This window comes from Eriocheir sinensis, chromosome 12 (assembly GCF_024679095.1).
Source record: "Eriocheir sinensis breed Jianghai 21 chromosome 12, ASM2467909v1, whole genome shotgun sequence".
NCBI classification, from domain to species: domain Eukaryota; kingdom Metazoa; phylum Arthropoda; class Malacostraca; order Decapoda; family Varunidae; genus Eriocheir; species Eriocheir sinensis.
Window position 1 is genome coordinate 6,838,785 of NC_066520.1, and position 144,179 is coordinate 6,982,963.

A 144,179-nucleotide genomic window follows, 5' to 3' on the forward strand; every position below is an offset into this window, starting at 1 on the left:
GGAGGTACCACGGTCCGGGAAACTACTCCTGGAACAACTACAGACACTCAGCAGCCGACGAAAACGCAAGGGACGTCCAGGACCGAGAGGAGGTCGACGACGACGTAGGCCTTCTGGACCTTTCAGCCGAGGGAGATAACCTCCCGGCTTCGGCAGATGTTCCAGGGACACCCCAAGAAGCGGACGACGACGAGGCGCACCAGGAGACAGACGCGCAGGAGGCACCGAGCAGAAGACAGAGACAACGCAAGCGTCCACAACGATACGACGATTATTATGTTTTTGATTAATTCTCTTATGTTTGTATATAGTTAAGTGTGTGATCGGGACGATCACAATTAAGAGGGGGGGATAGTGTTGTGCTGGAAGCTTCCCCCGGCGTCCATGGGGCTCTAGGAGGCTCCGGGAAGAGCGAACAAGGGGGCGGGGAGCAAAGCCTCGTCCGCGCCCCGCGGGGCGCGGCCAGGCGCCAGGCGGGAAGTGTTGCCAACTCGCACATACTTTTGCTACATGTTCTTGTATGATCTAAAATATACTGTAACATTCTAGACTGTACTGTTCTGGATATATATAGGAGAAGAGGGCGAGAGGAGTCCAGTGCCAGTCATGGTAAGTGAAGAGTCAGAGTGAAGTGTACTACTGAGGAAGAATATTAAACTACAGAAGCGGTGCAAAGTGTTTACATATCTCCCTCCCACGGAGTCTCTTGACGGCGACACGGAACCCAAGTAACACGTCCGGCATAACAATATATATATACTTTAAGGTTCCTAGTGAGCTACCGGTGACATAGTTCATCGGTAGATCTCTGGGTGGTGGCAGCAAAACTATACCCCCAGGACGAGTCCCCTTTGTTTTCCCCAGATATCCATAGTTGAATTTCCTTTTTTTTTTAACATCATTTAGTGCCCCGAATTTCCGGGCACGACACAGCTGGTGAGCTGCCCGTCCTCTACCGCCTCACTCGTGAACCATAGGGCTAACCCTAGCTTAGCACCCCGCGGCGATCGCGCTGTGCATCGCTGCGGAGGACGATTCTAGCGCGGAGCAAACTTACGACGTGACCAGTGACTTAAACCGTATCCTGGGCAAAGTTCCCACCACCTTTGAGCATCCGGTCACTGGCGCAGACGGACATTGCGGATGGGGAATGCATAATGCGGACGTAAAAAGGTCCCGTCCGTCCCGTCCGCATTTGTCTAATCATGTCCGCACAAGGAGGACAAAACGGATGTCTGAAGGATATCCATTAGACCTCCGTTTGCCGGCAGGGAAATGAAATGATCAGTAACTGTCACCTCGGCTTAGTGGTAGGGTGGATAAGGTGATCCCGCGCTCCCCTTCCCCGCCTTTGATTACTTACTTTCAGCTTGACTGCTGTCACATGACAGAGTAATGCTTAGTTATGGCTTACATTGGTGAAGGAATGAGCAAACGGGAAATAGGACGAAAATTTGGCAGATCAGAGATAGCTTTTCGCCGCGTCAAACAAGCTGCCGCTGCGCTCCGGACAAACGCCACTCCAGAGAGGAAGCGGGATCAGCAAGGAAGAGGAAGACACACTCAAGACCTGAAAAGGTGATGAAGCGTCAAGTGATGAAAGACCTTTTCCTCACAGCCAAGGAATTGAGGGAGATGCACGCCGATGTGATGGGAGAGGTGTCAGTGCGAACAATTCAGCGTCGACTGCAGAAAACCTTAAGTTGCCACATCGTCACGCCGCGCACAAACCTCTCCTTATCTACAAATCAGGGAAGCAGAGGCTAGATTTTTTTTAAAGAATTATGAACACTGGACATCAGAAGACTGGCGCAGGGCGGTGTTCAGTGACGACAGTGCCTTCAAAATAATCCCTAAAGCACCACTAAAGCAGCCCCACACCACACCCGCTTTGAAACTTCGCTTTCTTCACCGAGTACTTATCGTTAAAGGGATTGGCACCCAGTGGACGACGCACCAAATTTTGAGTTTTAGGAATTGTTTTTAAAGGCACTTTCGTCACTGAACACCAGCCTGCACCAGTCTTCTGATGTCCAGTGATCATATTTCTTGCAAAAATCTAGCCTCTGCTTCCTCGTTTGTTGGTAAGATGTCTGTGCACGGCACGACGACATGGCAACTAGAGGTCTCTGCGGGCGGCGGCAGCTTGTTTGACGCGGCGAAAAGCTGTCTCTGATCTGTCTAATTTTCGTCCTATTTCGCGTTTGCTCATTCCTTCACCAATGTAAGGCACAACCAAGCATTTCTCTGTCATATTGAGCTTGGTGTGACCCATTGCGCGGCTCAAAAAGAAAGTAACAGAAGTCTAGCTGAAAGCAAGTAATCGAGGGTGGGGAAGGGGAGCGCGGGGTCACCTTCTACACCCTACCACTAAGCCAAGGTGACAGTTACTGATCATTTCATTTCAATTTGAAGTTGGCAAGGAAGCGAAGAGTTTCCAGATGAGGATTTGTTTTACCATAGTAACAACCCATGGTTGACAAGCCAAAATAAATGCATAGCGTTAGAGCGTCGGAATTGTAAGTGTGCGACGATTTTTTTGGCGCCGGCTGTATGTTGTTTATTATGTCCTCTCTATTAGTTAACAACAGATCCAATATATTTTCTTCCCTCGTTGGTGTTCTAATTAACTGCTTAACCCTAGATTACTATCGTGGTCCGGAATCCCAGCATTGGGGGTTAATTTGCGTCGAAGAAGGAAATCTGCTAGATGTACGGTGCTGTACGGCCATGACATTTCAGTTAGCATTCTGCCCTTGGTGCGTGAGGTACGTTTGTGTTTTTTCCGTGCTTAATTCCTGAACTATTCCAAATTGTCCGGAATTCCGGACAACGATAGTAATAATGACATATCAAATGTTATACATAAGTTTTTATGTAACATGACCTTCCGAGTGTATAATGTGTTTACTTTTGTTCCAGATTTTATTAGGAGTCTGATACATGTACAGGTAACTCTCTATTTACGCGAGTATTGTGTCCTTGAAGAGGTCGCGTAAATCAAAAACAATGTAAATCAAACAAGAGGTAAGTTTCTATCGAAAAATAAATATTCACTTCATTCAGTGGAGAGAGAGAGAGAGAGAGAGAGAGAGAGAGAGAGAGAGAGAGAGAGAGAGAGAGAGAGAGAGAATATCCATATCACCGAGATATCCACTCAAGCACCCAGTCTCAGCCTCACTCTTGTGAGGAAGAAATGAGGGACACCATGAGCGACTGGCTAGTATTGGTACCGGTACCGTACCGTATAGCTGGTACCGGTACCTGCCCGCCCCTATTGTTGAGTAGCGTGGCAGCGTGGGTACTGTATTGTTGTTCAGTGGCGCGCGGGAAGAACTGAGGTTAGCTGTGTGGCCGCGGCGCCGTGTGAGTCCAGTTGCGTGAGACATCTGGTGGCCACTCCATAAAATATCGCGTGTAAGTGAAAAAACGTGTAAATTAAACATTTATTTGGATTTTAGACCCCGCGTTATTTAAAAAAAAAACGCGTAAATCAAACTCGCGTAAATCGAGAGTTACCTGTACTCTGGCCCAATATGGCAGGATTTGATCAGCCATTTGACCTTGACACGGGCAGTGACCTCCGTGCTGTTATGGATTTATTAGAGAGTGATGTTGGTGAGCTATATGAGGAAAGTGATGTGCAAAGTGATGAGAGTGATGACAGGTGGAAGGGTCAGGTAGGGATTGTGGTGACTATAATGGTGATATAGAAATATCATAAGTCAGGCAACGCTGTACACTTCACCATGGGCCTACCTCTACTTCACTTCCTCGCAAACACACACACACACACACACTTACCCCCACCAGTATCAAACATCCACCCCACTGAAAGTGAACCACAGCCCAGCACCTTACCATACCATTACAGGTCTCACAGGCAGAAACAATGAGAATGAGAGAGGGAACAACATTTTATATTTAGTGTTCAATAGTCATATATTCATATTATTTTTAATTATTGCTTTTGCTCCTGTTCAGTTGCTCAGATGCCATAACTGGTTGTATTCACTCCAAAAATAAAACATCTCACCATTACAGGTCACACAGACAGCACCAATAAGAATAGGAGAGGGAACAGCTTAATTTTTTATTTTGTATTGATTCTAAAACACAGCCTATTTTTTTCAACGTATCCTACAGGAACCGAAACGGCATAAGGGCTTCCGACGCTGGAATATTTCGGGGGACGTGTGAACTCCACCTGTAGCACAACTCAACACAATCAGCCAACACAGTGCCTGGCAGTGGTGCCTTCATTAGGGAAATGTAGCGTTTTTTTAAAGTCTCACTCATTTTTTTTTTTTTCTATTTTGTAATGTTATTTTTGGGCAATATGTTAAGTTTATAGGCCATAGAATTAAGAATGTATTCTAGTTTAAGTAAATTTTTTTTTATTAAACTTTGTACCATTCCTATATGGGTTTTCAAGCCCGCAAGGTTTGTCCGGAACTCTGGACATCGATAGTAGCCATGTTAGTCCGACAACGATAGTAATCTAGGGTTAAGGAAACTATCCTGTATCACATCTAACAAATCCTGCACCTCCTGGTCTCCTGATAAAGTATCCCAGTCTATGTTCCTATAATTAAAATCCCCAATTACAAACACATTCTTATATCTTGACGCCCTACTAATTTCCTGTAAAAGGGGTTGGCTACTATCTCTGTGAAGGGTGGGCAGTCTGTAAAGTACTCCCAGGACAAGCTTCTCCTTCCTACCAATTGTTTCTACCCAGAGGGATTCTGTATTGCTGTCTACCTTGATTGAGTTGTTAATGACACACTTAAGATTGTCCCTGGCGAAGAGTGTGATCCCATCCCCCTTCCTGCCTATTCGATCTTGGTGGAATAACCTACAGTATACCCTTCACTCTCTAATTCTGGGAAAAAGTGCCTGTCTGCAGTATTTACCCATGACTCAGTGATTGCTATCATATCAAATTTCTCTACGCACGCCTTTCCCCGCAATAAATCTATCTTATTCCTAATACTTTTACTGTTTGTATAGTACACATTTAGAACTACCCCTTGCTTTACCCTGCAGCTGCTATCATTATTGTTACATTTTATGTTCCCACTAGGTATTTCCATCTTAGGCCCCCTCTTACCTACTCCAAAAAAAATCTGCAGGGCCCCCAATCCATGTTCAAGGGACTCAGACAAGATCTGAACCCACTCTCATGAAAGGTGAACCCCATCTCTCTGGTATAGGTGGTTCCTGCCATAGAATCGGTCCCAGGTGTCGACAGCAACGTTGATCACTCCAAACTCTTCACGCTACAAACTAACCTGAGAACAAGAAACAACGGAAAAACAATTCAAGCAAAGCGATTCAATACCGACATCGGCAAGAGTTATTTCTCGAATAGAGTTGTTCGCCACTGGAACAGCCTCCCTGCAGAAGTGGTTAGCGCAGAGAGCATCAACTCCTTCAAGAAACGCATTGATCGCCACTTTACTGCATCGGGAGTGAACTGAATGTATCCAAGAGTAGGTGCACAAGTGCTTTAATCCTTACCTGCAAGCCACTCCTATGGCAAACGGATTGATTAAATCACTGAAAGCAGGCAGCCTAGTAATAAGCCAACAGGCTTTCTGCTGCCTGCTAGTCCATGTTTCCAAATGTCCATCCATTGGCTTTGGAATAATCTGCCAACCTGCAGTTAAATGCAATAGCCCTGGACAGCCAAATGCCACCAACACGCCACCTTGGCAGAACCCCACACACCACATTGATTGCTCTATGTTTGACAGCAGACTGTGTAAGACTGAGGTGTTACCCCGACCGCGTCTCACAGCTGACTGATTCGCGCGGGGCAAGCTGAGTGCCCTTGTCTAGCCAGAAGGTGGTATTTTCACCGGGCATTGCAGAATATTCCTTACAAGATTCGAAGCGAGTTCCAATAGCAACTGCTAATTTCATTAAGTTATTTTACTTAAGCCCTTCACTACGGCCGGGCCCAAACAGCGCCCTGCGCTGTATCCGAGATCGCCGCGCGCGCCAATTTTCAAATGTCGCTATTGAATATAACAAGTTTTCAGCCATAAACTCAACATAATCATCATGTATTATATATGAAAACATGCAAAATTAAATGGAGCACATAAAGGAACATAAATTAATTGATAATTTTGAGATTTAAGCATAAATATAGAGATAAAATAACTCGTATATTGGCTAAAGCGAGCCAGGACGCAGTATGTGCATCCTCGGATATGGTACGGGGCACGTAAGGACGCAGTATACGCGTCCTCATGTTGAAGGGGTTAATTGCATATATTAATCTCACTTTATTTATTTATTTATTTTTTTTTTACAGCAAAGGAGACAGCACAAGGGTACACAAAAAAAGAGAACAATAAAAAATAAAAGACCGCTACACGCTGCTCCTGTAAAGAATCTGAAGAGGTGGTCGAAAGAGCAGTCAATTACATGAGAAGAGGTGTCCTGATACCTTCCTCTTGAATGAGTTCAAGTCGTAGGCAGGAGGAAATACAGATGAAGAAAGATCGTTCCAGAGATTACCAGCGTGAGGGATGAAAGAGTGAAGATGCAAGTTAACTTGTGCGTAAGGGATTTTGACAGTAAAGGGATGAGCTTGAGTAGAAAGTTGTGTGCGGCGGGGCCGCATAAGGGGGGAGAGGCATGCAGTTAGCAAGTTCAGAAGAGCAGTCAGCGTGAAAATATCGATAGAAGATAGAAAGGGAGGCAACATGGCGGCGGAATTTGAGAGGTAGAAGACTATCAGTAAGAGGAGGAGAGCTGATGAGATGAAGAGCCTCAGACTCCACTCTGTCCAAAAGAGCTATGTGAGTGGAGCCCCCCCCACACGTGAGATGCATACTCCATACAAGGGCGGACAAGGCCCCTGTATGTGGATAGCAACTGTGCGTGAGAGAAGAACTGGCGGAGACGATACAGAATGCCCAACCTCGAGGAAGCTGACTTAGTAAGAGAGGAGATGTGAAGTTTCCAGTTAAGATTTTGAGTTAAGGATAGACCAAGGATATTTAGTGTTGAAGAAGGTGACAGCTGGGTGTTGTCTAAGAATAGGGGATAGGTGTTTGGAAGATTGTGTCAAGTTGATAGGTGGAGAAATTGAGTTTTTGAGGCATTGAAGGACACAAGGTTCCTTCTACCCCAATCAGAAATGATAGCAAGGTCTGAGGTTAAGCTTTCTGCAGCCTCCAGCCTGGAGTCGTGTAATTCCTGTTGAGAGGGTCTTCTGTTGAAAGAAGTTGAATAATGCAGAGTGGAGTCATCAGCGTATGAATGGATAGGACAGTTTGTTATAGAAAGAAGATCACTGATGAATAATAGGAAGAGAGTGGGTGATAGAACAGAGCCCTGTGGAACACCACTGTTGATAGGTTTAGGAGAAGAACAGTGACCATCTACCACAGCAGAGATAGAACGGCTGGAGAGGAAACTGAAAATAAAGGTACAGAGAGAGGGATAGAATCCGAAAGACAGTAGTTTAGAAAGCAAAGACTTGTTCCAGACTCTATCGAAGGCTTTCGATATGTCTAGCGCAACTGAGAAAGTTTCACCGAAACGGCTAAGAGAGGATGACCAAGAATCAGTTAAGATAGCAAGAAGATCACCAGTAGAATGCCCCTTGCGGAACCCATACTGACGATTAGATAGAAAGTTAGAAGTGGAAAGATGCTTTTGAATCTTCCGGTTAAGGATTGATTCATAAGCTTTAGATAGACAGGAAAGTAAAGTTATAGGGCGGTAGTTTGAGGGATTGGAACGGTCACCCTTCTTAGGCACAGGCTGTGCGAAGGCGTACTTCCAACAGGAAGGAAAGGTAGATGTTGATAGGCAGAGACAAAAGAGTTTGACCAGGCAGGGTGTCAGCACAGAAGCACAGTTTGTAAGCACAATAGGAGGCACTCCATCAGGTCCATAAGCCTTCTGAGAGTTGAGGCCAGAGAGGGCATAGAATACACCATTCTTAAGAATCTTAATAACAGGCAAGAAAGAGTCAGAGGGGGGATGAGTAGGAGGAATATGCCCACAATTGTCCAGAGTGGAGTTGTTACAGAAAGTATGAGAGAAGAGTTCAGCCTTAGAGATAGATGAGACGGCAGTGCTGCCGTCAGGTTTAAGGAGAGGAGGGAAAGAGGAAGAAGTGAAATTGGAGGATAAATTTTTGGCTAGATGCCAGAAGTCTCTGGAAGAATTAGAGAAAGCAAGGTGTTGACATTTTCTATGGATGAAGGAGTTTTTGGTAAGTCGGAGAGTATATTTGGCACGATTCCGGGCGGAAATGTACAGATCATGGTTAGTGGGAGTTAGAAGGTTCTGGTACCTTTTGTGAGCTTCCTCTCTATCTTTGATAGCACGAGAACAAGCGTGATTAAACCGCGGCTTTTTAGCATGGGGAGTAGAGAAAGTACGTGGAATGTATGCCTCCATTCCAGAGACAATCATCTCTGTGATGTGCTGGGCACACACCAAGGGGTCTCTCTCCTGGAAGCAGTAATCATTCCACGGTAAATCGGAAAAGTACATCCTCAGGTCGTCCCACCGAGCTGAAGCAAAATGCCAGAAGCATCGCCTCTTCGGTGGGTCCAGAGGATGTACAGCAGATATAGCAGTCATGCCTTTAGGGTAAATTACTAAAGAGTTGATTACTAATGCAACTTTTGGGCAGTGAAGTATTGCCTTTATTGTGGAGCATCTCAATCACCCAATTACCCACGGCTGCTCAGCTTCACTTACAGATCCCAGCTCATTTCCTAGACAACCCTTAATTCTTAACAAATTTCCATCTCATTGGCTTGGGACACAGGGCCAGTTTGACATTTGAGTTACCACTATTTATGGTACTTTCCCCAGGTGTCCCAAGGTACCCATTTAGGAATCAGCCTGAAAGGGAAGCTGAAAAGCTGGGTGAGCTGCACACTGACTGCCCAGGCCAGGATTCAAACCCAGGTCTGTGAACTCATAGCCAGGCACCCAAACCACTGCACCATGGAGGTGCTTGCCTTGGTGTGGAAAAGGAATGGTTGTAATAAACCTAAAATTTCACTTCCCTGTTGTTGTTTTCAAATGAACCTGAACTATTCACTATTCCCTCTGTTACTTTCAAATTCACCTCCAAGTAAACCTGACATTCTCTCTTCCATATGAAATACTGCTACTTGTCTTTTAACCCCTTGACTGCAGATTTCCTACAAGAAGACATCACCAAGCTACAGGAATGGAACAAAAAGTGTCTGTTACAATTTAATGAAGAAAAATGTAAAGTTATGCACACTGGGAGGGGAAATCCAGCATACCAATACTACATGAGAAGCCCTCCACTATCCACCAACAAGGGAGAGAAAGACTTGGGAGTATATGTAACCAGGCTACTAGTGAAAGTGAAATCCATGTCAATCGCAGCGGACGGGTTAATCTTCTACATATTGTAAGGAAGGAAAAAAATGCCATGAACAAGCAGATGATTTTGTTTTATTTTTTGTAGTCAAAGGGAAAATATAAAAATCTCTCTAAGAGGGCCTATTTAGGATCCTCAAACAATAATCTTAAGATAGGGACATCAACTGAATGGGATCCAACCAAATGTTTTCCATACAAAATCTATCAATTCTAATGCTAACAAGAATTAAAATTTTGTCAGCCCCACCCAGGGCTATTCTTAAAAATGTTAAATAAAAGTCATTGAGATGAGGGGCTATTTATAAAATATTTGGGGCTATAGCTCTGAATAGACCAAGCCTAACTATGCCATTGCTCCATACTCCTGTTTGCTATCACAATTACCAAACAGTGCAAAACTTGATAATACATTTTTAGGATTCCATTCTGGGTGACCATCTGAACCAGCCTTGATCCCCAGGTATTGCTTCAAGAAAAACTTTCCTTAGGTCTAATGGAATGAACAGTTAAAAACACAAGCCTCATATCCCTTTGGTATGCATGTCCAGAACCTAAAGTAGTTCATGAAAAATGTATATAAAAAAAGGTTTGTGTACAAATGAATCAATAAACTTAACACATAATTTTCATCATTTAATCGACTACACAATTCTCCTGTCACACGTAGGAATATATAAAAATCCTTAAAACTATTCTTATTCAGTATTCTAAGTTTAAGATAATAAATTAATAAATACACACACACACACACACACACACACACACACAAAAAAAAAAAAAAAAAAAAAGCTGAAAATGTGACTTGTATGACATTAAAATACATGTAAATTGTTGCTGCATCCCGAGGACTTTCAGCCATTATTCCCATTTTAACCCGGTAGCTGCGTGGATCATGATTCTTAAAGGCCCCTCCAAGCAAGAAAAATGAGAAAAAATCATCACTCACACAAACCATTTCTTAATATATATCAATGCATTTGTGATCAGTTTATGCATCATCTATTTTTTGGGGTTTATATCATGGCAAATATTTGCCTCGTTGCTGGCATATGGTAAAGCCACAAATTTGGCCATCGCAGCTACCAGGTCAAACCTTTTTTTCAATATTTTTTTAAAGCTGAAATAATGAAAATCTTGATTAAATAATTACATACAACTCACTTCGAAGGGTACACACTATGGGGACATACGTCACCTTGCCCACCCTATGAGGTCAAACCTAGGATATCATCGGAGCAGGCCTCCATGCAAGTTCCATTCCCATCCCAAGTACTTCATGGCAGAATTTATCAACTTCCTCAAGCAATGAAGTCTGTGGGTCTCCCCTCGGCCTCCTCCACTCACGGCTGTCTCTTACAAAAATAACCTGGTGAGCACAATGGACTTCTGAGTAGCATGCCATATGCCTGTATAGCTGGAGTTGTCTTTCACAGACTATGAATGTAAAAGGCCTCGATTCAGTCTCACACAGTAGCCGCTGGTTTGATCAAAAGTCATTTCATCAATATCCCATGATTCTGCACAGGTACTTATTACCAAAATTATCAATTTAACTCCTCAAGTCACAATTAAAGTAGAGCAGGGTGCACAAGCAACTTGAAGATCTGAATCCTTGTCCTGCACAAGTATCGACAATGTTATCGCTGAGCGCATCCAAACACCGTAGGCAGAGCCAATCTGTTGAAACGCTTTTCTTTTACAGTAATGAAAACAGCTAAAGGGCATAAGATTAGAGAAAAAAAGCCCACTCAGCACTGTTCCAGCAAAAAGAGAACAGAACAAGAGGCCAGAAGAGAGGGTAAAATAAATTTCCAGTTGTAGAGGTGTCTTGATACTCCATTAATGTTGTGAGCATGAGGAAATAGATGAAAAAAGGCTGTTCCAGAGTTTACTATTGAAAGAGATGAAAGAATATGAAGGCTGGTCGTCTCTTGATTAATGGATTTGGATAACATAGGGATGAACTAAGTCAGAAAGTCGTGTGCAGCGAGCTGTGGGAGGGGTAGAGGAATGCAGTTAGCAAATTCAGAAGAGCAGTCAGAATGAAAATATCGGTAGAAGCTAGTAAGAAAAGCAACACTGCGACGGAGTAAGTAGGACATTGTCAGTAAGAGGAAGAGAGTTGATGAGATGGAGACTATACATAACACAAACCTCGAGGAAGAAGATTTAGCCAGATATGAGATATGAAGTTTCCAGTTAAGATTTTGAGTTAAGAATAGACTAAGAATGTTAAGTGTAGAAGGGGATAGCTGGGTGTTATTGGAGAATAAGGGAGGATTAAGTCAATTTGACCAGTGGAAAAATAGAGTTGTTGAGGCATTGAAGGACACCAATTCTACCCTATTCAGAAATGGCAGCAATGTCAGAGATTAATTACTTTGTAGCATCCAGCCTTGCATCCTGAAATTCCTATTGGGAGGGTATTGTTAAAGGACATTGAGTAATGCAGTGTAAAATCATCAGCGTATGAGTGGATAAGACTGTTTCAAAATGATCATTAATAAACAATAGAAAGAAACTGGGAGATACAAGAAAGCCCTGTGGAATACCACTATTGATAGGTTTTGGGGGAGAGCAGTGACTATCTACCACAGTTGAGATAGATCAGCCTGACAGGAGACTGGAGATGAAAATAGAGAGAGGGATAGGATCTGTATGGGAGTAGTTTGGAAACAAAGATTTGTGACAAACTTTGTCAAGAGTTTTCAAGATGTCTAAGGCAGCAGCTAAAGTTTTACCAAATGACTGAAGGGATAGCCAACAATCAGTTAGGAAGGCGAGAATATCACCAGTGGAATGCCCCTTGAGGAACCCATTTTCATGATCAGAGAGGTCAGAAGTTGATAGATGCTCAAAAACTTTCCTGTTAAGGGGTGCGTTTGAGCCAAGAATAGGAAATATCCCCCTAAAATTTTATTTTCTGTTTTTCGCATTTCTACTTTGGTCTATGTTCATGGATAACTGTTTTAAAATATCTTAGCAGTACGATGCCTGTTTCCAATGGAAATTAGTCATTATCGGACACTATCTCAGGCCTGGAGTGGCACGCTTGCACGCGACCGGGCTCTAGAACAAAGGTGTTATGTGTTTATTATGTAATTTATATGATTTTTAGGCAGTTTTTCGATATATGTAGCTGCAAAGCAGCTGACTGATGAAGTTATTGACAAGCTCTCCTCATACTACACAAAGGCTGTCAGAGATAAACATGAGACTGTTGGTAGCATGAGGTCAGCGATAATGGCCAGCTATTATCACCACGCTGCCACCAAAAATGAAGAACATCGGCTGTGCCCCGAGAGTCAATCCCCATGGTGCTGGATGCAGAGAAGCCTGGCAAAAGGGGAGAGACCAGCACCACACACTGACAAGAGGATTTACTTCTCCCACATATCATACGACAACCTCAGCCTCATCAGGACGGTGTCCCGTGACCTCACAAGACCAGAGCTGCTGGAGAAGTGCCTGAAGGGGAGGACACAGAACAGAAATGAGAGCCTATATGGAAAGGTCTGGAGGAAGGCTTCAAAAGACAAATTCTGTGGCCCACATAGGACTGTCTTTGTGTCCCAGGTCACAATCCTGGAGCATAACTTTGGGCACAGTGAAGCCAACCTCCTGACCTCGCTTGGGTTCAAGAGGTCCCCCAACTTCATAGATTCTCTTGAGCAGAAGGAAAAGAGGACAAGTAGAACCAAGAACGAGAAGAAGAAGAAGAAAAAAGACAAGAAAACAAGCCAGCAAGGCAGCAGAAAAACATTATAAGCCTGGAGGCTTCTGAGTAAACACCTATCTACAATGAGTGGGGTGGTGCCCCATGATACCCACACCATCGAGTGTATAATATCCTTTGAAAAGGAGGGGACCAGGTACCATAACTCAGAAATATCTGTAGAATAAAAAATACATTGCAGAAATAGCATATCAAACATATTATGGTAACGAAATGTAAAAACGATGATTTCTCGTGATGTAAGTTATTGTCATTTTTGGTTAAAATTCTGATAACCTAAAAAAGACATTTCCAATTGGATAAGTTCATTCAATAGGGTAATGGCAAGACTATATTTCCATCAAGACAAAACTCTTCTAAGCGCCATAGAATATTTTTTTCATATATGTTACACCGAAACAGCGATATGTATTTGGTTACGTAGTAAAAAAAAAAATTATTATATATATGGAAACAAAACATTGCCAACACATATTGTCCAAATGTTAGCACTGAGGTTACTTTACATTGTCCAATGGACAAAAAAGCTGAAAACCCATATATAAAGTTATTTAGAACTCAAATTTGGTCAAAAATTTTCCAAAAAAATAAAATAAAAATAAAGTTTTTGGTCAATCAGGCTCAAACTTTGCCAGAGATGTTAGATTATAGTCTACTTTATTGTGTAAAATTTACAGCCAAAAATATGAAACTTCATATGTTTTCTAAGACTATGCGCCCTTTAAGGATTGATTCTAAAGTTTAAGTAAGCAAGAATGCTAAGCTATAAGATGGTATACCTTGTTCACTTAAGCTAGATTCCTGGCGCCTAGGCAAGTTGGAAAGGTTGCAGTTGATTGGCTGCACCGCTCTCCCGCTAACACTCATGTCGGACCACATCTTGCATGCTCTAGTGAGACATGTTTCTAGATTATATGCCATAGCTCAACTCACATACGAGATAGCCATTTTTGGTTGACACCATCAGACTCAGCAGTGACTGTAGAATCAAGATGTATTTTAAAAACTTAACAAAGCAAATAAGAAAATGGTACAGGTAACTCTCGATTTACGCGAGTTTGGTTTACGCGTTTTTTTAAATAACGCAGGGTCCAAAATCCAAATAAATATTTTAATTATGCTCACTATTTTCAACAGTTGTTCATTGACTGCAGAAATTAATCATTATGTTACGTAGGAAAATCTCTTGTGAACACGATAGTGTGATCAGAATGCAGTTAAAGCTCCACATATTGAAAACACAGAGTTATTTATAGCAACATGTCACCATCCCGGCATGCGCGACACTAAATTTTTTTAACATAATCACGCAGCGTGTCGCATGCCGTGATGGTTGCAGAGCATGACATGTTGCTATAAATAACTCTGTGCTTTCAATATGTGGAGCTTTAACTGTATTCTGATCACACTATCGTGTTCACGAGGGATTTTCCTACGTAATGTAATAATATATTTCTGCAGTCAAAGAACAACTGTTGAAAACAGCTAGCATAAGTAAAACATGTTATAAATTTTTTTTTAACAACTTCACAGTTCAACTCATCGTAATACCACTTTCTTATTTGTTTTGTTGAGTTTTTAAAATACATCTTAATTCTACAGTCACTGCTGAGTCTGATGGTGTCAACCAAAACTGGCTAGCTCGTATGTGAGGTGAGCTATGGCATATAATAAAGAAACATGTCTCACTCAAGCATGCAAAATGTGGTCCGACATGAGTGTCTGCTAGAGAGCGGAACAGCCAATCAACTGCAAGCCTACCAACCTGCCTAGGCGCCAGGAATCTAGCTTAAGTGAACCTACTATAGTTTGACGGATTAGAGTGGTCACCCTTCTTAGGCACAGGCTGTATGTAAGTGTACTTCCAGCAGGAAGGAAAGCTAGATGTTAACAGGCAGAGACTAAAGTGTTTAACTAGGAGGTGTGTCAGCATGGAAGCACAGTTTTTAAGGACAATAGGAAGCACTCCATCAGATTTGTAAGCTTCCTGTGGATTCAGGCCAGAGAGGCCATAGAATGAATTTCAATAATGGGCATAGTGGAGTCAGACGGGGGATGAAGAGTAGAGATATACTCTGAAACATCCAGAGTGGGATTTTCAGAAAAAATCTGAACAGAGAGTTCATCTTTAGAGAGAGATGTGACCACAGGGCAGTCATCAGGACTAAGTAGAAGTGAGAAAGATGAAGTAAAATTGTCGGAGATAATTCAAGCTATATGCCAGAAGTCTCTGGAAGAAATAGAGGAAACAAGGTTCTAGCACTTTTTCTTTTAGAAAGAATTTTTGATGAGTCGAAGAATAGATTTGGTGTGCTTCTGGGGAGAAATGTAAAGAGTGGTGATTGACCCACGGCTCTTTAGCATGAGAAGTAGAGAAAGTACATGGAATATGTGCCTTATTTCTAGAGACAATCACTCCAAAATGCATTGGGAACACACAGAGTTCCTGACCTGGAAGCAGTAATCACTACACAGGAAATCAGAAAAGTACTGAGGATGTACTTTTCTGCCACTAGATGGCAATGTTGAAGTGATGGGGCAGGGGCACATCCCTGCCTTACTCCTCCTGTGTTAAACCAGAAAGAAACTGGACATGTCCTCTGTCACCCTTAGCAACCTCTGTCCCAGAGTACAGGCTAGTCAATGGACTTTTTGCAAGAATCCATCAAAACCACAGGAGATCCCAGAGTGCCTTGCAATGTACAGAATCAAATTCATTCTTGAGACTGACACAGACTGCAAGCATCCCCTGTTAAAATACACGTTGGTGCTCCAACAGCGCATGAAGTTCAATGATAGTCAGTTGTTGACATATTAGGTGTGAACCTGGACTGTTAAGGTCTCTGTAGCCTCAGCAGCTGGCTACAAATCTGCATGAGCATCTGCAAGCACCTTGCCTGGCACACTGAGCTGGGTAATATCACAATAGTTGTTGCAGTCATGGCAGTCCCTTCTACCTTTTCAGATTGAGACAATCAGGCCCTTTTTCCGATCATTAGGAATTGTAACAGACTGCCATACAGCAGTCAAGACTGCATGCAATCCATGGATCATGGACTGACCTTTTATTTGAATAGCTCTTCACTGATGTTATAGATATTAGCTGTCTTTCCACCCTGAACATACTACAGCCTTTCTGGACATATAAAAAGAGGGTCAATCAGTATCCACCATTTGCAACTCAGCAGTTTGGAGCTGCATGGTGAGAGGGTCCACCATGTACAACCTCTCAAAGTACTCATCGAGTACTTTGAGCAATTAAAAATTGAAATAGCTCATTGAGTCCAACCCAGGTCAGGGGCTGGACAGACTGCTGGCTGTGGGCAGGGATACAAGATCCCTGAGAGGATAAGTTCCTCAGTCATCCATGATGAAAGGAGCATTAACCAGAGTGAGAGATAAAGAGAGAAGTAGTTGAGGGAGACAGAGGTTGCTGCACTCCTCACCCAGATATACCCACCCTGGCTGGTCCCTCATCTGGCTCATCCACCTCTATCAAGACATTATAAAACCCCATGACGCTAACTCTTACAACTACTGGTTTTAAAGGGAAAACTATCACACAACATTGCACCCACCACCTTAAACCAGTGTGTGAGAATTCTTTAGCTAGTGGGTGACCTTGCTGAGACCACGGATAAGAGATGCTAACAATGCACTGAGTCATCTGTGGCTACAAGTTGACTCCTGACCTATATCCAAACAAATCACTGCAGTGCCCTATCATGATACCATTAAACCCTGTGGTTACATTTGGAACAAGTCATACAACATATTCCTGTTTTCCATAAGTGCAACAGTAATGATAGTTTGTACTGTGGTGATATGCATCATAATTCCAAACCTTAGTATTCACAGCAGCAACGTGTAACATAGTGAGGGGAGGGATGATGTGAATTACCAACCCATCCACACACAAAAAAAAAGCAGCTTTGAATAATAGAAGACCCTTATGTATCTTTATTTGTCATTTGTCATTACTCCTTTAGTTGTGGTTTGAGTTTACTTTTAGTGTATTTACATGTACCTACAACATTAAACTTATAAATATGGTGGTTTTGTAAACATTAATCAAGAGCAGAGAAGTGGTTGGTATATCACAACACAGCTTACAAAATCAGCAACAGTATGAACGCAGAAGTAGCTTCCTTCGGAAAGGAACATTACAGCGTTTGCTACTGCTTACATATTTACTTTACTAAGGTAATTGGCACAACAATTGAAAAAATGAAATACCAGCATGCTATTGTTCATATACACAAAGCCATTATAAAATTGGAAAAAGAGATGATCACAATGGGGTTTTCAAAGGGTATAGTTATCAAATATTTCCAGCCAGTATGTCTTTCTGCCCACAAATACGTAATTTTTCAGTTATTGTAAATTTCGTGTTTCTCTGGGGGCTTATCTCAATAATATGTCAATACAAGAAATGAAACAATTGCTCATATAAATATTATCATTTTCATTGTTTAACTTTTTTTAATAAAAAAATGACAATTGAAAACTTCTCATTTTAAGCATTTTTGTACAAATACACTGCAAAATAAAGCAGAATTTGGCTTCTGAATTTTTTTAAAATATATTAGTGTATCTGCATTGAATGTATCAACTGTGCCTTCAGCAGAATTTCAACCAAGGTTTAAATTAAGTACACGGTACCTCAGCAACAGGCCTCTATGCAAGACATGAGCCACTGTGCTGCCAACTTCAGAGGGAAGAATCTTATAGTTACTTCTCAACATGTTAAGTTATTACATGGTCCTTAATAAGATTTTTAGAATGTATCAAGACCTGATGGTTTCAAGTCATTTCAAAACCACCAAACTTTCCTCTCTGTGTAGTCACCACCATTTGCGCACTGATTGATAAAATACTATCATAAATGACTTGACATGCAAAGTAACTTTTGTGGATATTTTTATCAATATGATTATTTTTTTCCCGTTCTGTAAAATATTTCCATAGTCTGAACAGGCGATGTAAATATATGCTTCCAATAATATTGACGACATGGAATACAGACATGTGAATGTACTAGTTTGATGAACTGGGGATATGGCCGACAGGTGTATTGTCATGTATTGCGGGTAAAATAATGTTCGGTGAACTATTCTTATTACCTCTTATTCTTGGTCATGGCAAAGTCACCCATGGCTCAATTCTCACAGTCTGTGGTTTAATCCTAAAAGTCCCAGTCACACAAGCTAGTTTCTTGTGAATGGTTGACTCGTCAATAGCTATAGTCGGTCCAAATTAGCTTGGCCAATTTTCACCGAGAGGCCCCTCCCCCATTCTGGCTAAGCTCCCCCCCCCTTTCACCTGATTGGCTGTTGATGACATCATAGATTGTATCAAAGACACGTACCAAATATATATGATTGAGATAATTTAGCTTCTTTCATGATTAAAAAATATTCGAAACTTAATTGAATAACGACACTCTAGTTAAACAATCAATGACATCACTTAAGAAACAAAGTACAATCATAATACTGCAAGTTTTCAAGGGAGAACAGGCCCTGCAAAATGAGCTCTGAAGGCAATGATAGCAGGCTATCTATAAAGTAATGCACACTTTATGTCATTATTTCCTACATAGCTCATTCACATAGGCATACCAAATATAATCACATAAAAAATATATTATACAGTAGCTTCATACAAGTAGGAATCATTGTATTGAGGAATAAGTTTCGTATCTGTGGCTGTTGCGCTGAGTGTACATACGTAGCCTACCCGTCGCTCCAAGCCCCAGATACATATCTTATTCCTCAACACAATGATTCCTACCTGTATTCAGTTATTATAGAGTATATTTTTTTTATGTGATTATATTTGAAAATAGACGACTATATGAACAATTGGCTTAGAAACAAAGCATGAGTGTGTGTTACGGGTTGCTACGAGAAATTAGCAATGAGGACCCAGACACATTGAGGCAGTGGCTATGCTTGGACAAGACTCAGTTCAAGACCTATTGAAATTGGTTATTTCTTTTTTACAGGAGGACACACATATGCATACAACGCACATGACTAGCTACTGGGACGATTAGTTGATATCTACTCCTACTGACCACAACTTTCCGACCTCACCAGAAAATTCAAATTCAGGCTAGTTTCTCAGGATTTTTTTTCAAAACCACACTCATTTTCACGTGACCACTGCGTGGCCTTTGACAGTGATGTGTTGGTGTCCCCTATAGCTTCAAATTACTAGGTGGTCTTGCAGAGAATGGTAATGTTGTGTCGCATGCTCGTGGTGGTAGATTTTGTTCCACAAAAGAGTTTACATACAAATATGCGAGGGCGACCAGGAGTAGAAATCAAGAGTAGGTGGTACCAGAATGATCAGCCACAGATATATGAGGAGTTGGCAGTGAAAAATCATTAGGCCATTAGGAGACCAGAGGCTCAACACTTATCTACCAAGAGTTCTCAAGAAAGTCATCTGCATCATCAGTGACATTCCATCACCTGCCAGTAACACAGTGCTGAAATACAGCAGAAGTGGTGCTCAGTGTGTCAAAAACTGAAGACAGGAAGACATGACACAGTTGCCACACCTGTTGCACACGTGTGTGCCCTTGCCACATCAAACTTCTTTGTGTGGACTGCACAGGATAATATATGGTTTAGGAAGTGTATAAAGGAAATGAATCTTGAGCTGAACTAGTGCCTTGTTGCCCTTGATTACCACCTCTTTTTGGACTTTCCTTTTTTATGAAAAATTGCTGCCTCTGTTGTTTGAGAATTTCATTGAGATCCACTTTCTTATCTTCCTGATGATGCATAGGTAATGAGAAGAATGGTGGAGGAAGAGGATTGTCAAAGACTGCAAGACGACATTGATAAATTTCCAAGTTGTAGCCAGGAGTGGGAAATGGAATTTAATAATGAAAAAAGTTAAATAATTGACCTGGGCAAAGGAACCAGGGGATCAAGTTGGAATTTAAAATAGGGAGCATTCAAATTAAGAAAGAACAAGAGGAAAATGATTTAGCAGTTACAGTCCCCCCAAAATTGTAACCAGAGAAGCACATAAGCAGAATTACAGGAGAGACATAAGAGCTCTTAACCCATAAAGCACGGCTGGCAGGAATTTCCACTCAGTCGGAGGAAGGCGGGGTGCAGAAACTCCCATCATCCACTGTCCCGCCAACATTTGTACTTCCCAACATCATATCTCTGCCATTCTGCAACCCAGGGATTCTAGTTTCTTTTATTATGTAGATGAAACATTGTCTGTATTAAAGCATTATGAACTACAGTCGTCCCTCAAATAGTACAGTTTCCAATAGTACAGATTCGGTTTTATACGGGTTGTCATGGAAGATGTTTTTTAGGATTTTTAAATTTCCCACTCGTCGCACCAAGGAGCCATGGCGTAAGTGGCAACACTGTTCTACCAAAACACCTGCTGAAAGCATCCCAATACATTTGAGAAAGGTGTTCACCTTGAAGAAGAATTCAGATTTAGGAGAAGTTACATTTTGGGATAAGTTATGTTGCCGTAGGGAGAGCATACCATGTGAATGAGAGCAGTGTTCACTGTATCTATCATCTTGGGTCTTGATCTTAATTCGGGAGGTAGTTGTCCCTTTCGGTCCCAACTACAGCCTTTGAAACGGCTTACTCCCTCAGGGCCAACACCCTGAAAATCATAGTGAAAAATAAATTCTTGCCTCAGTAACTGTCAGTGCTCGAAGAGTGCTGCAAGAGTGGAGATAGAGGCTGTCCTTTTACTAAGCCTCGTCGTTGTTTTTGTAATGGTGTCTCACTCGTAGCAAAATGACGTACGTTGATCTTCCTGGCGACGTTTAACATGCATAACTAGCTGTCCTGACTGATGAACTCCTTACAACAGAAGATGAAAAGGAAGCTGCAGTGGTTATGGTGGCACAGAGAGGTGAAATGCAATGGAAACACTTATATGTGTTTGTTTGGGCCGCCATATTTGCTGATGACATCATCACAGCACGAAGGCGCTCCACCTCTCAAAGCCGGGAGCCAGCAGACGTGCCAGGTTGGCAACTCGTGCTGCTGCGTCACGCGTCTGAGATCACTCGGGACATTCCAAGAGTCCCAATTCCCTCTCTCAAATGCAGCCCAGGAGTGTTTCTAAGGGGGGCACTAATTTTGTACGGATTTTCAAATAGTATGGGGATCCTGGGTCCCTAATCCCCGTACTATTTGAGGGACAACTGTATTGTGTTTTTGTCTGAAATTGCCACACAGGGCATTTGTGAAGAACACCTGTTTTGTCTAAATTTAGCAACATAGCACATGCTCTGTGAGCAGAAAATCGCCCGATAGCCCATCCTTTAGGGGTTAATCGACATTAGAGTAGGCGGTGGCTGAGGCCCACATTCGCCATGTGATGGACGACGCGAGTTCGAATCCCCACGTTACCACCTTGGATTTTTCAGTCACCGCCGAGTGGCTTAAAACTACCCACATGCTGTCCTGAAGATCACCCATCAACCCGGACTCTAGAGGAAACCGTCCAAGTGAATCAAGAAGGAGTTCCGGGGGGCAGCATGAGCCAAGAGAAGATGGTGCCACTATAAACATTTGCCTCTGGGGGGCAGCATGAGCCAAGAGAAGATGGTGCCACTATAAACACTTGCCTGCACCATGACGGGCTAGGGCCGAATACCATCCAGGCCCCTCAAGCAAGCCTACTAACGCTATAGGCGTACACGGAAAAAAAAAAAAAAACAAAAAAACTCCACTGCATAAATGAGACTATGATGAAGTTGACAAGTTGGTGATTCAACCAAACTTGAAATGTGCAGCAGTCTTCACACAGAAAGTTATTAGAAAGATAAAGAATTCAGAGCAGCAACAAAAATGGTGGCAAGTTTGAGAGATATCATATACATGTGAGGAGACTTAGAAAGACTGGGTTTGCCTATTGTGGAGGACAGAAGAGAAAGAAAGAAAAAGACCAATGAAGGAAATCAGAGGTTGACAGAGATGGCATTTTTATGTGGAATACTAGAAATAATAAAGGATATAGAAATGAATTTAGGAAGACAAGTTGCCTGAGAGATATCAATAAGTAGCTTTCTTCATAGATGTATTGACACCTGGAATGACCTCGAAAAGGAAATAATACAAGTCAAAACTGTTCATGAATATCAAGCTAAGATTTGGAGACAAGATCCCACGAGTGTATTTTGTTTCTCATAAATCACAATTCGGTAATACAACTAGGTAAACATACATAGACACACACACACACACACACACACACACAACACACACACACACATGAAATGCCAGAATTCTTCTCTTTACTACACTCCCACACGGCCACTGCGTGTAACGAAACACACGAGAAATTAATCCAGACAAGGAAAGGTTTGGTGGCGCCGGGGATCGAACCCCTGACCAGCGTAACGGGAGAGCCACTCCTTTACCAGTCAGCCAAAGAGGTACCCCCCTGGCTAAGTGGGTTATGGGAGGCTCACCCATCAGGCAAGTCAGCATTACACACACACACACACACACACACACACACACACACACATGCACACGCACACACACACACACACACATGTAGAATTTAACATTCTTATATTGAAAACACGAAAGAGAACACTTTTTAAGATGCCTGCAAACATTGGTTACTTACTAAACTTCCAGTTCTCACTACTTGCTAATGAAGTCCTCATGTTGAGTGTGTGTGTGATGGCCATGTCTTACACTGTACAGTCCTGTACCTTGGCATTAAGTGGTTCTGTCATGAGGACTACAGTTTCATATGGGGCACATTCTTCTACATGTAGAAGAGAGCACAGCCACCCATAGAAACCTTTCTCTGGATCAGTGATCTCGGACCACCAGGAATCATAAGACAAAGATATCTGAAACACATACAAAAAAGGATAAGTTTTGAGTTAATTGTTCATCTAATCATATTTTTTACAGGATTGAGTCAAGCTCTTTGTGTTCTACCTCACAAACTATTTTCTGATGTTTCTGCACACACAATTCCTTACAATAATATATTTCACTGATCTGCTGGTCAGTGTTTGAAAACAAAGTGAAAGTTATAGTTGAGTTCTACAAATGTTTCATTAAGCTTTGCTGCTTTCAGTAAAGGATCACCAATAAGAGCTGCAGCAAGAATACTGTGGGGGAGCTGTTGTGTGGGATGTCATTTTTGCTGTGCACACATACACCATACCTTTGGACTCACCTGCAATGTCACTGGTGTGTGACATTGCCCCTATCACCATGCTCAGCCTTGTTAATTCAGAGGGCTGTACTGGGCTCAGTCATCTTGAACTACTATAATATGTGAGGAGTGAATTGCTGAGGAAACCACAGAAATGAGCTGAGGGTATTTTATGGTAAACTGACCTATTTATATATATTGGTCCTATAAAAATAATAATTTCATTACCAGCAGGGTGCATCAATAGGAGACCTCCCCTGGTATAAATGACTCACATTCCAATGTAATAATAATGAAAGTAAGGTAAGCTATTGTATCATACATAACCAACATTTTGAAAGCTCTCATACAATATCCGGGAAAAAATTTACATCATTCCACCAGAAGTCAGCCACTTTATGAAAATTATTATTTGATATTTCTGCAATTTCTTCATTCTTCATGTATGTGGGGGAGAGGGGGGCTCCACACACATAGTTCTTTTGGACAGTGGAGTCTAAGGGTCTTCGTCTTATCATTTCCCCTCCTCTTACCGACAGTCTTCTACCTCTTAAATTCCACTGCAATATTGCATCTCTTTCAATTTTCTATCGATATTTTCATGCTGACTGCTCTTCTGAACTTCCTGACTGCATGCTTCCCTGCCTTCTGCAGCCCCACTACACTTAGCTTTCTACTCTTGCTCACTCCTATACTGTACATATCCCTTATGCAAGAGTTAATAGTATATTCATTCTTTTATCCCTTCTGCTGGAAAACTATAAAACAGCCTTCCTTTGTCCATATTTCCTCCTGCATATGACTTGACCTCCTTCAAGAGAGAAGTGCCAAGACACCTCTTCTCCAGAAATTGGCCACTCTTTTGGCCTCTTGTTCTGTTTCCTGTTGTTGGAGCAGCACTTCAATCAATCAATCAGTGGTGGCATACGCCGGGGGGTGCGTCACCTCGCCCATCCTACGACACCAAACCTGGGGGTCCCTCCGGGCGAGTCTCCATGCAGGCCCCCTTCCAAACCCGAGTACCTCCCGGCAGGATCTATCGACTTGCTCAAGCCACGAACTCCGTGGGCGTCCCCTTGGCCTCCTCCACTCAGGACTGTCTCTAACAGAGACAACCCGATGAGCAGGATCAGCTTCCAGAAAACGCGCCACGTGCCTGTATAGCCGGAGTTGGCGTTGATGGACTATGCAGGTAATATATGTTGAATCAGTCTCACGGAGTAGTCGCCGGTTTGACACAAAGTCATTTCAGCAATATCCCATGATTCTGTGTAGACAGTTATTACCAAAGGCATCAATCCACCTCTCCAAGTCCCCATGTCTCACAACCATAGAGTAAGACAGGGAGCACAAGGGACTTGAAGTTCGGGATCCTTGTCCTTCTGCACAGGTATCAACAACACCATATACTCGTGTTGAGCGAGTCCACAACACCGTGGGCCAGACCAATCCACCGGAAGACTTCCTGGCCAGACTCACCGTTGTTATGAACTACGCTACCAAGATACGTGAAACTTTCTGAAGCTGCCCACGTGGAGGGTCTGCCATGTACAGCTGCTAAAAGTACTCAGCCCAATGAGCCCTCTGCCCATCCATGTCAGACACGAGGCAGTTGTCAGCTGTTCGGATAGCGCTCACCTGAGAGGAAGACTTGGAGCGGAGCTTCTTCAGGGCTCGGTAAGCAGGTCAGAGGTCATTCGCATTGAAATGGCCCTCGACTTCCTCAGCAAGACCCCTGATATACCTCTCCTTGTCTCTCCTCAGAAGAGCTCTAGTCCTACGTGACAGAGCCCTCTATATGTCCCGATTCCCACTAAGTCACGCCCTAGGACAGTCTCCTTTTCTGTAAAAAAATTAAAAAGTCGATCTCCTTAGCTACCCCTCCGGCATCGCTATACCAAGTCAAAGTGGTGCAGCTCTGGTCTCTGGTACCAGGAACATGCAATTCTCAATCTTCTGGATTTTGCAAAATTCAGGAGGAGAGAGCTGTTGATGTTCCTGGTACCAGAACCATGGGGACCAACACATAGCTCGTAGCTAGCCCTGTCAGTGCCAGTAGTAGCATCGAGTCACCCAACACAATGAGTATGTCCCGGCGAGGGCACTGGTCTAATACGGAGTCGAGTTTGGTGTAGAACATTTCCTTCTCTGCAGTTTCACGCATCTCAGTAGGAGCGTACACTGCAACAAGAGACGTGAAACCCAGCATGTGCTTCAGCCTCACTTGCATTATACGCTCATCAACCGGAGCAACCTCAACCACAAATGGCAGCAGTTGGCTGGAGATGCCCATAGCTACCCCCTTGACATGGAAGCCATTGCTCATGCCGGACCAGTAAAAGGTGTACCCCCCCGCACTGATCTCACTACTGCCAGGCCTCCTTGTTTCAGAGTGCCACATGTCCACCCTCAGCCTTCCGAGCTCATTTGATAGGTGGGGCAGTCGATCATCGTCTGAGAGGCTCCGGACATTCCAGGAGCCCACACACAGAGTCCTCCGAAGGTTAACCCCGGGCCTGGTTCTGTGGGCGGGCGCAGCCTCTGCACCACCCCAGCCACCCCCAAAACAAAAAGAGGGACTAGGGTGCTCTTCCTCCTTCGAGGTGCGGGGGTCCCGTAGGTTTTGCCCTGCACCCGTCACTGATGGCAGGCTCCCGGGATGTGGATGCATCGTGGAAGCCCGCCGCGCAGTCAGGCCCCCCAGCAAGACTGGATTGGGGTCGAGGCTTGTGCCCCGAGTATGACCTTTACTTTTTAATTTGTTTTTGGCTGAGGATACATTTTTTGTGGGGGGGGGGTAGGGGGGTGCAAACCCTTCCCCCAACCAGCCCAGATCAGGGGCTGGCCTGACTGCTCGCCATAGGGCAGGGACGCAGGACCCCTGGGGGGATTAATCCCCCGGTTACCCAAAGAAAGAAGCATGGACAGAAGAGTGAGAAAGCGGGGAAAGACAACTCGGGGAGGTTGAGGGCGCTGCATTCCTCATTCAGATAGACCTGCCCCTATCCAGCACTTGGCGGGCTTTTTTGCTGCTACTTTGTTTGAGTGCTCTTCAGCTGTCTCCCTTGCTGTGAAAAAAAAATAAATAAATAAAAAAATAAAAAATCCTCAGGCTATTGTGATGCACCACTCATTCCTCTCAGCCAATAGGAATATTTTTGCTAGTTCCACGGCATTGGACGTTATCTTATTGCTAGATTTAAAGTACAGTCAAATCGCGTATGACGCAGATTCATAAGGTGCGGTTTCCTATGACGCGGTATGGTTTCAGACCCGTATGTTCAAATCACGCGGGTAAAACCATCTATGACGCGGTTCGTGATCTTCCCTGGCCAATCGAGAGCAGAGTTGCCAGGTTGGATTTTTTTTCTGAGGGGGAAAATCTCATGGCAATTGGGTTAGTTTTTGGGAGGATTTCTATCCCGTATCTCTCTCTCTCTCTCTCTCTCTCTCTCTCTCTCTCTCCGCACATTTTTGTATTCAGTAAGTTACATAATTAATTATCCTCACTATCAGAATGATCATATAGCCAAAATTTAAAGATGTAGACAAGAAGAATGTTCGCAGTCGACTGCCGTGGCCCTCACTCAAATTCCGAGTCAACGTCGTGGCGTGCTCCCCAACTGCTCCGCATCTCTTCCCGTCAATCTTTTCCCCCTCCTTTGCTCCTTTTTTCATGTACAGTGGACCTGGCCCAAATGTCTATTCTGGCAGGCAAAGACAAATGCGATGTGGCTAACTAGCCTACTAAAATCTACAGCAGGCGCTGCTTGTGCACATCAGCCTGCTGGTAAACTGGCTTTTAAATATCCAAATTGGCTGGTGTTCCCAGAGCCTTTCGATCCTCTCTTTTGTCTTTCTCGCTGCCCAGTCCGAAAGGGAAGAAATCAGAGACACGGTGTATAAAGAAACTAACGAAAGAGAGAGAGAGAGAGATACCTTTGGAAGTGGTTGGTCACCACTAATTATTGCATTAATATGCGTGCCAAATAATATTTTTGTCGATTTCGGGTTGGCAGGGAAAGTAAATGGTTGGGCGTTTCTAGGGCGGAATGTGGCGGTGGCGCAGCAGGTCCCAACCTGACTAGTACATGTTTAGGGGCCACTTTCAAAGTCACTTTGTTTGTTTTGATCGTTACCAATGGTGGGGATCGACGCTATAATTTTCCATGTGAAACTGGCCTACGGGGTAGTGGTGGCTGCAGAGGAAGTAAGATGTGTTGAGAGTGTGTGCCAAGGTGCAGGGCTAGGCTAACCCCGTAGGTGCCACTACCCCATCGGCCAGTTTTACATGGAAATACTATAGCGGCGATCGACGCCATTGGTAACAATCAAAACAAACAAAATGACTGTGAAAGTGGCCCTAGTTAACCCCCCGACCCACGCACGGCAAGGAGTCGCCTCGCTTACCACACACGTGTTGCAATGGCTTGCAAGCCAGCTGGGAAACCCACGGGCAAGATTCGCCCACTGATGTACGAACAGAAACTGGACGTCATCAGGAGGATTGAGAGAGTGATAGGCGGGAAACAATGAATTTTCCCCGTATCTGAGCGCAGGTGGGATAAAATGGTGGCTAGCCAGTACCAAATTGTATTTTCCGCATATGTACTAAGCGAAAAAGTGGGTGTTGCTGGTGGCTGAGTGGATAAGGTGGTGAGCATGGGGTCGGACTGAACAACATCAAAAGGCAGATAATGCCTACCAGTGAACTCGGGCTAGAACGAATGAAAAAAATAAATAAATAAAGTGTGGGTGGGGCAAAATGGCAAGGGCCAGAACCAAATTGTATTTTCTCCATGGGTTTGGTTATTCCTATGACACGGCTTCCTATGGCGCAGCTGTTACTCAGAACCAATTAACTGCACCATACACGACTCAACTATATAACTTTTTTTTTTAACGTCTACGCCTATAGCGCCGGTAGGATTGCTTGAGGGCCCTGGATGGTAGTCGGCCCCAGCCCATCATGGCGCAGGCAATATTTGCTAACTTTGGAAACAGTTAGCTGACCAATTAGCTTCTGCTAAATGTACTTCCTCCTCCACTAACTTTAACTCCATTAAAAAATTCATACAAATTGGTTCTTTGTCTGTTGAGGGCAGAAACAGTGCCAGTTGAGCCACATGGTGAAATAATTCGAGGGCTTCCACTTTTGGGTAAATTACGCCTTAAGCTTAAAGGGTGTAACCGGGGGGGGCCATATCTCATGACTGGTATACCCTATGGGTCTGAAATCATAGTATGTTATTTGCATATGTTTACTTGTTACCTCATGTGAATTTCATGAAATTCGGCTGACTTGCCGGGGTAACTTAGAAAAAAGAACAAAAAATTAAATTTGCCTCACAGCCTTTGTTTATCAGTCAATTGAGTTGAAAAAAATACCATAGAAACGTCTTATGTACCTCTACAACTCCAAGTGATTACATTTTTTTTTTTTTTGGCTTGGTAAAAAAAAAAAAAAGGAAAAAAAAAAAAAACATTATTTTCTCGCCTCTGTATGTCCATTATTTTTCAAAAATTTTCAAAAGTTCTCACATAAAAAAATCGACCGTTGTTTGTACTCTTTATTGATAAAAAAAACAATAGACAATCAGATTTATAGTAAAGTCTGTGAGGCTTTTCAAAACCAGAAAATATACTTTTCGAGAAAATGGCTGGACAAGCATAATTGCCCTCCCTTGCAAGGTGGGCAAAATTTCACTCACCTAAGTGGTGGACACAGGTGCGACAGTCAACGTAATCTCAGACTCCGCTTACAGGTCACTGATACGACAGGCCAGAGGGGGAAATTGGCCGCTTGTAATGTGTATATTATAATGTACGTGTGGCGACACCCGGTCAGTGTCACACAACAGGATGTTTAACAACACGTCGTGCTTTTGGCCGTGGGAAGCTGTGATGAACTGACACTAGGATCAGCAAATGATGACTTTCATCAACAGTCATCAACCTGAACCCACACCCTTCCGGACTATCTAACAAGCAAATAAAACGAGCGAGCAACGCGAAGATGGGGGAGAAGACGAGAGAAGACAGCGGGCAGCGGGCGGGCGAGTGGTGCTCGCCGGCCCCGGGCACCTTGGTGTGGCTGGCTCTGGTGTGCGTGCGACTCGCTCACGTAAACTGTAAACCTTATGTAGTACAACTGTTAATATAGTTAAAATTACATTTTGTCTTGGTATTGCCCTGTGAGAGAGAGAACTAAAGTGAACTAAAGTGAACTTATAACGGCTACCGCTCGGCCACACATCACTTAACTAAAAGGCTATTGTGTTGTCTCACCTTACTACAATCAACTTGTGAAAGCAGGCAACGGTACACCGGACCTGACGTGAGATAACAGTTCGCGCCTTAAACTTATTAGAAATAACACTTAAACAAAAACACTTAAAAACAGCTAGCAAAAAGGCTAACACGCTCCAAGAGAACGACCTGAATGTGATAGGCGTGACAGGCACCACTTTGGGAATCCTGGGGCGAGTACCACTAACAGTCAGCTTACATGAAAAGGTATGTCCCTTTCGAGATTTCTTTTATGTATCTACCAGGTTTGCTTTACCTGTAGACGGGATCTTAGGAATAAACGCCATGAAAGACCTGCACATAACCATAAACCCTGAAAGCAATGCGATCGTGTATCAAGGACGACGCATACAGGGGACGGTAAATCCATCGCCCATGTCACCAGTAATCACGCCCTCATAGGAGGAAAATGACCAACCCACCACAGACTCAGGGTCTGCCACCGCCCAAGTGTCACCTCTTACGGTCAAACCACACGAAAACATTACAGACTTGTGGCGGACAGTAACGGCACTCGTAGAAGGACCTCAAATAGTTCCGGATCGTGCTGCAAAACTTGTTAAAATCCGGTTACCTAACGCCCCTCCAACGGGCAGTGATGTGTGTATCGACGGAGCACCACACATACACCGGGTGACGGTGGAGGTAACTCTCGCGACATTCAAGGAGGGAGGTATTGCAGAGGTATTGGTATTAACCCCTAAAGGGCCCGCCTGGGTGGTCATCTACAACATCCACAGGACCGGCACCTCAGCACCAAACACCGAAAATAGCCTATATTCACACACTTGATTCTGCTGAACTACAATGCAATAACAAATTACTTTGTCGTCATAGTCATCATCAACTCTTCTTCTTTTTAATTATTGCATGAAAACATTTCTATGTGCTGTGGTTTTGGAGAAATATTGAGTTGAAGAGGAGAGACTTTTGGAGTTAGCGAGGCTCTTGCCCGCTCTGCGTTCGTTTCGCTTGTGTGGCCTTGACTAGTGCGTAATGAAAACGGATGCCCCCATGCTCTAATTCTTATATATAGTCAATACTCTAAGCTTTCTCTATGTAACACAGTCTTGTGATGTGTGGTTTGGGAGTCATTGTAGCATACTCTTCTCATTCTCGTGTTGCTCTGCTGGGCTCGGCAGGGTCTGGCAGGAAATCGGACGCGTCAGAATCCGTGTCAGTACGCCTGTCCATCGTGAGAGCGGGCAAGATTCTGAAGCAGTAGCCTAAACATATCTCTGGCAGTGTTGCCAACGAATGGTCATCGAAAATTACCGAAAAGTAAATAAATTTAGCGCGAAAAAAGCAAAGCGGCTATAACCGCCCCCGGCCCTTCCTTGGAAAAGCGGCTATAGCCGCTGTCTAGTGTATGGGAAAAATGTAGCCCTGGAACCAGCTGAATATCCTTCAGCCCAAGTCTCAGGCATAACCTCAGCGTGTCAGGATTCTCACCAACAAGACACAGTTAATTTAGAGGCGTTCCTAAAAGTTGCACACTATTCCGAAATTAAGCCTACCTTAGTCCAGCTGCTGGAACAATATAGGGGGGCGCTTGCTCTACCAGGTGAGCTGCTTGGAGTTACACAGTGTGCTGAACACCACAAAACCCAATACCAATCCTGTATATATAAATGCATACAAACTCCCCCACAGTCAGAGGGAAGTAGTGCAGCAACTTATATCTGATATGTTAGAACAAGGTGTCATCAAGAAATTGAACTCACCGTGGAATTCACCCTTGTTTCTGGCTCCAAAGAAAGACGGTTCTTATCGTCCTGTGATTGATTTCCGGCGTGTGAACAACGCGACCGTGGATGATCATTTTCCGCTTCCCATTCTTAGAGATCTTCTGATGTGTCTCGGTAGAGGAAATAAAGTCTTTACGAGTCTAGACCTGGTCAGCAGCTACTGGCAACTGCCTATGGCCCCCAAGTCCCGTGAAATAACGGCTTTCAGCACGCCTCATGGCCACTATGAGTGGACGAGGATGCCGTTCGGGCTCAAAGGAGCTCCCATGACCTTCCAAAGGACAATGAATAGTATTTTGGGGGACTTGCTGTGCAACTCTGTCTATGTGTATTTAGACGACATCATCATAGCAAGTAAAGACGTGCATACACACATGGAAACACTAAAAGCAGTCCTACACAGACTTCAAGAGGTAGGATTAAAGCTCAAACTCACCAAATGTGAATTCTTAAAGCCTCGGATCAAGTTCTTGGGGCATGTCGTGGACGAATTCGGCATCCACACAGTGGATGACAAAATAAAAGCTATTGCCGAGTTCCCTCAACCAACGTCTACAGACAAGGTACGGTCTTTCTTGGGAGTCGCAGGTTACTACGGGCCTTTTATAAAGGACTTCGCAGCACGCGTGAGTCCCCTAACCCACCTATTAAAGAAAGACGTACCATTTCAGTGGCTCCCAACTCAACAAACGACCTTTGAGGATTTAAAGAAACCGCTCACACAGGCTCCGGTCCTTGTCTTTCCAGATTTCAAGGACCCCTTTCAGCTTTGTACCGACGCTTCGGCCAGTGGACAAGGAGCCGCTCTTATGCAAACAGATAAGTCCGGCAAAAAGCATGTAATAGCATTTGCCAGTCGAGTACTAACCGCTCCGGAAAAGAACTATTCTGTTACCCACCTAGAGGCGCCTGCTATTGTGTGGGCTTTGAAGCATTTTCGAGACATAGTGATGGGGTACAAAATTGTGGTGTACACGGACCACACGGCCATCACTGATCTTTTTAAGGGAAAAAACCTACATGGTTGTCTGGCAAGATGGTTCTTAACGATCCAAGCATACAATCCGGAGATAAAATATATCACCGGGAAAACAAATGTGGTCGCAGATGCCTTATCACGAAATATTCCAATAGGTGCGATTGCCAACTCAGAGGTCATCCACAACTTCACTTCACCTGAGCTGCACACTGCTCAGTGAGAATACCGTGTGGAAGAGGGTAATTTACGCCATAGAGTCGGGAGACGAAACAAACCTTCCAATCTTGCCAGTTCCCTTTTCACAATTTTTCCTGTCAGAGGACAACCTCCTTTGTAGGTCATGGCCAACCAAACCAGTACCTATCGAACAACTGGTCATCCCAGACAAATACGTCCCCGTGACGCTTAAGCTGGTCCATAACACACCCATTGCGGGTCACCCAGGAGGGGACAAGACACTGTCTGTCACCAGACAGAAATACTACTGACCCACGTTACGGGTTGATGTAGAAAAACATGTCGCACATTGCGTCGTTTGTGTTATGCACAAGGGGCCCGTAAAAGGGCCAGCACCTATGTTGCAATACCCAGTACCAGAGGCGCCATGAGATGTTGTAAATATAGACTTATTACAGCTCCCCCAGAGCCAATATGGTTCGCGCTACTTATTAGTGTGCGTCGACCAGTTCTCTAGGTTCCTAGTTCTAGCGCCTCTCAAGGACAAGACAGCCACACGTGTAGCACATGCCCTCGTGACTCATGTGTTGTGTCCCCATTCGTCTCCTCAAATTCTTTTGAGTGATAATGGTACCGAGTTTCGAAACACGGTATTGGACGAAATATGCACTCAGTTTACCATAAAGCAATCCTTCATCACAGCTTACCACCCAGCTGCTAATGGGTTGGCGGAGAGGGCTGATCGGAAAATCTTACAGGTCCTCAGACCTATCGTGAATGATCTCCATGACAACTGGGAGGATTGGCTATCGCAAATAACCGCTTCCATAAATACGTCGGTAAACGACTCTACGGAAAAATCTCTCTACTACATCCTATATGGGGTGGAGAAACGTCTTCTGTACGACCTCCTAACAAAACCACACTAACCTTTCAATAACATTGATAAGTACGCGCAACAACAGATGCATCTTTTTTCTAAGATACACTCCGAGGTTAGGAGTAAGTTAAAAGCTACAAAGGTTGAAATGATGTCAAAACAACACAAAAAGGCAATTAGAAATAAAAGAGGGTGACACCGTCATGATTAAGCAAGCGGAAAGGAGTTCGAAACTGGGGGCTAAATTTGTGGGTCCTTACCGAGTTGTTCGGAATTTCAGGGGAAATATGTTCAAGGTTCTTGAGCCAAATAGTGGAGTCAGTCTAGAAGTTCACAGTGATCGTCTGAAAGTAATTCCCTTGCCCTTGGACCTTGATATTGGTAATTCCCCTTCAGAATCAAATGTTCAACAAAATAATCCCAACACCCATGGCTATAACTTGAGACCACGAGTTTAAATATTTCATTCCCACCACTTTCAGGTCATGATGTTGCGTTTTCTGATCATCTTGTTGTACCTCGACTCCCTACTTGCAACGACACCAATCCACCTGAAGCCTGGCGCCCTCACGGCACACATAGGAGAGGTCTTCCTCATAGAAGATATGCTCCTCGTGAAATATCCATATACAGTAAAACCCCGATTATCCGAAATGGATTCGGATAAGCCGATTTTTCGGATAATCCGGATTTATGGCCGCCATTTTGATCGCCGCCAGTTTGATCGTCGGCATTGTGTCTTGCTTTCTCGTTTGGATGAATATCACTTTGATCTTGCACCTTGGTTCTTATTTTCTCATTAGAACACATGTAGCTAGTATGGACGGACCATTAGCCAGGATGGATGAGGATGCTGTCGCTGCCGCCGACTGACGATGTAAACAATGAAACCAAACAAACACACGCTACGCTAAACAAAGTAGTACGCTTAAAACATGTGATGTTAATGTTTTATTGTATGTTTGTCTGTGTGTCTCCTTGTCTGGACCAGTGTATGTTGATACTTGTGAGCGTTGCAGATCTGAATTGTGAATGTTGCAGAGTGCGATTGTGAATGGTTGTGCAAGCTTGCAAGTGTGACCTTGATGCATCGTGCAGGTGGAGACACAGTATGATGACTCATATTAACACGCAACTTGTATGTTGGAAGGGGAATGTGGCATGGAGTGGAGAGGGGAGTCGTGTTTGTGTCGTTGTCTTGAGAGTACGGTGTGAGAGTAGTCGTGCAGTAGTTTGTTCGTTCGCCGCACCTACGTCCTTGCTGGGGCGAAGGTGCGGACGTGGTGTTGTTGAGAGTTTGTTTAATGTTTTTTGTCTAATACATTGATCTATTCGTTACAAGCTATTTCGGCAATACGTATTAGAAAGCATATTCATTTTAACTGTTCTTATCAATTTTAAATGTGTTAATATAGTACATATGTAGTTACTTTTATTTATTTTTGATGTTTTATAACGTTTTAGTATAGAAAAAAAAAATTTAATTGCATTATCCAGATCAATTTCGGATAATCCGGTTTTTCAGATAATCCGCTTTTGGATAATCGGGGTTTTACTGTACTTCCTTGACCAACACCACAGACACAATCAGGATAGTCTCAGAAAAACTACTCGGCATGGTACACGCCATACAGGCAACCAAGACTAGGGAGTCAAAGGCACCTTCTAGTACCAACTCTCTGAATCTTTTTCAACTACTGGAGGATAGGATTCTGTTCTTATGGGGAAAGGTTGATGAAGTAGACATGGACTATAGCTTTCACTCAGTTCACTCTCGGGTAAAGAGGGGGCTGCTCAACATCGTTGGATCCGCCTCAAAGTTCCTCTTCGGTACGGCAACTGACGAGGACGTGCGCGATTTGCGGGACCACTACAATCGTGTACTTTCCTTTGCTGCCCGAAATCGCAGGGTCATCAACGCCAATTGCAGAAAATTTGCACGGTTGCATACTCACATTGAGGAACTGCTAGAGCAAACGAATAAGATGGTAGAAGTTGTCAACATAGTTGTCAAGCAGATCGACCAGGTGAATCAGTTTCTCCTTCTAGATCAGGCCTTGCATGTATTGGAAAACGTCATTAACTCTGTCGCAACGGCAAATCAGCAAGTTATTAGCAACATGGTAGATGCAGCGCACGGCAGAGTTACACCTGCCTTGTTTCCTCTACACGATTTGAGAACGACTATCCATATCGGGTATCAAAATTATAGTCTCAATCCTTTGTTCAACCCAGACATGAGTCAATATTTTTACCCCTTGATTGAGGCCAGCCTCACGCCCGATGCCATAATCATTCATGTTCCGTTTCAGACGGCAGATGTGTTTGAGGCACATGAAATTGTTCCATTTCCCTACTCTGCTAAGGACAGTGTGTTAGCCCTGGACACGTCCCCGTCTCTTGTCTTAATCACAAAGGATTTCGCTCTGTATTCAACGGGTAGCTACTCACTCTTGCAATATTGCGAGGAGACGGTCTTCAGGCGATTCTATTGCTCTGTGTCTCTTTTTGCCTTCCTACCAGTTTGGGGAGGAGTGTGCGAGATCGCCCTCACCCGGGTGAATGCGTCTGAAGTTCTCCTGTGCCCTTACAAGCAACTGCCCCCAACACCTGTTTTCCATAAGAACTTTCAGGGTCTACATTATTTCTATTTTCCTCAGTCCTTCTATGTATCAGTAATCTGCCCGGAGGGTACCACTTACCAACGGGTTACTGGTCACTATGCCATAGCGGAAGCATGCTATATCCGCTCCACTAACATAACAACGTACCCGTCCCGGATCCATCTGGTTTTCACTGCCAATATTTTCCATCGAGTGTTTCCTCTGCGGTCTCTCGATAACATTCACTTCTCCAGCATCTCTTATGTGACTAATTCCCTTAATTCTTTGTCTTTTGCAAACGAAACAGAGTTTGCAGAAACCCTGGAGGAAACGCTGCCTGAATACTTGCACCTCACCTACTTGTACCCTGGAATTTTTGTGCCAATGTATCTGATGTTCGTCAGTCTCATCATCATGTGCTACCGTATTAGGAGGAACTCTGTCCTGTACGATTATTTGGTTGTTCAGACAAGGCGACAGGATGCAGGGAAGCCACTGGCTAGGTAGTTTTTTTTCTCACGCAAGAAAAAAGGCAAAAAATGTGACATTTCTCCTGCTCCTGTACCTTAGCATTGTACTATGTTCCCACCTTTTGTTGTTCTTATTATTATTTTCTGGAAGCTGGATGAGCATTTCATGTTCTGTAACTATGCCACTTGTTAACTACAGATACTTGTGTCTTTATGTTCTTCCATTTAGAGATTATTTCTATGATTTATGTCGCACCCGCTGGTGTTACCTCTCATTATTTATGTCATTACTACACGAGTATTCCTGCTTAGCCATTGTTTTAATATACTTGTGCCATAAGCAGTCTGCTCAACATGTTCACACTATATCGGGTCAACTACTAATTAGATTTTTTTTTGGAGGTCGCGAGGTCGCGATCAGTGGTAGGTAACCGAGCAGTGTTATAGTAATTGTAGTATATCAGTGTATTATTATTATTATTATTATTATTATTATTATTATTTAATATCACCACGAATTAGGCATGCAAATATCAATGGAAAAAAAACACGACAGATAGATCACGCCACCTTGTAGGAATGTCATCCGTCAGTGTTTACCGTCTCAGTATGTATACTAAGCATTTCATCAAGCTTAGAGGTCACCTTGACATACGTGACCAATTGTAACTTCATAATTTTCCAATCTGTAATTCGTCAATCCTTCCAGAGAGCTCGACCGACACGCACCTATTGTCTCGGCTCTCTCACCAACGCTACGCTGTATCTTAGGTTAAGAATATATTTCTTCCAAGGCAGCAAGTGTTTTTCCTCACGCCCACCAAAACCCTGGGTGAGCTCCCCGCAACCAAGCTTTACACAGTTACAGTCTCCCTGTCTGTTGTGTCGCGTCTTAATTGTTAACTCTTCTTGTTACTCGTTTATCTTCTACTGTCTGTCCTTGTCCTGCTGTACACACCTACACATTGTTTACTACACACACCAACATTTATATGTCCTCTACACTACACAACATTCATTCACACGCATATAAATACAAACACCTTTCCTTTGTGTTTCGTTTGTGGCTATGACCCGTGTAAGTTTTTGTGAAGAAAGTAACCCTGACGGATATTGCTTTTCTCTATCCGTGAACCGATTAGCACTCCTTCACCTTCTCTTCACCTTCTCTCTGTGTGTGTGTGTGTGTGTGTGTGTGTGTGTGTGTGTGTGTGTGTGTGTGTGTTTACCTAGTTGTAAACACACAAACATACACACACAGATGGGGAAATGAGAATTGAGTGGCAAAAAGGAGTCAGGTCAGGGCTTTGGTCAGGACATGACCTGACTCACTTCTGCCCCTCCCTCCACACACCCTTCCCATTTCCCCTTCTGTGTGTGTGTGTGTGGGTGGGTGGGTGGTGGGGGGAAGTTCATATAATCTAATGGGAAAGGAGAAAGAGAGGAAGAGTGATAGAGTGAGAGATAAGACTAAAGATAAGAGGGTGTGAGAAAGGAGGAAACAAGGGAAATGAGTGGAGGAAATGGGACGGGAAAAGAAGAGAGAGGTAGGGAGGGTGAGAGTGGGAAGGAAAGAGATTAAAAGAGAGAGGTAGGGAGGATCAGGTAAAGGTGAGGAAAGAGGGGGAAAGAGAGGGTGTGAGTGGGAAAGAAAGAGACTAAAAGAGAGAGGTAGGGAGGGTCAGGTAAAGGTGAGGAAAGAGGGGGAGAGAAAGGGTGTGAGTGTGAGGGAAAGAGATTAAAAGAGAGGTAGGGAGGGTCACGTAAAGGTGAGGAAAGAGGGGGAGAGAAAGGGTGTGAGTGGGAGGGAATGAGATTAAAAGAGAGGTAGGGAGGGTCAGGTAAAGGTGAGGAAAGAGGGGGAGAGAAAGGGTGTGAGTGGGAGGGAAAGAGATTAAAAGAGAGGTAGGGAGGGTCAGGTAAAGGTGAGGAAAGAGGGGGAGAGAAAGGGTGTGAGTGGGAGGGAAAGAGATTAAAAGAGAGAGGTAGGGAGGGTCACGTAAAGGTGAGGAAAGAGGGGGAGAGAAAGGGTGTGAGTGGGAGGGAAAGAGATTAAAAGAGAAAAACTGGGAGGGAGGTGAAAGGAAAAGAAGAAAGAAATTAGAAGGAAGGAGAAAAATACGGGGACGGAGAGGGAGAAGAAAGAGAGTAATTGTGGGAGGAGTGAACCAGGGAACAGGCTAACGGCGCAATAGGCCGTGACGGAAAAATTTAAAAAATAGGTGGGTGACGTAGGTGCTTATTTAGGTGTGTTCCTAATTACGTTGATTTATATCGTGTTCATTTTTTAGGCTAGAAAATGCTTATTTTACGGCAAAATCCCGCGATATAGCAAAAATCAGCAATATGATATAATTTAAAAATCCGCGATACAGCGAGACCGCGATAAGTGAACCGCGATATTGCGAGGGATTACTTTATTTAAGAAATATTCGTCAAAAAAATACCCCCGTTCACGCCCCTTAAGGTAGGGCAATTGGACAATCCGACTATTATTAGAAAAACTGTTTGTTTTCTAGGGTGATGCATCTTCCATCTTCCAATTTGGGGAGGCAGTGTCTGAGTGGTTAGCGTGCCGACGCCACATCCGGGAGATCCAGGAGGGACTATTGAAAGTTCATACATAAGGTATGAATAAAGTGCATGTTGAATTTAATTTGTCTATTTGTGTACACCTTAATCATCTAATTTTGGGATGTTATACCTTTCTGGAAAGCTCTGTGTCTAAGCTACAACATACATAAATTTTAGGTCACTAAGTCTGTGCTTAACATGCGAAAAGCGATCCCAGGGTTGGAGAGAGCCGTTGTCAGGTGACTGGTTGACCAAAAAATCGAGTCTTTCAGAATTGGAAAAACAGTACCTCAGCACCTTTGGAATATTGGAGGGCATAGGACAGTGAAAACCAAAACGTTCAAAACCTATTTGTATGGCTGTGGAAGAGGTCAATAAATGGGATTCAGCCGAGCGCTGGCAACCCCTAGGACGTGCGAGGGTAGACTACACGCGACGAGGCAAGACGAGGGACGTGAGCGTAAATGACAAGTAGCACGTACACATATTTGTAACTAATAATATACACCTCATCTGTCTTCATTATTTTTAGTTTATCATTAATTTATAAATAAGACATGCTGAGAGAGAGAGAGAGAGAGAGAGAGTGTCTTGGTGGTGGAGGTGAGGGGTAGGGTTCATCTGTTTACACAGTAAGCCCTGTAGGTTGCCAGTTACTATTTTCACTACCATTTTTGATGTGAGGAAAGGAGACTGGGAGGGAGGATGGAGAGGAGGTGAGGGGAAGGCCAGGGGGAGGCGAGGGAGGGTAGAGGCCAGCCGGGAGGATGGAGAGGGGTATTGCGTCCTCTCTGGCTGGGGTCCATGGTGTTGCTGAACTGCCCGGGAGGGCAGGGTGAGGGGGTCTGCTGCCGGCTGGAGGTGGGGGCGGGTGGAGGGAGGGATAGTGGGTAGTCCTACTGAGTGTTGCCATATATTACATGATCCAGTCCAATTTTCAGCCATCTAGACCTACTGGTGCGGTTTCTGTACGCGTTCAAAAATCACGCTCAATTGTGGCTTGTCGCCTCTCCTCAGCCAAGCCTTAATTGAGGTCTGTTGCCATTCTCGGGTCAAGGGTTTCAGAGACAAATTACTAACCCGAAGCTATATCCATATAAAAAAGTTAGCGGTTAGCAGTTAGCGTTAGCTTCCACTAATTTCTTTATCAGTTTAGTGAAAGCGAAGCTAACTTTTTAGTTAGTGGATTACCAGTTAGCAAAGCTAACTTTTCAATTAGTGGTGCCCACCACTGGTGAAAAGTGAATTTGCATGCTTGGAATGTATAAAATTCTTGACAATAAAGTAGGACATGAAAAATAACATTCAGTGTAGAGACAAACAAATTATTAGTAATATATTATTTTAGTAAAAGCTGAGGTCGAGATATTGCATTAATGAATAAAAGTTTCTTTCAGATAAAATTTAATTTTAAGTAAATTATCAAAGAAATAATCTGAACAAACAAACCTGGGCCAGTGCTCCATAAATCCCGAGTCCAAAGGTGAAGATGATTATAAGAAATGGGTAGGTAAGGATGAGCAATGGCGGCAGTGATACTTTGGGGAGGCAGCGCGCTTCTGTGGCTCGTGTTAGCATGCTACGGAATAAAATGCCACATTAGTATTTGTCTTACACTGGGATAGTTTCTAATTCTGTCAACAATGGATTATGTGGAGATAATAATGGCATTGCTTAAAATAACAGCAACATAATGTAGGTTTCTTTACAAAAGTTAACAAAAAAATTAATACAGTTATACACCAACATCCACAGGGTAGCCTGTGGATATTAAAAAGTCAAAGATTTGGGTATCCGCATGTTTTCTTGAGCACTTTTGTGGCCAACCAAACTGCATGTGTCTCACTGCATACCACACTGTTTCCCTGCACATCTTCATTCTCACAGCAATCAAGATAGTGCTTCCTGTGGGGCATGCACAAGGCTGACTTACTGAAAATTCAATCTTACCAAAGATAATCCTCTTGTAACACCTCAAGTGCCCCTTACCAGACTACTTGGCAGACTACTCGTAAGAAGCATTAGAGACACACTGGAAAGAGTCCATTTAATGAGACCTATATAAGGGGCATAGTCATATCTCCTGCAACAAAACTATTTCTCCTACAACAAAACTATTTCCTACACAAAAACAAATATCCAGCACATTTCCTACACAAACACTGAGTACCCAGCATATCTCCTACAGAAAACAGTATCTCCGGCATAACTCCTACAGTTATGTTGTCATAATGTCTCCTACAATTCTGCCTCAAAAACTCGATTTCTCCACCTATCAACTCGACACAATCTTCCAAACACCTATCCCCTATTCTTTGACAACACTCAGCCGTCACCCTCTTCAACACTAAATATACTCGGTCTATCCTTAACTCAAAATCTCACCTGGAAACTTCACATCTCCTCTCTCACTAAATCAGCTTCCTCGAGGTTGGGCGTTCTGTATCGTCTCCGCCAGTTCTTCTCCCCCGCAGAGTTGCTATCCATATACGGGCCTTGTCCGCCCTCGTATGGAGTATCCATCTCACGTGTGGGGGGGCTCTACTCACACAGCTCTTCTGGACAGAGTGGAGTCTAAGGCTTTTCATCTCATCAGCTCTCCTCCTCCTACTGATACCCTTCTACCTCTTAAATTCTGCCGCCATGTTGCCTCTCTATCTTCTATCGCTATTTTCACGCTGACTGCTCTTCTGAACTTGCTAACTGCATGCCTCCCCCCTTCCCGCGGCCCCGCTGCACACGACTTTCTACTCATGCTCATCCCTATACTGTCCAAACTCCTTATGCAAGAGTTAACTAGCATCTTCACTCTTTCATCCCTCATGCTGATAAACTCTGGAACAATCTTCCTTCATCTGTATTTCCTCCTGTCTACGACTTGAACTCTTTCAAGAGGAGGGTATCAGGACACCTCTCCTCTGTAAATTGACCTCTCTTTCAGCCACTCCTCTGTACTTTATTCAGGAGTAGTAAGTAGACAATCATACTGCTTACAAACATCACTAAAGCAAGAATAATACAGCGTCAGAGTGGCACGCAAGATAAGGAAAGTTGGCTGTCAGGTGGGAGTACGCACCGTAGTGTACTACATACAGGCTAAAATCAGCTGATATGAGTGTTATTATACCTTTCCCCCTTATTTTTAAATCATTTTCAGTTGATTTATGCAATAAAAAAAATCGATAAGGGGCTGGGACTGAGGTGAAAAAAAAGCTCAAAATAGCGCAGGCCTGTACGGGTTAAAAGGAAAAACCTGGCAACCCTAAGCTGAGCCCTGGGCAACCTACCTCAGATTCAGGGCTGCGAAGAGAGTGGAGACGTTATGAGTATCCTACAGGAATCACACTCATCATGTACAATGTCACACGAGGCCTTTTTCCTCCAACCACGTTGGCAGTAGGGGCAACCAGTAACTCCAACTTTTCCGTGTGTGTCACACACGGACAAGGTTGGTTACACGTATCCACAATGTAAACAGAGCACAGATCATTCGCTTCTTTTTAAAATCTTCTTGGCTAAGCTTTCATGCCTGTGGTCTCACAGTAAAGAGTGTTTTCTTATCTTGCCATATAAATAGTAAAAAAAGCAGCTCTGCCAGTCCACTTTGTGAGTCTATTAGTGGGCCATCTTCCTCTGCTCCTCACTCATCAGTCACTGCTGTTGTCTATTTGTTTACACGCAGCCATGCAGTTGTTCATACTCACAACTGTTTTCCACCGTACAGACAACCAACAACTCGCTCACGGTTGGGCATACGAGCAACCGCAGTTACCACTTGGTGATAGGTTCACATTTTATCCTAGCCATATAGGTCGACGCTAGTTTTGGAGGGATTTTTTCAGGCTCCAAAAGTTGACCTGTATGCTGAAATTTACAGTAACAAGTTGTGTCAGAATGGTGCTGTTTGCCAAATGGCCAGAGAGGTTGTAGTGTGGGGGACTGTGCGGATGGGGGGTGCTGTGTTTGTAAACAAAGGAGTCATCAGAATTATATGAGTGTGACCAATATCACCTCTGCTGCCTCTTCTTACCTGCTATGAATATTTCAATTCTTCAACTATGATTGCCATTTTCAGTAAAGGGTCACCTATATGAGATGCTGAGGGAATCTTGTGGGGGGAGCTTTTGTTGTTGGTAGCCATTTTTATTGTACTCAGCTGCATCGACTAGCCTGCCCCACCCCCCTGACACGCAGGGAGCTGCACGGCTAACGTGAGAACCAAACATGTCCCAGGATATTGAGTAGCTTATTTCCCATAAGGTCAATGGATATAAGTTTTGCGTATTTGAGTTTCACACTAACTACAATGGTCCAGATTAGGCGGAAAACTCGTTGCACTGCTGTTCATATGTACGATGTATACATGGAAAGAGTTTACATGCATTCGCAGAGCATAACAGAAAATTCTTTTGCTTCTGAACATAATGAAAAAGACACATTTGTAATGCGGGGAAAACTTAGAAGTCAATAACCTGTAATAACCATAGCTGGGCGTTATCGCGATAAGTTATCACGATACTTTATCGATGATAACAAAATCGGGTTATCGGCCATCCGCTACTTATTTAAATATATATCGGTATCTTCGTTACTTTTGTAACCAAACTAGCAATAATCGCTACTTTTTTCCACCTCTCAGAAAAAAAAAAAAAAAGTTGTCTCCTCCCTACTGCGCATGCGTGGCCTGGGCGCCCGGTGTTGAATGAAAAAACTTCGGGGTATGAAATATCTTTAGTGAAGAGATTTCATACTTAGATCAATATTAAAACACTAGGTTATTTCTTTATGTTAGGCTCAAAAATCAATATATCAAAGAGAAAAATCATTTAACTTTGCCCCAAAAATGATTATTCACTGCCTCAAATTTGATATTCCATATTCGATTGTGAGCATGCCATGGTATTGAAGGCACCCGTTGTTGTGTTATTTGGTGTCCCATCATCAAAAGCTGGTGCTTTTGTTTACAAACATTGGTCTCTCGTGAACTGCGCATGTTCAGACCAGTAAGCGTAGCCCTGTACAGTCTCACAAAGCTTTTTAACACATTAAGAGTTGCTGGAAGGCCGAATCAGACATACAGTACCACAATCCTCGCTGTTTCTAGAACGACACTCTGCACATATAAATACAACTCGTACAGAGTGTCGTTCTAGAAACAGCAAGGATGGTGGTACTGTGTGTCTGATTCAGCCTTCCAGCAACTCTTAATTACGGTTAAAAAGCTTTGTGAGCCTGTACAGGTCTACGCTTGCTACTATTTGCATTCATACTACTTGAATTCATCTATGTTTTTTATTTGAAACATCAATATAGTATCATTTTCGCCTATCGGACTTATCGCTAGCTAGTATCGGAATTGTGGATTTATATCGGGTATCGGTTATCGGTCATCGCCTATATTTGTGTCTCCACTTAACGAATATCGGTTATCACCGATAAGGTTTTCCATTATCGGTTATCGAGAATAAGGTTTTATGTTATCGTGCCCAGCTATGGTAATAACTGATGTGTTGCTCATGAATCAGGTGGTTATGAACCGCAAGACAGACAGACGAACCAGATGTAGAGCTGGTGGCGTGACTACACCTCAGCCGAAGGTGCTGAATGATCATTAGTTAGTTTTTTTTTTACAGAGGAGGGATGAGCAGAATTTTTCACCTGTATTAAATGAGAGAGAACCAGTTGCTTCTGAACTCCTTCTGAACTGGTGGAACAGGCCAAGTGTATGTTAACTAAACCACCGATAAATGCGTTCACTAGCCTCTGGTTAGCCAGCGGGCAGTGGGGGGAGGTGAGAAGCTGACGGTGTGAGCAAGTCTCCCTCACACCGCTTCAAAGGACCAAGCTTGTTAGTGTGTTATCTTCATACAATGTTAATGTTACTTATAAGAGTTGAATTGACACACACCGCCTCAACCTCACCCAACAGGTTCCCTAACTACTGACTGAGCTGGTACCTCACTTGTTGTGTGTCATTATAGAGTATGTGAACATTCCCTTTTGAGTGGGCTTATGATCACCCCCTCGGTATCTTAACCCCACACGAATACCTTGCCCCCATGATCATCTTTGTGAACACATATCGGTGGTTGAAGGGAGACATTTTCTTGTATAATTATGCACCATAGAAACTTGACTAGGGTAGTTTTTGTTAGCTATGGCCAGGACTCTCTATATTTTTATGAAATGATCCGTGATGAGTATGCCCTTGCATGGTAATTGGAATGATGAGTTATAATCAGTATTGTAAAGTAACTCAGTAAAAGCTCGCTACCATTACCAACAGAAAAATGAGTTGTCAATAATATTGTTACTTAACTTCAGTAAGCTCACTACCATTACCAACAGAATGTGAATAAACTTCATAATAATTTAACCTTGTGTTGCGTAACCCTAACAACTAGGAAGCACACTTGATAGCAATAAATTAAAAACAGAGGAACGAGGCTGAAGGCAACACACATTGACTTCTCAAAGTTAATACATCTACTGTACTGACCTGTACCAAGTTATTGTCCCAAGGTAAAATGAATACCCTGAGGACACCAGGAAGACAAATGGGAAGCATATAAAAGAGAGGATGGTGATGTGAGGTCCATAGCGAAGGGAGCACCTTGGCTTGGGCTTGTCTGGTCCAAGTGTCTGTGTAATGGAAGCTTCAAGGTCATCAAGTTCTTCACGGGATAGGTTCACCTGGTAGAAAAAAAATAGATAACAGTGTAAGGGCCTACATTTTCAATATCTGTACACACACACACACACACACACACAATACATGTGTATTTTTATATATAAATATAAAAACCTCTCTCTCTCTCTCTCTCTCTCTCTCTCTCTCTCTCTCTCTCTCTCTCTCTCTCTCTCTCTCTCTCTCTCTCTCTCTCTCTATATATATATATATATATATATATATATATATATATATATATATATGTTACAATAAAATCTTCAAAACAGTAAATTTGTAAATTTCCTAGAATTTTCAGGAAATTTACTAAGTGACTGTTTCAATCGGTAAATTCACAAAATTACTAAAAAATTAGGTTAGGTTAGGTTAGGCTAGGTTAGGTTAGGTTAGTTGATGGTCCAGTAAATTTGTAAACTAAAAATTTAGGAAATTTACAAATTTACTGGGCATTAACTAACCTAACCTCAAACCTAACCAAACCAACTAACCTAACCTAATTTTTAACCTAATTTAGATGAATTTTAGTAATTTTGTGAATTTACTGATATATATATATATATATATATATATATATATATATATATATATATATATATATATATATATATATATATATATATATATATATATATATATATATATATATATATATATATATATATATATATATATATATATATATATATATATATATATATATATATATATATATATATATATATATATATATATATATATATATATATATATATATATATATATATATATATATATATATATATATATATATATATATATATATATATATATATATATATATATATATATATATATATATATATATATATATACATATATATCAGGGGCATAGCCAGGATTTCAGTTAGGAGGGGCACAATCTTTACCAGTCTGTCTCAATACTGATAAGGATTTACACCAGTGGTTCTTAACATTTTTCATCGTATGACCCCCTGAGACTCTCCAGGGTATTGCCGTGACCCCTATAATACATTTTGTAATGGTGACCTTTGTGTAAAGGAAAGGTAAAACAAAACTATTTGAAGATCCTGACTTATAGAAAATATTACAAATAAATGACCTTGAAAAATGCCACAGATCCCCTACAAGTGCTGTTTCAAAATCCATGGAACTAATGCACATAAAATAAAACCTACTTATTCAATCAGTGGGAGGATCGACGTCATTGTTTTGCAGCCATAAGTACGTCAAAGTGAGGAGCAGTGCTCAACAGGCAACACCTCATGTCGCTGTCACTCACAAGTCTACTGCGTGCCTTCGTTTTCAGTGCCATCATTGATGAGAATCCAGCCACACAGCGATAGGTCGAGGTCCAGTATGGTCAGTACACGCACCGAAAGAAGGGGATAGTAGTCATTCAGTGTCGCCCAAAATGTCGGAAGCTCTTGTTCAGAAAAATCGGCTTTCAACTGAGTATCCTCACGAATTTGAAGAAATTCTACCTTCGCAGCAACATCAGTATCACAGATGGTACTGTCCTTCACTGAGAAGGGTCTGGAGATCCATGCATCAGTACAGCGGTCATCCAGTCCTGGAAAGTAACTTTCGATGGCGTCATTCACTGCCAGAAGATGAGTTGAGATCTCCTCACGGAAACTGCATTCAGCTTCTGCCATAGAATCTAGGAGAGTTGTCATATGAGGGAAGAAAGTTGTGTCACTGCCTGAACTCTTTTCACATAAAGTTGAATCTTACACTTGAATACTGCCACTTTGTCACGAATTGTGTGCAGCACTGCAAGGTTTCCTTGGAGTGAAATATTCAGGGAATTCACTTCAGAGAAGAAATCAGCCAAGTAGGCAACCTTTGTTACGAAACAGTCATCTTGCATTATTTCGTGAAGAAGATTTTCTTTCGAGGTACGACCTTCTTGCAACAGCATCGTTATTTCCTCTCGAATCTGCAGCACGCGATTCAGAACTTTCCCACGTGAGAGCCAACGTATCTCCGTGTGAAACAGAACAGAGAAGACAGAGCCCATTTCTTCACAAAGCACTTTAAAAATCCTTGAAGTTGTTGCGCTCCCTCGGATATGGTTCACAATCTTCACAATGTCAGTGAGCACTTCTTGAAGTCCAGGTGGGATAGTCTTCATCGCCAAAGCACAAAGATGAATCATGCAATGAGTGAAGGAGACATGCAGAGCAGCATTCTTCATGAATCATGGAAGGAGCCCCATCTGTACACAGACTGACAAGTGCTTTCCAACTCAGCCCATGTTTAATGAGGAAGGCTTCTAGGATTTTGAAAATATCTTCTCTACAAGTTTTTTTTTTTTTTTTTTTTTTTTTTACGTTGTTGCCTATTGCGCCGGTAGGCATCTTCCCGGTGGGGCCTGATGGTCGGCCCAAGGCTTCTTCCAGGTGGGGCCTGATGGTCGGCCCAGCCCGTTCTGGCGCAGGCGAGTGTTTATAGTGGCGCTATCTTGCATTGGCTCATGCTGCACCCCGGAACTCGTACTTGATTCGCTTGGACGGCTTCCTCTAGAGTCCGGGTTGATGGGTGGTCTTCAGGACAGCATGTGGGTAGTTTTAAGCCACTCGGCGGTGACCGAAAAATCCGAGTGGTAGCGTGAGGATTCGAACCCGCGTCGTCCATCACGCGGCGAATGTGGGTCCAGTACGCTATCACTTCGGCCACCGCCTACCCTAAGTTGTTGTGACCACTAGCTCAGAGTACAAGTACTCATCCGTCATACCTTCCTTGTCAAGGTAGCGAACATAAACAATAAGTTGGATACATGAGGCAGCATCTGTTGACTCATCCAGTTGCAAGGAATAAACAGGACTACTCTTCACAGCACTCACCACTTGCAGGAGAATATCCTCACTCATGTCCGAGATCCTACTTTTGACTGTATCATTCAAAAGGGAAACTGTCCTCAACTTGTGTGCCTGCTGTTCTACATGAATCAACTTCGATCGTTGTTTCCAGAATGCAAGGCTTCATTAGATTTTCACCAATGGTATGAGGCTTTTTGGTCTGCGCGATTTTTTAGAGCAATTCTGTATGAAGCCTCCAGAGCGCTGCTTTGTTCTAACGAGCGAACTGACCAGTGGAATCAATGCGACTGGCCTTCAGAGCAGCTTCTTTTCACTTGAAGTAGTCGTAGCTTTTGTCCACAAGTTGGCTATGGTAAGACTCAAAATGAACCTTCAGTTTGCATGGCAAGCACAGGTAGAACGCGATGCGACTGGCCAGTGTGAAGTGTGTGATGCGACTGCCGCTGACTGACGATGTAAACAATGAAACCAAACAAACACACGCTACGCTAAACAAAGTAGTACGCTTAAAACATGTGATGTAAATGTTTTATTGTATGTTTGTCTGTGTGTCTCCTTGTCTGGACCAGTGTATGTTGATACTTGTGAGCGTTGCAGATCTGAATTGTGAATGTTGCAGAGTGCGATTGTGAATGGTTGTGCAAGCTTGCAAGTGTGACCTTGATGCATCGTGCAGGTGGAGACACAGTATGATGACTCATATTATCGCGCAACTCGTATGTTGGAAGGGGAATGTGGCATGGAGTGGAGAGGGGAGTCGTGTTTGTGTCGTTGTCTTGAGAGTACGGTGTGAGAGTAGTCGTGCAGTAGTTTGTTCGTTCGCCGCACCTACGTCCTTGCTGGGGTGAAGGTGCGGACGTGGTGTTGTTGAGAGTTTGTTTAATGTTTTTTGTCTAATACATTGATCTATTCGTTACAAGCTATTTCGGCAATACGTATTAGAAAGCATATTCATTTTAACTGTTCTTATCAATTTTAAATGTGTTAATATAGTACATATGTAGTTACTTTTATTTATTTTTGATGTTTTATAACGTTTTAGTATAGAAAAAAAATAATTTTAATTGCATTATCCAGATCAATTTCGGATAATCCGGTTTTTCGGATAATCCGCTTTCGGACAATCGGGGTTTTACTGTATATATATATATATATATATATATATATATATATATATATATATATATATATATATATATATATATATATATATATATATATATATATATATATATATATATATATATATATATATATATATATATATATATATATATATATATATATACATACATACATACATACATATGTATATATATATATATATATATATATATATATATACATATATATATATATATATATATATATATATATATATATATATATATATATATATATATATATATCCTTACATCCTTCTGTTTCCCTCAGCTTAGTTGTTCTGAACAATATCTCTTCCGCTGCCTTCTGCGATCTTAGTCTTAATTTAACTGGTCTTGTTTTCCCTTCCACATATATGGGCCTACCCTATAAATTTCTTCCACCTCCTCCTCAATGTTTTGCTGTTCTTCATCATGTAAGTTCTTTAGTGTGTGTGTATTTACCTAGTTGTATTTACCTAGTTGTAATTGTACAGGGCCTGGGCTTATGCTCGTGTGGTCCCGTCTCCGTATCTATAATTATCCGACTTTTCCTTGAAGCTTTGCACACTCTTCGCCGATACTATTTCTTCACTTAATCTGTTCCAAACCTCTATATTTCTTTGTGGGAAACTATATTTCTTTATGTCTCTTGAGCATCTTCCCTTCCTCAACTTTTTACTATGTCCTCTAGTATTCCTGCTGGAAGGTTCCTCTCTTAGTAGCAATTTCTCGTTATCTACTTCTTCCATTTTACTCATTAGCCTATATATTTGTATTAGGTCTCCTCTTTCTCTTCTCTGTTCTAGTGTTGGCAAGTCCATTTCCTTTAGTCTCTCTTCATATGTCAGTCCCTCCAGTTCTGGAACCATTTTTGTTGCCATCCTCTGTATTCCTTCTAGTTTTTTTATGTGTTTCTTCATATGTGGAGACCACACTGTTTCCACGTATCCTAGTTTAAGTCTGATCATAGTAGTAATTAATTTTTTCATCATTTCTTTGTCCATGTAGTGGAATGGTATGCCTATATTTCTCACCATTATATGTATTACCGAAGATCTGATTTATATGATTTTCTGGTTGCATATAATCTTGCATTATTACTCCCAGGTCTCTCTCTTCATTTACTTTCTTTAATATTTCACCATCTCCCATTTTATATGTCCGTTTTGGTCTTTCTACACTTTTTCCCATTTCCATAACATGACATTTCTTCACGTTGAATTTCATCTCCCATTTCTGACTCCATTTCCAAATCTTGTTTAGGTCTTCTTGTAGCTCCTTGCAGTCTTCACTGTTTCTTATATGTCTTTGCAGTTTAGCATCATCTGCGAACAGGCTCATGTAGCTGTTTATTCCCTCTGGCATATCATTAATATAGACTAGGAAGAGTACTGGTGCTAAAACCGACCCCTGGGGCACTCCACTTTCCACCGCTCTCCATTCCGATCTTGTGTCCTTAACCACGGTTCTCATCTCTCTTCCTCTTAAGTAGCTTTCCATCCAGCACTTCATTTTCCCTCTCAATCCTCCTTTATTTTCTAGTTTCCACATCAGTCTTGAATGTGGAACTTTGTCAAATGCCTTCTTTAAGTCTAGGTAAATGCAATTCACCCATCCGTCTCTTTCCTGTAATTTGTCCGTCACTCTTGAGTAAAAGCTCAGCAAGTTTGTCACACATGAGCGGCTTTTCCTAAACCCATATTGATTGTTTGTGATTAGATTATGTTCTTCTAGAAATCTCATCCATTGTTCTTTTATTACTTTATCACATATTTTACACACTATGCTGGTCAGAGACACCGGTCTGTAATTTATGGGTTCTTCCTTTTTTCCACTTTTGTATGTAGGTATCACTTCTGCCCTCTTCCACACCCCAGGCACTGTGCCAGTTTTTATTGAGCACCTAATGATGTCATATATCGGGCCGACTAACTCATTTCTGCACTCTTTAAGTATAAAACCTGAAACTCCATCTGGTCCCACGGCTTTCCCTTCTTCCAATTCCCCCAATAGTCTTTTTTATCTCCTCTTTATCTATTTTGACCTCTTCCATATATACATCTAAGTTGTTTTCTTGTGGTTCATTAAATAATGATTCTTTGGTAAACACTTGCTGTGTGTGTGTGTGTGTGTGTGTGTGTGTGTGTGTGAGATAAAGATATGTCTGCGAAAGACTGCAAAAGTTTTCACAGTTGAATTTCTTCTTCGTTACCGTACAATTTTATTACCCATATTGTTTCCTCTAAAACCATCCATGTCCCAGAAAACATATCCCTGCTATGGCATACAAAAATTAAACAGGACTTATATACACGTCTCCTGTTTGTGGGAGCAGTTGGCCAAAGTTGACGACCAGGACGTGAATATACGTCTCCCGGAGAGAATGGGTTTATGTCATTTTTTGGCTTTTTGGGGGTGCATTATATTATCATTCTCACTAAGTACTAATTCTATCTCAATGAAGCTTGGGGATCTTATACTTAAGGTAAAAATATGTATACATATAAAAATTCATGAGAATCTGAAAAGAATGAATATAACTTCCTTCGTAATTCACCTCACCTCCCTTACTTATTGGGGTCAATTAAAGTTGCCAGCTAGCAGGTGGTACAGCAGGTGGCAATAGGCAAATTGCCAGCGATTTGGATATTGTGCCCCAAAAGCTTGATATGTTCTTTCAATTATCGTAAATTACAGGTTTCTCTGGGACTTGTAACAATTACACTTCAATACAGTTAGTGACACTGTTGTTGATAAAAATGCAGCTGATCATTCTTGTTGTTTTATTTATTTGTAAATGAGAGGAAATAAATGCAAAGCAGAAGCCTATCCTCATAAAAAATCATTCTTGCATGAAAGCCCTGCAAAATCAAGCAAAAATGGGCTTTTTAAAAAATTCTATTTACAGTACCGTCTCAAGTTTCGCGCTCGCTTCGTTCCAGAGGTATAGCTCTAAACTCGAGGATCACAAGACTCAAGGTATTGAAAACACTGAAAAAGCACTTATCTGTTCTGACCCATGGAGATTTTTATTTTATTTATTTTATTTATTTATTTTATTTTCTTTTTCTTTTTTACATGTGGGCTATTGCGCCGGTAGACTATCCATCTGGGCCTGATGGTCGGCCCTGAGCCCGTCATGGCGCAGGCAACTGTTTATAGTGGCGCCATTATAATTGGCTCATGCTGCTCCCCAGAGCTCATGTTTTTTCCTCCTTTACTCCCTTGTTATCTCAAAATATGTACCTTGGAAAAAGGAAGAAAACAGGAAGAGAGAACGGGTTGTTTCAAAGCCACAGTTGAAGCTTCAAGATTGGCTGAGCTCTGAAAACACGCTTGTGATTCGCTGGGAGTCTGATGAAATCATCGCCGGCGCTAACCCTGTCAGCGGCCTCGCTGCCTTGGGGCAGTGGCACACTGGCCGTTTTCCTCTAACCGTAGTGGCTACTGGCAGTGCTCGTGCGCCCATCCAGGAGCGAGTTGTTGGTTGTCCATAAGCTGGTGTCACCCTGGGCCTTTTTCTTCCCCCCGCGTTGGCGGCAGCAAGGGCAACCAGCAAATCCAACTTTTCCTGGTGTGCGTTACACACGGCCAAGGTCAGTTGCCCGTATCCACAACCACAACGTAAACAAAGCACTTGCCCTGTATTGACATGGCGTCGTCTGCTAAAGTAGGGGCTGTCGCGGCTTGTGCTGCCATTACCCAAGTTATGGACTTGTTGCTGCAGTTAAATGGCAGGAAGAAGCTGTTGTGGGTGTGGCATGTCTGTGGTTCCTCCGTGCCAGTTCTCAATGTCACCATTGCACGTAAGGGGCCAATTAACCCACCCATCTAGACTCCAACCACATAAACACGTGGATCGAGTACAGGTAACTCTCGATTTACGCAAGTTTGGTTTACGCGTTTTTTAAATAACGCGGGGTCCAAAATCCAAATAAATGTTTAATTTACACGTTTGTTTCACTTATATGCGATATTTTATTGAGCATCTACCAAATGTCTCACGCAACTGGACTCACACGGCGCCGCGGCCACACAGCTGAGCACAGTTCTTCCCGCACACCACTTGAACAACAATACAGTACCCACGCTACCACGCTACTCAACAACAACAACACTCTCGCTGTTGTGGAGTGGCCATCAGATGTCTCACGCAACTGGACTCACACAGCACCGCGGCCACACAGTTGAGCTCAGTTCTTCTCACGCGTCACTTGAACAACAATACAGTACCCACACTGCCACGCTACTCAACAACAACAACACCCTCGCTGCTGTGGAATGGCCACCAGATGTCTCACGCAACTGGACTCACACGGCACCACGGCCACACAGCTGAGCTCAGTTTTTCTCACGCGCCACTTGAACAACAATACAGTACCCACGCTGCCACGCTACTCAACAACAACAACACCCTCGCTGTTGTGGAGTGGCCACCAGATGTCTCACGCAACTGGACTCACATGGCACTGCGGCCACACAGCTGAGCTCAGTTCTGCCCACGCGCCACTTCAACAACAATACAGTACGTACCCACGCTGCCACGCTACTCAACAACAACAACACCCTCACTGCTGTGGAGTGGCCACCAGATGTCTCACGCGACTGGACTCACACGGCGCCGCGGCCACAAAGCTAAGCTCAGTTCTTCCCGAGCGCCACTTGAACAACAATACAGTACCCACGCTGCCACGCTACTCAACAATAGGGGTGGGCAGGTACTGGTACCAGCTATACGGTACGGTACCGGTACCAGACTGCTCAGTACTGGTACCAATACAAGCCAGTCGCTCATGGCGTCCCTCATTTCTTCCTCACACAAGTGAGGCAGAGACTGAGTGCCTGAGTGGATATCTCGGTGATATGGATATTCTCTCTCTCTCTCTCTCTCTCTCTCTCTCTCTCTCTCTCTCTCTCTCTCTCTCTCTCTCTCTCTCCACTGAATGAAGTGAATATTTATTTTTCGATAGAAACCTACCTCGTTTGATTTACATTGTTTTTGATTTACGTGACCTCTTCAAAGACACAATACTCACATAAATCGAGAGTTACCTGTAACAATAAACACACACACACACACACACACACACTCACACACACACACACCAGACTCGTCATGAACCATGGCAGATGTTTCTCACAAAAAAAAAATTACTTCGACATTTCCAAGTGTGTTAGAACTTCTTTGGTGAGTGGTTCATGCAAACTAAACATACCCAATGGCAACCCAACGGTTGGATGAAAACGGCCATTGTGACACCGCCTAAAGGCAGTGAAGCCGCTGATAGGGTGAGCGTCAGCGATAACATCATCGGACTCCCGGCGAATTACAAGCGTGTTATCAGAACTGTCAGCCAATCGTAAGAGCCACCTTCAACTGCAGCTTCAAAATGACCCGTTCCCTCTTCCCGTTTTCTCTCTCTCTCTCTCTCTCTCTCTCTCTCTCTCTCTCTCTCTACATAGCCACAATGTTTGGAGGAAAACGTTCAGTGTAATACTACCTATAAAGGTAACATGCATGACGCCGATGGAAAGTAGATGTGACCCGTACATGTTAAGGCACCTTGAAACTCGGGGTGATAATGCGCGAAAGTTGGGATGGTAAGAATTTAGGACTACCAACAAGACTCGCGGATCGCAAAACTCGGATAGCGCGAAACTTGAGAGGGTACTGTACATTACAATATTTCCTGAGTACCTGCTTATGGTATATCAGTCTTACCTTCGGTGAAATCTATCAAAAACATTAGGGTGTCAGGCGTCTCGACAACCCCCCCAACACTGGGAAGGCCAAGTGTTTGTCTCCTTGAAGTCACTAGCTCCTGCTCCTATCATACTATACTCTGCCCTCAACTGACTGCAGCTTGTTGTATGGGGTGGACCAAGTCTTTGGGTGGATGCATGATGGTACCAGAAGCATGGGCAGGTCAAAGGTATTGACATTTAACCCCTAAAGGATGAGTGCCCCGCAGGTGGAAATATTGGCGGGTTGCGTGAAAGGATGAGTGTCCTGCTTGCGGATGCCTCCGTTTTCTTTTCTATCTCTTGTTTCCTCGTGACCTTTGCTATTGTTCTTCATCTGAAATATACTAATCAACAACCTTAGGCTTAGAGGCTCATCCACATGGCCAGTTGTGATGGATAAAGGACACACTCTCTTGGGTATATGTAGTGAGACTGCCGTGTCCAGTGACAGTGACAGGACGAGGATGCCCCTCGTGCAGCTGTCCCGCCCATTCATAAATTGTCCGACTCAGGTGATGACGACACCCTAGTATGTAGGGTTCATTGTACCACCTCAAAACCAGGCACTAAAAGCTGTGTAAAGTTCTAAAGCCGCTGAGGTATGTATGGGCACAATCCGCCATAAGGTGCCACTTCTGACCTGCCTTGATGTTAGTAAAACTCGATTTTTTTCATCAAAATGTACATTTTTTTGTCTTTGTATCTTCAATATATACAACTTTTGTTCTATGAAAATTTTTGTACGATGAATACGAAAATTACTTATTTTCAGTTTATCGTAATTTCCAGAGTAATTACAAAAATAATTTATAAAACATATGTACCACTAGAACCAGCTTGAAACTAAAACTTTTATTAAATGAGTTTTTATGAGAAAAGTATTTGAAAAACAGCTGTTTTTTGCAATCTTCAGAGGCACCCTTTAGATTTTTTGTCGTCTTTTCGGGGTTAAGGCCAGGAGTTGTGGGAGGAGCAAAACACACACAGAGATCAAACAATGGAGGCTATGCATTCTGTAGAGTTGCTTGACATCCTAAAGTTTTTGATAAATTTCACCAAAAGCGACACTGATACACCATAAGCAGGTATTCAGCATATATTGTACTAATGTGAACAGAATTTTTCAAAAAGCCCATTTCTGCTTGATTTCACAGGGCTTTCATGCAAAAACGATTTATGATGAGGATAGGCTTCTATACAGCATTTATTTTCTTTCGTTTACAAATAAATAAAACAACGAGAATGATCAGCTACATTTCTATAAATAACAGTGTCACTTACTATACTTAAGTGTAATTGTTACAAGTCCCAGAGAAACACAGGTAATTTATGATAATTAAAATAATAGTTCAAGCTTTATGGGCACAATAGCTGAATCGCTGGTGACACCCGGCAAAGATGAAAATACCCCATTGATAAATAAATAAATACTGACCTTGACATCGATGCTGTGCCCTTTCTTCTTTCCACGTTTGATGGTGCCTGTTAGGGTGACGTAAGACTCTAGACCCTCCGGCAAGTCTTCGCTGAATATCACCTGGCCCCCGCTAGCCCCACTATCACTGCCATGGTCACCACCGCTGCTAGTGCCAGCCTCCTTGCTTGGCGGCTGCTGCTGCAGCAGCTGTTGCTGCTGCTGTTTTAGTTCATCCTCTGGATTTTCTGGTAAAGATTCAAAATCATGGCAAAATTCATTAATTTCATCGCTATCATTGAAAAATTTAATAAACTTTATCTACAGTGGTCCCTCCACATGCATGTTTTTATTTATGCATGGTTTCAGCTTTGCATAGTTTAGCATGAAAAAAGTCATATATAAAATTATTATAATTAAAGAACAATTGAAGATATATTACTGAGCACCCAGGACCCACTGCAAAGCCCCTTTATATTCTGAAATTGATGACCCTGAAGGGTGGTAGGATACATCCTCAGGGGCCTCAGCATCACTTCCACCATTACCAACCATATCAAGGTTAATCTAAAGGATGGCACCCATTGCTAGGTTGAACTATAGTGGGGCTCAGCCTTCCTGTGAATCAAGGGTTTGGAGTCATTGGCCATGAAATCTCAGGCACGGAATCAGACGAGGAAGAACCAGAACACACTCCTCCTGCAATTGTTACAGTAATGGGAATACAGAATGTGGTGCGTATGAGTTGTGTGGCAGCCGAGGAGTGATGCTGACCCATAAATCTCCATGCAAACTTCAAAATTACATAAGAGAAAGGCAGAGCAGAAAATCCCGTCACCCGCCCTCTATGTGGCAACCGCAAAAAAACATCACCCGCCTGTTAGGGGTTAACCCTTACGGGACGGGAGCGGCAATCACCATTCGGTTGACAGTGGATGGGTGGAGGTGATCGCCGCTCAACTTATGTTTCGCTCATGTTAGCCATTCTCCCAAATTTTTTTCTCCCCAAATATGTCAACACTTGTCCTGAGTACTTTTATCATCGACTCGGTGCATCTGAGGCTTTCTTAGTGGATGGACGTGTAAAAATAAAATATCTACGTTCGAAACGCCTCGTCGCTCCGTGCGGCCAGTGACTACGTCCACTCCAATAGCTAGTTCATCACATACTGATCACTCAAGTGCCAGACCTTCCGACAGTGCAATAGAACATGAACTTGATATTTCTGTTGTAACTCTGGAAAGTGATTTTGACTGGAGTGACAGTGATTCTGAGTGGCATAATACAAGTACAGGTAACTCTCGATTTACACGAGTATTGTGTCCTTGAGGAGGTCATGTAAATCAAAAACAATGTAAATCAAACAAGAGGTAGGTTTGTGCCTTTATTGCCTACTGTATCACTCTGACTCCTCTCCCTCTCGTGGTTCCTCCTCTGGCTGCCCTTCCCCTCATGGTAGCACAGCAGCGAGGGTGTTGTTGTTGAGTAGTGTGGCAGCGTGGGTACTGTATTGTTGTTCAAGTGGCGTGCGGGAAGAACTGAGCTCAGCTGTGTGGCAGCAGCGCCGTGTGAGTCCAGTTGCGTGAGACATCTGGTGGCCACTCCACAGCAGCGAGGGTGTTGTTGTTGAGTAGCATGGCAGCGTGGGTACTGTATTGTTGTTCAAGTGACGTGCGGGAAGAACTGAGCTCAGCTGTGTGGCTGCGACGCTGTGTGATTCCAGTTGCGTGAGACATCTGGTGGCCACTCCATAAAATATCACGTAAGAGTGAAAAAAACGTGTAAATTAAACATTTATTTGGATTTTGGACCCCGCGTCATTTAAAAAACGCATAACCCAAACTCGCGTAAATCGAGAGTTACCTGTAGCAATGATGATGGGGCAACCACCTCAGGTCCACCAGCTCTGACCACGTGCACTGCTGCGACACGTTCCACACCTATTACTGCCTCATCCACCAGTGGGCAGGAAATGACAAGGTCAAGGTCTATACATAACAAGTCAAGTCACTCTGCCTTCAAAACTGCTACTAGCACGCGCAGGGGGCAGTTTGGGGTGGAGCAGCGGGGTGACGTCATTTGAATCCAAGTACCCACCAGTTCACGGGTGACTAAAGCTGCGGCGGTGTGTGCACTTTGGATATGGGTTCTTGCCTTCTTTCACCACGCATTCAAGCAAGCCTTTGACAAAAAAAATATGCCCTTTTATTGAGCTATGTGTGACTGTAATTCCAATGCCTACAAATCGCAGTGTGGGGTGTGAGGGGGTGGCAAGTTGAAGGGATTGATTTAAATTAGTCCACCTTTCTTCGTTTTCTCTAAATCCCAGTGTCTACATTCTCTAGTTTGGCTCCAAGCAACGTCCTCCCACAAAGCTGCATATGACTTGACTTGGTATATACAGACTTTGGACAAGGCAGCCTTCTGCTCCCCTTACATCTTCACTAAGTTCTTGTCCACCTGTATCTCCTCCATGGTCCAGGAGGGGGATTGAGTTTGCATTATCCTCTTCCTCTGCTGAATCTTCTCCTCCCAGAATGATGCAAGAGGCCATACACGAGGAAGAGCAGACAGAAGAGGAATAAGAGTGAGGAGAGCGAGACAAACACGAGTTGAGAGGGGAAGGAGAGTGCGGGGTGATAACGTTATCACACCTCCACTGCGTGTTAGTCTAAGCCATAGCAAGCCAGAGTCAAGAAAGAAAACGGACACAGTGACTCGGTCACCAAATATCTGCAGTAATTACTCCCATTCAACACACTGTATCTCAATAACTACAGAATCTAGACACTTTGGTAAGATTCCATTTGAAAGAGGAAGAGTTAACCCTTTCATTGCTAAACGCTCGCAGCGAGCGTTAGGCGTATTTGCTTGTGGTGCTAAACGCTCGCTGTGAGCTCCAGCCGCACTCAAATTTCCCGCGTATGAAAGTGTTCCAACACTATTTCTCACAACACAGGATTGCCAATTGAGTGGGTTCTTCACTAAATTTGGTGGATGTTCTTGCCCATTATAGCAGCATTTATACATAGCTTCACCTATCAACTGACTGATTCTTTGACCAAATAGTTGTAAATATTGCAGTTGGCAATACTCCCTTGCCAGAACCTCAAGGAGAGATGTCCGCAGTTCCCTCAATATGGCTGATCATTGCGCACGCACTGAGGTAAGTGTTAACGTTCAACACTCCCTGAACGTGCATGTACTTTCGCAAGAGAGGCATACATAACCAACTCCTTTAGATCAGGACCTCCTCTTTCCAATGGTGTTTTTGGTTTTTAGTTGTGATAAATAGTTTTTGAGATACAGAGGTTAAAAGAGACCCCCCATTGGGCTGCCTGACTGCGCCTGAGGGGATAGTCGCATCCGCACCGCGCGCAAGGAAAGGGTTAATGATAGTCAGAATGCATATTTCATCCACCTTGTTTCTCTAGTTAAAGTTTTGATGCAGTGAATATCGATGAAAATAAGAGATTGACGCGTGTTAGCCCGTACGGCGAGACAGGAAATTACAACTCGGCCCGTCTCGTAGGGGTTAATATAGACATGAAATCAATGAATGAAAATATCGAACAGTAATAAAAAAAATTATTCATAACTACAAGCAGTTCCTCAGCTGACACACGTAAACAATTAGGCAGAGGCAGCGGCAATGCAGCAATCACCATTTTCTTTGTCAGCTTTCCAGTTGGGCAAAAGTATTACAGATATCCCTCATATATCACAGGGGCATCGAGAACACTTCTCGTGTATCTCGGGCGTGTGTTTTGATTTGATGGTGACCTATAAGTGTCTTCCATTCTGGCATTGAGGTCAGTTTGGCACCTCCTTGGCCTATGACTAGTTGAGGAAGAGCCCCTAAGCATGAAAATTGGTAAGAAGGAAATCTGAGTGGTGATCTATCTATACCAAGGCAAGACTCTTAACAGGTCACAAGCACAGTATGTAGATCAAGATCAAGATCAAGGCTTGCCTTCCCACCAACAGTCATCGACTTGCAGTCATCTAAACAAGTGTTATTGATATCCGGTTTATGGCTAACAGGACACAATGACCTCCTCCCTTCCCTTAAAACCACCACCAGAACAAAACACAAGTTGAGGCAGCTGCAGAGGAGGTAACGCAGATCCCAGGGTCTGGTTTCTCGAGCACAACAACTGAGGATATTAAAAACATGCATGCGTAGGCCATCACTGCTGAAGACCTGATGGCAGAGAACAAACTTGCTGAGCTAGACCAAAGCCAAGAGAAGGAGAATGTGGATAATGTCAGACAGGAGGGTCTGTCTTTAGCATTGATTTCTGAGCTACTCAGCCATGGGGAACTGATCAACCACACCCTCAGGCAAGATTCAACACTCACCAGTGCTTCAGACAGGTGTGGCATCAGCAGTAACAAAATATTGGAGGGCTATTTGGACACACACCACAGATGCATGAACTCCCTCAAACAAAAGCAGATCACTGAGTTCTTAATTTTACTTGCCCATAACCAAGCACAGCCTGAGCCCGCCCCTGAGCGGCAGTGACTCACAGTCACTCAGGGGCAGACTCAGGCTGTGCTTGGTTATGGGCACAAAAAATTAAGAGCACAGGGTCAGGGACACTAACACTTCCTGAAACCTCTGCTACTTCAGAGTCTGAGCCCGCACCCTTCCAAGAGGCTGACTTTGGCAGGTTCACCAACAATGAAGCTGATAACCTCCTTGCCGAGTTCCTGGGGTGGACAGGAACAAAATTCACCCAAGCACTGGAGCCCCAACTCCATACCAGAGCATGCAGTACAGTACAGTACAATTCCTCTATCATAAGTCACACTAAAGAAAATATCAGTACCGTTACTCCATGTTACCTATGTATTGCCGTCGTACTGTACTAATACGAGAAAATATCATAATGTACTTAACACACAAACACACACACACACACACACACAATGCATGGAAGGCCCAAGAATATGAACAAATGATACAAGACACAGTAAGTTGCCTGGATGGAATGTTAAGAGAGGGTGAGAAAATAATTTTGATGGGTGATTTTAATTGCAAAGAGGTAGAATGGGAGGATTGGCAGATGCAGAGAACAGAAGAGTCGTGGGGAGGAAGACTTCTGCAACTGGCAATGGAGCATGTGCTGACGCAATGGATTAAGAAACACACTAGATTCGGGAAAGAAGGAGAGGCATCAAGATTAGACCTGGTTTTTAGCAAGGAACTGGAAGTAATAGAAAATAATAAAATAGATTGCCCAATATCAAGGAGTGACCATGCGATTGTGGAATTTGAAGTAAAAGAAAAGAGAATGATTGACCGAAAAGAGGATCACAAAATAGGGAGAAGTAACTACTCTAAGGCAGACTTTGTAAATATGAGGACTTTTTTTGAGAATGCAAATTGGAGTGGGCTGTACAAAGCCAAAAGTACACAAGACAAGTGGGAGGAGTTTTTAAAGCTGTACAAAGAAGCCAAGAATACAGTACCCTCTTGAGTTTCGCGCTATCCGAGTTTCGCGATCCTCGACTTTAGCACTTAGTACTAAATTCTTACCATCACGACTTTTGCGCATTACCGCCACGAGTTTCACGTTGCTTTGACATGTACGGGTCACGTCTACCTACCATCGGCGTCATGCATGCTGCCTTAAGAGGCGGTGTCAAATCATTGGGGCTATGGACAACCGCGGTTGCCCGTATGCCCAACCGGGAGCGTGTTGTTGGTTGTCCTTATGAATGGAAAACAGTTGTGAGTACGAGCGTGGGTACATGGGTACCGAACGGCTGCATGTGAACAAACAGATGACGGCAGTGGCTGAGGAGTGAGGAGCAGTGGAAGATGAACCACCAAGAGATTCGTAAATGGACTGGCAGAGCTGCTTTGTTTACTATTTGATTAACAAGATAAGAGAACACCCCGTGCTGTGGAACCACAGTCCAAAAATCTTCTTCTCAAGTCTATGAAAATTGTAGATCTCCCGGTGTTGTTTTCCTTTTCTTCTTCTTCTTCTTCTTCTTCTTCTGACCTGTAATGCATGGCAGCGACGGTGAAAAGTAATACAGGTAACTCTCGATTTATGCAAGTATTGTGTCCTTGAAGAGGTCGCGTAAATCAAAAACAATGTAAATCAAACATGAGGTAGGTTTCTATCGAAATATAAATATTCACTTCATTCAGTGGAAAGAGAGAGAGAGAGAGAGAGAGAGAGAGATTTACATAGAAAATCAGACCAGAGACCCCATGGAGACTCTGTCCTTAAACCTAAGTGATTTTACATTAATCAGAGAGAGATCAGAAGAAGTTGATATTAAGTAAGGAAGTGGAAGGAGGGAGCTTTTTTTTTGAAGTCAATCGTGTTACACTGGACCACTTGACGGTGGAAGCTAAGAGAGAACATGAGAGAGAGAGAGAGAGAGAGAGAGAGAGAGAGAGAGAGAGAGAGAGAGAGAGAGAGAGAGAGAGAGAGAGAGAGAGAGAGAGAGAGAGAGAGAGAGAGAGAGAGAGAGAGAATAACCATATCACCGAGATATCCACTCAGGCACTCAGTCTCAGCCTCACTTGTGTGAGGAAGAAATGAGGGACACCATGAGCGACTGGCTAGTATTGGTACCGGTACCGAGCAGTCCGGTACCAGTACCGTACTGTATAGCTGCTACCGTTAGCACCGGTACTGGTACTGGTACCTGCCCACCCCTATTGTTGAGTAGCGTGGCAGCGTGGGTACTGTATTGTTGTTCAAGTGGCGAGCGGGAAGAACTGAGCTCAGCTGTGTGGCCGCGGCGCCGTGTGAGTCCAGTTGCATGAGACATCCATAAAATATCGCGTATAAGTGAATAAACGTGTAAATTAAACATTTATTTGGATTTTGGACCCCACGTTATTTCAAAAACACGTAAACCAAACACGCGCAAATCGAGTTACCTGTAGTGAAAAATAGCCAAAAAGGGTATAAAAGAGCAAAATCAGGGAAAGAAAAGGACAGAATAACACCTGAGTTCAGGGTGAAGTGTACAAGTGTGCACTGTTAAGTAACTAAGGCCGCTTTCATAGTCACTTTGTTTTGATCGTTACCAATGGCAGCGATCGCCGCTTAGTGTTTCACGTGAAACTGGCCGATGGGGTAATGGCGGCTGCAGACGAAGGGAGAGATGTTGAGAGTGTTTGGTAAGTGCGGGGCTAGGCTAACCCCGCAGCCGCCACTACCCGATCGGCCAGTTTCACTTGGAAATACGATAGCGGCGATCGCCGCCATTGGTAATGATCTACACAAACAAAATGATTGTGAAAGTGGCCTAAGTGCATGTTGTGAAGTATAAAAGTGTGGAGAAGGAGGACCTAAGAAGTGATACAAAGTGTTACAGGTCAAAAGAAGAAGGAGGTCCATTACACTGGCCGGTGTTGCGAGAAATATCTCCCCGATGAAATTAATCATTCTGCTGTCCACACATGTGCGCTGTGGGAATACACAGCATTAAAAGTATTAATTTGCCTGGTTTTGTTCTAGTCTGTCAGCTTGTGATCTTTGTGAGCGGTGAGGGAAATATGGAAAGAGTAAGCAAGTTGAACCTCTCTGCGAGCTATTTTATGATGGCGGCAGCGGTTTACGTTCAATAGGCATTAAAAAGTCAATCATGATATTAGTGATTTCATGATTTTTAACAGAAAGAGTTAGCAGATTATTTCATAACACAGAAAACTACCAGAAATATATAGGTTTGTTTAACTGTCCCACGGGTGACCGCGGGCGACCGCCCTTACTTTAGCAGATGACACCACGTGGATCACAAGCGTGTATTCAGAACTGCCAGCCAATTGTAAGGCAGCCGCCTTCAACTGCGGCTTAAAAACGAACTGTTCTTACTTCCCATTTTTTGCCTATTAACAAGGTACGTATTTTGAGATAACAAGGGAGTAAAATCGAAAAAATTGTGATAACAAGGGAGTAAAGTCTGAAAAAGTCATTATTTTACACAGGTCAGAACCAATAAGTGCTTTTAAATGGATTTCAATACCTCAAGTTTCGCGATCCTTGATTTTAGCGCCATACCTATGGAATGAAGCAAGCGCGTAGGTAAATACACACACACACACAAACACACACACACACACACACACACACACACACACGGCCCGGTAGCTCAGTGGATAGAACGTTTGGCTCACAACCAGATGGACTGGAGTTCAATTCCCCGGCCGGGTGAAGATAAGTTGGGTTTATCTTCTTTCATGTGTAGCCCCTGTTCACCTAGCAGTGAGTAGGTACGCGACATCAGGCAAGGAGTTGTGACCTCGTTGTCGCGGTGTGTTGTGAGTGAGTGGTCTGTCCTACCCAAAGATCGGTACTACGAGCTCTGTGTTCTTCCGTAGGGGAACGGCTGGCTGTCTCAAGAGAGACCCGCAGCAGACCAAGAGGTGAATTACACACACACAGAAGGTAAAATGGAAAGGGTGTGGGGAGGGTGGGGCAGAAGTGAGGGTCAGGTCATGTCCTGACTGAAGTCCTGACCTGCTATGACTCTCTCAGGACCTCACCTGACTCTCCCTCAGGACCACATGACTCTTCCCACTGTCCCTCCCTCCCCACACCCTTCTTGTTTTCATCCTCTTTATCTCTCCCTGTTTCCTCCACTACTTTTTCTTGTTCTCCCTTCTTACATCCTCTATCGGTATTTTATTCATGACTCACTCTGTCCCTCTCCTCCCTTTCCCCTTCTGTATTTACCTAATTGTGATATAAACGAAGTGACCTACGCTCATATTGTCCTTTCTCTGAGTATTCTTCCGCCCCACTAAACTAAGTCCTGTGCAGGTTCGTATTTACGAAGCAAATGTCGAAAGTCGAAACAAGAATTAAAGTATCATTTATTGGGACCGCGTCGTAACAACGAAACATCATAGGAAGTGTTTATAGGAGTGTGGGAAAGATTTGTAAGAGTGTGGGGAGGGTTTATAAAGCCTTAAAATATATATAAATAATTAAAAAATATAAGGTCGCTACTTCGTGGATTTTCGCTTATCGCGGGGGGTTCTGGAACCTAATCACTGCGATAGGCGAGGGATTACTGTATAAAAATTTTCAAAAAGTGTTTACGAAAGAAACCGACTTTGACTGAGGTCTCGAAAATTGCAATGAAGGGGAACTAAATCATGTAAAGGTTGAGAAAGGGGAACTGATACAGCTGATGAAAACTTTAGATGGCAGGAGAGCTACGGGACCGGATGAAATCTCGGGACAAGTGCTAAAAGTGAAGAAATTAATTATTGGAGCCACTTTATGACATAATAACATGCTCTATAAACACAGGCCCAACCAAGAAAGCCTACTGGTGCTATAGGCCTTAATGAAAAAAAAAAAAAAAAAAAAAAAAAAAAAAAAAAGTGTCTCAATCAACAGCAAAACAGTTTATCCAGCACAAGCTTCTCCCTGTTCATGCCAGATAACCAAGGTCTACTGTATTTGCCAAATTTTAATTCCTACTATGTCTCAGGCACTCGATGGTAAAAGTGAAAACTACATTAACTTTTACCTTCCCCAGCTGTGGCAGTGCTGTCAGCCTTCTGTAAGTCACCTGACTGGTGCTCTGCAATGGTATCAGTGAAACTCCTGTCTTCCCTCAGGATGGCACTGTTGTCTTGAACACTGTCTGAAATATGGCAAAAAGAAGATAGATAGATAAATATATATATATATATATATATATATATATATATATATATATATATATATATATATATATATATATATATATAGATAGATAGATAGATAGATAGATAGATAGATAGATAGATAGATAGATAGATATAGATATAGATATAGATATATATATAGATATATATATAGATATATATAGATATATATATAGATAGATATAGATATAGATATAGATATAGATAGATAGATAGATAGATATAGATAGATAGGAGAGATATACACTTGTCCCCCATTATTCATGGAGGTTACAGGACACAGACCCCCGCGAAGAGTGAACTTCTGTAAATGTTTGGAGCACCCCCAATAAAGCCTCTAGACTCACAAGTAAAGTGAGAACAATTTTACCCAAACTATACCTAAAAAAGCATTGCCATTACCTGAAAGCAGCATAAAATATAAATAGCATCATTCATCAGCAATACGTATCATAAATTGTGCTGAAATTTATGTTAAACTTCTTACAAATAAGGTAAAAAGGTAAAGTTGGGGGCATGTATTATAGCTGTCCATGGCCTCAGTGCTCATCTCCGTCACACTGGCCCTTGAGCCTGTGGTGAGAGGGAGCCCACATTACCCTGGGACACAGGTCCAGTGTGACATCCAGGTTACCACAGTTTACCTTCCACAGGTTTCCCAACGTACCCATTTATCAACCAGCCCAAAAGGGAGGACGAACAGCTGGATGAGCTGCATGCTGACTGCCCGGGCCAAGATTCAAACCTGGGCCCACGAAGTAATAGCCGGATAATACAAATACAGTGGTACAGTAGTGGAAATGAGTTCCTGTACCCACTGTGGTAAGCCTTCCCCCCAACCGGCAACGTCGCAGTAGTACTAACCAAGTGTTGTGAATGAACGGTGTTCGTCGTGTTCGGGTGTGAGTGACGGAGAGGTTCACTGCTATTCAGGAAGTGTAAGGGAGGCTTTATTCATAATTAAGAGGTGAAAATAAATGTAGTATGTGTATGTAATACATGTTAAACCAAGATATCACTACAAAATAATAACAGCAGAGAGAAGACGAGACGTATTATCTAGAGTTGAGACTTTGATGTTCCGCTCCACCATCAGCATTCACGTGTGACTGTGTGGGCGTCACATGACCACAGTTTCGAAACACGCCACCTAAATCATACCCATACAGTTGAAGGACCATCAACTCCAAATAAGTATATGCCACTTTACCACGGCACTGCCATGATTCACTATAGTAAGTTAACAGTAACCCACAACAACCTCTTACATGTGGGTTTCTGCTCTCATAACACAGTGTGAACTATTGAATGGTGGTGTAGTGGGCAGGCAAGCAAACCATCAAACATTCTCTCTCTCTCTCTCTCTCTCTCTCTCTCTCTCTCTCTCTCTCTCTCTCTCTCTGAGAGAGAGAGAGAGAGAGAGAGAGAGAGAGAGAGAGTGAGAGTGAGAGAGAGAGAGAGAGAGAGAGAGAGAGAGAGAGAGAGAGAGAGAGAGAGAGAGAGAGAGAGAGAGAGAGAGAGAGAGAGAGAGAGAGAGAGAGAGAGAGAGAGAGAGAGAGAGAGAGAGAGAGAGAGAGTGTGTGCACACGTTCACACGTAAATGCTGATGGTGGAGCGGAACATCAAAGTCTCGACTCTATATAATACGTTTCGTCTTCTCTCTGCTGTTATTATTTTGTAGTGATATCTTGGTTTAACATGTGTTACATACACATACTACATTTATTTTCACCTCTTAATTATGAATAAAGTCTCCCTTACACTTCCTGAATAGCAGTGAACCTCTCCGTCACTCACACCCGAACACGACGAACACCGTTCATTCACAACAACACTTGAGTAGTACTACTGCGACGTTGCCGGTTGCGGGGAAGGCTTACCACAGTGGGTACAGGAACTCATTTCCGCGACTGTACCTTGTGATACGAATGTCTTTCAATTCGAACAATTCCCAATTCGAACACATTTATCAAACAAATTTTGTCCTCCAATTCGAATGTGTCGCAATTCGAACACAAACAAACAGCTGCAGATGAAGCCATCAGTGTAGCCAGGTCAGTGAATGTGACCAAAGTCCCTATCTCCCCCTCCTTGTATCTTGATCCCACCCATCTGTGTGTATGTGTGTGTGTGTGTGTGTATGAGAGAGAGAGAGAGAGAGAGAGAGAGAGAGAGAGAGAGAGAGAGAGAGAGAGAGAGAGAGAGAGAGAGAGAGAGCAGCCTATCTCTCTCTCTCTCTCACACACACACACATGTTGGTTCGGTGGGTCTCCTTTAGTGCCGTTTAGTACGATGAGTGAGAAGGAGGAAGATCAGGGATGGAAAATGCCAAGAAGCAGAAGAGGAAGAGCAGGAGGAGGAGACTACAACAGCGGGGAGGAAAGTGAGTACGAGGCTGGAGGTACTTCTGCTGAGTTCTCTGGATTTGCGAGAAATGAGATGACATTATACAAAAGAGTGCTACTAATGGAAAGAAAACTGGATAAATGGATCAGCATAGTAAAGAGAAGGGATGAGGAAGAAGAGCAGAATAGAGTATTCCACAGCGACCTGAGAAATAGGATAAAACGACTAGAGGAAAATGAGAAGAAGTTGATTAAGGAAAATGAGGAGCTAAAGAAAAAAGTAGCAAAGTACGAAAGATCAATGAAGGAAGGTTTGGGAGTGGTAAGAGAGGAAAATGAAAACCTGAAGGAACTGGTAAACAAAGAAGAACAAAGAGTTAGAGAAGAGGTGAAGACGTGGAGAGCGGAGAATGAAAAAGCAAATGTAAGCCTAAGAGAAGTAATAGAACAGCAAAAGAAAGAGGATAAAGAAGACGTGGAGAAAGAGGTAGTCAAGGCCTAAAAGAAAAATGAAGAATTAGTGAGAGAAGTAGCAGACAAAAAAAGAAGTGTTATTATTTTTGGGATGAAAGAAAAGAATATAACATATAAACCAAAAAGGGATAAAGAGGAAATGAAATCGGTCAAAGACCTGCTCAAGAACCTAAATGATGCAGAAAGACAGAGTATCGAGGAGGAAGTAGACGAGATTTATAGAATGGGTCCATTTATTGAAGGGAAAACTAGACCAGTTAAGTTAAAACTAAAATCACAAATGGCAGCCGAAGACATACTATATAGAACAACTAAACTAAAAGAAACGGAAGGATGAAAGGATATATATATAAAGAAAAATACAAATGAAGAAGAAAGGATAAAATGGAATGAATTACTGGCAGAGGCAAAAGTAAAAAATAACGCAAGATCTGAGGAAGAAAAAGAAGCATTTTTTTGGAGAATTTCGGGGGATCGAATCAAGAAATGGTTCATAAGGGAGAAGAGAAAGGGGAGCGAAAACTAGATAAGAAAGATACAGAGAGGGGTATAAGAATAATGTACACAAATGTAGATGGGTTGATCTCTAGTAAAATAGAGCTGCAAGATTATTTAAAAGAGAGGGATCCCATGATAGTTTGCCTAACTGAAACTAAACTAAAAGAAAACATCCAAATTGAGTTAGATGGAAGATACAATGTGTGGAGGAAGGATAGAATGGGCAAAGGCGGAGGAGGAGTGGTGATAATGATAAAGAAAGAGTTATTAGTAAAAACAATAGAATATGGAGAGGGAAAAGCAGAGATAGTGAGTGTAAGCTTGGAAAACAGGAATAGAGAAAGGATGACGATTGCAGTAACATATGTACCACCAAAAACTACATCATGGAGTAAAGAAGATTATGAAAACATGATTGATGACACCATACAGAGTTTGAGGAGATTGCTTAAGGCAAATAAAGGAGTAATACTAGTTGGCGATTTCAATTGCAAAGAGGTTGACTGGGAGAGGTTTGAGAGCAATGGTAGTGATGTGGCATGGAGGAATAGATTCTTGAATTTAATGATGGAAAATCTGATGATACAAAGGGTGAAGGAAAGCACTAGATATAGAAGAGACGATGAACTGGCAAGACTGGATTTGGTGTTGACGAGAAATTCACGTGAAGGATGAATTGAGGTATGACTGCCCCCTGGGAAAAAGTGATCACGTGCTCATAGAGATGGAAATGGAGGAGGAAGGAAGGGAACAAGACGAGACTTATAGAAGCAATAGATTAAACTATAGGAAAGCAAGGGTGGAAAACCTTAAGAAGTTTTTTGGTGAAATGGATTGGAAAGAGTTAATGAGTACAAGCGAAGTTCAAGGAAAATATGATATTTTCATGAGGGTGTACAACACAGGTGTTATGAAGTTTGTACCAAAATACAGACTGAGGGAGAGGGCTAAAAAGGACTGGTTTAATGCAAGATGTGCAAAGGCAAAAGAAAAGAGAGACAAAGCGTGGTCAAGATTAAAAAGAAACAAAAATCAAAGAAACAGAGAAGACTTTAAGGCAACGAGAAATGAGTCCGTGAAAGTGAGAAAGGAAGAAGAGAAACGATACGAAAAGGATATTGTGGAAAAGTGTAAAGAACAACCCAAACTATTTTATAGATTTATAAATGGAAAAATTAAATCAAGAGAAACAATTGAAAGACTGACAGAAGAGAATGTAGAGACTGAGGATCCCAAAGGCATGGCGGAATTATTTAACAAAAAATTCCAGCAAGTGTTTACCAAAGAATCAATATTTAATGAACCACAAGAAAACAACTTAGATGTATATATGGAAGAGGTCAAAATAGATAAAGAGAAGATAAAAAAACTATTGGGGGAATTGGAAGAAGGGAAGGCCGTGGGACCGGATGGAGTTTCAGGTTTTATACTTAAAGAGTGCAGAAATGAGCTAGTTGGCCCGATATATGACATCATTAGGTGCTCAATTAAAACGGGCACAGTGCCTAGGGAGTGGAAGAGGGCAGAAGTGGTACCTATATACAAAAGTGGAAAAAAGGAAGAACCCCTAAATTACAGACTGGTGTCTCTGACCAGTGTAGTATGCAAAATATGTGAGAAATTAATAAAAGAACAATGGATGAGATTTCTAGAAGATAATCTAATCACAAACAATCAATATGGGTTTAGGAAAAGCCGCTCATGTGTGACAAACTTGCTGAGCTTTTACTCAAGAGTGACGGACAAATTACAGGAAAGAGAAGGATGGGTGAATTGCATTTACCTAGACTTAATGAAGGCATTTGACAAAGTTCCACATTCAAGACTGATGTGGAAACTAGAAAATAAAGGAGGATTGAGAGGGAAAATGAAGTGCTGGATGGAAAGCTACTTAAGAGGAAGAGAGATGAGAACCGTGGTTAAGGACACAAGATCGGAATGGAGAGCGGTGGAAAGTGGAGTGCCCCAGGGGTCGGTTTTAGCACCAGTACTCTTCCTAGTCTATATTAATGATATGCCAGAGGGAATAAACAGCTACATGAGCCTGTTCGCAGATGATGCTAAACTGCAAAGACATATAAGAAACAGTGAAGACTGCAAGGAGCTGCAAGAAGACCTAAACAAGATTTGGAAATGGAGTCAGAAATGGGAGATGAAATTCAACGTGAAGAAATGTCATGTTATGGAAATGGGAAAAAGTGTAGAAAGACCAAAATGGACATATAAAATGGGAGATGGTGAAATATTAAAGAAAGTAAATGAAGAGAGAGACCTGGGAATAATAATGCAAGATTATATGCAACCAGGAAGTCATATAAATCGGATCTTCGGTGATACATATAACATGGTGAGAAATATAAGCATAGCATTCCACTACATGGACAAAGAAATGATGAAAAAATTAATAACTACTATGATCAGACCTAAACTAGAATATGCAGAAACAGTGTGGTCTCCACATATGAAGAAACACATAGTAAAACTAGAAAGAATACAGAGGATGGCAACAAAAATGGTTCCAGAACTGGAGGGACTGACATATGAAGAGAGACTAAAGGAAATGGACTTGCCAACACTAGAACAAAGAAGAGAAAGAGGAGACCTAATACAAATATATAGGGTATTGAGTAAAATGGAAGAAGTAGATAACGAGAAATTGCTACTAAGAGAGGAACCTTCCAGCAGGAATACTAGAGGACATAGTAAAAAGTTGAGGAAGGGAAGATGCTCAAGAGACATAAAGAAATATAGTTTCCCACAAAGAAATATAGAGGTTTGGAACAGATTAAGTGAAGAAATAGTATCAGCGAAGAGTGTGCAAAGTTTCAAGGAAAAGTCGGATAATTATAGATACGGAGACGGGACCACACGAGCGTAAGCCCAGGCCCTGTAAAATTACAACTAGGTAAATACGACTAGGTAAATACATAAGGCCCATCTCCAGGAGGACGGCCTCTCAACATTTTACTCCAGGAAATCTGTGCGTAGCGCCAATGAATCAGTGGGATATTTTCCATAAGCTTACTTCCCTCTCATCCATTTCCCCCCACAAAATGCATTTATACGTGTTGGCAATATTTAGTTGACAATATATATCTGGTTGACAATATTTGAGTGATCTGGCCACAGGGCACAACATAAACCCATAAAAATGTTAAAAAAATATGAGGATTTGGGGGCCTGGAACAGATTATTTTTTTCTACATTAATTTCAATGGGATAAATTGCTTCCTAATTCAAACATTCTCAATTCGAACAGCCCAAATGAACCAATTAAGTTCGAATCACAAGATACCACACTGTACATAGTCATTCAAATCTCACTTTACTGTAGAATACTCACCACAAAGTCTGACATTTTATTTCCAAGTTCAGATGATTAACCCTTTCATGCACCACAATGCAATTCACATCAAAACAGAATCGTCTACATCAGCTTTTGACTCAAAGTGCGTCAAAAATTTTCAAAAATTGAACAAAAATAAAGTACCTTTCAGAATCGCGTCAAATTTTTTTGCGTCAAAGATCCAAGGTAGACCTATAAAATAAACTAATTGTCAACTCTCTCATGCCGCTGGATTTGAAGTGATAATTGCCTGTGGTTTAGTTGCCTCTCAGCAGGCAGCCTGTGAGCACGACTGCCGTCCCTTTAAATTATTTTTTCAAAGTCGGTAAACTTCGCTATTTATTTGATTTTTTTCTTTCATAAGGCAAAATAATCTCTTCCAAAACCAACGATATATAACAATGCCAGGAAAAAAGAATATTCGTGGGTGAAATCAATAACATGATCAAATCTTTCGCCGCACGGTCAGGCCATTCCATGAGGCCCCCTAGGGAGCCACAGATGGATGTTGCAGTGGAAAGAGAAACTTATTAAACTTTTGGTGCATGAAAGGGTTCAGCATTCAAAATCATGCAAACTATTTGCTAATGAATGCTTCTTTATAAAATTAAGTAATATCCAGTATATATGAAACATGTAATGAAAAATAATAACAATAAGCACCTGTTCAGCTTCTAACCATAAACAAACAGACAATGTTGGCATGGCAGTATGGGCTCATTTACACAGGACAAACAGAAGGGCAAGTCAAGTGTGCAAGTAGCCTGCCATCATTTTTGAAAGGCAAGTAATTATGGCAAGTGTTGTTTACTAATAGCAAGTGATTTGAGCACGTAGCCTCCTAGTTTGTGCTGTGTTTGGCGCACACATGTATGTTCCTCAAACCACCTTGCAGAAATTTTTGAAAGTATTAAACACAACAATTCGTAATAAGCAAAAAGCGTGCGTTCATCAACACAAAACCTGCCCTGCAACTGAGCCAGAGAGGAATACAACCAAGTCCATGTTCACACAGCCCAAGTAAGTGACAAGTAGATTGCTAGGGACAGGCAGGGGCAATTAAGTTGACTCACAATAAAACTGTTGACTAATCACTTGCCTTGCCCTGAAGTTTGTCTGGCAGCTTGCCTCTTACTTTACTTACCAAAAATTCTTGGCAAGTGTAAATCTACACATGGTAAGTAACTTGTTCCAAGTTACTTGAGCACTTGACTTGAGTTCACTTGCCCCATGTAAACGAGACTTTATTGCTGCTGCCCTACTGCTGTACCAACACATCATTGTTTGTTTGTGGTTATCAGCTGAAGCTGCTTAAAGTTATGATCTAGTTTTCATTACCCAATACATATAATTACCTGATGTATATATATATATATATATATATATATATATATATATATATATATATATATATATATATATATATATATATATATATATATATATATATATATATATATATATATATATATATATATATATATATATATATATATATATATATATATATATATATGAAAAGATTTATTAGTAAATATTTTGCATGGTATGATATGCTTAAGTATTTGAAGTTGAAAAAGGAAATGACAAAGACTTCGTGGTGAGTACCTAACAGTAAAGTGAGACTTTGATGACTACATATTTGTAAGAAGTTTATGTAAATACAGTAACCTCCTGAGTTACGCGCTATCCGAGCTTCACGATCCTTGAGTTTCACGCTTGGTCCTAAATTCTTACCATCCTGACTTTCGCACATTACCGCCCAGAGTTTTGCACTGCTTAAATAAGTAAGTCACATCCACCTATCATCAGCATCACGCGTGCTGCCTTAAAAAGCAGTGCCACACTGACGCCAACATAGGCTTCGCCGTCAGGACGCTGATGTCGGCGTCCCGAATATTGTACTGGGCGCTTCAGGACGCCGACGTCGCCGTCACAGTATAGAAAGGGTTAAAACTTGTTATATTCAGTAGCGACGTTTCAGATTTGACACACACGACCTGCCCGGATACTGTGCGAGGCACTTGTTTCTCCCAGCTATAGTGAAAAGATTAAGGGAAGAGTCCTCCGTGAAAATATGAAAATAATTTTCAAAAAATAGGAAATTGAGTTATATGGTCTATGGCAACATCCTATCCTTTGGCTTTCGAATGGTAGATTTTTTTTCAGTCAGACATAAATCTAAATGCCAATAGCGAGGGGATTTAAATGGCTACTGCTTAGGTGTGGCACGCTGACTGCGGCACATTAGCTGGCATGCCAAAGTATGGAATAAAGTTGAAAAATCAAACATCTGCAATCTTCAGGGTGAAGTTTGTAACCCATGTAAGAGTTTTGCAACACAATTTGGATAGGCGGTGGCTGAGTGGTTAGCATGCGGGCCCAGCATTCACTGTGTGATGGACGACACAGGTTCGAATCCGCCACTACCACCTGGGATTTTTCAGTCACCGCCGAGTGGCTTGAAACTACCCACATGCTGTCCTGAAGACCACCCATCAACCCAGACTCTAGAGGACACCGTCCAAGTGAATCAAGAACGAGCTCCGGGGGAGCATGAGCCAAGAAAAGATGGCGCCACTATAAAACACTTGCCTGCGCCATGACGGGCTGGGGCCGAAAACCATCTAGGCCCTTCAAGAGAGCCTACCGGCACTATAGGCTGGCACATAAAATGAAAAATATGGATATGAAAAGTGTAACCTGCTCACAAAAATGTTTGGAACAAATGAATACATAGAAAAAAGATTAGAAATGAGAGAAAAGAGAAGAATTACACTGAAGACAATAAAGAAGAAGAGGAAGACAGACAAAGGAATTCCAACCGATAGCTATGCACCTCGAGAGTACTGATCGAACCTTGCAACAATGAGGGGCGTGGCACGCCCTGACACCCTCACCTTTGAGCGTAACACCTTTATAAGGGGGGACAAGGTGCCTGATCCTTTTATGCACTCACTGATATGTGATTACTGGTCCCATAAAATTCATATAAAAGTAGCATTGACAGTATAATACCTTCACTGGGCAGAAGAAATTTAGCAAAACTTTAATCGCATTTTTCTCAAAATTAGTACATAATAAACAAAAACATTTTTTGGTTTTACTTTCTGCACGATTTTCCGGAAACTCTAGGAGATACAAGATCATATATCATGCTAATACTCTACAAGATTTTTTTTTTTAAATGGCATAGTTTCGATATATGGGAAAATTATCCAAAAACAATTAAAAAATTATTTTTTACAGATTAACAAAAATAGTTTTCAAAAAAACATCTTGACAAATTGTAAGAATAACAATGAATTATCAGATGTGTGTGTCACAAGAAAATAAGTAAAAAAATGGCTGAGAAAAATTCATTCAAATTTTTCATAGAAATAACAAAAATAAATTTATCAATTTTTCATTTCATCTGATAAGCTTGAAATTTTCATATGATAACAAAGGTACTAATATATACAACATATAAATCATTCATGACCATAGATGCAATTTTAATCCATGGCAGACTTTCCCTTTACACCTATCAACAGTGGTGTTCCACAGGGCTCTGTCCTATCTCCCACTCTCTTTTTGTTATACATCAATGATCCCCTTTCCAAAACGAACTGTCCTATCCACTCATACGCCAACGACTCTACTTTGCATTATTCAACTTCTTTCAGCAGAAGACCCTCTCAACAGGAATTACAAGACCAGATGGGAGGCTGCAGAATGCTTGACCTCAGATCTTACTCTTATTTTTTATTGTGGCAGAAGGAACCTGGTATCCTTTAATGCCTCAAAAACTCCATATTTCCACCTATCAACTCAACACAATCTTCCAAACACCTATCCCCTATTCTTCGACAACGCCCAGCTGTCACCTTCTACACTAAACATCCTAGGTCTATCCTTAACTCAAAATCTTAACTGGAAACTTGACATCTCTTCTCTCGCTAAATGAGTTTCCTCAAGGTTCGGCGTTCTGTATCATCTCCACCTGTTTTTCTCCCCCTCACTGATGCTGTCCAAATACAGGGGCCCTGTCCGTCCTCGTATGGAGTATGCATCTCACGTGTGGGGGGCTCCACACATACAGCTCTACTAGAAAGAGTGGAGTCAAAGGCCCTATGTCTCATCAACTCTCCCCCTCTTACCAGCAGTTTTCTACCTCTTAAATTCTGCCGCAATGTTGCATCCCCTTTTATTTTCTACTGATATTTTCATGCTGACTGCTCTTCTGAACTTGTTAACTGCATGCCTCCCCCCTCCCGGGAACCTGGTGCACTCAACTATTTACTTTAGCTCATCCATATACTGTTTAAACCCCTTATGCAAGAGTTAACCAGCATCTTCATTCTTTCATCCTCTTCACTAGTAAACTCTGGAACAGCCTTCCTTCATCAATATTTCCTCCTGTCAATGACTAGACCTCTTTCAAGAGGAGAGTATCAGGACACCTCTCCACCCGAAATTGACCTCTCTTTTGGACACTCTACTTTTATCTTTTTTCGGAGCAGCATTTAGCAGGGTTTTTTTTTTTTTTTTTTACATTTTATGTCCTTGAGCTGCTTCCTTTCCTGTAAAAAAAAAAAATACACAGTGTACAGGCTAATGTGTCTGCCATCTTTCTGTGAAGTGTTTTTGTGGGATTCCACCACTATCAATTGAGTGAAATGCTGGTATTTTAGTATTGAGATAGGATGACAGGTGAAATCTGGGAGCTCTGCATTTTGAATTGAATTTTGGATTGAGATTCGTAGTGAAACAATTAATAACAACAATTATAAATAAACAATTAAGGACTCTGTGTGCACATGACGTAAGGGATTTGGCTTTTTGTGAAAATTTCCTTGTAGTCTGAGGCAAAAAAAAAGAAAAAAAATCCCTCAACTAGCCATGTGACAACTTCTAGGCCTGAGTACAGTAGAACCTTGTTTATCCAGCATCCAAAACAACGGCACCCTCAAAACAATGGCATAGATCTGCCCTGCCATTGTTTACGCCAGGGCCGCCAAAGCAGAGTTGGCAACTATGCAAAATCACCAGGGGCATGATTCTCAAAACTCTTACATGATCCTGAGCCCTATGACCACGCAGTGCCATCACCGCAATTCTCAAAGAGCTATGTGGTTGTAACTATGCTCATAAGTTAAGGGCAGGTTGGGTGCAGTCGTGAGCCTTACAATTAAGGTTTCCCTGATTTGCATGAAATGCATTATAGTGTTTCCCAACATAAAAATAGAAAGAACATGTGTTCAAGAAGTAAATCTATCCATTACAGTGAGCAATCTACAGCAGAGCTATTTGTTAAACCATTTTTGTGTGCGGTGCCATTACAAAGCAAAACTTCCCTCAGTGTACACACTGCCCGTATGAAGTCATACAGCTCACCAGACTGCTGTCACTGCTTCCCATAATGGCATTCATACCTGTTGGACTAAATTATTGTCCTCAGAGAAGCCTGTGAGAGAACAGTGACAGATGAAAAATGTTATAGTCCGGCAAATCTTAGGTGGCGGCTCTGACGTAGCCAGCCCGCTAGACACTGGTGCTATGTCTCCAACTGACCTCGCGCACCGTGCCTTTCACACCCTTCTCTCTCTCTTTCCTCGTGTCTCTCTCTTTCTCTCTCACTCTAGTATAAAAACAGATATGGTTTTTATGATTGATTCTCTATCTGTGAGTGAATACAAAGAAATTTGTACAACACTTGGCAGCGTTGCCACCGCGGCGTTGTCAGCTCAAGTCAACCCAACACACCGCAGTTGCCAGTTGCTCTGCCTGCTTTAATTATCGCATTTCTGCCATTTTTTGGTGTGTGTCTGCCATCTGCCATACCATATCAGCCATATGGTATAATTATGGCAAAATATGGAGACTGTACCTGTATATGTAATGCCAGGACCGTCAAGCAAATTTTGATGTGAATCATCCAGGTGAATGGTGAGGTTCCGCCGGGGATGGTCAGGGAGTGGGGAAGGAGTGGTCGCTAAGAACATTAAAATATTACACTTTGACCTTATTTCCACACCACCCAAGGGGTTAAGAGTCTTGGTGCATTTTTTAAAGAGGTTTATTATTAATATTATTATTATTCTATGTCTTGCACCATACTCCCAGATTGAGAGTACACCCAGAATTTTCACTCACACACACACACACACACACACACAGAGAGAGAGAGAGAGAGAGAGAGAGAGAGAGAGAGAGAGACACACACACACACATACACATACACAGAGAGAGAGAGAGAGAGAGAGAGAGAGAGAGAGAGAGAGAGAGAGAGAGAGAGAGAGAGAGAGAGAATGACACAAGGCTGGAGGCTGCAGAACGCTTAGCCTCAGACCTTACTATTATTTCCGATTGGGGCAAGAAGAACCTGGTGTCCTTCAACGCCTCAAAAACACAGTTTATCCACCTATCCACTCGACACAATCTTCCAAACAACTATCCCCTATTCTTTGACAACACCCAGCTATCACCTTCCTCAACACTAAACATCCTCGGTCTATCCTTAACTCAAAATCTCAACTGGAAACTTCATATCTCATCTCTTACTAAATCAGCTTCCTCGAGGCTGGGCGTTCTGTACCGTCTCCGCCAGTTCTTCTCCCCTGCACAGTTGCTGTCCATATACAGGGGCCTTGTCCGCCCTCGTATGGAGTATGCATCTCATGTGTGGGGGGGCTCCACTCACACAGCTCTTCTGGACAGAGTGGAGGCAAAGGCTCTTCGTCTCATCAGCTCTCCTCCTCATACTGATAGTCTTCTACCTCTTAAATTCCGCCGCAATGTTGCCTCTCTTTCTATCTTCTATCGATATTTCCACGCTGACTGCTCTTCTGAACTTGCTAACTGCATGCCTCCCCCCCTCCCGCGGCCCCGCTGCACTCGACTTTCTACTCATGCTCATCCCTATACTGTCCAAACCCCTTATGCAAGAGTTAACCAGCATCTTCACTCTTTCATCCCTCACGCTGGTAAACTCTGGAACAATCTTCCTTCATCTGTATTTCCTCCTGCCTACGACTTGAACTCTTTCAAGAGGAGGGTATCAGGACACCTCTCCTCCCGAAACTGACTTATCTTTCGGCCACCTCTTTGGATTCTTTTTAGGAGCAGCGAGTAGCGGGCTTTTTTTTTTTTTATTAATGTTTACTTTTTTGTGCCCTTGAGCTGTTTCCTTTGCTGTAAAAAAAACACACACACACACACACACACACACACATACATACACAGAGAGAGAGAGAGAGAGAGAGAGAGAGAGAGAGAGAGAGAGAGAGAGAGAGAGAAGGGTGTGAGAGGCATGGTGTGCGAGGTCAGTTGGAAACGTGGCAACAGGGTCTAGCGGGCTGTCTACGTCAGAGCCGCCACTTAAGATTTGCCGGACTATAGTCATTCAGTGATATGAGAAGCAACAAACTATCAGAATATTACAGAAGGGGTGGCCATGGGCAGACGTGTGTTACCATGAGTGATTTATTGTGTACTCTATGATCATATCCCGTTGCCTCCCTATTCCTGCAAAAAAAAGCTATTTACTTGCATTACACTGACTATTGTCGCATGTGCAGTTTGCTTGATTTGCTCTGAGAGGGCACCGAGTAGTCTGTTATTAAATGAGTATGTGGCAACTGTCTCATCGAGGCAGTCTGGGGCGAGAGGAAGAGGGTGGCTCATCGCCGCGGCAGAGCACCAGGCATGGCTTGTGATTGGCTGGCTCACCTCAAGAGGCGACTGTGATAGTGACGTCACGTCGCAGCTCCCCAAGTCTTCCACCAATCAGCTGGGGCTTGCTGGGCTGCAATTTTCTTTGAGTATTAGCCTTTGTATGTGGTCATAAGGACCACTTCAGTTAAGACCACATTGGTTTATACCACCGTAAACTTTAAAAATCTCACCCCAATACACCCGACGTGTTTACTCGCTATGGACCAGTGTGTTGTGCCACCGTATCGAGACCTGCCTTTCACCATTATTACTGGACCATTTGTTAGGAATTAGATCAGTTAACCTGGGGATTAGACAAATTAACTATTTCCCTTTTGGAACTAGTCTCGGGCCGAGAGTTCAAGCCAACTATGAGTATCGTCTGAGCTCAAATAAGCCTCGGATAGTACTTAAATACTTCGCTCATCGGCTCCCAGACCGAGACAGAATCACCTTATTCACTGCCTGAAGACTAAACACATTTACCATGAAAGGAATAACAATAGTTCAGTGTTTCTTTTCATGAAATAATAAATAATTGCCCTTGCAGAATTATTATTAAAGAGCAAAGGATAATTTAACCGATCGAAATTCAAAATACCTCTTCAGACCCACGTGGTTGGTCTTCGCCCCACTCCATCAACAGCTCCACAGCAGACAACACCTCAGCGCGTGCCGCTCCAACATTAACTCGCGGCAGTGCTTTTTTATACTTAGACTCGAGGACGACAAGACTCCTCTAGGACGAGCCTTCAGGAGACAACTTCTTTTGAAACCTTTCTAAAGATAAGTGCCCTCCTACAGTGACTACAAATAGGTTTTACTATCAGGCCTATTGAGATTATCGTTGTAACTCTGGGAAGCACTTGCGGGGAAGCCTGCACCCCTGTATCGGTGGTAAGTGGGTTTTTTCTGTGGAGTTGTCCTGGAGGAGTTCAGTGTCTTGCGAGAAACATAACCGTTTGGTACGGTAAATTCACTGTATCCCAACATATTTTCAAAAGAAGTTAGTAACTACATCAGCTGCTCTTTGCTAGATTCAGTTGAATTTAGCAACGAGTACAGCCTTGTTAGTTCATCCCCCGAGGCAGTATAAAGTTAAGATGAAAGTGTTACTGTTTGGTCATTCTTACGTATACGTGATGTCTCGGTTTGGGAGTTGGGATCGCGAGTTGGTTCTAGCAAACGGGTTCAGAGATCGGGTGTTATGAGTAGCTTAATGGTACTTCAACCCTTCCTCCTCGACCACCCTCAGAATCACAGGGGTGTTGTTCACTTGCGAGAAACTGGTTTGGTGAGGTATGTACTACAGGGATGCAGTCTTGGGTGGTTTTAAAGTATGCCCTTGAACACCGGCAGTAAGTAGTTGACCCCCGAATGCCCGAAGCATTGTTCAGTTGAATAGCTAGTGGCAACTGGAGCCAACTAGCCGGTCCAGGACTGCCTCCTTGTACAGTTAAGGGTCTTTTTTTATAATTGCCCTTTTAATTGAAACCACCCCTATTAATCAAACCCTTTTAGATTGTTTATTTCAATATTGAGCTTGCTTCTATATTTGCCACAATGGATTCAAAACTAAACCCTGAGGATGCAGCCACCCAAGGAGTAGATAAAGACTCTGTTACCCAAGAGATAATTAAGACCCTGAGAAGGAGCAGGGGAATCTTTAAAAGAAAAATAACACTCCTTCTTAAGCAAGTGAAAGAATTAACTCAAACAGATTCCTTGACACCCTCCCTAAGTAAGAGCTTGACCAATAAAATAGAATTAGAAATGGTATGAGTGAAACACTATGATGACAGAATAAATAAAGTAATGGATCAAACAGACCTTGAAAGTAAGGATGAAACTTACTATGCCTCAGAGTTGGAAGATCAAATGAATTTCTCACTACAGACTGAAATAGAATTAGATCAGTATGTTGAACTAAATAAGGATCAGGACTCAAGAGGTGCTCAAAGTGATATTACTTCACAGAATCTTATGCAGTTTATGTCACGGATGAATTTTAGTGAAGGTAAGCCTCCTCCATTGAATTGTGGAACATTTTCGGGAAAGGAGGACAAGTTTGCTTTTAATACCTTTTTAAACCAATTTAATAATGTGATTGGGATGAGAAAGCATCTGACTGATGCTACCAAACTAGCCTATTTAATTGGCTATTTGAGAGATCATGCTCTCTCAGTAGTGAAACATTTATCCATTATGGATGCTAATTACAAAACAGCCATCCAAATGCTGGAGAAAGAATTTTTAGACAAAGAATTCATTATTGATGAAACTTACAAGAATATAATGAAATTTTATCCTAGCTCTTCGTTTGACCCTGAATATACTTCCACCAAGATTTTCACAAATGAGATAAGGGCCTATTTAGCCGAGTTAAAGGCACATGGCTTTAACTTGCTGGAACCAGACTCAGCTGGTCATTCCCTTATCAGCCATATCATCTTTGACAAACTTCCAGCAATAGTAAAAAGGGATTTCATTCATCTTCTATCCAAGAATTACCCCACCATAACTGAAATCTTTGAAAATTATCAGAGTTCTCACCACTCTGAGTAAAACTTGTTCTGTAAAGCCTAAGAATTTTAATAAGGCAACAATAAGCCTTCCTCAGTTGAAAACAAACCGCCAATGAAGGCCAGACAAGACCAAGCCCCAAAGGTTACACTCCAGAATTACAAATCCTTCTCCACAGAATTAACTTGTAAGTTATGTGGGGCTGGTGGGCATTCTTTGGGCCAATGTATGAACTTTTCCAACTTGGAAGCCAAAATTGCCCGACTAAAAGAATTATCTGTGTACCAGGTGTGCTGGTTCGGGGCACGATGAGAACAGCTGTTATGGCAAACAGGGTAAACTTAGATACCAATGCAGAGTCTGTCAGTCAAAGGAACATATTACACCCTTGTGTCCCTCGGCCGACAAGAAAGATAAGGCTAAACCCAAACTTAAGACAAATATAAGCTTGTGCCTGGCACAAAGAAGTTTCGACTTGCCAATTGCTGCCAACAATGACTTTAACTTTAAAGAATGGCAGAAAGCGCAGAAAGGTTAGGTGCCTTGTTGATACCGGAAGCCAAAGGTCATATATTTTGGAAACCGCTGCCAAAGACCTTTGCCCAGATGTGAATAAATTGTTTTCCCTAGATTGTGATGTTGGAACCTACATTGGTGCAGAAACAAAAAGCTTCAAACAAATGGCTACAGGGATTAAATTAGAAGATCGATTCACTTCTGCTCCCTTATTGGTGGACAAGACCTTGGATATTGATTTTTACGTTCCAGGGATGAACGCAGTCATTTGCAAATTCAAGGAAAATAACAAAATTGTTGGATGAACACTTCTATGAGGCCAAGAACCATGAAACTATCCAAGTTGATATGTTGCTAGGCATTGACATTCTACAGTCTATGTCATCAGTGTCCTGGCAAGAGAAATTAGGAGGTAAATGTTTAGTTATGCACAACAAAGTAGCTCCCATTGGAAATGTATTTAACTTTTTGAGTCCAGCAGAACAGCAATTTGTTATGCGTCTCCTAACAAAAAAGGATGAGAAAAACCTATGCAACAAAACTAGAACAATGGTTAATGCAGTTTTGGACCCTATAAAATCATATTTCAACCCACTTGAACACCTAGAGGACACAGAAGTGGACAATGGACTAGAATATCTCTTTAGCCTCGAGTCCTTAGGAATTAAAACCACTGATCAAGACCTTGTGTCCCTAGAAAGCGAACAAATGAAGCAGTTTGAAGATGGTATTACTTTCAGAGAGGGTCATTATAATGTTGAGTTGCCATGGTATTCAGACAAAATAGATTCTGTTCCTTCAAATCATTCTGTTGCACTTAACGTGCTGGACCGAACTCTGGACCACTTAACCCAGCACTGTTGGTGGACCCATTTTTGGGCGCCCGCGAGTCGGCCCGCTGAAACGGCGGACCCAGTTTTGGGCTCGGCTCAAAACGCCTAATTTGAGCTAATTGTAGGCGGTGGTGGCATAGAGCAATCCACCATGCATGAACTGGGTCATTGTGTTGGGTGATTGATCTTGAGGTGGGCTTATTTGTCATAGGTGGTGCTGTAAGGTCATGGCAGACTGAATTAGCTATCCATACAGTAATCACTTGTCAAATTCTCTAAAGTAGACAACAAGCGACTCTCGGCTAGATGCCACATGTCACGAAGACTGTTTATTTTGTAACAAACACCACCCAAAAAGAATGGAGTTTGAGTATAAGTAAATATTTTTAACAGCTTTATGGTTATGAGAGGAGTACTCTGATATACGTTCCATGCTCTTTTCTTAGTCTCAAAATGCAGTGTAATAATGCCGTTTCTCGGCCACTTCTTGGCTTTCCCATAGCCGAAGCCCACGGGTTAAAAAGAAAGGGGTTACTAGAAAAGTATCAAGCTGTATTTGACCAACAGCTGGCTGACGGCATAATAAAAGAAATTGAAGTAAAACTTTCTCAGTATAATCAAAAGATTTGGATACCTCATAGACCTGTCAGCAAAATGGAAGAACAAGCAACAACTAAAATAAGACCAGTGTTCAATTGTTCTTTAAAAAACAAGAAGGAATTACCTTCTCTTAATGAGGCTGCCTACCCAGGTGTAGATTTAATGAATAACATTCTTCAATTACTTTTCTATTTTTGCACCAATAAATCAGTTATGCTCAGTGATGTAAAACAAGCCTTTTTGATGATTAAATAAAAAAATGAAGTAGACCAAAATAGGTTTTGCTTCTTTTGGGAAAGAGGCAACAAATTGGTCACCTACAGGTTCAAGACCATAGTGTTTGGGTTCACCTCTTCCCCATTCATTTTGCACTTTGTGATGAAACATCATGCAAGTTAATTTCCTGATGACAAATTAAGCAAAATATTGGCAAATAATTTTTATGTAGTTAATCTGTTGGTAAGAGAAAATGAAATGAAAGAAATGAAGGAATTATACCATCTGGCAAATGAGGGAATGAAGGCAGGCGGATTTACCTTAAGATCTTGGAATTCCAATTCAACTGAATTGAGAGAACAGATGGAAAGTGATGGAAGATTAGTAGAACACTCCAGCGAAGAAGAAAAGGTGCTAGGGTACAGATATAATGTTCAGCAGGATTCCCTGAGCATAGCTCCATGCAAAATAAATCCAGAAGCAAACACAAAAAGACAAGTCCTTTCTCAAACTTCCAAACTATTTGATCCTTTGAATTTGGCTCTACCTGTAACCATAAGAGGAAAATTATTAATGAGAAAAATATGGAAACTGGAAGGAGGCTGGGACGAACCCCTTCTTGAAGAGATCTGTACTGAGATGAAAAAATTAAGTAGAGACTTGGAGATGCTGTCAGAAGTGTCATTTCCTAGACAAGCTCTAAACGAGCTAAACACATATGGGCTACGTATTTTTTGTGACAGTTCTGCTGAAGCGTATGGCTTTGTTGCCTACGCTCTAGATGGAGAGGGTAGAAGTACATACCTACACTCTAAGTCTAAGGTAGCTCCATTAAATAAGAGAAATGAACACAGCATCCCCACTCTAGAGCTTATGGGTGTGATATTAGCTTTCAAATGCTTACCTACAATTTTAGAGGCTTATCAACACATCCAAATTCAATTTATAAATATCTGTGTGGATGCTCAGGTGGTGCTAAATTGGCTTCTAACTAAGAATACTAAAGTAAAATCCAAATTCTTGAAAAATAGAGTGTTAGAAGCTGATGGCCTGAAGACTGAAATAAGTAGGAAATTCAAGTTACCTGTAGCATACCACTATGTGCACACTGAAGAGAACCCAGCAGATATGCTAACCAAAGGGTTAATTTACAGTAAATATTTAGATAAAATGAAGTTCTGGCTGGAGGGACCACAGTGGCTTACTAATGATTACCAACTGTGGCCTCAATACCCTTTGTTGAGCATAGCGCCTTCTCAAAAAGGCAAAATATGCACTGCTTGTACCTCTCAACCGCCTAAAGTAAATACAGGAGTAATAAATATAAATAAATACTCTTCCTTTGAGGGCTTGTTGAGGTGCACAGCTTACCTATATAAATTTCTAAATAAAATAAAGGATTGTGATCGTAAAAAGAGAGCCTTAGAGTATTGGGTAAAGGTGGCTCAAACTGAGTGTTTCCAGAATGAACTGAATTTCTTGAACAATCCAAATAATGCAAATGAGAAAAATATTCCTCCTCTGGCATCTAACCTCAACTTATTTCTAGATGGAAAAGGCATTATAAGGTCCAAAGGCAGGATAAGTAAGTGTCAATACTTCAAGTATGACATACATCACCCTGTGTTACTCCCTAAGGAGCACAGGTTAACTACATTGATAATAAATAACTGTCATAACAAAATGCAACATTTAGGCATTGGAACTACCTTGAATTATTTAAGGGAACAAGGGTACTGGACCCCTAAGGGTAGGATGGCAGTCAAGAGCACACTAAGCTCTTGTAATGTATGTAAAAAGTATAATGCCTTGGCATTTAAGTACCCAAAATTCACAGATATGCCGAAGCATCATATGAACCTAATAAAACCTTTTCAGCATGTCGGGGTAGATTATACTGGCCATTTCTGGGTCAAACATGAACTTAGTGATCAGTCAGTCAAGGTTTATATTTTGGTATTCACTTGTCTTAATATTAGAGCTGTTCACTTTGAATTATTACCTGACATGTCAACAAAGAATTTTCTGTTAGCCTTTCATAGATTTTGTAACCTATATTCTATTCCCCATTACCTGTGCAGTGATAATGCCAAAGCCTTCTTAAAAGGTGGCAACATTTTAGAAAACTCCCTACAATCCAAAGAAGTTCAAGAAGAACTGGAGAAGATTAACATCAAGCATGTGAGAATTCCCTTATATTCAGCATGGGTAGGCTCTGCTTGGGAAAGGTTAATAAGGGTGCTCAAGAATTGTTTGTATAAAAGTAGTCGGAAGGGCCAAGTTGACATACTTTGAGATGTTAACATCCTTGTCAAGCATTCAGTTGGCCATAAATTCTAGACCCTTGACCTACCGATCCAGTTCAGAAAGCTTGGAGTTTATAACACCTGACTCCTCGAAACTTCATGGGGACCCATCTCTCATATTGAGGGGGGATGGGGAAGTGTGGGTCGATGACCAGAGCCAGCCCTCTTTAGAAAAGACTCTTGAAGTGCAAGAAGAAGTATTAGAAAGCTTTAAAAAGTTGTGGTATGAGAGTTATCTCCTCAGCTTAAGAGAACATAGCAGAAACATACAGTCAACTTGGGAAAACAAAATTAAAATAGGAGATATCGTTCTGATTAAAGTTTTAAATAAACCCAGACCCTTCTGGTTAATGGGCACTGTCTTGCAAATTACTAAGGGATTGGACAATAAAGTAAGAACAGTCAAGGTCAAACAAGGTAATGGGGCTGTAGAATTTCATTCTATATGTAACCTTTATCCGCTGGAGCTCACTATAACTCATCCGGGTAGAGATTTGGTATATGACCAGGGGGCCTCCCACAATAATGCTGACCCCACCCAGAGTGGCAGTGATCGTGTTGGGGCGCCTCGGCCCAAAAGGAAGGCTACAGAGCAGTTTAACAAAATGCTTAGGAATAATTTAGATAACTTGTAAATATCTTGGTTGTTTCAGTACTTCACCTACTAAGGCTAAAGACTTTAGAATTAATTTTGGGTAGTAGTTAGAATTATTAGGGTAAAATATGCAACACCTTCCCAGGTGAGGATTGATTAAAATATATGCTACACCTTCCCAGGTGAGGATTTATTAAAAAATATGCTACACCTTCCTACAAGGTGAGGACAGGGTAAGGGCAAGTCTATTTGGATGAGATGTGCAAAGATCTCAACCCCCCTTAGTTGCATTTCACTCTTTTTCTCTTGCAAAGATTAGTCCCCATTTCTTATCTTTAAATAAATAAATAAATAAATAATTGAATAAATAATTACTTCAGACAGTTAATTGCGATTTGAGGAATTACAATCTCCTCTGGGGAATGTATTAGGAATTAGGTCAGTTAACCAGGGGATTTGACAAATTAACTCTTTCCCTTAAGGAACTAGTCTCAGGCTGAGAATTCAAGCATGAGTATCGTCTGAGCTCAAATAAGCCTTGAATGGTACTTAAATACTTCGCTCATCGGCTCCCAGACCGAGACAGAATCACCTTATTCACTGCCTGAAGACTAAATACATTTACCATGAAAGGAATAACAATAGTTCAGTGTTTCCTTTCATGAAATAATAAATAATTGCCCTTGTAGAATTATAATTAAAGAGCAAGGATAATTTAAACGATGGAAACAGAGAAGATCAAAAGCCACGCCATCTGGCGAGGGAAATTCAAATTACCTCTTCAGACCCACGTGGTTGGTTTTCATCCACTCCATCATCTACTCTACAGCAGTCAACACCTCAGCACTTGCAGCTCCAACGTTAACTCGCGGCAGTGCTTATTTTTATACTTTGACTCGAGGATTACAAGACCCTCTGGGACGAGCCTTTGAAACAACCTCCTTTGAAACCCTTCTAAGATAAGTCCCCTCCTACAGTGATAACAAATAGGTTTTACTATCAGGACTGTTAGAATTATCGTTGTAACTCTGGGAGGTGCTTGCAGGGAGGCCTGTACCCCTGTCTTGGGTGGTAAATTGTTTAGTTTGTCCTGGGGGAGTTCAGTGTCCTGGCAAAAATGTTGGGTACGGTAAATTCACCGAATCCCAACACCAAACCCCTTACGCGAGAGTTTACCAGCACCTTCATTCTTTCATCCCCCTCACTGGTAAACTCTGGAACAGCCTTCCTTCATCCGTATTTCCTCCTGCCTATGACTTGACCTCTTTCAAGAAGAGTGTATCAAGACACCTCTCCACCTGAAATTGACCTCTCTTTTGGCTACTCTTTACTTTTATCTTTTATGGGAGCGGCAAATAGCGGGCTTTTTCCTTGATGCCCTCTGATGTAAAAAAAGAAAAGAAAAAAAAAGACATATACTGAAGTAAATCTCAAAGAACCAGACAATAATGGAAATGTGGCCATCAAAGTCAGCATTGATAGCACGTGGATGGCACGAGGGTACAGGTCTCGCATTGCCGTGTGCTTTGTCATCGAAGGTTACACCAGGACCATCATTGACTTAAGAGGTGTTCTGCAACTACTGCCCTTTATGCAAAGATGGAAAGGAAGAGAAGAAGCATTCCTGCATTAGAATTTTCATGGGAATTCTGGTGCCATGTAAACGGAGGGTGCTTTACGGTTGTGGTCACGCTCGACTAAACATCAGCTAAGTATGTCACATTCATTGGTAACGGACTCAAGTGCATACAAAGCTGTTTGCAGCATCAATGATGGGCATGACCCTTACCATGTTCCCGTCATCAAAGAAGAGTGTATCAATCACGTATGCAAAAGGATGGGGACATGACTAAGAAAGCTGAAGAAGGAGTCCAGTGATTTCATCACCACCAAGACTAGCAAGCGGATGAAACGAGGTGTCCTAGGCGGTGCACCCATGCTGCCAGATGATGTGATTGACTGTCTGTCACAATACTAAGGGAAGGCAATTCGTGACAACTGTGGCACCACCAACAAGGATATGAAAAAGGCAATATCGGGTTCTTATTGGCATCTGTGTTCATCAGACAGACAGCCTAGTCAACAAATGTGTCCCAAGGGTGCAGATTTGTGGTGCTTTTTCAACAGAGCTGAAGCCCGCAATGAGACACCCAACAGTCACAAATCAAAGAACCTGTATTTGGCAAAAATCCCTCTAGAAAAGTTGTCACTAATCCGAGGTGTCTACAAGGAACTTACCGCTCCAGACCTATTGCAGAGGTGCGTGAAAGGTTTTACTCTGAACCCTAATAAGTCACTTCATGCCAAGTTATGGAGTAGAAGTCCCAAGGCCAAGTATGCTGAGCTGTTTAGAGTGACTTTTTTGGCCAGGGTTACTACACCGGAACACAACATTGGCAAGGAAGCAAATAGTATAATGACACATTTGTTTGACACAAATGTGGCCATTTTGAAACCTATGCAGTGGCAAGAAGGCACCATAAGGCACAGAGTCAACCAAGAAAAAGAATCAGCTAGATTTCAGTTCAGAGTACTAGCCTGGAGGATTCAATCTTCATAGCAAACCTGGCGACAATGAGGGAGGTGGTGCCTTCTGTTACCCTTGCCTTTGAGCAATTAATACCTTGCGATAAGGTGGGCCCAGATGCCAGCTATACACTTGAATGCGATGTGAATGTCATATAACACTTCAAGATTGATACAGAGAGCTTCGCTGAGCAAGAACTCAAACAAACTGGCAACCACTCATGCGCACTTGGCCTTTAACACTTTTCCTGCAATTTTCATTCATTCTTTCATTCCTGCGATTTAATTTAAAATTAATTAACCCTTAAACCGCTGCAATCGCTTATATAATCAAGCCTCTCCGATCCCGTGATCCTGTGATCGCTTATGTAATCATGAATTTTCGCGCCGTATGTTTTGAATTTTCCTGGCGCGCTTCCTTTCAAATGTGTTTTCGTGATCGCTGGCAACTTAGTCATACCTTCACCAGAGCCTGAAATTCTACGATAAGGCCCTCATTCGAGTGTTTGTGGAAATGTAGGAGGTGCCTGGAAACTCTCCTGACCCGCCAGGTAGTAATCTACCCTAACATAATAGAAAACGTGGTAGTGGAAGAGAAAATGGAGGTTGTAAAGGCAAACTACGTAGATTACAAATTTTGAATGTTTACATAAAGCTGAAACTTGGAGGAAGGAATTATGTCATGTGTAATTCATTATAACTTGGATATAATACGAAACAGTAAGCCTCTTTGCACACAGGTGTGTGTGTGTGTGTGTGTGTGTGTGTGTGTGTGTGTGTGTGCGGAAAGCCCCGGTTGTCTTGGTCCATGGTGTAAATCAGATTTTTTTTACATCATTATAGTTCATTGCCTAAGAGAGAGAGAGAGAGAGAGAGAGAGAAGCCACAAGGGCAGATGTCCACAACTTCCACCTGCTCCACCTCATTCTACCCGACATGTCACATTTTTCCCGCACTTTGGAAAGCGTGCGAATTTTTAGGGACTATTATTTGCTCTAATTGTTCATGTACCACTCTGAACTGCTGTAATACATCAAATTACATTTTTCTCATTGATGACATACTATTAGATTTATATTTTCGCTTTTTATTATAATGTTAATATTAACTCGCGAAGGAAAAATATCCGGCATTTAGTCCTCCGCAGTTTAAGGGTTAACACCTCAGTACAGAGCATTTTCGAAAAAAAAAAGTCCCTCAATAAATAAAACTTTGCTTCCTGAGCACAAATATATAAATATTGTAATGCTACAACATTTCTTACCTAAGTAATCAGCATCTTGCTAAGTAAGCTTTTTGCAATACTGCGCTGCCTGGCGAAAGATGCTGATGACAGATATGGCAAATGCTTCGGGTATAATAGGTAGCGCACTTATCTTTTCACTAACAAAACTTTTTCTGTTTATGTATTTATGTTCAATCAACTGATACTGAATTTTCTGTAATTCTATGGCATGAAAAAAAAAAATCGGCCGTGCCTCAGCGCGAAAGTGTTGTACATCCCTACTCGACAATATAAAGCCAAACAAAAACAGGAATTATGTTTGGAAACACATAATGATTTCCACTTAATTTCTGCGCAAAAGACTTGGGGCGCTACTTTGAAATTATCCTGGCCCACATGTGGGACACTCACAGGCAACGGCACCAAAGTCTGTGTCTCATATATGGGACTCTTGCAGGGAAAGGGTTAAAAACTGTGTGCCTTTATGTTTCTCTACAACTACTTTACTGCTATTCCACCGAATTGAATAAGAAATATATCATTGAAAAGAGGTATTAAAATGTGATTTTCTCATCGTTCAACTTTTCAATTATGAATAAATACTAATTGCAAAGAGTAACTGACACTGACAAATATGAAATTAAAAAATCTTAAACGATGAATTATATAGATATTATATTGTACATATTTGGTAATTTTTTCATCACTGTACTTTATTAAATAAGAAAGTACAGTACCCTCTCGAGTTTTGCGCTCGCTTCGTTCTGAAGGTATAGCGCTAAACTCGAGGATCGCGAAACTCAAGGTATTGAAAAAACTGAAAAAGCGCTGATCTGTTCCAACCCTTGGATTTTTTTTTTTTTTTTTCTTCTTTTTACATGTGGGCTATGGCGTTGGTAGACTATCCATCTGGGCCCAAGCCCGTCATGGCACAGGCAACTGTTTATAGTAGCGCCATTATAATTGGCTCATGCTGCCCCCCAGAGCTCACTTTTTTTCATCATTTACTCCCTTGTTATCTCAAAAACATACCTTAGAAAAAGGAAGAAAACAGGAAGAGAGAACAGGTCGTTTTAAAGCCACAGTTGAAGCCTTACGATTGGCTGAGGTCTGAAAACACGCTTGTGATTCGCTGGGAGTCCTATGACATCACCGGCGCTCACCCGATCAGCGGCCTCACTGCCTTGGGGCAGTGTCACACTGGCCATTTTGCTCTAACCGTTGTGGCTACTGGCAACATCCATGCGCCCATCCAGGAGCGAGTTGTCGGTAGTTCGTAGCCTGGTGTCACACTGGGCCTTTTTCTTCCCACCACGTTGGCGGCAGCAAGGGCAACCGGCAAATCCAACTTTTCCAGGTGTGCATCACACACGGGCAAGGTCGGTTGCCTGTATCCACATCCACAACGTAAACAAAGCACTTGCCCTGTATCAACATGGCGTCGTCTGCTAAAGTAAGGGCTGTCGCAGCTTGTGCTGCCATTACCCAAGTTATGGACTTGTTGCTGCAGTTAAATGGAAGGATGAGGCTGTTGTGGGTGTGGCGTGTCTGTGGTTCCTCCGTGCCAGTTCTCATTGTCACCATTGTGCGTGAGCAGCCAACCCACCCATCTAGACTCCGACCACATAAGCACATGGATCGAGTAACAACAAAGACACACACACACACACACACACGCATACACCAGACTCATCATGAACTATGGCAGATGTTTTTCACAGACAAAAATGGCTTTGCCATTTCCTAAAGTGTGTCAGAACTTATTTGGTGAGTGGTTCATACAAACCAAACATACCCAATGGCAAGAAGAGAGCAGTGTTAAAGACAACTGCTCTCTTAGAGTGGGAGCCAGGGGGGTCAACCTAGCTGGAAAGGTAACAAATTCTAACCCACATAGCAATGGTCCTTGTGTCTGCCCATGCATGAAAACTGAAGTCTGCCGAGCCTGCAGTGGTGGACAAGGTCATGAGGTCATGTCAAAGCTGTAGCCCATAGCATTTTTTAAGACCCTGACTCTCGTCCTGATCTGAACATCACGGTAAAGATGGCAGGATGGTCGCAAATGACTCCAATGGACAAGACAAACAACTTATATTCCGACAACATTTGGCTAATGTTAACTGTTTGGTTTGTAAAAATTATCATAGTTCAGAAATGTGGTGCAAATGGCATCTTTTTATGGCAATTAGCTAACTATTATCATTTTTACAGACCAAACCGTTGCTATGTGGGTTAGAATTTGTTATCATCTTCTTGCCAAGAGCTAGGTTTGGTTCATGTGAGCCATTCACCAAATATATTCTAACACACTCAAGAAATGGTGAAGTCATTTCTGTTTGTCAGAAACATCTGCAATGGTTGCTAATGAGTCTGGTGTGTGTGTGTGTGTGTGTGTGTGTGTGTGTGTGTGTGTGTGTAATAATAATAATAATAATAATAATAATAATAAAAATATATGGTTTATTCAGGTATACGGCAGCCGTCTGGTTGAAAATTTACATTTTATAAATACATTTAAATAAATTTCACTGACGAGAACAAGTACAAAAAGAGAAGGGGTATGGAAAATTTGTCTCTGGGAAAGGTAGGGGTAATGGGAGGGGTTGGGTGGGATGGAGTGCAGTTGGGGTGGTGCCGGGGGGGCCAAGGGGCAGATTCCTCCAGATGGCGGTGAAGTCAAGTGCGATGTTAATCCTCGGGAAGGATGCTGGGTTCAAGTGACAGGTCCCAGAGGGATGCAGGTGGGCAGTATCTGGGAGGTCACTCAGGGATACCCAGGCTTAGTAAGGAAGTGCTAAGCCTGAACCGGCGAGACACAGGTGGTGGTTGCTGGCCGGTTTATCGGAACAAGTGCACAGAGTTGATGAAGTTGCCGTACATCTTGCTCCAAACCTGAGTGACGAGGCTGCCTCACTGCCTGCCACCTGAACTGACCTTCCTCTGCTGCTGGGTGATTTTGGTGATTTCGTCCTCCAGAGCTTGAGGTCCTCGGTGTTGTGTTGGCGACACAGCTCTCACTACCCCTCCAGCACCACTAACCACTGCACTCACTGTATGTCTGTATAGTGTCACAACATTTCACGAGTGTTCTTTGTAATAATGAGTACCTTGAAAACAATGGGAAGGGGCGGGGGAATGGGGAGCGAAGGAGAAGAAAAAGAAAAAGGGTCAACAAACTGACCCCGTGTGTGTGTGTGTGTGTGTGTGTGTGTGTGTGTTTGTTGTTATTTGATCCATGTGTTTATGTGGTTGAGTCAAGATGGGTGGGTTGGCCATGCACGCGCAGTGGTGACAATGAGAACTGGCATGGAGGAACCACAGCCATGCCAAACCCACAACTGTTTCTTCCTTCCATTTAACTGAAGCAACAAGTCCATAACTTGGGTAATGGCAGCACAAGCCGCGACAGCCCTTACTTTAGCAGACGACGCCATGTTGATCGCTGTGCTCGTGAGATATCCAAGGACGCATGTACTGTGTCGTGGCTGAGTTCTGCTGGAATTATATTTTTTTTCCACGGATATTGTGGGAAAGCTTTCAGAATAAAGGTCTTATGTGATACGGAGGCTTACAAGACTTTCATTATTATTATTACATAGGAGTGTGAGTTGCCTATACCAGGGGAGGTACAAATGTGCCCTGCTGGCAATAAAATTATTATTATTTTTATAGGACCAATATATAAATATACCATATATGATGGCTTATAAGATGCACTTTTTCCAAAAAAATGTCCCTGAAAATCACCCTGCATCTTATAAGTTCAAGGTTCAGCTTTGGGTCACTGGCTAGGGAAGTTTTAGTGTAGCAATGGCACTTAAATTAAACTGCAAACCTCTCCGCAGACATAAATAAGGTGGCGATCACTTTTACAGCAACAATGGCAACTTTTTCCTAAAGTAACAGTGTATAACAGTAGTACTTGCTGCTTCTTCATATAAAATGACACCAGTCAGGAAGAAAATTAAGTGACTTCATGCTTGTACCTAAAGAAACTAGTGGACGGTTGTACACCAAACCTGACAACACACGCAAGACACACTACATTCCCTTAGTAGACTGGGATCATTGAGGTAAGACAGATGTTCTTCGTAAAACTGTTTAACCTTTTCACTATGGCCGGGAGAAAACAGCGCCGCGCTCCATATCCGGGCTGGCCACGCTCGCCAAATTTCAAACGTCACAAATGAATATAACAAGTTTTGAGCCATAAACTCAATATAATCATCATGTACTATATATCAAAATATGCAAAACTAAATGGTGCACATGAAGAAACATAAATTATTTGATAATTTTGAGATTTTTGCATAAATATACAGAGAAATTTGTGTTATGCATACATGACGTGTATCTGCTGAATTGTATTTCCTTATATTAGTTCTGATAAACAAATAGATTTGTGGAGGAAAAGGAAGGGAAGGACACAGATGTAAGATTATTGAAAATATCCCACTGATTCACTGGCAATATGCATAGATTTGACATAGTAAAAGGTTGAAAGGCCATTTTCCTGGAGGTGTGTGTGTGTGTGTGTGTGTGTGTGTGTGTGTGTGTGTGTATTTACCTAGTTGTATTTACCTAGTTGTGACATACGGGAGTTTCTCTCTCGTTCCACACACACGGGTCCTCTCTGTCCAAATGCTCCACTCAGCTCGCGACCCAGTACACCGCTATCAGGTCTCCTCTTTCTCTTCTTCTCTCCAGGGTTGTGAGCCCCATGCTATTGAGTCTCTCCTCATAAGCCCAATCTCTTAAGTTCCAGTACCATCTTAGTTGCCACTCTCTGCACTCTTTCCAGCTTCCTTATGTTCTTGTTTTCGTGAGACCAGACCACTGCTGCATACTCAAACCTTGGCCTTATCATTGTAATTATTATTTTCTTCATCATCTCCTCATCCAAATACACAAATTTCGTCCTTATGTTCTTCAGCAGATTCAGAGTTTGTCCCGTTATCCTGTTGATGTGTTTGTCTGGTGACATGTTCTCTGAGACAGTCACTCCCAAATCTTTTTCCTCCACTCCTCTGCATATTATCTCACTTCCCATCTTAATTATATTCACATTTTCTACCACACCTACCACGCTCCATTTTTTTTTACATTTCCCAAGGTTGAACTCCATCTGCCATGTACCACTCCACTCCCATATTCTATTAAGGTCCCTTTGCAATGCCTCACAGTCCTTCACATTATTCACTCGTGTGTGTGTGTGTGTGTGTGTGTGTGTGTGTGTGTGTGTGTATTTACCTAGTATTAACCTAGTTGTAGTTTTACAGGGAGGGCCTGGGCTTACACTCGTGTGGTCCCGTCTCCGCATCTGTATTTGTCCAACTTTTCCTAAAAAGGTTTACACACTCTTCGCCGATACTACATCCTCACTTAGTCTGTTCCAAACCTCTATATATCATTGCGGGAAGCTACATTTCTTTATGTCTCTCAAGCATCTTCCTTTCCTCAATTTTTTTACTGTGTCCTCTTGTGTTTCTGGTGTTTATTCCTTCTTTTAGAAGTAACTTCTCATTATCTACTTCCTCCATTTTGCTCAGTAATTTATAAATTTGTATTAGGTCTTCCCATTCTCTTCTTTGTTCCAGTGTTGGTAGGTCCATTTCCTTTAATCTTTCTTCATATGTCAATCCCTCCAGTTCTGGAACCATTTTTGTTGCCATTCTTTGTATTCTTTCTAGTATTTTTATGTGTTTCTTCTTATGGGGAGACCACACCACCTCTGCATATTCCAATTTGGGTCTAATCATAGTGGTTATTAACTTTTTCATCATATCCTTATCCATGTAGTGGAATGCTAATCCTATATTTCTCACCATTTTATACGTATCACCGAATATCCTATTAACATGACTCTCAGGCTGTTGATTATCTTGTATTGTCACTCCTAGATCTTTTTCTTTTTGAACTTTCTTTAATATTTCTCCATCTCCCATTTTATATGTCCATTTTGGTCTCCCTTCGCTCCTTCCCATTTCTATTACATGACATTTCTTCTCATTGAATTCGATCTCCCATTTAATACTCCATTTCCAAATCTTGTTCAGGTCATCTTGCAGAATTTCAGTCCCTACTGTTTCTTATATGTCTTTGCAGCTTTGCATCATCTGCAAACAGGCTCATATAACTGTTTACTCCCTCTGGCATGTCATTTACATATACTAGGAAAAGTACTGGTGTCAATATTGATCCCCGAGGCACTCCACTCTCTACAATTTTCCATTCCAATTTCATGTCCTTTACCACTGTTCTCATCTCTCTTCCCCTTAACCCCTTCACTATGGGCGGGCAAAAACAGCGCCCCGCCCTGTATCCGGGATGGCCGCATGTGCAAAATTTTGAACGTCGCTTCTGATTATAAGAAGTTTTCAGCCATAAACTCAACATAATCATCATGTATTATAGATAAAAACATGCAAAATTAAATGGTGCACATAAAGAAACATAGATTATTTAATAATATTGAAATGTATGCATAAATATACAGAGAAATTTGCGTTATTCGTAGATGACGTGTTTGCTGAATTTTATTTCCTTATATTAGTTGTGATAAAGAAATAGATTTGTGGAGGAAAGTGGAGGAGAGGGAAGGGAAGGACACAGACGTAAGTAAGGTCACGGAAAATATCCCACTGATTCACTGGCAATACACCGCACAGATATTACGGAGTAAATGGCTGAAAGGCCGTGTCTGTGTGTGAGAGAGAGAGAGAGAGAGAGAGAGAGAGAGAGAGGGGGCATAAGACTGACACTTGACACCTCACTGATACAAAGGAAGATAGAGAGGGAGAGAGCAACATTCCCTCTCTCTCTCTCTCTCTCTCTCTCTCTCTCTCTCTCTCTCTCTCTCTCTCACACACACACACACACACACACACACACACACACACAGGAGAGGGAGATCTTGTGTCATGTTCTAGTAGTTGTAGTCATATCAGTGTATTATTATTATTATATGTCACCATGGATTAGGAATGTTAAGAATATATTCACCTAAAAAGCAGCGGAGTGTTTTCCTTCACGCCTTGTTCGTCCCCTCAAGACCCATCTGAGCTACACGCAACCAAGACCGGCAGCCATTACATTATTTGTGGCAGCGGTGCCCAACGTGCCCAGCCGTCGCTACCTCATCTGTTCTACAGCGCTACAAGCCACAAGAATTCACCGAACAGGAGACAGGCGTTACATTACAAGGAAGGAGTCACAAGCAGCACCTCACCGGGCACAGCTACAAGCTCTCTACAGGCCAACAAGCCACTACAAGTCACCAACAGCCATCAGGCTACAAGCTCACTACAAGCCACCTGCTATGCAGCAGAAGGGGTCACGCCCATGGGCCGCCCGCCTGCAGCAGCCACGCCGGCCAACACACAGCGGCAACACTGCCACTGCCATGAGCATCGCCCAAGCCTCTTCCGGCAAACTATCAACCAGGGTGAACTTGGACATCCCCCGGTGACTACAAGCAATTACCACCTCAGGCGCCTACACAAGAGGTTACATACCCAGGCCACCAAATCTACACACGCTGCTCCATAACACTCAAAATACGAAGAACACCGCAGCCGTCCTACGTCTGGCAAGGAGTTCCGGGAGCCGCCCGCTCAGCACATCAGCGACGCCCCCCGTCTCACAGAGGTCCGCCCTCAGCACCACAACCAGCCATCGCCCAAACAACGCACTCCAGCCACCATCCAGGGGGTCCTACACGACTCCGGGATACTGGTAACCTTGAGGCCGACGACCTGCTTAGTCGCCAGTACTGCAATATCATCTAATAGTCCCGTTATTGTTCCTTTATACTATTTTTTCAGAAGTGCTGATTGAGCTAATTGCGATTGCATTCAATAAGAACGCACGACTCTGATAATTCTGTGTATCTAACACTGTTAGTCATACATAAATGCACGAATTAACAATTGTCCGCGTACAATATTGATAATTTCTCCGGTTTATTGTATAAATTACAGTTGTGTCGGTCTTCGCAATTCATCTTCCTTTAGTTTAACCTACACCTCATTTTCTTTTCGCCGCTCGGAAGAAAACCGCCCTTTCAAGGCAAACTCACTTATTCCTTTCTAAACCATCTAAAAGTACTACCTTTAATATTCTATTACGTCTAACAGACTACGCGCTAACCATCTCCTCTTGTTTTTAGGGGTACTGTGCAAATATTAATTCAGACGCGTTCCGTATTTCTTTACAGCTAATAAACCATGATAAAATATTATTGCAGAGTTTAGTCCAGTTATGAACAAAAAGACACTCGCTAAAATCGGCGACACCTTTAAGCAGTTAACACAATCCTCGGGAGAAGAGGAAGCGGAACACGATACAACCACCGATGATTTTAATAATCTAGTGTTACGTTCTGGCACTCATTATTCATCAATTCCAGAACGCAGGGATCATTCACCACAGAGTACGTCAGGATACTTACAACCCACTCAACCAATCTCGAACATGTCAGTCAGCCACTCGCAGCAGCTGCCGCCATGCAGGCACAAAGTAAGGCATCTCTCACCTGTAGGTTTTGCTAACAGTCGGGACATTCCAAGAGTACATGCTACTCGAAACGAAGGGACTCAGCACACTCTACACAGGGATCTGATAGGAAATCAGGGGGATACAGAGGCAGCCATCACTCATCACACAGGACCCCTAGGCCAAACCATCAGCGGAAGACTGCCTTTTGCTATGTCCACAGGAATTGTTTTCATGATACAGACAGTTGTTATTCAATACAAAAGGCCAGGGAGGAATAGAAGAACAAATCCCAGGCAGACAGTAAAACAAACCCCTCCACTTCTCAAAATAAAAGGGCATGACTACGTGGCAGCCAAAATGCAAACATCCAAGTATCCCATAAGGAAAATAATGATTGGGAGCAACTTGACTCAGTCATTGCCGCCTTGGGACAGACAAGCATAATTGCCCTACCTTGCAAAGTGGGCGAAACTTCACTCACCTTAGCGGTAAACACAGGTGCGATAGTCAACGTAATCTCGGACTCCGCTTACAGGTCACTGACACGACAGGCGAGAGGGGGAAATTGGCCACTACAAGAGAACAACCTGAATGTGGTAGGCGTGACAGGCACCGCGTTGGGAATCCTAGGGCGAGTAACACTAACAGTCAGCCTACATGAAAAGGTATGTCCCTTTTGAGATTTCTTTTACGTATCTAGCAGGTTTGCCTTACCTGTAGATGGGATCTTAGGATTGAACGCCATGAAAGATCTGCACTTAACCATAAACCCTGAAAGCAACGCAATCGTGTATCAAGAATGACGCATACAGGGGATGGTAAATCCATTACCTATGTCACCAGTAGTCCCGCCCTCAGAAAGGGAAAATGACCAATCCACCACAGACTCGGGGTCTACCACCGCCCAAGTGTCACCTCTTATGGTCAAACCACACAAAAACGTTACAGATTTGTGGCGGACGGTAACGGCAGTGGTAGAAGGACCTCAAATGGTCCCGGATCGTGCTGCAAAAAATTATTAAAATCAGAATACCTAACGACGGGCAGTGATGTGTGCATTGAATGCGCACCACACATACACCGGGTGACGGTGGAGGTAACTCTCATGACAGTCAAGGAGGGAGGCATAGCAGAGGCATTGGTAATAAACACGTCAGGATCCCCTGTATCTTTAAAACACGTGTTAGATTATGCCTCAGAACCAACTGAATACCCTTCAGCCCAAGTCTCAGGCATAACCTCGGCATGTCAGGATACTCACAAACAAGACACAGCTAATTTAGAGGCGTTCCTAAAAGTTGCACACTATTCCGATATTAAGCCTACCTTAATCCAGGTGCTGGAACAATATAGGGGGGCGCTAGCTCTACCAGGCGAGCCGCTAAGAGTTACGCAGTGTGCTGAACACCACATTAAGTTAAAACCCAATACCAATCATATATATATATATATATATATATATATATATATATATATATATATATATATATATATATATATATATATATATATATATATATATATATATATATATATATATACGCTGCCTTCATGGATTTGGAAAAAGCTTATGAAGAGTCGATTGGATTGCATTGTGGGATGTTTTAAAGATTTATGGTGTGGGAGAAAAACTACTTAGTGCAATAAAGTCTTTCTATGAGGATGCATCTGCATGTGTCAAAATTACTGGAGAAACAAGTGAACATTTTGAGATAAAAGTGGGCTTAAGACAAGGGTGCGTCATGTCACCATGGTTATTCAATATTTATATGGATGGTGTCATTAGAGAAATGAAGGGCAAAGTTGGAGAAGTTGGAGTAAGACTGTTCGATGAGGGAAGGAAGTGGGTACTGAATTCGATACTGTTTGCTGATGACACGGTGCTCATTGCTGAAAATGAAAGTGACCTACAAAATTTGGTCAGTGTTTTTGCTAGTGTATGTAATAGGAGAAAGCTGAAAGTAAATGTCAACAAAAGTAAAGTGATGGTTTGTGAGCGAAGTAGAAGTTAGGTTGTAGATTTTGTATGCCCATATAGAGTGGGAATTGAATGTGAAAAAGAATGCAAAATAATTTTGAATGGAGAAGAAATGGAGGAGGTCAATGAGTTTAAGTACCTTGGATCAGATATGTGTAAGCATGGTGGTATGGGGGGTGAGATAAGAGAAAGGGAAGGAAGAAGAGCAAGGAAGAAGGGTGGTAGGGTCTTTGGGACGAATCATGAATGGCAGAAGTGTGAGCATGGAAGTAAAGGGAGATTTGAGAAATACAATAATAGTACCAACCCTCACATATGCAAGTGAAACGTGGGCCTGGAATGAAAGTCAGAGGTCTAGAGTGCAGGCAGTGGAAATGACTTATTTGAGGAGTGCTTGTGGTGTGAGTAGAATGGATGGAATGAGTAATGAAAGTGTGTACGAGCATTTTAGAATGTGTCACAGGGGTGAAGGGAAGAAGTGAAGCGACAGACCTCAAAGTGGTTTGGCCACATGGAGCGAATGGAGGAGAGTAAGATGACCAGAAGGGTGTATGTGAGTGAGATAGAGGGAGGGAATGCTAGAGGACGACCTCCAATGAAATGGAGGGATAGGGTGCAAGAGTACGTTAGGGAGAGGGGGAAAGATCTTTGAGAAACTTTGAGCAGGCAAGGAGGGAGTGTCTGAATAGAGAAAGTTGGAAGCTCTTCTGCCATGGCCATCCCCTGGTGGGAGCTCCTAGGAGCAGGCGTCGATGAAATGATGATGAAATGATGATGTTAGAACAAGGTGTCATCAAGGAATCGAACTCACCGCGGAATTCACCCTTGTTTCTGGTTCCAAAGAAAGACGGTTCTTACCGTTCTTTGATAGATTTCCGGCGTGTAAACAACGCGACCGTGGATGACCATTTCCCTTCTTCCCATCTTCCCATCTTCTGATGTGTCTCAGTAGAGGAAATAAAGTCTTTATGAGTCTAGACCTGGTCAGTGGCTACTGGCAACTGTCTATGGCCCCCGAGTCCCGTGAAATAACAGCTTTCAGCACGCCTCATGGCCACTATGAGTGGACGAGGATGCCGTTCGGGATCAAAGGAGCTCTCTTGACCTTCCAAAGGACAATGAATAGTATTTTGGGGGACTTGCTGGGCAACTCTGTCTATGTGTATTTAGACGACATCATCATAGCAAGTAAAGACGTGCATGCACACATGGAAACACTAAAAGCAGTCCTACACAGACTTCAAGAGGTAGGATTAAAGCTCAAACTCACCAAATGTGAATTCTTAAAGCCTACAATCAAGCTCTTGGGGCATGTCGTGGACGAATTCGGCATCCACACAGTGGACGACAAAATAAAAGCTATTGCCGAGTTCCCTCAACCAACGTCTACAGACAAGGTACGGTCTTTCTTGGGAGTCGCAGGTTACTACGGGCCTTTTATAAAGGACTTCGCAGCACGCACGAGTCCCCTAACCCACCTATTAAAGAAAGACGTACCATTTCAGTGGCTCCCAACTCAACAAACGACCTTTGAAGATTTAAAGAAAGCGCTTACACAGGCTCCGGTCCTTGTCTTTCCAGATTTCAAGGACCCCTTTCAGCTTTGTACCGACGCTTCGGCCAGTGGACAAGGAGCCGCTCTTATGCAAACAGATAAGTCCGGCAAAAAGCATGTAATAGCATTTGCCAGTCGAGTACTAACAGCTCCGGAAAAGAACTATTCTGTTACCCACCTAGAGGCGCCTGCTATTGTATGGGCTTTGAAGCATTTTCGAGACATAGTGATGGGGTACAAAATTGTGGTGCACACGGACCATGCGGCCATCACTGATCTTTTTAAGGGAAAAAACCTACACGGTTGTCTGGCAAGATGGTTCTTAACGATCCAAGCATACAATCTGGAAATAAAATATATCACCGGGAGAACAAATGTGGTCGCAGATGCCTTATCACGAAATATTCCGATAGGTGCGATTGCCAACTCAGAGGTCATCCACAACTTCACTTCACCTGAGCTGCACACTGCTCAGTGAGAATACCGTGTGGAAGAGGGTAATTTACGCCATAGAGTCGGGAGACGAAACAAACCTTCCAATCTTGCCAGTTCCCTTTTCACAATTTTTCCGGTCAGAGGACAACCTCCTTTGTAGGTCATGGCCAACCAAACCAGTACCTATCGAACAACTGGTCATCCCAGACAAATACGTCCCCGTGACGCTTAAGCTGGTCCACAACACACCCATTGCGGGTCACCCAGGAGGGGACAAGACACTGTCTGTCACCAGACAGAAATACTACTGGCCCACATTAAGGGCTGATGTAGAAAAATATGTCGCACAATGCGTTGTTTGTGCTAAGCACAAGGGGTCCGTGAAAGGGCCAGCACCTATGTTGCAATACCCGGTACCAGAGGCGCCATGGGATGTTGTAAATACAGACTTATTACAGCTTCCCCAGAACCAATATGGTTCACGCTACTTATTAGTGTGCGTCGACCAGTTCTCTAAGTTCCTAGTTCTAGCGCCTCTCAAGGACAAGACAGCCACACGCGTGGCACATGCCCTCGTGACTCACGTGTTGTGTCCCCATTCGTCTCCTCAAATTCTTTTGAGTGATAATGGTACCGAGTTTCGAAACACGGTATTGGACGAAATATGCACTCAGTTTACCATAAAGCAATCCTTCATCACAGCTTACCACCCAGCTGCTAATGGGTTGGCGGAGAGGGCTGATCGGAAAATCTTACAGGTCCTCAGACCTATCATGAATGATCTCCACGATAACTGGGGAGGATTGGCTATCACAAATAGCCGCTTCCATAAATACGTCTGTAAACGACTCTACGGGAAAATCTCCCTACTACATCTTATATGGGGTGGAAAAACGTCTTCCGTACGACCTCCTAACAAAACCACACCAACCTTTCTATAACATTGATAGTACACGCAACAGCAGATACATATTTTTTCTAAAATACACTCAGAGGTGAGGAGTAAGTTAAAAGCTACAAAGGCTGAAATGATGTCAAACCAACACAAAAGGGCCATCCCGGTGGAAATAAAAGAGGGTGACACAGTAATGATTAAGCAAGCGGAAAGGAGTTCAAAACTGGGGGCTAAATTTGTGGGTCCTTACCGAGTTGTTCAGAATGTCAGGGGAAATAGGTTCGAGGTTCTTGAACCAAATAGTGGAGTCAGTCTAGAAGTTCACAGTGATCGTCTGAAAGTAGTTTCCTCACCCTTGGACCTTGACATTGGAAATTCCCCTTCAGGGTCAAATGTTCAACAAGGTAATACCCCCACCCATAGCTATAGCTTGAGACCACGAGTTTAAAAACTTAATTCCCACCACTTTCTGATCATGATGTTGCGTTTTCTGATCATCTTGTTGTACCTCGACTACCTACTTGCAACGACACCCATCCACCTGAAACCTGGCGCCCTCACGGCACACATAGGGGAGGTCTTCCTCATTGAAGATGTGCTCCTTGTGAGATACCCATATACTTCTTTGACCAACACCACAGACACAGTCAGGATAGTCTCAGAAAAACTGCTCGGCATGGCAGATACCATCCGGGCAACCAGGACTAGGGAGTCAAAGGCACCTTCTAGTACTCACTCTCTGGATCTTTTTCAACTACTGGAGGATAGGATTCTGTTCTTACGGGGAAAGGTAGATGACGTAGACAAGGACTATAGCTTTCACTCAGTTCACTCTCGGGTAAAGAGGGGGCTGCTCAACATCGTTGCGTCCGCCTCAAAGTTCCTATTCAGTATGGCAACCGACGAGGACGTGCGCGATTTGCGGGACCACTACAATCGTGTACTTTCCTTTGCTGCCCAGAATCGCAGGGTCATCAACGCCAATTGTAAAAAACTTGCGCAATTGCATACTCACATTGAGGAACTGCTAGAGCAAACGAATAAGATGGCAGAAGTTGTCAACATAGTTGTCAAGCAAATAGACCAGGTAAATCAGTTTCTCCTTCTAGATCAGGCCTTGCATGTACTGGACAATGTCATTGAATCTGTCACAACGGCGAATCAGCAGGTTATTAGCAGCATGGTAGATGTGGTGCACGGTAGAGTCACACCTGCCTTGTTTCCTCTACACGATTTGATAATGACTATCCATATCGGGTATCAAAATTATTGTCTCAGGCCATTGTACAACCCAGACATGAGTCAATATTTTTACCCTATGATTGAGTCCAGCCTCACGCCTGATGCCATAATTATTCATGTTCCGTTCCAGACGGCAGATGTGTTTGAGGCACATGAAATTGTTCCATTCCCCTTCTCCGCTAAGGACAGTGTGTTGACCCTAGACACGACCCCGACTCTTGTCTTAATTGCAAAGGATTTCGCTCTGTATTCAACGGGTAGCTACTCACTATTGAAATATTGCAAGGAGACGGTCTTCAAGCGATTCTATTGCTCGGCATCTCTTTTTGCCTTCCTACCTGCTCAGGGAGGAGTGTGTGAGATCGCCCTCACCTGGGTGTACGTGTCTGACGCTCTTTCCCTGTGCCCTTACAAGCAACTACCCCCAACACCTGTTTTCCATGAGAACTTTCATGGTTTACATTATTTCTACTTTCCTCAGTCCTTCTATGTATCAGTAATCTGCCTGGAGGGTACCACCTATCAACAGGTAATTGGTCACTATGCCATAGCGCATGCATGCTATATTTGGACAAGATGATGAAGAAAATAATAGTTACAATGATAAGGCCAAGACTGGAGTATGCAGCAGTGGTCTGGTCTCCTCATAAAAAGAAGAACATAAGAAAGCTGGAAAGAGTGCAGAGAGTGGCAACTAAGATGGTACTGGACCTCAGAGATCGGACTTATGAGGAGAGACTCAATAGCATGGGGCTCACAATCCTGGAGAGAAGAAGAAAAAGAGAAGACCTGATAGCAGTGTACAGGGTGGTGAGCTGAGTGGAGCATTTGGACGGAGAGGGCCTGTATGTATGGAACGAGAGAGAAACGAGAGAACATGGAAAGAAGTTGAGGGCGGCCACGTGTAGGCGAGATGCGAAAAAGTCTAGCTTCCCAAACAGAAGCATTGAGCTATGGAATAGGCTGGAGGAGGTGGTATGTGCAAGAAACATTCATGATTTTAAGGAAAAGTTGGACAAGAGCAGATATGGAGATGGGAGAGCATGAGCGTAGCTCTTTTCCTGTATGTCACAACTAGGTAAACAACTAGGTAAATACACACACACATGCACATCATGTTGTGACTCGTTGAACTCTCTCTCTCTCTCTCTCTCTCTCTCTCTCTCTCTCTGCATGTGTGTATAGCGAGGCCTAATTTATCAACCCCCCTCCTCCCTGTGTGCGTGGGTAATTCACCTCTTGGTCTGCTGTGAGTCTCTCTCGAGACAGCCAGCCGTTCTCCTACGGAAGGAGCTCAGAGCTCTGTGACCGATCTTTGGGTAGGGCTGAGACCAGTGGTGGGATTCAATCTTTTCAAGAACAGGTTCTCTCACTCCAGGACTCGCTAACAACAGGTTCTCTCACTCTAGAAGCAAACCATGCTGGTTGGCCCGATATAAGTGCAAAGATTGATCTTTGGGTTGCCACATGCTACAGTCTAGCAAGTGAAATTATTGATTTTAGTTATTTTCCCAACTTTAAAAAAAAGTCCAAATAATGTTTAAAGCATAATCAATATTGAGCAGACAATATATACTTAATGACTATTAAAATGCTTGGATAGTTTAATTAAGTTAGGTTAGGCCAGGTTAGGTTAGATTAGGTTAGGTCAGGTTAGGTTCCCCCATAGAGTTTCATCATAACTTGAGTGAAGTATTTCCGACGTGTTTTATGCTCAAAACAGTCTACAGTAATCCCTAGTTTATCGCGGGGGTTAGGTTCCAGAGCCCCCGCGATAGGCGAAAATCCGCGAAGTAGCGACCTTATATTTTTTATTATTTATGTAATTTATATATTATATTTTATATGTTATTTATATAAGCACACATATCTCTGAGTCTCGCCTCAGCCCGTGTGAACAAGGTCACCCAACCACTAGTTTCTCGAGAGATTCAAAGTCGGCTATATTTCACGGGAAACTCATCGAAATTCTAGTCAGAAACTCAGTCACCAACATGTCGGTTACACGTGTGATCGGTAAGTTGTGGTCACAAGAAGAAGAAGAGCGGATCAGCTGTTCGGTTCAGTAGCTCTCCACGTGTTTATTCCAGTACCGCAAAGAGTTCCACGAAACTAGATAAGCTTGGAGTAATCATTTTGAGCAAGTTTAGGACTTTAGTCTTGTTCAAGTGAAGTCATTGCCTCATCCTGTTTGGGTCCTCACTGCCAACTTCTCGAGCATTTAACGGTAGGAAGCTGTAAAACACACTATTTGTCTCCGAGCTAACCACTGACGAACCAACAAATGCTACGGTCACTGAGCCAATCAGCGCCTAGGATACAGAACACAGTGCTCTGATTGGTCGCCTCCCATCCATCAGCCAATAGTGTGCCGTGTACGATCACACGTGGGCAAACTAGCTCAAGCGGAAGCGGCCGTAGCTGCGTTTTACATACGTGCGCGTCTTTGTCTATTCATGTGCTGTGCACTACGTATTTTATTTCAATTTAATATTATCTTAATATGTTCTTATTAATACTTTCTTAATTCTTTATATTGTTTACAATTTTTTTAGGCTAGAAAATGCTTCTTTTACTGCAAAATAAGTAAAATAATAAATATATTAAAATACCTCTATACCGCAAAATCCCGCGATATAGCAAAAAATCCGCAATACGAAACTAAATATTTACAATTTTAAAATCCGCGATACAGCGAGACCGCGATAAATGAACCGCGATATGACGAGGGATTACTGTATATCTAAAACATAAAAAAAAACAATGATGAGTATCACAGTTTTGTCCTCGAAATGCAGTTTGGTCCTACCGTAAAAAATTACCGCACTTTGTTGCACCTTTTTTGTGGTTATTATAACACTAACATCACAAAATAACATTATTGGTAATACTATTATTAGCACATATGGTTAAATCCATGCACATTCTACTTTCAATAAATATTTTGTTTTCGTCATGTCAGCCTTGCCTCTTCCACTTTTTGTTCTATTTGACCCCATCCATCAGCACGACAATGTTGTTAACAACTATACGGTTGATCAGAATGCATCAAAAGTCCGTTGGGCTTATTTTATGTCTCGGCCCTATGCCTATACATGGCATATTAATAGATTCAAATGGTTATCAAAGTGATATTGACATTTTTAAGATCACCATTCCTTATGTCGTGATGCGTGACTACAGAAAATAATAGCTACAGCCTAAAAAAAAAAAAAAAAATACAGTGGTGTCTGCAGAAATGTTGTTGTTGTTGTCAGGGCCGCGAAGATCTGAAAATCACTGAGTCCTGGGGAAGCCCTGTGAGGTTATCAAAAGCGTGGCAGCTGGCCTGTCTTCTTCAGGAAGACACAGGTGAGGCAGAAGACAGCTGGTTACCGTGAAGGGGAAGTAATTCAAGTAAACAAAACCAGCTGGCAGCGGTTGCTGTCGGTGTAGCATTTGTAACGGCGCCCTCGTAGGGGTGGGCAGATACCGGTACCAGTACCGGTACTATAGTCTGTTCGGAGCATGAAGGCGGTCCAAGGTGTGGCAGGTTCCAGAATTCCCATGAGTGCAGCGCTGCCAGTTCGACCGCCAATTATCAGCTTAGCACTCTCTCCCGGCCTACCCACCCACAACCCACCTGTTTATCTCTCTCTCTCTCCCTCTCTCTCCCTCTCGACCCGGGGGAGGGACCTAGGGGGACACACCGACCACCACCACCACCACAACGTGGCAACATGGGAAAAAATCGCTGCCACATGTCATAGAATTTATACAAATCCTTGTTATAATCCTAAACATCGACACTCATTGTACTATGTAGCTTCCTTTACTATATACAGAATATATAAAATATCGCTTTCAAATAGGACATGGATGGGAAATAAGAGAGAGACGCATGTACGAAGGCTGATTTGGCAGAATGGGTAGAGGTAAACGACGATACCAGCTCCACCCTGAACCGCCTTCTTGCTCTGAACAGACTATAACGGTACCAGCTTATCGGTACGGTACCGGTACCAGATTGCTCGGTACCGGTACCAGTTGCTCGGATTTATTTATTGGATTTATTGATAATTCTTCATGTCCGATTTTTTTTTTAGGTTGCTAATAAATATTGTTATTGTTATTAGACTATGATCGAGTACATCCATAATAACTATACATGCTATTTTTTTATCGAAAAAATAAATATTCACTTCATTCAGAGAGAGAGAGAGAGAGAGAGAGAGAGATTTACATAGAAAATCAGACCACACAGACCCCATGGTCCAGACTAAGTGGTCTATCCTTAAACCTAAGTGATTTTACATTAATCAGAAGGCTCCTAAACGTTGCATTTCTACTCTAGTTGATATTAAGTTGAAGGAGAGAGAGAGAGAGAGAGAGAGAGTTTTCTTTACAGGAAATTTATTTGGGAATTTCATCAGAAGTCATTAAGAAAGAAAGAAACTCCTTCGGGTACCGGTATCGGTACCGGTACTCAAATTAACGGTACTTTTCCATCCCTACGCCCTCGTTCGAATCAGTGATGCCACATTCATCTTGAACCCGTGTTCGGCTCCACCCGACATCAAATCTGGTTTTAGTCGTGTTTTTGACTATTAAAAAACAATAACAGATCTATGAGGGGTTTACCAAAATAAGTTATAAGTAAAAGGTGTTCATGGGGGAAAAATTGAGAACCCCTAATTTAAGCTAACAGTAACAACCGGTTCTCGGGATTAAGGGATTAAAGAAATTCCAAGAACAGGTTCTTGCGAACCGGTGCAAACCGGCTGAATCCCATCACTGGCTGAGACCACTCACACACATCACGACAACGAGGCCCCCTCCTCCCTTTGTGTGTGTGTGTGTGTGTGAGATAAATATATGTCTGCGAAAGACTGCAAATTAGGAGTTCTCACAGTAGAATTTCTTCTTCGTTACTGTAGAATTTTATTACCCATATTGTTTTCTCTAAAAATATCCATGTCCCATAAAACGTATCCCTACTATGGCATACTAAAATGAAACAGGACTTATATACACGTCTCCCTTTCGTAGCAAGTAGGACTTATAGATACATCCACCGGATGGGAGCGTTTGGCAACCAGGATGTGAATATACGTCCCCCGTACTGAAAGGGTTAAGTAGCTTTCCATCCAGTTCTTCATTTTCCATTTCAATCCTCCTTTATTCTCCAACTTCTATAGTAGTTTTGTATGTGGAGCTTTGTTGAACGCCTTCTTTAGGTCCAAATAAATGCAATCAACCCATCCGTCCCTCTCCTGTAATTTGTCTGTCACTCTTGGGTAAAAGCTCAGTAAGTTTGTTACACATGAGCACCCTTTTCTAAAGCCATATTGTTTACTTGTAATTATATTATGCTCTTCTAGAAATCTTGTCCTATGTTTCTTTATCACTTTCTCACATATTTTGCATACTACACTGGTCAGTGACACAGGTCTGTAGTTCAGGGGTTCTTTCTTTCTTCCACTTTTGTATATGGGGACTCTCTCTCTCTCTCTCTCTCTCTCTCTCTCTCTCTCTCTCTCTCTCTCTCTCACACACACACACACACACACACACACACACACACACACACACACACACACACACACACCAAGAACCGAGGTGGAGGTGAGACAATGCACTAGCCAGCCACTTGGCAACTCGAGGGAAGAGGAACTCCACACATATACACATATCATTTCTTTCTCATTATTTTTGTTATTTTCTTTTAGAATTGATTGTTAATGTGAAGTACAAAGCCGCGTAAGACACACTTAGTTCTTACACAATAATAACATTGAAAGTCATATAAGACACCGTATCATATACGACCTACATCCTAAAAACTATCAAACAATATTCGGGAAGAAATAACTCATATGCTCGGTATAGCGAGCCAGGACGCAGTACACAAGCCCCCGCCGTTAACGGCCTCACTGTTCACGGATTCGCTTATACGCTGGTAGGGTATTTGCGACACCCCCCGCCGAACGCGGATAAAAACTCGTGTATACACGGTCTGTAGTGCCCAGGTCGAATGTTGCGCAATGTAAACAAAGAAACCATCCCTGGGGCTGGATCTTGGGCTGGATGTACAGGACTGTCTCCTTCTAAAGGAAACTTACTTATTTTTGCTTTCTAAACATCAAAATTCGAATTAAGTGTCATATTCATGCATGGAAGGCCACAGTGCTATTCGCACTATTTCCCCATGGGTCTGACATTTGGCTGACAGGATCATGGTGGTTAAGAACCACAGTTATCCTACGTGCACTGTAGTAAAAACTCATTAATCTGGGACACAGAAAACATAATTAATAAAACTGGAATAACTTTACATTTCTTTCCCTCCCAAACAGAACATTACAGTGTTAATCAATCAATCAATCAATGGGAACATAAGACGGGGGGCGCGTCGCCTCGCCCACCTACGACGCCAAGCCCAGGGGGCCCTCCAGGCGAGTCTCCATCTAGGCCCCCTTCCCAACCCGAGTACCTCCCGGAAGGATCTATCGACTTGCTCAAGTCACGAGCTCCGTGGGCGTCCTCTTGGCCTCCTCCACTCAGGATTGTCTCTTACAGAAACAACCCGATGAGCAGGATCAGCTTCCGGAAAACGTGCCACGTGCCCGTAAAGCCAGAGTTGGCGTTGATGGACTATGCAGGTAACACGCTTGTGATCCACATGGTGTCGTCTGCTAAAGTAAGGGAGGTTGCTCGTGGTCACCCGTGGGACAGTTGGACAAACCTATATTTTCTGGTCGTTTTCTGTTATGAAATAATCAGCTAACTCTTTCTGTTATAAATAGTTAAATCACTAGCATCATGATTTACTTGTCAATGCCTATTGAACGTAAACCGCTACCACAGCATCAAATTAGCTCGCAGAGAGGTTCAACTTGCTTACTGCTTCCATATTTCCCTCACCGCTCACAAAGACCACAAGCGGACAAACTAGAACAAATGCAGGCATATTAACCCTTTTAATGCTGTGTATTTCCACAGGGCGCATGCGTGGTGGACAGCAGAATGACTAATTTCAGCAGGGAGTTATTTCTCGCAACACCGGCCAGTGTAATGGACTTTCTTCTTCTTCTTTTGACCTGTAACGCTTTGTATCGCTTCTTAGGTCCTCCTTCTCCACACTTTTATACTTCACAACATGCATCTAGGGCGGCTTTCACAGTCATTTTGTTTGTTTTGATCGTTACCAATGGCTGTTATCGCCACTCTAGTATTTCCACGTGAAACTGGCCGATGGGTAGTGGCGGCTGCGGGGCTAGCCTAGCCCCGCACCTTGACACACACTCTCAACACCTGCCCCTTTCTCTACAGCCACCACTACCCCATAGGCCAATTTCACATGGAAAACTATAGCGTCGATCGCCGCCATTGGTAACCATCAAAACAAACAAAGTGACTGTGAAAGCGGCTCTTATTTACTTCACAGTGCGCACTTATACGCTTCACCCTGAACTTAGGTGTTTTTCTGTTCTTTTTTTTCCCTGATTTTGCTTTTCTATGCCCTTTTGCTATTTTCCACTATTACTTTTCACCATCGCTGCCATGCATTACAGGTCAAAAGAAGAAGAAGAAAAGGAAAACAACACCGGGAGATCTACAATATTCAAAGACTTGAGAAAAATAAGTTTTATGGACTGTAGTTCCACAGCACGGGGTGTTCTCTTATCTTGTCAATCAAGCAGTAAGCAAAGCAGCTCTTCCAGTCCATTTTACGAGTCTCTTGGTGGGCCATCTTCTACTGCTCCTCACTCCTCAGCCACTGCCGTCGTCGGTTTCTTTACATACAGCCGTGAGGTACCCACGTACTTATGCTCGTACTCACAACCGTTTTCCATTCATACGGACAACCAACAACTCGCTCCCGGTTGGCCATACGGGCAACAGCGGTTGCCCATAGCCCCAATGGTTGGACATCGCCTTTTAAGGCAGCACGCATGACGCCGACGGTATGTAGACGCGACCCATACATGTCAAAGCAACGCGAAACTCGTGGCGGTAATGCGCGAAAGTCGTGATGGTAAGAATTCAGGACTAAGCGCTAAGCTCGAGGGTCGCAAAACTCAGATAGCGCGAAACTCGAGAGTGTACTGTACATGTAAAACTTTAATAATGACCTGATAGTGGGGGCTACGAATGTCGGGCGAAAAATCTTCACCTGACGCTTGTGGTTTGAACCCGTTTATAATATTTTTTTTTCAAATACCTGCCAAAATTGGGGGGGGGGGGTCTTATAAGCCCATGCGTCTTATAAGCTGTCAAATACGGTAGGTCTTATTATGATTAGTTTACCATACAAGTAAAATAATTTCAGCTGTTTTCTGTGGTTTATCATAATCAGACAGTTGTGGAGAGCAACTAAACTATAATTATTGTCTTTTCCATTGTTATTGCTATTACATTATTCATGAATAATGTACATATCTCCTCTCTCTACCAAGCCAAAAGGGCATTCAACATAAAAACTATGTTGCAGCTATACTCTTTAACCTATTGTTTAAGGAAGTGAAATCTCTCTCTCTCCATCTGGAAAGAGAGATAATAAATGAAAGTCAATTTGGATTCAGACAAAGTAAATCTTGTGTCACAAATCTAGTATGTTTTTATTCAAGAGTTAGATATAGTGCAGGAGAGAGACAGATGGGCAGACTGCATATTTTTGGACCTAAAAAAGGCATTCGATAAGTTCCACATAAAAGACTGCTGTGGAAACTAGATCATAGAGTAGAATTAGGGAGAAAAATGATAGAATGGGTGAAATGAGAATAAATGAGAACCATGATAAAAGATGAAAAATCGAATTGGCAAAAGATCACAAGTGGCATGCCACAGGGACCAGTGTGAGCTCCAATAATGTTTTTAATATATATAAATGATATGCCAGAAAAATTAAAGTTATATGAGTATGTTTGCAGGTGATGCAAAACTGCTTAGAAATTAACCCGTAGAGTGTTTAGTATGTATATGCACGTACCTCTTAGGGAAGTGTTTAGTACATATATATACGGATGCTCTTTTGAGGGCTTATACGCCCTTTATTTTTATTTGTGTATGTAACGTTATTCACTGACAGTAAAGAGGAATAATTTGACAAGTCTTCGTATTTTTAAATGGATGTTAAAGGGCCTTTCTGTACATTTGTCCGCATTCCAACAAAAATCATTATACACGAAGGTAAGTTACTTTCTTCTAGGTAATTACTCCTTGATTCTACAATCAGTAAGGCATGTGGAATTGTAAATTACACTTCAGAGTAATCGGGAACTAAAACTAATCGTCGGAAGCATCATAGTATTATGTTGAACTTTGAGAGCTACGGTTGTAGTACACACGGCCTTGAAGCGAGCGGTGTTGCCTGATGCGCATCCAACCATTTTCTTGTACTTACAATTACTGTTTATTTATTTAATTTTTTTGTGATGTAAAGAGCACTTATACATTACTCACACTATAGGGTTGTGAGAAGTGTTTATAATGGAAAGAATATAGGCTCTAAAAAAAAATAAGATAAATTTCCCTTTCCTGGTATGACATCGTTAGCTCTGAGACAGAGAAAAATAGGAGGACGAACACTCTAGGGTAGCCGTACTTCCATTCCTTACATATAAGTAATATATATATATATATATATATATATATATATATATATATATATATATATATATATATATATATATCAAATAATTTGTATTTTTTTTTACATTTTAAGGGACAAATAAAAAAATACGAAAAAAGTGCAACCTGGCATGACCCCTATCTATTAAAAGAGACGGCACTGTACGGGTTACAAGATGATGATGATTGTAATAAGCTGCAAGAAGATTTAAATAAGATACTGAGTCAGGTTAACGATGGGAAATGGAGTTTAACGAAATGTTACTCAATGAAAATGGGAAACAGTAAAAATAGACCGTGTGGAGTGTATAGGATGAAAGGGTCAATCATCGACAGAGTGAATGAAGAAAAACTTATATACAAATCATAATACAAAATAGACTGACACCTGAGAAGCAAATAAACAAAATATTTGGAGAAACATGTACAGTACCCTCCCGAGTTTTGCGCTTACTTCATTCCGCAGGAATAGCACTAAATTCGCGGATCGTGAAATTCGGGGTATTGAAAACACTGAAAAAGTGCTTATTTGTTCCGGCTCGTGGAGAAGCTGACTCTCTTTCCTACTTTACTCCTTGTTATCTCAAAATACGTACCGTGTAAAAAGGAAGAAAATGTGAAGAGAAAACAGGTCGTTTTGAGGCCACAGCTTAAGGCGGCTGGCTACCTTACGATTAGCTGACAGTTCTGAATACACGCTTGTGACTGGTCAAGTCCGATGACGTCATCGACGGCGCTTATCCAATCAGCAGCCTCTAACTATGACGAAACGAAAGCTTTGTGAATCTGAAGTCAACGTTGATAATTAAATCATTAGTTCGTAGCTTTTACCGCGGGACATTAACACGCCCCAGCAAGTGTGAACACAGTCACCCAATCACTAGTTTCTCGAAAATTTTGTATAGAGATTCAAAGTCGGCTGCATTTCATGGGAAACTCATGGAAATTGTAGTCAGAAACTCAGTCACCAGCATGTCGGTTATTTTCTCATGAGGTCGGTAAGTTGTGGTCACAAGAACCCTATGGAATCAAACATTAACAGGTCTGGGACATTCTAACTGTTTTTGATTCCACTATGACACAAAAATGGAATAAAATCTCTAATCGCTGTTTTTTTCAAAACTAGGAATAAAACATACATAAAATGCATCTCCTTCTTTAGTTTTTGTGTGATTCCCATACAACTTTAGGGTTAAGAACTCGACATGTTATGGAACAGAGTTAGTAAAAAAATTACCAATATCATTCCTTTTTTGCTAACTACAGTAATAATACAGTCCGGACAGCAAATTTTATAAAAAAAATTTAGTGACTAAATAAAAAGGTTTTAACACCTTTTTACTAACATTGTAAGGAAAGTTACAAGGAATTTGGTGTCCAAAGGAAAAAAGATTGGTGCATAAATGATGGAGTAGAGAGATTTCAATTTTTTGGAAAAAACATGAAAAAAATCATTAAAAAATTAAGTACAATTCATTCTATTTTCAGTTAAGATGATCAGGGTATTATTCTTCATACATATATCAGAATCAAGACCCTCGGACTATTTATATAAAGAAGCAGATCCTTCCCTTAATCAAGATGCAAGGGAGGAGGCAACCAAGAGGACACAGCAAGAAATTGAGAAAGGGGACTTGTTTGAGAGATATAAAGAAGTGCACTTTTCCATACAGGAGTGTACATGGAATAGACTAAACAAAGACATTGTTGAAGTAGACAGTGTCCATAAAATAAAGGAAAAGTTGGAAAAATATAGATTGGGAGACAGGACTATCCAAACTTGAAGTCAAGCCCTGTATACTACAAACTGGTATATACAAATAGGTAAATACACACACACACACACACACACACACACACACACACACACACACACACACACACACACACACACGGCCAAGATGGCGGACGGACACAGTTGAACTCCTGACGCGTCTTCATACTAACATAAGGCTGCGCGGGAACTAAACCCTAGACGTGGAAATTAAGGTGGGAGACGTGCTAGGTGGTAATCGTGCTGTCCCAAAGTATTAAAGGCAGAGAACTGAAAAACACTGAAGAATGAGTGAGGAGAAGGAGGGGACGACGGCATCGTCGCCACCGGCGGGTTTGTTTACACCTGTAAGCAGGGGAGCCAGGACACGGGACAATGATTTTGAAGGTTTCTCGGAAGACTTGGAGAGGAATAGAGACCGAGACATAATGCTGAGAAGGAGACTTATTGACTTGCAAAGGAAGATGAAGGAAATGAAGGAAAGAATGGGGACGTTGGAGAGAGAGGTTGACGTCCTAAAGACGGAGAAAAATGTATGGAAAAATGCGTACAATGACCTGCACAAGCAGGTAACGTTAAATGAGAATAAGACAGAGGATACAGAGGTTAAAGTCAAGGAATTAAAGGAAACGCATAAAGTCTGGAAGGAGGAACAAGAAAAAGAGAATGTTAGCCCTAAGAAAATTGTGGAGGAGCAAGTCAAGGCTAAGGATGAAGCTATAACTGAAAAGGTGATCAAGGTGATAAAAGAAAAACGAGAAATAGTGAGGGACACGGTTGAAAAAAAGAAGTCTGTAGTAGTGGTGGGCATTAATGAAGAGCACATGCCGATCAGACATACAAGGGAAAAGAAAGAAAGGAAGGCAGTGGAGCAAGTGATTGAAGCAATTCAGGAAGAAGGTCATAAGCTGGTAGGGGAAATCGAAGAAGTATTCAGGCTCGGAAAGTATGAAGAAGGAGCCCAACGGCCAGTAAAAATTAGATTTAGGTCTCAAGCTGCTGCTGAAGAAGTGGTGGGAAAGTCATGGAAGTTAGCAAGAACAGAGACCTACAAAAAAGTCTGGGTAAGAAAAGACAGAAGTGTGGAGGAAAGGAACACGATAAGGGAATTGAAGAATCAAGCCAATGAAAAGAATGACGTAAGATCAGAAAAGGAAAAAAAGAAGTTTTTTTCTGGAGAGTGATAGACATGGACCTAAGGAAGTGGTACAGAAGGGAAGAGGAGACAGCTTGAAGGTGGCATACACTAATGTGAACTGGTTAATATCGTCAATGTTAGAAATAGGAGATTACCTGAGTAAGGAAAAAACAGATGTTATGGGGATTACGGAAAGCAAATTGACTGGTAGTAAAGATGCATTTAACTTAGGGGATGGTAAATATAATGTATGGATGAGAGATAGAGAAAATAAACAAGGAGGAGGAGTGATGCTATTGTTGAAAAAAGAATGGACAGTGGAGGGTGTCACCTATGGCGAAGGGGAAACGGAGGTCTTGAGTGTGGGAATAAGACTGCAAAGGGGAGGATGCAAAAATATTGTAGTGGTGTATGTCCCTCCATAAAACAATTCATGGACAGAAGAATTGTACAAGAAGAAGCTGGAAGACACATTGGATTGACTAAGGAGATTGCTGGAGGAGAAGGATAAGATTCTGATAATGGGGGATTTTAATTGAAAGGAAGTGTCATGGGAAAGCTGGTCAACGGAAGGAAGTGAAGCTTCATGGGGGAACAAGGTTTTGGAATTGGTTATAGATAATGTCCTCACACAGTGGGTAGAGGAAAATACAAGATTCAGAGGAGAAGACGAGCCATCTAATTGGACTTGATAATCACTAGGGAGCCAGATATCATAGAGGAGATGAGCTATAAGAGCCCTATAGGGAAGAGTGATCACGTACTTATCGAGTACATATTTTTATTTTACGTCTTGGCCTATTGCGCCGGTTGGCTTCTTCCAGGTGGATCCTGATGGTTGTTCCAAGGCTTCTTCCCGGTGGGGCCTGATGGTCAGCTCAGCCCGTTCTGGCACAGGCGAGTGTTTATAGTGGCGCCATATTACGAGAAGGAGGTGTAAAATAATCAAGAATGAGGACTACAGGAAAGAATGGTTTAACTTTAATAAGGCAAATTTTGAACAACTTGGGAAACATTTTGAGGAAGCACAATGGGATACTTTTTTTAAGGCTGAAAATGTGGAGGAAAAATGGGCTATGTTTATATGGATTTACAACGAAGGAGTGGAAAAGTGGGTACCAAGGATGAAAGGACAGAAATCAAGAGAAGAGTGGTATAATAGAAAGTGTGTAGATGCCAAGAAGGAAAAGAAGGCATGGAACTAATGGAGAAAAAATAGGAGGATGGATCTATGGAATGAGTACAAAAGGAAGAGGAATGCTTATGTCAAAGTAAGAAGAGAAGAAAAAAGGAATTTTGGGAAAAATATTGTAGATAAGTGCAAAGACCAGCTAAACTGTTTTATAAGTTCATAAATGGAAAGTTGAAAAATAGAGATGAGACTCAGAAAGTTAAAGTTAATGGTGAAACTTGATAGTATAAGTGAAATAGTAGAAGTGATGAATAATTGTTTCCAAACAGTGTTCACAAGGGAGAGTGAGTTTGAAAGCGTAGATGCAGTGCCGGGGAATAGAGTGGGTCTGGAGAGAATACAAACATCAGCAGATGAAGTTAAAAAATTATTGGAAGAATCGGATGCGAGGAAATCAGCAAGACCGGATGGCATATCAAATTGGGTGCTAAAAGAGTGTAACCAGCAAATAGCTGAAAAGTTGAGCAACTTGATTAATGTCTCACTAGCACAAGGGAAGGTACCGAGAGACTGGAAGAGGGCTAACATCGTCCCAATACATAAAGGAGGAAGTAAGGAAGACCCGTTGAACTATAGGCCAATGTCATTAACAAGTGTAGTAGCAAAGATGTGTGATAAAATTATAAAAAACAGATGGGTGGAGTATTTAGAAGAAAACAGTATATTAACAAATAGCCAATTCGGATTCAGAGGAGGACAGACTTGTGTAACTAATCTGATCAGCTTCTATTCAAGAGTAATTGATATAATACAGGAAAGAGATGGTTGGGCAGATTGTGTGTGCTGGACTTAAAGAAGGCGTTTGATAAAGTACCACACAAGCGATTAATATGTAAACTTAATCATGTTGGAGGTCCGGGTGGTTCAATATTAGATTGGATTATGGACATTTTGATGGAGAGAGAAATGAGAACAGTAATCAGGAATAATAAATCAAGCTGGATGGAAGTGACGAGTGGAGTCCCACAAGGATCGGTGCTGGCTCTGATTATGTTTGTAATTTATATTAATGACATGACAGAAGGGGTGACAAGCTATATAGATATGTTTGCTGATGATGCTAAAATAATGAGGAGGGTGGCTAATGAAGATGACTGTGTAGCCCTGAGCCAAGATCTCGATAGAATAAGCGAATGGTCACGCAAATGGGAAATGACATTCAATACAGAGAAGTGTAGCGTGATGGTTTGGTAAGAGCAGTAGACGAATATCGGGGAGCTACTCTCTGAGTAATGAAAGAATCATGAAAAAAAATAAAGAAAAAGATCTGGGAGTGATCATAACAGACAAGTTATCCTTTGGAAAACATATAGACCGGATAACTGGGGAAACATACAATCTTCTTAGAAACATAAAAGCAGCATTTACATATTTAGATGAAGAAATGATGAAGAAACTAATAACATTGATGATACGTCCAAGACTGGAATATGCAGCATTAGTGTGGTCACCTAGATTGAAGAAAGAAATTAGAAAGTTGGAAAGAATACAAAGAGCAGCGATTAAATTACCGGAAACTCTGAGAGAACATACTTATGAAGAAAGACTGGAGAAATTGGGACTAACAACACTGGAGAGAAGAAGAGAGAGAGGGGACTTAATAGCATTATACAGGATACAAGAGGGATTGGAGAAATTGGACAGGGAAGACCTAGTGGTACGTGACAGAAGTGAAACAAGAGGCAATGGTAAGAAATTGAAGAAGAGCAACTGTAGGAGAGACATCAAGAAATACAGTTTTCCATACAGAAGCATAACAACATGGAACGGACTTGACGAGGAGACTGTGTGTGCAAAAACGATTCATGAATTTAAAGCCAAACTGGATAATAAGCATTATAGAGACGGGACAGCACGAGCCTAGGACGGCTCTTTTCCTGTATTTCAAAACAAGGTAAATACACACACACACACACACACACACACACACACAAACAACTGACGAAAATACTGGCAGGAGAAATTGGCTCTCCTTGTCAAGACAGTGTGAGGAGGTAATAAGCCCCCATCCCCAGTGTCCCTCAGCTGTATGTCCAGCTTGTGGGAAGTGAAATTTTCTGCTCCACACTCTACTTTCTCCCCTCTCTTGCACTTCTCCCCACAAGCCTATCTACCCAGCAGTACTGAAACAAGTGACTAAAATTCAATGAATAAATAATTAACATGGTACTGCATTTTACTTGTATGTTTATCTATCCACCTCAAAATTATCAATGAATTTATGTTTGTCTTTGTGTGGTATCTAATTCCCCTTATGCTGCTATATAATACAAGATGATTATGTTTAGTGGTGATGTTTCAGAATTGGTGCGAGCAGCATTCTCGGATATGCCGTGAGTCGCACTCTCGCCCTGGCCGTAGCAAAAGGGATAAAATACGCTTCTCAAGGTATGATCTCATAACTAAGTTGGAGGCACAAATCTGAAGGTGTGTTCTCGGTGCTGACTGGTATTAGAAGAAGGGTGCTGGCGATTATCAACTCATCAAGTTAAGTGTTACCATGTCAGCAAAAGATTTACAGATGATCGAACCTCTTCACTGCGCTTCTAATACTACTGTGGTACAGGTAACTCTCGATTTACACGAGTACTGCGTTCTTGAAGAGGTCGCGTAAATCAAAAACAATATAAATCAAACAAGAGGTAGGTTTCTGTCGAAAAATAAATACCGTACTTTTTGGCGTATAGCACGCACCTTTTTCGCATCAAAAATGCCTGAAAGTTTAGCCCTGCGCGTTATACGCCAAATGTACAAATTTTTAATGATTTTTTTCTTTTTTGTGGTGTTTTTAAGGGTCTTTTTATCGTCTTATCCAATAACAACGGCAAACTTACCTTTATTATTGTTTATAATCCTTCATAGTCCATGGCTGTCTTATAATATGTTACCATGGAATACAGGGCAATCTAATAACTACTATACAAAAATGTAATCGGTGGAGGAGCGCCCATGCCCTGCTGTTATCCCGTTTTTCCATCGGGCGCCATTTGTATGATCCTGATCTTGATGTCACAGGTGGCTTAAGATTGTATGACTAAGGAGCAGTACAAGCTACATAAAAAATCATATTGGAAAAAAATATCCATGTGTTCATTATCAATTATTAATATCAGTGAGAATAATGGGGTAAATATGATATCAGAAACTGTACATCATGAGTCTTGTACGAGGAGTTATTTCGCGCAATACCGGCACGGCCACCATTTGCATAATTTACAAACCACACAACCACACCCATACAACAAACAGCTGCATACCGTGTGTCACCAGAACCGTGTGAATTCTGTCTTGCCTAGTTGTCTGTCATAACCTACGAGTGATGGTGGGAATAATATGCTTATTCACTTCATTCAGTGGAGAGAGAGAGAGAGAGAGAGAGAGAGAGAGAGAGAGAGAGAGAGAGAATATCCATATCACCGAGATATCCACTCAGGCACTCAGTCTCAGCCTCACTCGTGTGAGGAAGAAATGAGGGACACCACGAGCGGTACCGGTACTGGTACTGGTACCTGCCCACCCCTATTGTTGAGTAGCATGGCAGCGTGGGTACTGTATTGTTGTTCAAGTGGCGCGCGGGAAGAACTGAGCTCAGCTGTGTGGCCACGACGCCGTGTGAGTCCAGTTGCGTGAGACATCTGGTGGCCACTCCATAAAATATCACGTATAAGTGAAAAAACATGTAAATTAAACATTTATTTGGATTTTGGACCCTGCGTTATTTCAAAAATGCATAAACCAAACTCGCGTAAATCAAGAGTTAACCTGTATTGAATTGCCACTTGTTCCATAATATGGAATTAAACCTCACCAAATCATTGATAATAATGATAAAGAATATAAACAAAGTGGAATAGTTTCACATACAGTTTGAAAACAAAGCAAAATTTTCACCATGAAAGTGAGCATAAATGCAACATCAAGGGGAGGCAGTGGCTGAGTGGTTAGCGTACCGCCCCCACATTCGGCGCGTTGTCCATGATGCGGGTTCGAATCCAACACTAACCACCTGGGATTTTTCAGTCACCACCGAGTGGCCTAAGACTACCCACATGCTGTCCTGAAGACCACCTATCAACCCAGACTCTAGAAGAAGCTGTGCAAGTGAAATCAAGAATGAGCTCCGGGGGGCAGCATGAGCCAATAATAATGGCGCCACTATAAACAATTTCCTGCACCATGACGGGCTCAGGCCGACCATCAGGCCCCTATGGATTAGCCTACCGGTGCTATAAGCCACATGTAAAAAAAACAAAAGTTAAGAAAATATTCAACAAGATGTTAAAGAATAATATCTACCATATCTACCATAGATATTGATCTGTTACTTCAACATTATTTACAGTTCCCTCCCATTATTTTTACAAATATCCCAGCACAGGAAATGTTTACACAACGTTGTAGTTAGGCTGTATCTTTGTCCATCTAAAAGTTACGTTGCCAGAACGTAATAATTACGCTGTGACTTTCTGACCAAACTGTGATGTTTAAACAACGTCGTTTCCAGGTTGCTGCTTGGTCCGATAGAGAAAACAATTTCAAACTTATTAGTTGAAAACACGTTATGTTGCTATTATAAACCATCAATTCAGTGGATTCATAATGTGAATGACTGTATAATTTATCTACCCATTCAGACACATACGCAGACAAATTCATTAAATGCATTAACTCACTTGCACAACAAAAGTGGTGTACATGATTAACAGTATTCAGTGATATAATATATTTTCTCTCACAAATATTAATGAGAGGGGTAATTTGAGATAAATCTCATGCCCTTCAAATTTTGAATAATTCCGTGCGTGGCAACAGCAGGCCCTCCAGCTGCCGCCACACTGAAAACTCAATAGTCAATCAGTCATCGAGGCGTGGCAAACAGGGTGTGCACATTACCATCTTGTCCCCGAGGAAACTCAACACGGTGAGTATTAAACAGAGATCTGGATCACTACCACAGATTATAATTATGTAAGAGAGAGAGAGAGAGAGAGAGAGAGAGAGAGAGAGAGAATCATTAATAGATATTTTTGATTTGTTATTTAGGTAACCAACCAATATGCATGATTATATAATTGTAATAATTAATTATATAAAATTATATACATAATTATAATAAGTGATTTGATTATCATGGATAAATACAGTACTGTCTCCAAGTTTGCGATAAATAGGTCGACATTGCGGGTCGCAAACGTTGAAATTGCAAACTTTGAACCATTATTCTTATGGGGAAAATTGAAAATCGTCAACATCTTGCGCTTGGCCACCCATCCGGGTGGCCAAGTGCATGTGTGCGGACGGCCCCAGCCGCGCGCTGGGCCCAAGCAGCTGGTGGGCGGCTGATGATGGTGATGGTGACGATGGGTGTCAGCGGCGTAGCCTTTGCATTGGCGCCGCCTGAACGGTGTTTTTGTCAGGGCCCGTGTGTGTGTGTGTGTGTGTGGCTGAGTTTGTTGTGGGTTTGGGCTTCTCAATTTGCCAGTTCTTGTTTTCCACATGTTGCATGGGACCCCTTTCTTTTCTTCCATCTTTTCTTTTTGAAAAGGAAGAGATGGAAGAAAAGAAAGAGGTCCCACACAACATGTGGAAGGTGGGAATTGGCAAATTGAGGAGCCTGGGCCCACGGTGGGCACAGCCACACACGCACGGGCTCTGATGAAGGTGCCGTTTGGGTGGCACTGATGCGAGGGCTGCGCCGCCGACGCTCATCATCACCATCACCATCATCAGCACCCGTCAGCTGCTTGGGCCCGGCACGCAGTTGGGGCTGCTCGCACACATACGTCTGGCTGCCCGGATCCCACCACCATGCTTCCCGCAGCCACTGGAAAGGCCCATGGGGTGGGTAAGACCGAGAATGGGAGTCAAGGACCACAACAAAGTGTGAAAAAACCAAGTTTTAGTAGCCTTTTCCTTTTCCTTTCGGGTCATATCAAAATTTCAGTTTTCAAAAATATATAATTTTTTGGGTCTCATATCGCAAACTCGGTGAATTGCAAACTTGAAACTCGCAATCTTGGAGAAGTACAGTACTAATAAACTTTAATTTTAGGTTTCAAATACTCTTAATCTTTTGTTGCAGGTGCCTACTATCACACCATCCACTAATTAAAAGCAAGAACCCTGTCCCTTCATACAATGGATCTCTGTTGAAGGGAATTTTTTTTATTTCATACTGTACACATAGTCTGTTTCATTTCATCTGTCCACCAACAAAGTGGGAATTATGGTGGAGGTGGCAGCAGTTTGTGAATATGAGAAAATCAACTGTTGTGATAGACATTCAGGCTTATTTTTGTATGATACATTTGAATGAATATGTATACAATAAGTTGTTTACAAAGATAATCTAACACACAAGCACATGAAAAGACTAACGTGTATCATACAACATAGTCACATCATGCTCGAACGATCTATGTTTTTTTCAAATTCATTGACTGATAGCTCATTTCAGGTACCGTATATTAACTGAAAACTTGTTATATTCAATAGCGACATTTGAAATTTGGCGCGCACGGCGATCTCGGATACGGTGCAGGGCGCCGTTTTGGCCCGGCCGTAGTGAAGGGGTTAAAAGACATCTGGGCTTGCAAGTGCATTTAAAGGATATCTTAATTTACTGCATGTAAATAATGATTAATAATCAAAATAACATGAAGACGAGATGAAATTTGGGTATCTGAAAGGCTATACGTACATTGTTCGAATATGATATCAGACTATACTGCAGATTGATATACAAATTGTTCTTTCATGGTAGATTATCAATGCAAATCGGCACATTTGCGGTTCATATAAAAAGACTTCAGGGTTTTTTGTACACACAAACTTTCAAATAAATCACTGAAAATATAAAGTTGATCTTCAAGAAATCAAGAATTAAAAATGCGCAGGTGTCACATCTACATTCGCGAATGGACAGGTGGAATGAAATGGACTATAACCTTTGTATATGTAGCCTACTTACTTTAAACAAAAACTGAGCATTTTATTCTTTTCTAATAATTCAATGTCAATATAAAAGCTTATGTGACAGACTTCATTATCAGTGTATATAACATTTATCTAGTTTTAAAGCTCAATAGAAACATACATATTTAGAAGACTTGAATATATCCTAATAAAATTATTAAGAAATATTCAGTAAATGCATGTTAAGTTTCTTAATCTGGTGTTTGGAATACCCTAGAGAGGTGAGAATAGGGCCCTAAAAAGTGATGAGAATGTCCTGCAAAGGTAGCAAGAAGGTCCCCAAAAGATCATAGGTACGTTGTTTCACAACATTGTGACAACCTTTCTGGGAGCGGACAAAATTCTGTTCCCACAACATTTTCACAAAGTCCCACACAATGTATCTGGAACCTTTTCGTAACGTTTTGACACCGTTGCTGCAACATGATTTTGTTTGCTGAGATATAAGCTCATATATCATGACTAATGTATTTGAAGCCCATTATTCATGCCAAAAAAGAAATGTTTCTCCAGTACCTATTCCTTGTGTTAGTGGTACTAAAACTGTTTAACTGTATATATATTGTGATATACCTTGGTGTAGCAGGTTGTCAGTACTTGGTGTTTGTTTATCAAGGTCAGTAGTAGATGCAGTGTGTTGTGACTGTGAAGGGGTCATGGCAGGGGTTGCGGAAGGGGTGATGGGAGTCAGAACTGCAGTTATTGCTGAGTTCTCCTGCAGGAGACACTCAGCAGAGCCTCCTTCCCCTCTAGATTCACAAACCGACCCTGCACTTACAAGCTCCTGAAAGATAATGAATAATTAATAAATGTTCATGTAGATAACTTAATATGTGAAATAAATACAATGAATAATGATTAAGACACCACAGCAAAATCAAATCAAAATCAAAATTTACAAGTATTAATTTTCTTTCAATATTTAATGTTTTTCTAATAGAAAAACATAGGCCTATCACTCTAAGTAAATAATACTCATGATAAAGTGACCTGACTAATTCCCTTGTGGTGGCTCACATCACTGAGGTTCCAAACCATCGCTCATCCAGCAGCTCTCACCACCAAGATCTCGAAGCACTGTCACAAAGCTCGAGCACACTAGTCAGCCTAACTACACAACCCAAGGAGACCTGCTAAGCCAGAATCCGCCTCACCACCAGCACGTCCACACCACCTCTCATATTGGCTGTTACTTGTTCAGTAAACTGCACCACTTCTGTGTGCCTTTCTGTCAGAACCACTACACCCTAATAATTTGCTTGTACAACTTCTCATTGTAGTGAAGTTTAGCCCATGCCACACGAACACTTTTTCCGGTATCTTTTGATACAGGTAACTCTCATTTTAGGCGAGTTCAATTTATACGAATTTTGCTTAATGCAATGTTAAGAAGTCAGCATACAGTAAACCCTCGATATAATGGACTGATTGGGGAGGACCTTAATCCGTTAATGCCGAAAGTCCATCATAAGAGAAAAGAAAAAAAAAATAATACCGACAAACCTAATAAACGCAGGTATATACAGTAAACCTTCTGGTATCTGGGTTAATAGAGCCACGGGAGCACCCGGATATGGGAAAAACCCGGATATGGTGTAGGTTAAGCCTATGGAACCGAAAACCCAGCTTTCGATTATGGCCTGCCATAAAGGCAACGACAGAGTACTGCATAGGTACTTCTGTCCTAGCCTACTCATAATATGGTACGCCCCATGGCTTTGTAGCAGTCAATCTGCACCAGGGAGTGAAATGCACGTGATTGATGTGGTCCAGGCGCTGAGAAAAGGGTTCGAGCAGCATCGTCACGGTTAGCACTCGCGGCAATCTCTCCCTGGCTTATCGCAGTCCTGCTGCACCTTGTGGGGATCCGTTACTTGGGATTCGGCAATTAGGCATGACAGCCTCAGTCGCTAACCCATTGTTGGAGTGCCTAGCCCCATGTTCACAGGCAGCAGCCAATGTTCCCCTGCCTGGCCAATCACAACAGCGGGGCCTGGACCATACCCAGAAAAGCCCAGGTATTTGTGGCAGCTTAACTGCCCAAGTCTGCACCATCGTGTTTACGACGTAGGCTTTCTAGCAGACCCAGCACTGCCACAATAAACTTTTTGGGGTCCAGTTTTACAAAACTGGAAGGCCTACGCTCTGTGCTGTTCTTAAGTGCACGCCTGTGGCTTTATCGCTGCGTAGCTGCGTTAGCAACTTCGTGGCTACGAGCACTGTGGGCTTTACCACCCGGGTCAACCAGAAGGCATACCAGAGCGGTACCCGAAGCGGTCCAGACCGGGAACGGGCATCAAGTGCTCAAAGCAGGCTTCTATACAGACGCCCGGGCAGGCACCCCAGGGTGCTACCCTTTTAAGCCCGGCAATGAGCCCGAAGGCCCACAGACGCCGGGCAAGTACACCAGGCCGCCCCACTCTAAGTGTGAGTGGGGAGGATAACCAAGGAGTCAATGACAACCTGGCACGGTTACACTGTGTTGCCCTTGCAAGCCAGGGGGGGTAGGTACCCCTTGCACAGTGTATCCAGTGGGACCACAAGGAGGCCAGTCACTAGAAGTAACCATGATATACGGCCAGCCCGCACCTCCAGATCGGGCTGACCCACGGGGCTCCCGAACCCCTGCGGGCCCCTTTACTCGCCTTACCGTAAGCATGGTAAAATCCTTCTTTCACATGTCGGACTGAGGGCGGTACTTATCCGCATTTCTTATTCTGCCCTCACTCCCGCAGGAGTGCTAGCAAACCCGCACTCCTTCTCCACGGGGACAGAGCCCATACTCACCAAGTCCAGTCTGGATTTAAGCAGTCATCAAGGCTTAAGCTAGGGTTCCCACTGTGTGTTTCATTTAAACAGTCCTCTGACACTCCCGCCATTTAAACCTGTACTTCCTTGATTCTCGTCACTTCGATATGGTCTGCAGCGCTTGGCAAGAACGTTTACGTGCCAGTTGTACTGTGAAGCACACAGCTTTCCTGCGAACCTTCGCACCAGGACATCAATATCATTGATACGTGCAAGCTGGGGCGCGCCTTACGGGTGCAGTATGCCGCCTGGGAAGAGCTTTTTAGAGGCATTGCACGGGCAATTTGAACAACTTTTGGTGGCGCGTGACAATTTTTTTTTTTTTTTTGGAAAAAATCAAATATTTTTAAAGACTCCCGGATACGGGCGAGGTCGGATATGGTGCACGCGGATAACTGAGGGTTTACTGTATATATTATTTTCTTTTATTGTGTATGTTGTATGCATGTTGTCTGTATAGCCACACGGCACACTTGGCGACAGACTGCGAGGCACTGCAGCTGCCAGGTTGGTAGTGGGGCCATGCGCATTTGTTACCAGTATGGGTAAAATTTTACAAATGCGATAATCTCACACTGGCAGACTAAACTCTTTTTGAGGGGGGTAGTTTTCGGGGTGTTATGATATACATAATCTGATAACTGTTTCTGTCACAAATCATTAAATGATTGACTTTTCAATGCCTGTTGTGCACCTGCCACAGCCCGCAGCTGCAGCTGCAAAATAATTCGCAGAGAGAGATGTTAAATTTGCTTACAGTTTTTACATTTCACTCACCGCTCACAGAATGATGGGTTATTAGTCTAAAATTATTTTACATAGATACAAAATTTTGTTCAGTAATGTATCACTGCTTGTTACATTTGGATAGGTTAGGGATATATACTTCTCCAACCAGTATTAAAAACATTTGTAATGAGTGTGATATGTCATGGTTATGGTTATCTAAAGTTATATTTGTCTAAAGATGTTCCCAATACAACATGGGTTATAAAAGCTGTGGAATTGAGATTGAAAGTTCAGTGGATTGCAACTTGGCACAACAACATAGTAACAAAATCTTTACGTAGTAACTACAAAGTGTTTAAGGTGGATTAGGCTATGGCATGGAGTGGTATATTTCAAGGTTACAGAAGAGCAACCGAATAATGGTGACGAGATTAAAAACTTGTAATAATAGATTGCCTATTAATGCTGGCAGGTATCAAGGTGTAAATAGAGATCTGCTTTGTAATAAGTGTGATGCTGGTGTTATGGAAGATGAATTCCATGTTCTTTTTGAGTGCATTGATAGTGAGATTGTAAGGTTGTGTGATATGTACATATCAAGCTATTATACACACAGGCCATCACATTTCAAATATATATCACTGATGCAAAACACCAATGTTAAAATCAGGGTTGGCGGTTTAAACCAAATGGTTTAAACCAATAAAAAAAACCAGTGGTTTAAACCAACTAATAAAACCATTTTTTTTCTTCTTTTGTGTGTATCTTTGTTAATTTCATCAGTATTGTGGTTTTAACTATATTTAAGATTTTAAGTATGTACAGCAGGGTTGGCGGTTTAAACCAGGGGTGTCAAACTCAAAACCCTTGGAGGGCCAATTCATACTCTGAAATGCCGTCATGGGGGCCAACAAGAGTAGAAAATACATTGACAAGATTGAAGTTACCGTGATACTGCAGGCCATTTATGACTATCCCGCAGGCCATGAGTTTGACACCCCTGGTTTAAACCAAAAACCCATCAATAAAACCAGTGTTTTTTGTGAATCTTTTTTAGTTTCATCAGGTATTGTGGTTTTAATTATATGTGGTTTTAATTTTTTTATTATGCACAGTCATTTTACTAACACCAGGATGAAAACGTCAGTTGGTAAACTCAAATCTCTATTCAAATGCTGTAACTTCAAAGTAACTGAAAACATAATTTTATATATATATATATATATATATATATATATATATATATATATATATATATATATATATATATATATATATATATATATATATATATATATATATATATATATATATATATATATATTTGCCACTTCACTAAACAGCAGGTAAATTGTTTAAAAAGTCCTTCCCAACCATGCATACAGAAAAATACTGGTAGCTAAATTATGTGTAAATTCAAATGTAGTACAATACTTATTCATACTCATTGTTTTCTGCATGCAACTGGAAAATTAGAAGAGGTCTTTCATGTTTTACTACTCTTTAACATTGCAATTAACCCTCTCGTGCACCGTGACGCCAATAGCGTGTAAACATTTTTAGGGCCAAAGTGCACCGTGACACCATTGGCGCTCATTTGAACAAAAATATTACTTTTAAATAGTTATATTCACTCCAATGGCATAATTTTTTGTTTGAGGATAAGTTTACTCACCCTCTCTGAAATTAACTATTCGGCAATACTCTCCGCGTCCACAGATTTGAGTGCATTTGAGAACAGACCGTTTCCGTTCACTCTCATCAGTCAAACTGCACGTCTCGCTGCTGTGGGCTTTAAACTTTTTGCGGCCCAGTGATAATAGTGTTATATAGTGCAATACAGTGATTTGATTGGGTGCAATTTGTGTTCTCTTCTATTTGCAGGCAGTAGCATATTATATTTTGTGAATTACGTAAGGACGTAAATACATAATAGCACGGAGGCCCCTGAAACCTGAGGAATATTACCCATTCTTGTACTCAGACAGTGAAGGTATTGGTGAGAGTGAAACAGAAAGCATTCCCCACTTTGCGACAGAAAGTGGTGAGCGAAAAAGACTTAGATTCAAAAAATGAAGGCACGGAATGGGACAGCGTGGGGGACAGGACAGGAGTCGTACTTCCGTCCCCGCTGGACCCACTCCTTCCTCCCCTACTCAATATTTTTACTTTTCCGCAAATATTTCATGGTGCTAATTGTCCGATTGGAGATTTGAAGGAACCATAAGAATCCTGATAAAATTCTGCTATTATAAATACATCTACCTTGAAAAGTTGACCCACAAAGTTTTTAATTATGGAGGTGGGAACATGACCTAAGTAGAAAAATTGTTTATGCGCACTTTATTCCATGTCCATAAATGGTCCTATGAATTACTATTATTATTTCTTTATTGATTCATGAAAAACTACAACAAATAGGGAAACCATTGATATATTATGTATAATGATAAATGCAGGTTTGGGGAAAGAAAGAAGCCGAGAAAAAAAAAAATTTGGCGCGCTAAAAAAAATGCCTCGACCAGCAAGAGACCTGCTGATGTTTGAAATAAGCGCGGAAAAGGAAACTTATTGAAACTTATGGTGTGCGAGAGGGTTAAAAAGAATGTTAATTAGAGAAGCTGCATTTTGCCTCTTTTACAGATTGTATGAAGATCAAATGAATATATTGCTAAATCCATCTCTAAATCTATATATAATTCCTTTTCAAACTCATATATGTATATACGGATAGAATTACTGGAATAAAAATACTGAAAAAAAACTGGTTTAAACCAAAAAAAACACGGTTTAAACTAAAAAAAAAAACTGGTTTAAACCACAAAAAACATGTTTTTTTTTTTTTTTTAAACATTGGTTTTTGCTAACCCTGGTTAACATTATGAACAATTTAGCTCCATTTTTGAGGCCAGTACTATGCATGTTTAGATGAGTGCCAGGTGTTGGCAGTCATTAGTCTTCAATTATTTTTCTTTTTCCTAGTACCTACATTTACTTGCATGGATAACATAGTGTTATTTTTTCTTTTGGATGACCTGCGCTCCATACTCTTTTATAAAGTCTGAGCTTAATTAATAAATTCAATTCAAATCAATTCAATTCAATTAAAAGATCACAAGTGGAATGAAGCGAGCGCGAAACTCGAGAGGGTACTGTACTTGGACCCAACCCTTGTCTATATTCATATGTTCTAAGATATAAAATCTAAACTTTCTATTTACCTTGTATAGCAAGTGAATGTCTTTGATTTATAGAAATGACAAAGCACTTTGTCTGGTGATTGAAACTTTTTGCATTCTACCATATTGCGTATAATCAAACAAAGTGTTAAATTTGATCATAATAACTGATATCTGATAATGTTGTTCATATGTTTGGAGTAAAGCCTTTATTTTTCATTAAAATCATCTTTTATAGCCTCTTACTGATTCCTATGATGTATACCATCTTAATAATCATTCAGTCACATAACGGATAGATATAATGATATTGCCAGGTACCATATCGGAAAATGCCTAATATCACAAAAACGGTAAGGCTGGTGCAAGTAAGAAGTTGATTTTTTAAATCTAAACAAAATTTCAGTTTAGAAACACTTTTCAAACCTTACTGACTCAGGCTGTCAAATAAACGAACCTGGCTCCTGGACTACTAGGTTGGAGGAAGTGGGCCTGCCAGCATTTGCAGAAAAAAAAGAGAAGAGACCTGATAGTGTTGTAGAGGAACACAAGAGGAATGGATGTGTTGGATGGAAATGATTTGATCAAGATGGAAGGGAAGAGGGAACTAAGAGAACATAGCAAGAAATTGAGAAAGGGGACTTGTTTGAAAGACATAAAGAAAAACAGTTTTCCATACAGGAGTGTGGATGCATGGAATGTACTAAACAAAAACATTGTTGAAGTGGGCAGTGCCAATAAAATCAAAGAAAAGTTGGACAAATATAGATTGGGAGTGGTCAATGTTATTTTGTCGAGTTGGCTCAGTAACCATTTGACTTAGGTAATTATCCTCTAAAGATATGAGAGAGAGAGAGAGAGAGAGGGGGGGGGGGGGGGTGCGAGGCATAAGCAAATCAGCTGGAAGGGGGCTGGAACGTGTTGAGGGATGGATGCTGTCAGGTAGGTAAGACTCCTAGAGTACAGTACCCTCTCGAGTTTCGCTCTATTCGAGTTTCGCGATCCACGAGTTTCGCGGTTAGTCCTATATTCTTACCATCCTGAGTTTCGCGCAATATCACTCTGAGTTTCGCGCTGCTTTGACACGTACGGGTCATGTCTACTTACCATTGGCATCACGCACGCTACCTTTAAAGGTAGTATCACACTGGACGTTTTCCTCCAAACATTGTCGCTATGGCAAGAGAGAGAGAGAGAGAGAGAGAGAGAGAGAGAAGGGGGGGGGGGGGGAGAGAAAACAGGTCGTTTTGAAGCCGCAGTTGAAGACGGCTGCCTTACGATAGGCTGACAGTACTGAAAACATGCTTGTGATTTGCTAGGAGTCCGATGACGTCATCTCCGGCGCCCACCCTATCAGCGGCTTTACTGCCTTAAGGTGGTGTCACAATGGCCGTTTTCGTCCAACCGTTGGGGCTATGGGCAACGCCCGTGCGCCCAACCGGGAGCGAGTACACAGTCATCCGTAAGCTGGTGTCACACAGGTTTTTTTTTTCTTCCTGCCGCGTTGGCGGCAGCTAGGGCAACCGGCAACTCCAACTTTTCCTGGTGTGCGTCACACATGGTCAAGGTCAGTTGCCCGTATCCATATCCACAATGTAAACAAAGAACTTGCCCTGTATCAACATGGCATCGTCTGCTAAAGCAAGGGCTGTCACGGCTTGTGCTGCCATTACCCAAGTTATGGACTTGTTGCTGCAGTTAAATGGAAGGAAGAAACAGTTGTGGGTGTGGCATACCTGTGGTTCCTCCACGCCACTTCTCATTGTCACCACTGCATGTGCGCAGCCAACCCACCCATAGACATGGATCGAATAACAACACACACACACATACACACACACACACACACACGCGCACGCACACACCAGACTCATTAGGAACCATTGCAGATGTTTCTGACAAACAGAAACAACTTCACCATTTCTTTGCATGTGTTAGAATGTATTTGGTGATCGAGTGGCTCACATGAACCAAACCTAGCTCTTGGCAAGAGAGCAGTCATCTTTAACACTGCTCTCTTCTTCCCATTGGGTATGTTTGGTTTGTATGAACCACTCACCAAATAAGTTCTAACACACTCTAGGAAATATCGAAGCCATTTTTGTTTGTGAGAAACATCTGCCATGGTTCATGATGAGTTTGGTGTGTGCGTGCTGTCTTTGTTGTTACTTGATCTACGTGTTTATGTGGTCGGAGTCTAGATGGGTGGGTTGGCCGCTCACACAGTGGTGACAATGAGAACTGGCACAGAGGAACCACAGACACACCACACCTACAACAGCTTCTTCCTGCCATTTAACTGATGCAACAAGTCCATAACTTGGGTAATGGCAGCACAAGCTGCGACATCCCATACTTTAGCAGACGACACCATGTCGATACAGGGCAAGTGCTTTGTTTGCATTGTGGATGTGGATATGGGCAACCGACCTTGGCCCAGAAAAGTTGGATTTGCCGGTTGCCCAAGCTGCCGCCAACTCGGTGGGAAGAAAATGGCATGTGTGACACCACCAGGTTATGGACAACCGACAACTCGCTGACCGGGTGAGCGCCGGCGATGACATCATCCGACTCCTAGCGAATCACAAGCGTGTTTTCAGAGCTCAGCCAATTGTAAGGCTTCATCTGTGGCTTTACAACAACCTGTTCTCTCTGCCTGTTCTCTTCCTTTTTCCAAGGTACGTATTTTGAGATAACAAGGGAGTAAAGAAGGAAAAAAAGTGAGCTTCAGGGGCAGCATGAGCCAATTATAATAGCGCCACAATAAACAGTTGCCTGGGCCATGACAGGCTCAGGGCTGACCATCAGGCCCAGATGGATAGTCTACCGGTGCCATAGCCCACAGATTAGTGCTTTTTCAGTGTTTTCAATCCCTCGAGTTTCGCGCTCCTCGAGTTTAGCGCCAAACCTTCGGAACGAAGCGAGCGCGAAACTCGAGAGGGTACTGTATCCTCTTGACTACTAGAGGGTATGGTGCAGTGTTCCTGGTGCGATGGCAGAAAATAAATAATAAAATAATATAGGGTATTTCAAATCTTACCCCAGTCAAATTTTTTTTTTGCCTGCCAGAATTTTGCCAGATACTCAGGGTTTCTGGATACCTGAGGTGAGATGGCTGGGGTTTTACTGTACGTACTTGGTTAAGTAATGAGCTGACATTTCAAATATCCCAGCATGGGTAGAGCAGCAGCTTGTTTACACAGAGTTCCCACCCTTCCCACCCAGCCAAACTTCCCCATCACCATCGTCACGCACTGGCCCAGCCAGATTGGGCCAAGGCAGGAGAGGGGAAGGCAGGCTGGGCTGGACCAACACAACCACACTTCCCCCTCAGTTGCCTGTGAAACTCAAGCTGTGAGTGCTCCACATACTACAGTGTCTAGTTGATATTTCACCAGTTTATAGGCCTACCTGCACCCAGGCCAATTATATATATATATATATATATATATATATATATATATATATATATATATATATATGTTTATATAGATATATATATATATATATATATATATATATATATATATATATATATATATATATCAGAGCTGGGCACTTCCGTACCTCTGTCCGCACCTCCGCTCCTCCGGACCTGCGGACCTTTAAACGAGGTGCGGAGGTCCGAAGTGCGGAAAGTTATTCAAAAGTGCGGAAGTAACAGGTGCGGAACGGCAGTATTTTAAGTCTGTACCTCCGCACCTGAGGTTTTCAAGGATAAAAAAATGAAAACGACAAACAGTCCGCGCTCTGCAGTAATACTTCCGGTCGTTGTTTTTTTTTTTTTTTTTTTTTTTTACATTGCAGCCTATTGCGCCGGTAGGCTTCTTCCGGTGGATCCTGATGGTCGGTCCAAGGCTTCTTTCCGGTAGGTCCTGATGGTCGGCCCAGCCCGTTCTGGCGCAGGCGAATGTTTATAGTGGCGCCATCTTGCATTGGCTCATGCTGCCCTCCCAGAGCTCATCTTTGATCCTTGAATCTAGAGTCCGGGTTGATAGGTGGTCTTCTGGACAGCATGTGGGTAGTTTTAAGCCACTCGGCGGCGGCTGAAAAATCCCAGCTTGGTGGCACCGGGCGGGGATTGAACTCGCGTCCTCCTGAACACGAGGCCGTTACTTTGACGACTCAGCCACGCGGTCTGTGCTGCAGGGCATGTTTTCCCGCCACTTGAGTGACGTTACTCATTCAGATTTACGGCCCGGTGTTGCATGTGTACTGAGGTATGATAATTATGATGAGTGTAAAAGTAGTTACTTTACTTCAGGTGGTGGAGATTCTATGCGTTAAAATGACAATAATGATAACAAAAATAATGGTAATAATAATAATAATAATAATGATAATAATAATGCTGCTGCAGTATTGCCTTGTATTTCTTTTTTTTAAGGTACGGACTAGATTTTTCAGGCGCGCTTTAATAGTTTTGGGTACGGTACCGGAGGTGCGGAGGTGCTTGATGCGAACAGTGAAAAATTTTAGGCGCGGAAGTACAGGTATGGACTATATGTGTTTCGAGGTGCGGAGGAGCGGTACCGGACTACCCGATATCCAGTAACGCGCCCAGCTCTGATATATATATATATATATATATATATATATATATATATATATATATATATATACAGTACCCTCTCGAGTTTCGCGCTTGCTTCATTCCGAAGGTATAGCGCTAAACTCGAGGATCGCGAAACTCGAGGTATTGAAATCCATGTAAAAGCACTTATTGGTTCCGACCCGTGGAAAAAAAAACTTTTTTCGACTTTACTCCCTTGTTATCACAATTTTTTCGACTTTACTCCCTTGTTATCTCAAAATACGTACCTTAATTGGTAGTAGGTAGAAAATGGGAAGTGAGAACAGGTCATTTTAAGCTGCAGTTGAAGGCGGCTGCCTTACAATTGTCTGGCAGTTCTGAAAACACGCTTGTGATCCACGTGGTGTCATCTGCTAAAGTAAGGGCGGTTGCTTGCGGTTACCCGTGGGACAGTTGGACAAACCTATATTTTGTGGTAGTTTTCTGTGTGTTATGAAATAATCAGCAAACTCTTTCTGTCATAAATCATTAAGTCACTAATATCATAATTAACTTTTCAATGCCTATTGAACATAAACTGCCGCTGCAGCCACAAAATAGCTCACAGAGAGGTTCAACTTGCTTACTCTTTCCATATTTTCCTCACCGCTCACAAAGATCACAAGCGAACAAACTAGAACAAAAACAGGGAAATTAATACTTTTAATGCTGTGTATTCCCACAGCGCACATGCGTGGTGGACAGAAGAATGACTAATTTCAACGGGGAGATATTTCTCGCAACACCGGCCAGTGATGTGATGGTGTCGGAGGTTTTGCCTTTACAACGGCACCAGTGTAGTGAACCTTCTTCTTCTTTTGACCTGTAACACTTTATATCGCTTCTTAGGTCCTCCTTCTCCACACTTTTATACTTCACAACATGCACTTAGTTACTTCACAGGCACACTTATTCACTTCACCTTGAACTTAGGTGTTTTTCTGTCCTTTTCTTTTCCTGATTTTGCTTTTTTATGCCCTTATGCTATTTTTCACTACTACTTTTCACCGTTGCTGCCATGCATTACAGGTCAAAAGAAGAAGAAGAAGAAGAAGAAGAAGAGGAAAACAACACCGGGAGTTCTATAATTTTCATAGACTGGAGAAAAAGTCTTTTGGACTGTGGTTCTACAGCATGGGGTGTTCTCTTATCTTGTTATTCAAGTAGTAAGGAAAGCAGCTCTGCCAGTCCATTTTACGAGTCTCTTGGTGGGCCATCTTCCACTGCTCCTCACTCCTCAGCCACTGCCGTCATCTGTTTGTTTACATACAGCCGTGTGGTACCCACTTACCCACGCTCGTACCCACAACCGTTTTCCATTCATACGGACAACCAACAATTAACTCGTTCCCGGTTACACACATGGGCAACCGCGATTGCCCACAGCCCCAATGGTTGGACACGGCCTTTTAAGGCAGCCGACGGTAGGTAGACGCGACCCATACATGTCACAGCAACATGAAACTCTGGGCGGTAAAGCGCGAAAGTCGGGATAATAAGATTTTAGGACTATGCGCTAAACTCGAGGATCGCGAAACTTCGATAGCACGAAACTTGAGAGGGTATTGTGTATATATATATATATATATATATATATATATATATATATATATATATATATATATATATATATATATATATATATATATATCAGAGCTGGGCGTTACTGGATATCGGGTAGTCCGGTACCGCTCCTCCGCACCTCGAAACACATATAGTCCGTACCTGTACTTCCGCGCCTAAATTTTTTTCACTCGTTCCAGTACCGCACCTCCGCACCTCCGGTACCGTACCCAAAACTATTAAAGCGCGCCTGAAAAATCTAGTCCGTACCTTAAAAAAAAGAAATACAAGGCAATACTGCAGCAGCATTATTATTATTATTATTATTATTATTATTATTATTACCATTATTTTTGTTATCATTATTGTCATTTTAACGCATAGAATCTCCACCACCTGAAGTAAAGTAACTACTTTTACACTCATCATAATTATCATACCTCAGTACACATGCAACACAGAAAATTCCGGTTAATATCATTCAAAAGAGGAACGACCGGAAGTATTACTGCAGAGCGGACTGTTTGTCGTTTCATTTTTTATCCTTGAAAACCTCAGGTGCGGAGGTACGGACTTAAAATACTGCCGTTCCGCACCTGTTACTTCCGCACTTTTGAAAAACTTTCCGCGCCGGACCTCCGCACCTCGTTTAAAGGTCTGCAGGTCCGGAGGAGCGGAGGTGCGGACAGAAATGCGGAAGTGCCCAGCTCTGATATATATATATATATATATATTTATATATATATATATATATATATATATATATATATATATATATATATATATACAATCACTTAGCACGTGATTTGTAAATATTGCAGGTAACCACTGAGAAGTCAAGGAAACACGAATCCCAAAGCGCTTCGTGTATTACATCTTCAGGGAAAGATACAGGAGTGAAGAGTACAAGGGCTTATATACAATGTTGTATATATAATGTTGTTCTTTCTGTATATAATCCTTGTACTCTTCACTCCTGTATCTTTCCCTGAAGATGTAATATATATATATATATATATATATATATATATATATATATATATATATATATATATATATATATATATATATATATATATATATACACACACACATAGTAAGCCCTCGATATAATGGACCTGCTTATAATGGATTTCGGATGTAACGGACACGTGTTACACTTTTTTTTAGTGTTATTTTTAAGGTGGCGAGTGTTAAGTGTTAATTTGGGGCACGAACTGTCATCACACTTGTTACTGGGCCGGTGTTACCGTTGTCCTGCTTCACAAGTTTATTTTACAGGTAACTCTTGATTTATGCGAGTTTGGTTTACGCATTTTTGAAATAACGCGGGATCCAAAATCCAGATAAATGTTTAGTTTACAGGTTTTTTTCCATTTATACGCAATATTTTATGGAGTGGCCACCAGATGTCTCACGCAACTGGACTCACACGGCGCCGCGGCCACACAGCTGAGCTCAGTTCTTCCTGCGCGCCATGTGAACAACAATACAGTACCCACGCTGCCATGCTACTCAACAATAGGGGTGGGCAGGTACCGGTACCGGTACTAACGGTACCAGCTATACGGTACAGTACCGGTACCAAACTGATCGGTACCGGTACCAATACTAGCCAGTCGCTCATGGTGTCCCTCATTTCTTCCTCACACGAGTGAGGCTGAGACTGAGTGCCTGAGTGGATATCTCAGTGATATGGATATTCTCTCTCTCTCTCTCTCTCTCTCTCTCTCTCTCTCTCTCTCTCTCTCTCTCTCTCTCCACTGAATGAATTGAATATTTATTTTTCGATAGAAACCTACCTCTTGTTTGATTAACATTGTTTTTGATTTATGCAACCTCTTCAAGGACACAATACTTGCGTAAATCGAGAGTTACCTGTAGTAGGTGAGATAACACAACAGCCTTTAGTTAAGTGAGGTACATGGTGTGTGGCCAAGCGGAGCCATTGTTCACTTTGAGTTCACTTCTTCTCTCTCTCTGGTATATTAGAAGTGTGATTAGTTTGAACTATATTTACAGTTTTACACAATAGTTACAAAGTTTATGTGAGCGAGTCGCACGAAGATAAGTAAGACAACCACACCCAAGCCGGAGCTTGTGTCACGTGCCCACGCCAGTGTTCTTCTCTGCTGGTAGCTCGGGCGAATGGTATATATGTGCATTGCTCCTTTGCCGGAACTTATAACATTCCGGTGCTGATTCTTGCTGATTCCACCGTCAGCTCAGCACAGTTCCCACGGCCATCAGCTCTGACATGTCCCATAACATCCTGTGGTGACACTGAGCTTGTGTTTCGACACATAGTCATACATTCATATATACATGATAATATATATATTACACAAGGTCAGACAGTAAGAAATCCAAGGGGACCGACTGAGAATAGTTTTTGAACCACTCGCTTTCGGTATATAACAAGAGTAGCTTCTGCTAGCCATCTCACCCTCTTCCCCTTATCTACTGCCCCATCCTTCAGTTGCCGAAGTCCCTTTCAGCCCCCCTGATGAAATATTTTCCTCCTCATGGTGTCTATTCAAATGAAGAATGTAATTATACCACAAGAAAGTCTTATGCATCAATCCAGGACATAAATGTAATGGAGAATAGCCGAGTGTTTGTTAGTGTCGGTACTGACACACCTTAAGGGGGTTGAGGGGGGCTAAGCCCCAATTAGGCAGGTTAGGTTATGTATGGTTAGTACATCTATTTGGCACTCGGTGTGGGGCAAGGAAATACGTAGCGCGAGACGGGACATGGCGGCTTCGTGAGCGGTCCAATTCGCCAACCGGTATTGCGAGAAATACCTCCTCGCAGAAATAAGTCGCTCTGTTGTCCACCAAGCACGTGCACTGGGGGAATACACAGCAGGAAAAACATTAATTAGCCTGGTTTTGTTCAAGTTAGTCAACTTATGATCTTTGTGAGCAGTGAGTGAAATGTAGAAACTATAAGCAAGTTGAACATCTCTTTCTGCGAGTTATTTTGCGGCTACAGCTGCGGGCTGTGGCGGGTTTAAAAAAGGCATTGAAAAGTCAATCATTTAATGAATTGTGACATAAAGAGTTATCAGATTATTTTATTACACCCCAAAAAACTACACAATTTTTTTGTCTGCCACTGCATGATTGGCACACTTGTAAAATTTTACCCATTGCCGTAACAATACGGCCCCACTGCCTGCCTGGCAGCCTCAGTGCCTTGCAGAACGTCGCCAAGTGTGCTGTGCGGCTATACAAACAACGTGCATACAACATACACAATAAAAAAATATATACATACCTAGGTTTATTAGGTTCGTCGGTATTATTTTACGTTTTATTTTTATTTTCGACGCTTACAACGTACTCTCGGCATTAACGGACTAAGTTGCCCCAATTAGTCCATTATATCGAGGGTTTACTGTATATAAGATATATATATATATATATATATATATATATATATATATATATATATATATATATATATATATATATATATATATATACACACAGGTAACTCTAGATTTACTCGAGAATTGTGTCCTTGAAGAGGTCACGTAAATCAAAAACAATGTAAATCAAACAAGAGGTAGGTTTCTATCGAAAAATAAATATTCATTCAGTGGAGAGAGAGAGAGAGAGAGAGAGAGAGAGAGAATATCCATATCACTGAGATATCCACTCAGGCACTCAGTCTCAGCCTCACTATGGGGAGGAAGAAATGAGGGACACCATGAGCGACTGGCTAATATTGGTACCAGTACCAAGCAGTCTGGCACTGGTGCCGTACCGT

General features: G+C 42.2%; 1 protein-coding gene across 1 annotated transcript; it reads right to left on the reverse strand.

The window, feature by feature from the left end:
- Window positions 1–22,266: 22,266 nt before the first annotated feature.
- Window positions 22,267–78,650, reverse strand: LOC126997340 (transmembrane protein 169-like; the record flags this gene model as incomplete). Its single annotated transcript, XM_050858384.1, has 6 exons — window positions 22,267–23,009; window positions 40,513–40,642; window positions 45,563–45,756; window positions 56,899–57,125; window positions 66,398–66,514; window positions 78,638–78,650. Coding segments are annotated over 6 exons (846 nt in total), but the record flags the coding sequence as incomplete, so codon positions are not given.
- Between the last annotated feature and the right edge of the window lie 65,529 nt (window positions 78,651–144,179).